The 105,544-nt window shown below is 39.7% G+C and overlaps 3 protein-coding genes across 5 annotated transcripts; 2 read left to right on the plus strand and 1 right to left on the minus strand.

Moving 5' to 3' along the window:
* The first annotated feature begins 7,384 nt into the window (after positions 1 to 7,384).
* LOC121520718 (phospholipid hydroperoxide glutathione peroxidase-like) lies at positions 7,385 to 13,578 on the plus strand. The gene is made up of 7 exons (XM_041804301.1): positions 7,385 to 7,488; positions 8,355 to 8,449; positions 8,575 to 8,719; positions 8,977 to 9,128; positions 12,540 to 12,564; positions 12,686 to 12,745; positions 13,083 to 13,578. The coding sequence occupies exons 1-7, from the start codon at positions 7,423 to 7,425 to the stop codon at positions 13,113 to 13,115; spliced, it is 576 nt and encodes a 191-aa protein (XP_041660235.1). The 5' UTR covers positions 7,385 to 7,422; the 3' UTR covers positions 13,116 to 13,578.
* Positions 13,579 to 14,506: 928 nt separating this feature from the next.
* Positions 14,507 to 39,195, plus strand: LOC121519655 (phosphatidylinositol 4-phosphate 5-kinase type-1 gamma-like). Of its 3 annotated transcripts, none has more exons than XR_005992727.1 (18): positions 14,507 to 14,782; positions 19,500 to 19,528; positions 19,675 to 19,764; positions 19,885 to 20,015; positions 20,131 to 20,248; positions 23,428 to 23,580; positions 27,366 to 27,665; positions 27,820 to 28,028; positions 28,106 to 28,189; positions 30,370 to 30,418; positions 30,591 to 30,675; positions 30,790 to 30,960; positions 32,123 to 32,279; positions 32,386 to 32,448; positions 33,107 to 33,635; positions 33,912 to 33,946; positions 37,215 to 37,298; positions 37,415 to 39,195. XR_005992727.1 is itself a non-coding variant. In XM_041802459.1 (17 exons), the coding sequence occupies exons 1-17, from the start codon at positions 14,689 to 14,691 to the stop codon at positions 37,415 to 37,417; spliced, it is 2,349 nt and encodes a 782-aa protein (XP_041658393.1). In that variant the 5' UTR covers positions 14,507 to 14,688; the 3' UTR covers positions 37,418 to 39,195. The 3 variants fall into 3 exon arrangements, 1 of the variants encoding a protein (XP_041658393.1); XR_005992726.1 differs by having other exon boundaries at positions 33,912 to 34,420; positions 37,415 to 37,445; XM_041802459.1 differs by lacking the exon at positions 33,912 to 33,946.
* A 19,195-nt stretch (positions 39,196 to 58,390) lies between these two features.
* On the minus strand, positions 58,391 to 100,398 carry LOC121520397 (ephrin type-A receptor 4-A-like). Its single transcript, XM_041803824.1, has 19 exons — positions 100,213 to 100,398; positions 99,484 to 99,551; positions 94,520 to 94,717; positions 94,103 to 94,213; positions 93,354 to 93,708; positions 78,791 to 78,946; positions 77,620 to 78,156; positions 72,532 to 72,656; positions 72,232 to 72,391; positions 72,018 to 72,129; positions 70,008 to 70,066; positions 69,653 to 69,766; positions 69,381 to 69,566; positions 69,237 to 69,298; positions 68,101 to 68,310; positions 67,706 to 67,882; positions 61,933 to 62,120; positions 61,648 to 61,833; positions 58,391 to 59,317 (listed from the first exon to the last, which is right to left on the minus strand). Exons 1-19 carry the CDS (start codon positions 100,367 to 100,369, stop codon positions 59,200 to 59,202), a joined length of 3,279 nt encoding a protein of 1,092 aa, XP_041659758.1. The 5' UTR covers positions 100,370 to 100,398; the 3' UTR covers positions 58,391 to 59,199.
* Between the last annotated feature and the right edge of the window lie 5,146 nt (positions 100,399 to 105,544).

Genomic DNA, 105,544 nt, shown 5'->3' on the forward strand with positions numbered 1-105,544 from the left:
TAATTGACCTACAACTGCTGGCCTGCAGCCCAGCTCTCCCCCACATGGGAGCAGTGAGTTCAGCCAGTCAGCTTCTTTCAACTTCATAAACAAACAAATCTTTTCAATTGTTTTGAGTGATATCGATCCTGTGCATACTTAGAAAGGCATATGTGTGTCACGCAGGTGTTAAAAATGCCATCTTTTGTCATTATCACCCTTTTGCTTTAATTAGAGCTGCATTTGTGAGTGTGTACTGTGAGTGTGCATTTGCACAAACGTTTCCAGGAATTTTTATAACCTCATATGATGCATTTTACATACATTTCCATAGTTTCATAAAGTATTATTTAATAAGTAAGGGGTTGTTCTGCACAGTTCATGTAAGGTAATGCAACATAAATTTAATTCAGCACAGCTAAGTGGAAAAAACACATGCACAGCAAAAACCCTGTTGTATTATTTCATATACAAGCGCTTTGACAGTGCAGGCAGAAGAGGATCTAATTACAGCTGCTACACATACACACTCAGAGCTCAGTGATTGTGCTGATGTCTCCTACAGTAGAAACGCTTTGATTTGAGTTTTAATTGGCTCACATGTGAGGTGTTTAATTGGAGGCTTTGAACTAGATGTTTCAGGTGGGATCTATGGTGGCAGATTCTGTGTTTTGTCAAAGCCTAATTAAAAGCCTCTTTTGCCAGAAGACACGGCCTCTACATCACCATCTACATCGTGTGTATGTGTGTGTTTGTGCGTACGTTAGGGGGCAGACAGCCCACTGCTTTCACTAACAGCCGTTCATGGGTAGATTCTCTTTAATCATCCCTACTGTCGTTTGGCCTCCTGATCGAGACTCTGTAGTGCAGTACAGTGAGTCGGCATGGTTAAATCCCCGTAGGTAAGCCTCAGTGGTTATGTGGTTAAATGATATGCAGATCTGTGCTGAATAAACCATGTGTTTGATGGTTCATATTATTCATCGAAGTAAATCAAAAGATATGTAGTTTAATTCCTCCACTAGTTTATCCACCCTTTTCTGCAACTGACTGACCTGAAATGTCACCCTTGCATGGCTTGAAATGTGTTGGTTTAAAGGGATCATCAACTAGCCCAAGAAATAACGAAACGAAACAATACAATTCAACATGACAGGAAAGATTACAACATGACACAGCATTATAGGATAGGGAGTGATATCGCATGACACAATGTGTTATGACAAGATACCTCATATACTAGTATATAAATAATATTACGACACAACAGGACAGGGCAAGACACAGTGTAATGCAATACGATGTGACGACACCATTATTTATTGCTGTTCAACCTCACTCACTCAGGCCTTTGAGTTTTTACAAGCTGCTTTTAATGTTATCCAACTCTCTGAAATTGTTTGTTTTATATATATACTTATATATATATACTATATATATATATATATATACTTTTATATATACTATACTGTCACTTCTATTTAACTGTTCTTATTACATGTGCTGCTGACCTCTTGGCCAGGTCACCCTTGTGAACGAGATCCTGATCTCAGTGGGTTTTATCTGGTTAGATAAGAGTTAAATAAAATAAAATATGATTGGATTTGATACGATACAATACAATCTGATACAATGCAATATGATTTTATACCATGTAACACGATGGGATACAATCTTATATGATATGATATGATAAAAGACAATACAATACAATACAATACGATGCTATACGATGTGATACAGTACGATATCATGGGATACAGTGATTATATACTATATAATATGATGCACTACAATACAGTAAGATGTGATGTGATACAATGCCATGCAATACCATATGAAATTAAAGAAATTACATGATGACACAGCATGAAAGGGTTGCATAGGAACATAAATGATACGACGTGACTCAACATGTTTTGACAAGACTCCACACAACATGATGAAATACAATATAACAAACCAAGACAAGAAAGACATGGCATAACAGGACATAACATGACAGCAAATGATGCGATGTGATACAACACGTAACATTAATGGCACAACACGGTATGGCATGACCATAGACTGTAAAAAGAATTGGACAAAGCCTGTGTGACAATCAGCCGTCTGCCAAGCTAATCCGCGGCGGCTTCCATATTGAAAATGCTGTCTCAACCGAACTTTGGATCACCCTAACAGCCCACCCACTAACTCGACTTCCTGTCAGCTAGCATTCTGGTTCAGTAATACCCGACTGCAGCCGCGGGTACCATACAAACCATGCCCCCTACAAAACATGCCCCCTACAAAACATGCTCCCTACAAAACACGCCCACCTGTGCTATTTGCTTAGTTTAAGGTTAACTTAGATTAATTCAGATAGGCCTTAATTAGCTTTAGGTTAGGTTTAGCATTTTAATTTCCACTGGTTAGATTTAGGGGTAGCTCATTGGGGTAGGTGTATATTTTAATTAATTAGCTTCCTAGGGTCAGGTTTAGCATTTAAATTCCACTGATTAGGGTTAGAATTAATTTATTGTATGGATCAATGGGGTGTGTTTTGTAGGGGGCGTGTTTTGTAGTGGCTGCGAGTGAGAGGACATGAAGACATTAGCTTATAAGACATGTTTGGTTTTTAGAACCAGGCTGTAAATCATTTTATTTCTAGTGTCTAGTAAATGTTTCTAGTAAATTGCTTTTTAACATGTGTTGTGTATGGAACTTGTGTTCCTGCAGCCAGCCTCAAGTGGACACTCACTGTTTTGCAATTTTTTGCACTCCTGCACTGGCTTCATTTTCAAGGACCGGAGGTTGCCGCCTGGGCATGACACAGTACAATGTGAATTGATACAATGCAATATGATACAACACGATGCGATACAATATGATATGATACAATGTGATGTGAAGCAAAGCAATGCGATAAAATACAATTCAACATGACATGACATGACAACATGACACAGCATGATAGGATAGGTTAGGATAGGATAGAATGGGAGAGTAAATGATCATCATGACATAACATGTTATGACAAGACAGCAAACAACATGTTGTCAACAATACGACAAACTAAGACAAGAAAGGCATAGCATAACATGATATTACATGACAGCAACTAATGCAATGTGATGTGATGCAATGTGAGAGGACTCAAAACAACAGGCCATGACATGACAAGGAATGGCACAACATGACACGATATAGGATATATGATATAATACGATACAGTATGGCATGGTATGGTGTGGTACAATATGACACATTATAATACTTTGCATTAACACACAATATCATAGAATATAATATCATTCCATATACCCTATTGTTCCCTTGGGGAAATTTATCTTGGACTTTACATGCTTCACATGTTGAGCTGCCTGCACAGCTGTATCAATAAATGGAAACACTGACAACAAATGCACATACCCAAAAAAGCACAAACAACACAAAGCAAACTGCACATCACTCATATTGCACAAGATCAACATTGTTTTCTTGAACTACTTGAACAGCTTCAAAGGATTGCCTCCCCAGGTGCTCTAATGTTCAAATAAGAATAATAAAAGTGCCCTCTTGGATGCCCTTATAGTAGATAAACACGATAGAAGTTCTCTGGGGTGTCCTTTGAGTGGATAAAACAGGAAAAAATGCCCTCTATGGGGCCCTCACAGTGATAAAACATAATAAAGTGCACTACAAGGTGCCCTCTCAGTGGATGAAAGATTATCAAGTGCACCCTAAAGGTCTTGTGTCCAGTAAATGCAAAAGAGTGCCATACTTCCCTCTGTAATAAGTTGATTTTCACTGACATCCTACTGTATTTTTGTAAAATATTTTTTAATAGTTAATAATTATTTTTTAAACAAAGATTTAGTAGGTATTATCTCATCATGGAAGCATTTAATCTTAACCAGGGTATTAATTTTACACAAATGCATGTCAACTTTTTGTGCGTTGGTGCCCCACAGTACGAGACTTTTTCATTATTTTTGCCCCTGCCCCTTAAACATCCTGAGTCCACCACTATCCTCAAATAACTTGACTTAGAATTCTGACTGAGGTGGGCAGTTTAAATGGTTTGCTTTGGATTGCAGGACTCTTCATTGTCTGCCAGCTCATAAAAAGTCAGACAATATTTCTGTTTGCCTGGAAACAGTATTATGAAATACTTTGCTAAAAGGAACATGCAGTTGTGACTCAACCTGACAAGACAAAAAATGCTGCTGAATTGAACACTCTAAAACACAGGATATTTTTGGACTTTAAAGAACATTTATACATATATATAAAAGCATGTCAACAAATACATATATAGTTATAGTATACTGGGTTGTAGTCTGTCTCCTCTTAAAAGCTTTTAATATCTTTCCTTTTTAGTACTTTTTAATGGCATGATATTACTGTGAAAGTGTTGAATAAACTGTGACTATGCCATCAACATAAATCAAACTGACTTTCTCTTGCTTTAATACAGAGGGAACTAGCGATCTTAACATTCCCTCTGATACATAAGCCATGATCCTTTCTCCCCTGCTGGTTTGCACTCCTTTGTGTGTGATGTCCTACTCCCGTATGGAGTTTCAGCAGGGAATATGTCCAATTAAAGAAGCAAAATGCTGTTTCATTGGGACTTTAATTGTGGCAGTCTGACGTCACATCACCAGAGTCTTATTCAAAGCAGTGCCCCAGAATGATTAAAAAAGATTAAGTCCTTGGCCTAATTCAAAAGTGCAGTTAAAAATGATACTTTGGTTTTTATGGTTTAGCATACACATTTTAAAGACAGAGAAATAAGAAAAACAGAGTGAGGAGAGAAAATCTTTAACCTTTGATGGCCCTCTGAGAGGCAGACATTGCTTAAACTGATGCATTTGGATCTAAAATGAAATAAACTTGAAAAAGGGAAATGCGGATTTTTGTAAAGCTGTGATGAGAAATTCTGTGGAGAGCAAAAACCAGCCTGGATTCTGGTTTATTGAGTATTTTTAATTGTTTCGTGATTGTGATTCAAGTTCACAATCCATCAAGCCATTCAAGAAACAATCCATCACTCAGTTAGATGCTGCCCTCTGTTGGAGGAGAATACAACTACATTTCAACTGTTCCAGAAGCAACATTATTGGGTATGCATGTTTATCCATATGAGGAATGTGTCTCAGATGATCTCTGCTCTCTACAAGCACTAAAAATAAAACGTTAAACAATTAAACAAATGTAAATAAGCCTGTATAAGATGAGTAGATGGTATTTCCATGGCTAAATCTGTGGACCAAGACGCCGATGACTACTCTGTAGGAGTTACAAGCCTCAGCAGCTGATATAGGAGAGACTCCACAAACAACAGCTGTTGCCCAGGTTCCTCACAGTCAAAGATTTATGGGAGAGTGGCAAAGAAAAAAACACTGTTGAAGAACACCCATATTAAATCTAGACTAGAGTTCACCAAAGCCATGTGGGAGACTCCATGGTGAAGTGGAAGAAAGTTCTTTGGTCTGATGAGACCAAAATGGTGCTTTAAGGCCATCAGACAAGACACCATGTTTGGCGGAAACCTAACAGTACACAACACCACAAACACACCATCTCCACTGTGAAGCACAGTGGTGGAAGCATCATGTTGTAGGGATGCTTCTCTGTAGCCGACCCTGGAAAGCTTGTAAAGGTAGAGAGGGAAAATAAATGTGGCAAAATATAGGAAAATCCTGGAGGACAATCTTTTCAATCTACAAAATCAATAAAATGGTAAAACATCCAAGGAGGTGAACACTTTTTGATAGGACCTGTACAGTTATTTACATGTTTACATATATACACAAGGCATACCATAACATAATATGCATATGTATGCATATATACATAAAACAGAGATAATCTGTGCCATTGAAGTTGTGGAGGCTGTTACTGTACACATCCTAAGACGTTAAAGACAGACAACACCCTTTTCAAGCCCGTCTCTGGATTGTGATGACTCATTGATTTTCAGTGTCAAAACAATGTTGTTAGATTCAGAAGTGTATTGTCATTTTACTAAATATGGACAACATGGCTGCTGTCCAGTGTCTCCAAGGAAGCTGACTCTTTTTTTCCAGTACACAAACATGTTTGGTCTTTAGAAGTCAAATGTCATATCTCCCAAGTGAAGCTGTCACATGCTTCCTCCCTAATGATTGTGGTGAGCACAAACATCACTTAGGCTGCTATACTGCTATATCAGAATAAGAGCCATAAGGGAGGGGTGACTGGGTAGGCTAGCTTAGCAACTTATTTTCCGTGCACTTTTGGGCATACAGTATAGAGAATAGTTTTCCTCAGATAAAACTAGCAAGCCTTTACACGAAAAGGCAGAGACAGGTATTTGTTGTGATAGTGATCACAAAGATATGCTTTGCTCCTTTCCTTTCCTTTCCTCGAATACTTGTCTTGAAAATATGATTTTAAAAAAAAAGAAGTAGAGCTGGGTTTTTATGTTTTTACATCCTGGTAGGTCACAGTCAAAGGGTGCTAGGGGTCACTCAAACCAAGTGAGAAAAGGAGGGAAAGGGGATTAAAAAAATAAATGAATACACAGATTTCTCAATACCAATTTAATATAGTCTATGTTGTTAAGATCAGGGGTTCCCAGCCATGACCCATGACCCCCAACACAACCAGAGACCAGGAGGCCCCACCGCTCATGGAGGTGGTTAAAGTATATGATGTTGCACAAAGCATCATATGGAAATTTATATTTTAATGAGTTTCTTACTTTCATTTAAACACAAATCTCACTTCATAGCTATGATTTTATTTTAAATTAAACTAATTTTAAAGATATTTTATAATAATTTATAAAATATACCACTTTAGATCATTTTAAATTTCTCTCTCTGCAAAGCATCCGGCAACCCCCTGCCTGTGTCTCACGATCCCCCCCAGGGGTCCCTACCCCCACTTTGGGAACCGCTGTTCTAGACTAGATGATATTGATTGATGTTGGTTTAATCGGTGAAAAAATGTGTTCTTTTACTATGCAATTCTTAACATTTAAAACAAAACACATTTCATGCTGTTTACAAATAGCCTGCATTGAATGAATGTATTCTAAGAATTATAGCCTAAATGTTCATAAAAAGCAATAAAATAACAAGTGGGATTTTTTTTCTTTTTGGTCATTTGCCTTTATTGTTGGCCTATACCTGTAAAGTGCTCCAAGAGGGGCCTCTTTAAAGAGCTTACTGAGTTTGTGTCACTAATTTTAAAGTAACGAACCAGCTGAGTCGTCTTTTCATTGAACCTTTAATGTCTAATGTGCAAAAAATAGTTCGGGTTTGATAGTGAATATTCGTAAAAAGACTTAATTTACGCTGAAACTCCTACGGTGGAAAGAAAAGGAAAAAAATAAAGGCGTTGCAGGCCTCATTGCCCATGCGCAGTGGACTTAAAACGTCACGTGACAGCGGTCTACTGTAGCCGCCATGTGGCTGTTGAGACCCACAGTGTTGTTGGGTCTGGTGAGCAGCAGAGGAGTGATAAGAGGCATGGTAAGTGAAGAAACTAAGCTGATGTATTTTTTATCACTTTGAGGGTGTATTGAGCGCAAAATACTCAAGTAAAATTGGCTACCTGCACAACATGTAAGTCAGTTGAAGATTTTCTATTTTTAAAAGCGGTGCAACGGTTAAATGGGTCCGATGTTGACGCAGCCACCAAACACTAGCTTGAAACCTGATGTTAGTAATGATAGATTTAATACGTCAGATAAATGTTCGTGAACGGTGTTACACTTTTTGTTAATTCTTTCTGTTAGACGCATCCTCTGTGTCACGGGAAATGGACTCAAAGATCTTCGTTTGTTCGTAATGACAATATAGCCGGTGTTGAGGCTGTCAGTGCCCCGCATAAAGGGATAAAGATGGCGTTAGCGTTGCAAATAATCCATGGTAATGATCTCTTACACGGGTTTTGCTAATTAACGTCAGATGCACTTGAGCTCCACAATACAGTTATCCTTTAATTCATTTGTTTCTAGTTATTCAGTCAAGTTCGTCAATTTGACAGCCATTGTATTATGAGCACACTAAAAGCTTGTAGTCTTTGTTGTGCTATTTCCTAATAGTGAGATAACGTTAAATTGCATGAAAGTCTTGTGTAAATGTTCAGCTTGAACCTGTTCTTTATGTAGACTGTGGGGTGAAGTCATAGTATGGTGACACAAATGGGCCAAAGGGCAATGAGTAATAAACAGGGCAACGGTTAACTCTTGTTTTCCACTCTTATATCTAATCTGTCTTATTAGATGTGCTCTTTTTTTGTCCTTTGCTCTGTTTTTTTCCTGAGTTTCCGTGACAGACCTCCACCTTAACCTGTATTACTCATTTACCTTTTGTATTCTGATCTTTTTTCGCAGTGTGCCCAGATGAGCGACTGGCAGAGTGCCAAGTCAATATATGAGTTTTCTGCCAATGACATAGATGGGAATGAGGTTTCCCTTGAAAAATACAGGTAAACATTTTTATTTTCCTGGGGCTGGTAGATATCTTGAACAAAAGCAAATGTAAAGAAAGAGACTTAGTAAATAATTGCAGTGTAAGGGTTTTGTAACCTCTTGTTTGCTCTTTTTTTGCCAGGGGATATGTATGCATCATTGTAAATGTAGCATCTAAATGAGGAAAGACCAGGGTAAACTACACTCAGCTAGCGGGAATGCACGCCTCCTACGCTGAGAAGGGTTTACGCATCCTGGCCTTCCCATGCAACCAGTTTGGAGGACAGGTAAAAGGATTAATTTTGTAATGATTAGATTGTGATCATCACAGACTTAACAGATTAGAGACTTGATTACTTAGCATAATGAGATAAATTGTCATGCCTGATACCTGGTTGAAAAATTGAGAGGAAATAATTTATCAGTCAATTTTTAAGCTTTTTTTGATTTATTCAGACGGGTTTGTAAGATTGTTTTTTAAGGCCCATTCATAAATGACTGCAAAACTCCCATTTCCAACTTTGTTGTTTTGTGTTATATCCAGGAACCTGGGACTAATGCAGAGATCAAGGAGTTTGCCAAAGGGTTCAATGCTGAGTTTGACCTCTTCAGTAAAATTGATGTGAACGGTGACACTGCTCACCCTTTGTGGAAGTGGATGAAAGCACAGCCCAAAGGCAAAGGAACCTTTGGAAAGTGAGTCGTTGCCTTTGTTTTGTTTAACAAAAAGTAGTATGACTTTATGTACAGAAACAACCTTTAAGTAAAGATATTGTTACTTAACAGTAGTTCTTTCGAATAAAAATGACTACCTTGATTGGGTCAAATGGTATGTAAACTCTTTCATACATATCCTATTGAGTTTCTATTTCTTCATCACACTTTCTTCTTCCTTTTTTTATCTCAAGGGACGAGGTTGAATGTTTCAGAAGTTCCTACATCATTGCTAGGAAAATGCTTACACTCACCTTTTCCATTGAATTTTTTTCTTTTTTTGACATTAGGTGGTTCTGCTTTTGTTCAGTTTTTAATTCTACAATACAATTTTAAACTTGAAACTCTTACTCAGTAGTTTCTTTAGGCTCCTTTGATGTTTTTATGGTTTTTAAAAACTTGTGCATCCCCTGACAAAGGACAAAGCAGAAGGGCTTAACTCTTTGGACTTTTCCTGTAGATTTATAAATAGTCTTAAAAAAAACTTGATCCTCTTTTGAAGGCAAATTTTTAAACTAAAATGCAAAAAAAAGGATCACTCTCCCAACACTAAACTTCTAAATGGTGCACGACAAAAAAAGATTCACTTAAACTGAGAAGGTCAGCACTCAAAATGCCCTTCAGAGCAGTTTATTTAGGCTTAAGGCACAACCAACTCGTGGCCTTCTTCAGCGTTAAAGAAGGCATTAGAAATTAAGAAATCAGCAGTCTTATTCCCAGCCTAACACTTTAGTCCAGCTATGGTTACAGTTTGATTTAAGGCCAGCTCGGACAATATAAATTTAGCCACATTTTTGCCTGATTGCATTGTCGCAGCTATTGTCGAACATTGAGCCCAAATATGAGCTTTGGGAACAACAGATGCCCTTGTTGTGTGACATAATCAACGATGTGTCCAAGACTTCTCACAAAAACAATTCAACAAGACATACATGTCAGAATTTTTTTTTTTTTTTGCCTTGTCATCTAGTATGTGTTTGATGGTGGTGATGTCAGCATGCTGTAGAGATCGCATTTGTGGTGTGGCCAAACTGTCGGCCAAGATGGGACACGTTTTTGTTGCATGGTCTGCAGTAGTGAAAGACCAGAAATTGGATCTTAAGATATTTAACTGGACTACAGCTTTTGCCCCAGAATATGGGAACGGTTGATTTGTTGACAGAAGTAAGTGCCGGTTTTCAGCTAGTCACCTAGAACCTAATCTTGGAAACCTTTGGCAATCATTGCCTGCCACCACCTTATAGACACTATATCCCTCTGAGAAATGGATGTCGATCTATCTGTACAGTACTTCAGTGAAGCCAGAAGTGAAGTGACTTGAAGGCAGTGAGGTTGTCACTCCTCGTCCCCAGAGTCGCGCTGTTTATTTGAGTCTTTGTTCCAACATTTTATTATGATTTTCTCTAGGGATGGGGATCAAGAACTGGTTCCAGTTTAGAACCAGTTCTAATTGGTTCAGTTAATCAACATCATTAACATTTAATCTTACAATTCCCTTATCCATACCTTACTTCCATGTGCCTTGAAAAACACGGTCTTGCAAGAGGCAGTCAATGCAGCGGACAAGAACAGAGAAGTCGAGGAAGTAAACATGGCGGACAGTCACAAAACTGTGTGGCTTTATTTTTCAAATCATGTGAACAGGACCTCTGTTGAACAGTGATTTCATGCAAGGCATGCATCTTTTATCACAAGAACTTCTAATTTTGGACAAGATTTCAATTTTTTTTTAATACATCCAGGACCCAGAGACTAGTTTTATATTTATTTGAAGGTTTTATCTTTTGAAGAAAATGAGCAGTAGTATTGCATTCTTATTCAAGTTTAGAGATTGAAGATTCAGAGAGCAGTTTGTTTTAACTAAGATATTTCCAACAAACAAGAGTCTTTTTGTATATTTTAGCATGTTCTTCTCCCAAACACTTGATGTTTAACATTTTTAGGTGTCCAAAGTGCTTATTAAAGCCAGTAATTGAAAATGTGCTTTCCATTGACTCTCACTGAAGCTGGTGTTCATCTTGTCAAGTGTTCAGGGAGAAAGAGACTCAATAAAATTTCAGTTGTTGACAGTGACAACCTATATAGACAACTTTTTACAAAAAGTAAATTTACAGGGAGGAATGAATAAGGGAATTGATAAAGAACTGATAATAAGATCTAATAATGGCATCGTTATCAAAATATCTATTCCTGTCTCTAATTTTCTTGCAATTATATTTTTTGACAAAATTAAAACATTAGGGTTTTTAAATCCATTTTTTGTCAGGTATCTCCATAGTAGGAGAAGAAAACTAATTTTCAATTGCATGGAGTTTATTTTTGTTTTATTTTTCAAATGGAGATTCAATGACTTCTCATCCATTACAGTTACTAAGAGAATCTGAACAGTTGATTGGGTTTCACCACACAAGCAGATTAGACTTATGATGGATTATTGGCTGTACTTTGATGCAGATGTCTGTTTGCAGAGACAATAAAACCACTTTTAGAACACTATAAATGAGAGCTGGTTTATTATCAGTGCAGACAAAGTACTTCCCGTTTATTGCTGTCATTGCAGAATTCATCTGTGCACACAAAGGCTTGCTGATGCGTGATTTATCAGTGAAGCTGGGACTACAAACAAACTGCAGACAGAAACCACAACACTCCACATGCAGACAGTCACAACCCCCGTGTACAGATTCTGCATGTCTTTGTAGAATCTTACCACACACTTTACTTTTGGTACATATATGATGCATGATATTTCCCCTTGCTTAGTGATATCCAAAGGCAGAAGACAATGTAACTTCTGCTATGGTTACCATGTATGCTGTTAGACTTCTGAGTCAAAGCTAGGTATGGAAGCTTTGCAGCCCATGCAGAATGTCCTCTCCAGTTTGGGTTCAATTGAGGTGTGAACATGAAAGAGTAAATCTGTCTGCAACTGTATAATCAAGGTGTGTTGGTGTGACTTTTGAGAAATTCAGTTTAGCATGTTTACATACTGAATGATGTCTCGTTTGCTTCTATAGGCCATAGAAGAGGCATTGGCATTCATTTCAATTGCATGTCCAACTGCAAACTCCTCAGGGGGCTTTCAATATAAAGATATAAAAAATATCTGTTTATCTGTGTGGCCAGTTCATTACAAATAGCAAGTTTTGAAATTGGTATGTATAAAATTTAAACTTTTCTTTGATTGAACTTGAAAACATAATGAAATGTGTGTCTTTTGGGCATCAAATCCTAACTATTTGTACCAAAGGAGTTATTTGAAATAAGGTGTCTCATTGCAGTCAATCTGATCATTGTTGACTAAAACTCTCCTCCATAGAGGAAGGAACAGCAGTGTTGGTGGTTATGCCTGCAAGTGAGATGTAACGTGGGTTGTTTTTCTTCTCTCCACAGCAACATCAAATGGAACTTCACGAAGGTAAGAGACAAAAAACTGAATTCTTGATTCAAATATAAAGCATGTTTGCTTGATTCTCTTTCCTTGTAACAGCATGAAAACTTATTTATTATTGATATTTTGATATTTAATTCCTCCACAGTTTTTGATCAGTAGAGAAGGACAGGTGGTGAAGAGGTACGGCCCAACAGATGATCCCAGCGTAAGTGGCAGTAACTATGCTTTTTGATTATATTACCATGCATGCTCTAAAAGGAAGATTTTTTGTGGGTTAAAACATTCTGCTTTGCCAGTGGGCCTTTATTTATGTAATATGTTGCTTTAATCTTTCCGTAGTTTGTCATGCAGTGAAATGTGTTTATATATGTGGATCGAAGAAAGGATGACACAAGTTGAGGCACTGGAAATTAATAATCCAGATTTTGCCCTGCTATCCATTTGTGTTTAGTTCTTAATAGGCAGTCTGTCTCTGTCCATGGTGCTACAATAGTGCCTTTCCTTACTCAGTCTCTCAGTGAAATCTCTCTTTCTCTTTGCAGGTGGTCGAAAAGGATCTGCCAACATACCTTTAGCACTGCAATCTCACCTGTTTGTTTGAGTCACTCCTGACCTCCCTCATGGACTTTAAGGCCTTGGTGTGTGTGAATGTCTGGACCAGTGACGGCCTGTCTGTAAACCTTTCACTGGGGAAGGCAGGCCTGATGACCCTTAGCGTGCAACTAACCTCCAGAACCATCCACACCAAACCCATAAGACCATGTTAGGGAACATCAATGAGTTAATCAAAGGCGACTCTCCACCTTTCACTTACTGCAAACTTAAAACAGCCATTCCTGTATTACAAATACCAGCTATTTCTTTCTAAAATGTCAAGCACTGGGTTTGTTCATGTGTCAATATCAGTTGTCTGCAAAGATGTAAATGCCATAATTTTAAGTGATCATTGAAAAGCTACTAATAAGATTGTTTGCACTTCTGTAACTCATGACTTAGCATGTGTTGAAATTAGAAAATAAATGCGGTCTTCAACATTAATTAATGTGCCTGCTGGTTTTGTGAATTGATACCAAAGTAGTGAATAAATCAAATTACTTATAAGATCACAGCTTAAAATCATTAGTTTTTGGTAATGAGAGAATGCTCTTTCAATTTCATTGTTGTATTTTGACTCGCTGACTCAAGATAGTCCCCATTTTTGTCTAACATTGTCTTTGAAGCTGCATCATTTGGGTCCTTCATATTTAGGTACTCAGATGTTTTCTCAGTAATACTATGAATAAATGACTCCAGGAAGAACAGGTACAGACACTAAAGTAGAATTATCCTGTGGTTGATTCATTATTTGAAATGTTATCCAGAAACCATACATTGATTAGCACCTTATTTTCTGTAAACATTTGTTTATCTTCAGCAAACTTTGAATATAATTTACCCCAGTGGTTCTGAACTGGTTTTCCTTGGGGCAAGTCTTGATGTTCTGGGGGAAATTCTGCAACCATATATTGCTGCTAAACAGTACAACAAATAAAGTCACGGTTACATTTTTGTAAAAAGTCTATTTTGTGTGGATATAGTGTAATGGTATTAGCTGTACGTTTAAAAAAAATTATAAGGAAAAAAATCAGGCTGCTACTCAGTGAAAACGGTTTACGTCAGATGAGAAATGAGTGAAGAATAAGAATAGTAGAAATATCAAAACTCGAAATTTTTAATCTCTGTGCTTGGACCCAAACCAAAATTTCCTCACTCTGCTCTCTTTTTTTGATCATTACAGTTTGAACAAAATTTCGCATTTTTAAATTAAATTTTAACCTACTAACCCGCCCAAAGGTTACTGCCATTAACGGTTATTCTGTCAGTTTTTGATGATGCCGTAGCGGCACGCGCATCAGCCGTTGCGTGAGGATGATGACGCACTGTAGCGGCAGAGATGATCAGCACCGCTGGATCTGAATGTGTGGCTGTGGCTGTGTCTGGCTAAATGCAGAGACAAACATAGTCGTGGGATAATGAGAGTGAAACTGTGGCTGTAGGAATTGAAGACAGAAATGACACAAATCCCAGATCCCTTTTAAGCGCTTAACGCCTCATCTCGTCACTGAGGAAGGTAAAGGCTGCGCGTCGTCGCCAGGAAGCGTCCGGGAGATGGAAGGGGGGACTGCGGAAACCGGGAATGACGAGAGGACGAGTGAAGCAGCGGGCACCAGCGTCTGTTTACAGCTTGACCTGGGGGACACAGGTTCGTATGTCTCTTATTTAGCGTTAATATCCTGTATTTTCGATAAGTGGCAGAGTTCAATCATTTTGGTGGGCTAGCTTCCGGTGATAGCAGGTGCACTGTGGGTAGAAGTTAGACTGAAGTGGGCAGCATTTTACGGTGCATCTGAATGTGTCAAAGCACGACCACATTAATGTACTGGATTACCTGAATTTTTACAACCAAGGCAGAAAGCATTCTTTTAGTTAAAGGAACCTAAGATGTGGAATGAATAATGAATTGCTAGCTTAGATAACAGTGTCAAGATACAATTCAGTGCTGCTCGGTTTTAATGGCACACAGTGTTAAAGGCTCACTGCAGGCTGGCACACACAAGGTGCAAATTAATCATGTTTACATTCAAAACAGAACTAGAGCAGAATATGGATGACTAACATCTTAGCAGAATGACTGTTTACATGCAGACTACACTCATGTATAATGTGTTTTCACATCAACTACTGTAGTCATCACACTCTGTGCCCTTTAGTGTCATTTTGTTCCACTCTTCAACCTCCTTCTTTCTTCATGAGTCCTACCATGTCTCTTCCTCTACCCAGCTAAATCTAAAGAGTGCTTTACATAATCTGATATGGAATTATATCATAAACCGCACTCTAATCCCTCTTTGGGTATCAATTCCAAGTGTCCCTGTGGATGTCACGGCCACAAATGTGACAGAATGTGTATGACTACTTTATGAAATATATGTGTACATAAAAAAGAAAGCACTTCAGCTGCTCCCTTGAGCTGTTTTCCTGCGTGCATGTCCATGTATAAGCAGCTACATAGGATGTTTGCGTATACGGATGATTATTATTAAGTCCACCAGATTATACTTGTGTGCAGAGAGCCTCTGGGCATAAAAATCTACTCCAGCGCTGAGTGTCACATTAATGTCACAGCAACAGGCCACCACTTTCTCAACTAAGAGAGGGATCTAATCCTCTTTGCTATGACACACACACACAAAGGGGCCTTGAGGCACAATTCTCTTACACTGGCACAAAATGTTTCATCATAGGAATGTCTTAGTAAGCCCTCTGTTAATTTACATTTCCATTGCATTTTAAGTCAGTCAGACAAACTGTTGTAAAGATTGCCTAGCTGTTACATACTGTGTAGAAAGGCTGTTTGTTTACAGGTTGGTGGCATGTTTTTCAGGCCTGACCCTAATCCCACAGAGACTCACTGTGTGTGCGTCTGCCCTGGGATACTCTTCCTCATTGTTCTGCCTGACAGGCTTCGATACAAAGTTAATCTGCAGGTTATAGGTATGGCCAAACAGGGTGTCCTGTCACTGCACAAAAGCAAAAGGAATCATAAAGATCCACTTTGGGGAAAGATAAAAATTAATGACCCATACAATGTTTAAAATACATTATAAGAAAATAATTATCACCCAAGAAAAAGCCTGATAATAATGACCAATGGTCATATGTTAACATGTAATGCTTTCTCATTCCTCAAGCGTACATTTTAACTAGTGCTGTAAACATTTTCAAACAATTCCAATTGTTTTATTTAAGAGAGGAAAAATGCAATCAAACATATACAGGTGTATCTAAAAAATAGAGTGAACATGAATGAACAAAGTTGTTTTCTCTTTCCTGTAATTTAATTCAAGGAGTGAAACTTAGATTCATCTCATACAAAGTGAAGTATTTCAAGACTTTTTGTTTTATTCTTGTTGATTATGGCTTCCAGCTCACAAAAATCCACTATCTCAAAATACTGGAATATCACAGAATATCAGTCCAAAAGGACATATAACACAAAAGTTTTGACTTTCTGGAAAATTATGCGCATTTATGTTCTGAGTACTTGGTTGGAGTTCCTTTTGCACAGATTACTTCATCTATGCAATACGGCATGGAGCCAACCAGTCTGTGGTCCTGCTGGGGTGTTATGCAGCCCAGGTTGATTTGATTGCAGCCTTCTGATCATCTCGAGTCTGGTGTCTCTCATCTTCCTTTTTACATTACCCCTGAGATTCCCTATGGGGTTCAGGTCAGACCAGTCTGCTGGCATGTCAAACACAGTAACACCGTGGTCAGGAAACTAGTTTCTGGTAGATTTGGTGGGTAGGCGCCAGGCCTTGCAAGAAAAGGAAATCTGTATGCACTTAAAGCTCTTTTGCAGATGGAAGCATGAAGTTCTCTAAAATCTCCTGGTAGATGGCTGACAGCGTTGACTCTGGACTTGATAAAGCACAGTGAACCAACAGCAGCAGATGACATGACACCCCAAACCATCACTGACTGTGAAAACTGAAAACACTGGACTTCAAACACCTTGGAGTCTGTGCTTCTCTGATTTTCCTCCGGACTAGAGAACCTTGATTTCCAGGATCAAGATTTAATTAGTATATATAAGTTTTATAAATATTGGTGTTTGACAAAGAGAGGGTGTGAAATCAAGCATGACCCTCATAACATAACTGGATATTATAATATCAATATCTTCACAGTAACCGCAGCCCAGCATAACAAATCCCAACAGTTAAAACTATTATGCACTTTTATCTATCCATCATCTAAACCAGTCTTTTCCTAACTTCAGTATGCTGGGGCCCATTTTGAGGCCTATAAATCTTCTGAAGCACACCAAAAACCACTAATCCTGCCCTAGCATGAGACATATATATTTACCTAGTTATTTTTGTTTAATAAACACAGAATTTCAGTGAGAATGCTTAGGTTAGGTTAGGTTAGGTTAGGTTAGGTTAGGGTCATTAGTTCATGTGACTAAACTCACCAGTGCCACAGCCCAACCATGACACTGGTTTCAGCATCATACAAAATAAATGATGAAAGGAAACATGGGTTAACACTTCTAGCTGTTACTTCTTATGCTTCAAATAATAACATGAAATCAAATATTTTGTTATCATTTAAAATGTGTTTTTTACAAAGTAATTTCTATGGTTTTCTGTTCTTAATGAGCTGTTGTGGCCCATCTGCAGTACCTCTGGGGCCCACCAGAGGGCCCTGGCCACACTTGCAGCCCTGGACAAACAAGCAGCCACACTCACAGTCACACCTATGGGCAGTTTAGCATCACAAATCAGCCTAACACACATATCTTTGGATTATGGGAGGAAGCGGAGCATACGGTGAGAACCCATGCATACAGGCGGATAACATGCACATGGAAATTAGAAAGGTCCTTTCTGGACCTGAACCAGGAACTTTCTTGCTGTGAGGCAACAGGACTAACCCCTAAACGACTGTACAGCTGATGCACTGACTGTGAAAGTACAGCACTTGATAATGCTATCATAGCACTTAATAATGTTTATGCATTTAAGTTTCTGATACCTATACAACATTCACACACTGCTGATAAAAATGCAATTAACTTGGCCTGGCACTGGCGTTTTTTGGGTGAATGACGTGCTGTCTTTCTTTTAATTTTTTTTTTGTATCTAAACATCTAAAAGAGTGCAAAGAATTATCACAAATTTTAATTTTTTAAGTGTACCCAAGGTTTAACTGGTTATATTTGATGTGCATGTGATAGTGTCTCATATCTATCAACGGTCACTGAAATGAGCTGCATCAAAATCACACTATGCAGCAGACACTCTACTTTTAAAATTTTTTTTATGAAACCTGTGATTTATATCATAATTCTAATTCTTGGTGCATGATTCTTTAATTTTGTTTGCATTTATGTCCCTGTATGTATTTATTCAGGATCCCAGTGAGTATCAACTAGTATTGTGTGATGTCGTGCTTTAGAGATAGAAAGTCTGCAACAGTTTGCTGTACTTTATCACAGCTTAAGGATTCATTATCCGTACTTCATCAGCTGCTCTTCCTTAATCTCCACTCTCACATGACCGGCAATCAAACACGATGATGTTAACCATGCAGTTAGGAGCAGCAAAACACTTCCAGCTTTCTCTTTTCCCATTCATTTCCTTCCTTCCTGCTGCTTGTTCCTCTCTTTAATGCAAAGACACAAACAAATACAGTCGAGTCCTTCATGTCAGTGGAAAGATTCCTCCTAATCCTTACGTGTGATTGGCTGCTGATGTGATCTGTAGACTTTAGCCAATAGCAGGACTCAGATTAGGGAGGAAGTCAATCCAATCCAGAGGTCCAACCTTCTCAGTACAAATCTCACTGATCCAGGAATAGAAAACAAAGACTATACAGTCTGTAGTAGCTCACAACTTAATGTGAAGCTTTCTGGACTATCAGACTATTGATTATCTGTAGGCTTGAACTCTTCTGCTGGTGAGTTTACCACAAACTTATTTTGAACAGAGGAAAAGATGCTGACTAAGTTGACGTAGCGCATTAGGGACAGCTTGGAGCTTCTGATTATATCCCACAGTTGCTCTGAAGATTCTGTTTACTTAAGTGGTAATGGATTTTTGTACAGTTTCTACTTGCTTGTGCACCCAAATCTATTTAGATGGCCAAATAATGAGTAAATATGATGCTAGGATTTTATGCTTTTCTTTATAACATCATAGAGAATATGTCTTCAATGTTTGTCATGTTGTTGCAGGGAAAAACATCTGACAGGCTAACTTTCTTGAATAAATGTCAAGCAACTAAAGCAAATATATCCCCTAATCAAAGGCTATTAAAGTCGAAATTCCCTGTTAAATCAACATAATGTTGAGCAAAGTACTGAAATGCATACTTCTCAACCTACTTCTCTCCCTGTCTGTCTCTGCACACAGATCCAGCCAAGAGAGCTCAGATAACAGAGGTGAGACACTACTTCACTTCTTACGTCTGCTCGTCTCAAGTTGTATTTTCCTTTTCTCTCATTTTATTGGTTTTGCTGCATGTTTTAATCTAAAAGCCCCCTGTAAGGACAATATACAATACATTACACAAATATTCTTGTGATAGATGCCGTCGCCGTTCGGAACGGGCCCAGCCCACGAGAAAAAGATCGGCCACAGGAGGGTCGACGCCTCTGGAGAGACAACATACAAGAAGGTAAACTTTTTCTACTCATCTATTTTTCTTTCTTAAGAGATAGTTGTAGATTTGCTCATTGTCACAATTACACTACTCTCCACCCACACCTTTCTCTCTTTTAATTTTCTCCACCTCCAGACCACCTCCTCCGCCTTGCAGGGGGCCATTCAGCTGGGCATTGGATATACTGTAGGCAACCTCAGCTCCAAGCCTGAGAGAGATGTGCTGATGCAGGACTTCTATGTGGTTGAAAGCATCTTCTTCCCCAGGTGAATTTGTGTGAGATGTTTACTGTATGTGCATGTGTATCAGAGGAAGTGACTAATGTAGTCTTTAATCTTCTACTCTTCCTGTCTGGACCCCTTATGCTCTGTTCTTTTACAGTGAAGGCAGTAACCTGACACCAGCTCATCATTTCCCGGACTTCCGGTTTAAAACCTATGCCCCTGTGGCCTTCAGGTACTTCAGAGAGCTGTTTGGGATCAGGCCGGATGACTACCTGGTAAGATATTCATATATTTTCTGATCACTGGTGCTGCTTTGGGAGTGTTTGAATGTCTTATTAAATGCAGTGACAGGGCTTTTTGTGCTACATACAGCATCATCAGTGAAGCAACCATTTACATGTAAAAAGTAGGGATGCACGATATTGGATTTTTGCCGACATCTAATATGCTGATATTTTTAAGAACATATTAGCTGATGTGGACTTCAACTGATGTTCAGTATTGTGCAGAAGTTTTAGGCATGTTTGGGCCAAAAATTGAGGTGTGTAATGGCAAGTAAGCACCATCAGGTGGGAAAAAGGGTTGACACAACCTGGTCGTGTTCTTGATGGCTTTGCATATTATCAAGGTCATAGGAATATTATCTGTTGAAAAAAATAATAAAGTCCATACCTTTGGGCGGAGTAAAGGGCAGATGAGGTGAGCAACGATGGCTGAGGGTACTGTCTGGGCAGGTAATGGGGTTGCCAAAAGCCCCTGGTGAAGCTGTGAATGTCCAAAGGACCTGGAAACTGCCAGCAGTACTGGGCATATTAGGTGAAAAGAGCTGGAAAAAAGAGATGCCGTCCAGCTTGTTGCAGAGCGGCACACATGTGTGTCAACATGTTTTGAGCTCTGGATGTCCTTGCATTTTAGCAGGTGCATGGGAAAATAATCTGTTGGAAAAAAAAATTAAATAAGTTCACACCTTTACGGCAGAGTAAGGGGTGGATGTGGCAAGTAAGCACGACTAGGGTACAATCTGGGCGGGTAGTGAGTTTGCAATGAGCCACTGGTCGTGCCCAGGATCTCAAGGGCTGAAAACAGCCTGCAATCTCCAGGCCTATCACCAGTAGTGAAAAGCCCTTGACTGCAAAACGACACACATGTGTCCCTACATGTGTCGAGCTTGACTCTGGCCTTAAACACATGATTGTAGGTCTGTTGATCTTCCCTAAAACTCCACAAACTTATTTGTATATGTGGCTGATTAACAGCCAACATTAGCAGATATTTACAGCTAACAAATTGGTTGTAAATACAAGCAAAAATATTTTTTAACCTAGTATCTATGTACACCAATATCATGTCAGTAATGTTGTCCATCCCTCATAAAGTTTGATCTTTCTTTGCATCCAAATGTCCAAAATTCTAGTCAGTCCTTGCCAGACCTTCTCTTGGTGCTAAATAAGTAAACTGCCCAGCACCTGCTCATTCAAAATACTGATTTCTGTCTGGTGTTGGTGATGACCATCCACCCTTGAGTTTCGCTTTCCTTGGGTTTTCTGCATTTTTCTTCATAGTTCCTTGCCACAGTTGCAATTATTATGGGAAAAGAGAACAGTCTAAGACAGTAGTTCTCAAATGGTTTGGGGAAAGTCTTGGTGGGCCGTTAGAATTTCTACAACCACACAATTTTACTACAACTATATAACAGCATGAATTAGTGTAACATGTTTCAAAGAGGCAGTATTGTATAGATAAAGATATGGTGTGCCATGAGATTTTAGCCTTTCCTTGGGGTTAAAAATCATTGGTCTAGACCTGCTTTGTATGAAAGGTGTCATAAGAGAATTGAATGGTTCTAAATCAAGTTGGATTGAGACCATATAGAGGAAATGTAATCTTTTTACAGCTATTAGTAGCAGACCACAATGTGATAATGATAAGTTCTTGCCTCTATTATAAGGAGGCTGTATTCCTCCAAGCAAGCGGCCTGGCTTCAAGTTGAACCTGTGGCTCCTTTCCTACATGTCATTCCCAACTCTCTCTCTCTGATCACCTTTATTTTTCCTCTTACATAAAAGAGCAAAAGCCAAACAAAAGAAGGAAACTAGCTGGACTTGAATGAACTGACAACTAAAATATAAACTAAAAAATGATAATTTAGATAAATGCAAATAATTCACATCATATGTGTGCATATAAGAGTGGCTTAGTTTGGTTGTTTTTTTTCCTTAGAGTACAGCAGTAGACTGTAATGTAGTTTTAACACTACATGACCTAATATGAACTTGGTCTGAAGCTCTATTTGAAAGCTTTTGAAATGTGATACCGAGACATATCAAAGAAAACACACTCCTTTTTACATCAGACCACCAGGTTGAACATTATACTTTCACATATAAAAAATTAGCTCACTTTAACGATGAAAAATCTACCTGCTGTTACATATTTTGCAAGTGAGCAGCACGATAACAGCACATATACACATGCTTCGACGTACAGCGTTCTCTGCTTCACGTTTAAGCTCACAGTCTCCCTGTGCCAGAGGCAGATTAACTGACTAAAGCTTTTCTTTTTTAAACTCCAGGCACTGACAGTAGACAGTGAGGGACTGTTTTGTGTCTGTGTGTGTTTGTGTTGTTGGAGGAGAGGTGGAGTACGGGTGTAATTGCATTGTGCTGATTTAGAAAGCTGGAAAATTGAATTACTTTGTTGGACAGATTGACTACAAGCCTCGGACACTTCCTCCTACTTAACGGCTTAAGTGTCCTGATTGTAACCAACTTTGCTAGAACTCATGCCATTATTTACAAAGTCTGAATGGTACTTCATTACTGTAAGAATGTAATTTTGGGCCAAATGTTGCTATCTAAATGTTTGTATTTAGCTCTTATGCATGTAGATTTGAATAGTCAGCTACGTGGATCAAAGTAGTGTTTTCACAGTGAAATTAGTGATTCTACCTTAAAGTGGAAATGCCGTAATAAACGGTTTTAACTCCTAACAAACAAGATGTGTAATTCTGTCCTCCCACACACAGAACGCCTTTGTACTCAGTAGTGTGCACACTTCCACTTTAAAGCAAAGTTCCCTTCTTCCTCAGCTGCTGATGAGCACTGCCATGTCAGTGGGTAGATGTGTTAGTCTTTTGGTTGGCTTTCTGTAAGCTCTGTTGGATCCCACATTAACAGCACTATGCAGCCCTGCTGCACACATGAAGAGTGCAAATAAAGACGAAATTACAGAACAAGCATCTCACCAAGACCTGAATTTTCAAAGCCTTTAAGCAGAGGGACGCATTCTTCTTTTAAATCAGGCAAGGTGGGGTTATAATCAGCTTGTCTGCTTTTATGACTGTTGTGTGTTCACACAGCCATATCAGAGATTGTGGGCCAGATTGTCACACTTCAGCTAAAACACCGGTTTAATGTTTATCCTCTTTCTTTCTCTCTTTGTCTTCCCCCTTCAGTATTCTTTGTGTAATGAGCCGCTGATTGAGTTGACAAACCCAGGAGCTAGTGGCTCCATATTCTACGTTACCCGTGATGATGAGTTCATCATTAAAACTGTTCAGCACAAAGAAGCAGAGTTTCTACAGAAACTTCTTCCTGGATACTACATGGTAAGTCAAACCTTCTTTCATAAGAATCAGCAGTTTACAAAGTTCAAGCACTTTCCATATGAAATCATATCACATTACTTTTGTTGTGCAATTTAGCTGCTTGCAGACACAAGACACTAAAACTTGTCAGTTGCCACTTAATATGCATGATTAAGAGTTTTGTATTTGCAGGTTTACAGGTATCTGCAGATTCACAGATTTGAATGAGTTTGCATAGGGTGTTTGCACATGCTCATGAGTAAAGCAGCAGCAGAAACTTCCAGTCATCTTTATCCTCTTTACCCTGCTCCCTGTTGTTTGCCCTGAGCTCCTGTGACGCCAGCAGGTGACTCTCTAATAGAACTGAGCAGCAAGGTTGTTCCTGACAGAGACGAGGGCTAAGCACTCCTAACAGGCTAATCATGAGCACAGCAGAGACGCACAAGAATGGGCTGAGGCTTGTGGATGTGTCACGCTGTCCTGCAGGTGCATGGTGCTGCAGCCAAAACACATCGGATTGTTGTACAGCAGTGGTCTTAAAAAAAGCTGCATAATCTGGACGTAAAATAAGGAGTCAGTAAACCCTTAATAACAGAGGTGGGAAAAGTACATGATTGTTGTTCTCTTGTGAAAGTACAGTTACTCTGGTTAAAATTTACTCAAGTAAAAGTACTAGTTTAAAAAATATTCAAGTAAAAGTAAAAAAGTTTACTTTAAGTATTATGTAGCTACTGAGGAGTTGTACAGTAAAATATGATCTGTTGTTGGCAAGAACAACAAGAGGATAGATCTCCAACGGGGTTGTTCAGGTAAAGTCACACTTCTATAACACAAGAAAACACACAGCAAAATCAACAGCATTAATTAAACTTAAATAGAGTTCTATAGTACTACATGTAGTCAAACTAAACTTTTGGAAGTGTTTAATAATTTACAATATGACAGAGCTGCAGTAATCTTTGAAAATCTGTGGCAAAGTGGGTCTTCTCTGGCAAGAACAAAGCAAAGCGTCAAGCTCATTTCAAGGCAATGCATACTGATGGAGAAAACACACTATACATGCGTTAGGAACACCTAGAGGCACAGTTGATAACTTCACTCATGGTACAAATGTGTGTCTCATCAAAAACAATGATACACCAAAAATGGAACTATTCTCCCTCTTTGTGCTACTGTGTAGTCAACAAAGGAGGAAAAAAAAGAGTATAGTACTGTAGTAAAAGTATAGTTACTTGGGTTAAAACTTACTTAAGTAGAAGTAAAAGTACTGTTTTCACAATGTACTCAAAAAAGTACCCCAAAAAACTACTCAATTGCAGTAATTTGAGTGAATGTAGTTAGGTACTTTCCACCCCTGATAATGATAGGTGTGTTAGCATCATGAGAACATTTCATCAGAGCCTCATAGAAAATGTGATGATACACATTGACACAAATAATGCAAAGCTGCTTGTGCCGTTTTTAACACATCATACAAAACCTGGCCTTTTTGGTATGGCTGAAAAAAGTTAAGATTAAGAAGGTTACTGAGATAATTTTACATTGTTAATTAGTAATTTGTCTTGTTTTAGCCACAAAGAGTGTCCAGAGTACAGATGTGCTTGCAGCCCTCTGGCCTGTGAATTTGCAGATCCTGCCCTCCTTCACTGCAAAACTAATAATGATCTTACAAAGTTTTATAACATTTAATCTCACAGAAAGTGTAAGCACTTAGTCCAAACACACAGTAGTTAATGTGGAGATATATGACTGACTAGTGGTGGGCCCAGTCCTGATCTGCTAACTCATATGGAAATGTATAATTTTCCTTGTGATTTTCTCTCTATTTTTATTTCACCCCAAAATTCAGTTTTCCCGATAGAATCCTTTTTTTTGTTGTTCTTCTCTTGTTTCTTTTTTCCTTTTAAACCATATGAAAGCAATTCAGACTTTTTCTTTAAGGACAGATTAAATGTGCCAGGTAATTTATGAAGCAAACTGAAGGCATTCCTTTGAATATTTCACCCATGACTCAGAGCAGCGCTGCATGATGTCGTCTTCTCATTCTCTATTATTCCCTTTAAAGTCAGTTGCTCCTGTGTCTGATGTATCAATATTTGATAGCAGATTTTCGCCTTTTATTAACTACATTGACTGGGGTCACTCAGTTCAGTGTTTTTCAAAGTGTCTATGTGTACCAGAGCTCGCATGTATTAGATATTAAATATTGTGATGCAAACAAAAATTGTAGTTATATCTTCCACCATAACAGAACTAAAATATGTACTTCCATATTAAAGCAACGCTGTGTGCAATAATACACGAGGCAGAGCAGCAATAATTCATAGGTTATTTAAACTGGTCTTGATCTACCCTAATTAAATGTTGTGTTATTATTTGATATCAAAAAGGGTTTTCTGTCAGTCTTTATTTCCTTTGCTGCACGTGCATGTTGCATAATCAACACTGGACATTCATTATTGGCACGTTTAATGGTGTATGTTTACGTATGTTCACGTGAGTGTATAATTGAGAGCATTAGAGAGTGTCCCTATTACAACATGTCAATGTCATAGAGAGGCTGTTGTTGGGGATGTAGGAAGATTCCACCTGAGGTATCTGAGGTAAAACAGTGTAGGAGGAGGTAGTGGTTTGCGTAGCTCAGTCCTCTGGAATTCCTTGAACATCCGCACAATGCCAAAGAAGGATCATGATGTCAGGGAAACAAAGGTTCTCCCTCTCCAAGTCCTCTGTCCTTGACTTTAGACCACACTTTGTTTGTCAGCAGAACAACTACTCTGGTTATTTGGAAGTCAATAGGCTACCAAAACACCCAAGCAAACGCATATTTATATTTGCCGATTATACGTGGCACCTGGTTTGAAATGACAGCGCTCTGCTCAGGCTCTGTTACAACATCCCATTCTGTGGTTATGTAAGCCAGTCTGATGTGCATGAGTGCTGATTTTGCACAACTAAACACTGCGCCAGCTTTTTACCTACAACTATGTGATGGTGTTGTGGCACACTTTATAAATCATAAATACGATGCATTGCTCTAGAATACACATATTTTAATTTTTACTTTTTAACATTGTGCTTATTTTATCATTTCAAGAACTGACTGTAAGCTGCACTATTGTCAATAATAATAAATGAGGAAGACCTAGAATTATAAATCTGAGACTTTTATGTTGCTTTTGTTTCCAATGAACAGAACCTGTACAGAGCCATGACCCAAAACCCAAAGTATGAACTGAACCTTGACCTCTGAACCATTACACCCCAAGTGGACAGTAACTAACCACATTTACTCTTGTCACTGTAACTACTAAACAATTTCCTAGAAATAAGATGATAATTTTCTAAATCAGTTGCTTGATAATTCCCAGGTATTTTATTTACTTTGACCCACCAAATTAAAGTGAGTCCTCTCTGAATAATTTTCAAGTAACTTTTAGGGTTAAGTTTGGGGTTATAGGGTTAGGATAAATTACTACCTAATTTCCAGAGAATTGCCACAATATTACAAGGAATAACTTGATATTTATGACATTATTACTAGGTAAAAACATCCTTAATATTTCTATTTTTTAAGTTATGACTTGGTAATGTATTACAAGGTAATTACCACCTTATTCTTGAGAAATTACCAAAAAATTACACTTATTATTATAAAATACTAGTTACTTAGGGCCAACTACAATGAATTGTGACCAAAAGAGGCAGATAGACTGTGAGCCATACTTTATTAATTCTTTTTTTTTTTCTTATTTTTTTTATTAATCCTTCCCATCTCTTTCTCATTGTCTGTTTCATGATCCCAGAACTTGAACCAGAACCCTCGGACTTTGCTGCCAAAGTTTTTTGGCCTTTACTGTGTCCAGTGTGGAGGCAAGAACATCAGAGTTGTTGTGATGAACAATATTTTACCACGCTCTGTACGCATGCACCTCAAGTTTGATCTGAAGGGCTCTACTTACAAGAGGAGAGCATCGAAGAAGGAGAGAGAGAAGTCCAAACCCACTTACAAAGACCTAGACTTTCTGAATGACATTCCTGAAGGCCTCACTCTGGACCAGGACACGTACAGTGCCCTGGTCAAAACTCTACAGAGAGACTGTCTGGTGAGAAAGTTTTATAATATGCTCAGAAGTTTGCTGTAAATAAAAAGCAGAGGAATTAATGCACAGTTTAAATCAGAAGAAAATAAGAGAAGGGAGATGAAAAGGCTTAAAAGTGGCTCATTTGTTTTTAATGCACCTGTATGTTTCCTCTCAGGTTCTGGAAAGTTTTAAGATTATGGACTACAGTTTGCTGCTGGGAGTCCACAACAAGTCCCAAGCAGAGCGGGAGCAGCAGTCTCAGGGCTCTCCTGCAGGAGGTGCAGATGAAACCAGGCGTGCAGCTCAGAGGGCTTTATATTCCACAGCGATGGAGTCCATACAGGGAGGCTCCACATGCAGGGACACACTGGACCATGATGACACGTATGACACTTTTTTATCCTCTGCCATTAATATCACATTACATGCAAAATGATAGTGATGGTGTCCTCTGTGTGCAGTATGGGTGGTATTCCAGCTGTGGGTGGTAAAGGAGAACGCCTCTTACTGTTCATTGGAATCATTGACATCCTGCAGTCGTACAGGTAGGCAGTTACATTATGAGGTAAAGGTGTGGTGTTATGTTGAGGAATGAATTACCCAATTAAATTTGTCAGCATTGTATTTTGGACTGTGTGCCAGGGGATTGGATTGTTCTAAAGTTTTTTTACTCCCCAAACTGTTTCTTTTGTCTGTTCAAATAACCTACTCCCTCCACTTTTATACCCCTCTTCATCCTTTTCATTACGGTTTCCCCACATTTTCCACTTATTCTTTACACATTTGACCCATTTTTGCTTCTATTACCCCTTTTGACATTTTTTGCTCATTTTTGACACATTTAACCCTGTTTTGCCATTTTTAACCATTTTTCTCAATTCCCATCCTTTTTAGACCCCTTTTGCCTTTCTTAACCAAATTTTCCAACTTTCATTCAGCTGTTGCTACTTTGAACCCATTTTTGCCATTTCTATCCTATTAGTCTTCTTTGAACTAATTCTTTTGCCTTTTGAACCCTTTTTTGCCTCTTTTAACTACTTTTCACTGCTACTAAACACCTTTCCACTACTTCAGTTGACCTATTTTTGCCCCTTTTTTTATACATTTTTCCCCTGTATCCCTTTGTCACCACTTTAAACCAATTTTTGCAGCTAATTTTCTAAACATTTGCGCTTTGCTATTTTTACCTAATTCACAATTTTTCTGCCCATTTTTGGCCCTTGTTTGCTTTTCTTTACTACTTTTTCCACTTTCATCCAATTGTTTCTTATTTAAACCCATGTTTCCTGTCAATTTTATCATTTTTTTCCTTCTTTTAACCCATTTTTGCCCCTTTTCACCCTTTTGCAATTTTTGACCTATTCTTCCTCTTAACGTCTATTCGCTTCCTTAGCTGCCCATTTTTGCCACTTTCCTGTTCATTTTTTTGCATCTGTAACCCAGTGTTGCTAATTTTCACTAATTTTTTGCAAGTTTTTGCCCATTTCTAACACATTTAACCCATTTTGCCAAAATTTTATCCCATTTTTGTTTCTTTGAACCCTTTTTTTGCAAATCTCTACAATTTTTTGCCACTTTGTAACCCATTTTTGCCAGTTTTTACCTTATTTCAGTTCCTTCTTCTTTGCCATCCTGAGGTTTTTGCACATTGCAGTGTAGCTTAGAAGTTTGACATCACTTTCCTAGTGGTTTAGTCAATGTACCCATCCACATTTTACATATTAACAAAAAGTTAATTCTGATGTAAGAAAAGAGGTAAACATTTTGAAAAAGATTGTTTATTACCACAGCTTAAGTCAATAAAATGATTTCTTTTTAAAATTATTTTCTTTTTTTTTTCCACACTCCCCTTTATCTTCTTTTATGGGGGGCCATGCTTAAGATTACCAACAAAACAACTAAAGACTGAAACTTTAACCTCCTCCATACAAGACAATGTATTAGGAGTTATTGAAATGCAGTTTTGATTGAAGAATACACACAAATTACCTGTGTTTATCAGGCAGCAAGTTTTGTCCTGAAGATCAGGGTCATCCTGACCCTGATGAAGGCTGCATGCTGAAACGCGTCGGTCTAATAAAGTTGTTTCCTATACTACAAGTGTCACTGGAGATTTCTGTTCTCTTCAAGACTCTTCATCCTCCATGCACCTTGGAAGTTGATGAAGTTGTGCCAGATTTACCCACTTCAGCCAGTTTTGTCCTGCGAGGTATCTGTTATTCAAGTGGGAAAAAAAATATATTACATTTGTTAACCATAGAGCTAAAAGTAATCTCCTTCCACCTTTATACCTCTGCTTCTCGTAGTAAATAACTGCTGCACTCGTCTGCCATTCAAGGGACATTTCAGGACACTTTTAATGACAAACTTAGATTTTTTTTTTGTCTGGCTACAAGGGCAGGAAATGATTAGGTTTAGGCTTACAGTAATCCTGGCATTATGTGTCTGCAAGGAATATTAAAAGGCAGGAAGATCACGGTGGAAAAATCAATCCCAGACGTATCTGTTTCTACACAAACACAAGTAGAGATGCAAAACAGCTGTTGCTAGGACAAACATAGACACGTGTGTGGTGCTGTGTACAAAATGACATATTTTAGAGCAGAGTCTAAAATTGCACATAAACATTAAAAGTAGGACTGTCTCTTAATCAGCCCTAAGTTGCCAGGTAACAGTAAGTGTTTAAATTGGTTTAACTAAATAATTTAATTGACTTGTCCAACAGGCTGATCAAGAAACTGGAGCACTCATGGAAGTCCCTCATCCATGACGGGGTGAGTTATGTAACTGTCTGTAGTCAAGCAAAAAGCAGACTCATTCAACCGTGTCCAATTTATGTACTTATCTTGTCACTGTGTCTGTCTTTATATAAAAGGTCAAGAAATGTTATTATCTTTAGAAAGTGTAGAATGAATCTTCCATTCACTGCTCCTCGACCCTCCACAGGACACAGTGTCAGTTCACAGACCTGGTTTCTACGCTGAGAGATTCTACAAATTCTGCAGCACCATTGTCTTCAAGAAGAGCTGCTGTGAGTTAACAGCTTCTTATTAGATGTTTCCTCTGGTTCTGAAATACAGTAACAGACATAAACATTTTACTTTTTGATATAAGAGCACATGCAAACTGTCCTCTGCTTTCACAGCACTGCGATCATCCCCGTCAAAGAGAGGACGAGGGCCTCTTTTGTCCAAGTCCAGTGCTGGAACGGGTTCAGTTGGACAGCGTCCCTCAGTGAGTGACGACAAGCAGGAAAATCAGGACAACTTGGAGAACTTACGAGGAGCCCGCAGTTACCCCATGCTGGAGGACAATGGTAGAGCTTTTAAACTGTTTCACTCCTTCCAAAATAGATGCACACAAGTTCCACCTAAAGATTCTCAAATATAGGATGAATGGGATGCTTGATGCCATTACACCTAGACTGAGAGCTAGATCACTCTTTGGTTATGCGTCAGTCTCCTTCATCAAAGCCTGTAAGAGGATGTTTGTGTGGTCTACTAGTGCTGCTTGAAAAAATAGTTGAGAACAAAGCAAGGGCTGGTGAGTGCTGCTTTTCCCTTGTTGCACTGAGCCTCGCTGAACTTGGCACACTATTAGCTCCAATTGTCTGCAGCTGAGAGCTCCATTTTCTCTTTAAATGAAATGAAGTGAGTCTTTATTGATCCCTGTGGAGAAGTAGAAGTGCAGCAGCAGTATAGAAGCAACAGAATCAAAGTAAAACTTTTAACAAAGCAAGACAAGTTATTCATTAGAGAATACTGTGGGATGTATATTGGGTGTAAGGAGAGAATAATTTATTTTCTATTTACACAATTTGAATCCAGGTTTTAAAGGAAATACTTAATGGACTATGCCTCATTTTTATGAAACAATAAGGGGCAGTTTTTGGTCAAACATTAATTAAATCTTTTGAATAGACAGTGTTTGGCAGAAGTTTTTGGCATATTTGGGCCAAAATTGAACCTGAAGTAAGACATAGATGTGGCAAGTAAACTGTATGACGGTGGGAAGGAGGATTGACTCAACCCTAGTGGTGCTCTGGAATGCCTTGCAAATTAACAGGGGCATGGGAAAATAATCTATTGGAAAAAAAAAAAGTACACTCATTTATGGCAGAGTAAGGTGCAGATGTGGAGAGGAAGCATGGTACAGGGTACTCCAAGGGCAGGAAGTAGGTGTGCTTAAAGCCTCTGGTCGTGCTGTGAATGTCCCCAGGGTCTACAAACCGCCAGCAGTCGCTGGGGGTATTACCAGAGGTGAAAAACCTGGACTATAGAGTAATATTAAGCCACTGAGCTTCAACTTGGCTCTGCAGCCATGGTTAAGCTCATCTCTGCAACTACTACCCCCCTCCTTCAGTCCCAGGTTGTTGCCCATCAGGCCCCATTATGAATCCTTAGTACCCTGCGTGCCTAAAGCCTACATATATGACTGCATTAATCATGGTCTCTTTTATATTTCTTGGTTAAAATTAGGGAGAGAGCCACCCTGCACTCCTCCTTCCTTTGAAGATGCCACTACAGCTTCAACTGCAACCACTCTCTCCTCCAACAACTCTTTACCCACAACCCCCTTTGATACACCTGAGCACCCACGCTTCAGGAGACAAATGCTTTCCCCAAGTGTGGCCAGGTAAGAATGCCACATAAATCTGCAGTGATATATCTGTAATGATGATCCGTCTGAAAATGTGCTTTTCCCGCTAAAATGAAACCCTCTATCATCCCGTGTGCTTCAGGTCACAGAAAGCTGACTACCATGGGGAAAAGCAGGACACAATAACAGTGGAAGTGGAGCTCAGGTAAAGACACGCACATTTGACTCTATAAAGATGGACAACACATCTCAGTCTCATCCTGTAGTACAGTTGTGAAGCTAAATAACCCCTTATAATGAGCGCTGACAAACATATTTTAAACAGAAGCCAGTTTTAATACTGCTAACCCTGCTGCTCTGTGCGTTGCCTCCAGCTTTTCCGGTACACAGTTGCTTCAGGCGTCTCTACTTGTTAGCTGTGTTGATAACACTTATAGCATTAGCAGGGTTAGCTCTCTGTGGCAGTAAAGTTTACATGGCTATATGTGGCATACTGACATACTAACCATATCTACTGAGCTGTGAAACACTTAGCCAGTCCTGTTATAAAAGAAAAGTGTTAAGATGCACTGTGGGTTCAACAATCCCTAGGTTAAAGGAAGCATGTCGCCATTTTTTCAGTGTTCTAAGTCTGCTTAATGAAAGTGAGGTACTTTAGAAACAAGTCAAAGTGTGAGCTCACATGATTTGCTACTACTTGGAGTTATGATAAGTACAGTATGTTCTGTAAGTTTGTTCTGTTTTGGCTTCACTTTAGGGGAGATGTCATGTCATCCATCCTTTTATACAGTCAATTTTTTATTGTGTTATTGTCTGAATATATAAGATATTAAAACATTTCATTTTTTGTCTTCTCTCTTCAGTAAAATCCCAAAGAGCACAGAGCTCACACAGATGACAGAAAAGACCTCCCCCAGCCACCTGTCACCTGATCGTGCTTTCCCTCCATCTACTAGTCCAACCTCTGCACATTCCTCCTCTACCCTTCCTCCTTCCTTCACGTCTCCCTCATCCGCTGCCCAATCATCCAGCCATTCCTCCACCACACTTTCATCCTCCATCCGCCCTTCCACCAGACCCCTAACCTCTCCTGCAGCTGCTCAGTCTTCCTCCACTCTCTCTTCTCCATCTGCACAATCCAAGTTTCTCACCCCTGTCCCGAACACCTCCCCCACCCTCCCTCCTACCTCAGCGTTTACTCCCATCCGCCCTGCATCTTCTAACTCCTCCATCCACAGCTCCCCACACCACCCCATCACCCCACCTCCGTCCTCCATGCCTGCAAGCCCCCAAAGGCCCCCGAGAGCATCAGCTCCATCAAGCAATCAGCTGTCTGTGTCCAGCAGCCACAACTCTCTGGATGGGGAGGTGCCAGTGTCTGACATCTACTTTGTAAGTTATCATGTCTCAGCTTTTTTTGTGCTGTGGATGTTAGAAGAGGAGCTAATGAGGCAGCTTCAAAGTAGCAGAACAGAGCCAGATGAGCTGGAAAAGGATCTACCATGTGCCAGAAAATGTTTTCTTATGTAACAATGAACAGTTGTTGTAACTTGTTAAACCTAAGGATTGAATTTATCAGTCTTACCAATGTATCTGGTAGCTTTCTTTGGGATTATTTTTTTGTTAAGAGGGTAAAGATAATGTTTTCCTCTCTTGGGTCTCTTGCAGTGGGCCAGTCAGGACAGCGTGGTAGAGTTATGATGGTGAGAGGGCGGAGACTGTGTGTGTGTTGCAGTCTGCACGTACTGTGGGGCTGCTATCGCCCTTTAAAAAAACTTTTTTTTTCCAAAGCACAAGGCTGCCGCAGTCATAGTTCATGCTTCTGAATGACTCAGCAAAACACTGGGGTTGTCTTACCTGCACAGCATGATGTATTTCTACCTGTCAATCTGCATTCATGCGTCCTGTCAATGTCATGCCCAGATCTCCATAATCCTCTTTCTTTATGTGACTGTTTAAAAATGATAAAGCATTCATTTTTCAATCTTAACATCCATTTTCTTTCCATATTACTGCTTTCGCATCTTTGTCCTTCATTGTGTTGTAATTCATTCTTCTTCTTTTGTGCATTCTTCTGTGTTCATCTGCGTGTGTTCATCCATCAGTATGCAGATGGCAGATATTGGGTGTACTCTCCAGTTCTTGGCCGCCGTAAGCTAAACTCTAGCTCAAGCTATGTAAGTCAACACCAAAGTAGTTAGTGTCATTTGTCCCACATCACATCCCATACCAAGGCTGGTTACTGTCACAACAGAGCTGCTTATGGATCTTCAGAAGTACTTAAAGTAAAGTTAAAGTGTATTTACCATGACTTATTTAGTGGGAATGTCTGAAAAAAGGCATTGCATATTAATAACTACAGCTTCTGAAGGGCCATCTTGTGCATTTAAGTGGAGCACGCATCTCTTTATAACATGTTAGCCATAAGCTGTAGGTTAAACCTGTAAGTACCGAGGGCCTGCAGCTGTCCTTTTAGTGACTCCTAAAGCTTTAGGAGGAGATGCTGTAAGTCTGATGAGTATTTCCAGTTCTTAGCTGGCTTAAAATCTCCCTCTAATACATGAAATCACCTGTTTGTTTAGGCTACGTTTGGAGCAATTAAAAGGCCCTGATTATGAGTCAAGTATTTCCAAAAGCACAAAATACTTGTTACAGCAATGATGTTAAAGTTTGAAACAAATCGGATTGATCTGGACTACTCTGAGTTGGCTTTGATTGGATATGACTGGAAGTGTGTGCAACAAAGCAATAACCCTACCACAGCAGTCATTAGATAAAAATTCAAACATTTTAATCTCTTAGTTCCAAAACAGAACTGCAGAGTTAGTATTTAGACTTATTTAGAATGTAGAAAAGTATTTCTCACTTCAAACCACTGAAAATCAGAAGAGCTATAATAGAAAAACAGCAGTGAACTCACAAAAAAGCTATTAAATATTGTGTTTGTGTTGGGATTGTATTTCTTTTGATAAAGGCCAGCTGAGAGTGTATGAATTCAGGGTCTTTAAAGGAAAAAAACAGTCTTAGACAGTATAACAAAATGTGTGATCTTCATACGGCTGGCCACACACTAGACGACTTTATACCCAATTTTAGAACTGATTTTCCCCCGTATGAACACAGGGACCTGTCCAGATTGAAGGCTTGTTACATACAATTTTTTGTTCCAGTAGTCCTCAAGTATGTTGTTTGCATGACTATTTTACAGTTCCCTTTCACACCACATCCTTCCCAATCTTGAATCATAAATATCAAACATGTTTGATTACAATTGTAGGTTGGACTGCCTCCAAAGGAATACCTCAAGTAACTGAGGAGAATGAGCAGACAGGGTAGTGACACCAACTGGATGTTACATATTTTTGCAGCTCGCATAAATATAACTATCTCTCAGTCAGGATTTATTTATTTGTTTTAGTTTTGCTGCAAATATTTATAAGGCTGGGTATATCCCATAGTCTCATAATATGATACATATCGTGATACACATTGATTTTGGGTAATAAACATGGACTAATATTAGTATATTCAATACTGAATTCACCACAGCAGCTGTTCTTTATTGTAGAGGGTAACAGAAAAGGTATAGTTTATAGATTTTTATACTTTAAAACACTTATATTTATATCCTCAGAGACCCAAGTAAATTAAATGGGTCTATTTATAATCATTTAGAGAAATACAAATACATAGATATTTTACTTTGTAAACTTAAAATGACCAACTCTGGTTTCACTTTACCATAAGCCCACTTGAATTTATGAGAGGTACTTTTTGCTTTATTTCTGCATAAAACGGCACCACTGTTTCCGTAATGAACCAACAAGGTAGGATTCAGGAGTGTGTTAATCACACTCCTTAATCAGATGCCTGAAGCCATTGTTATCAGCGCCGATGTTCAGCTCATGTCTCTACCATTAAAGTGTAATGCCCTGCTTATTATCTCCTGATCAGAAGTTGAGGGATACTTTGTGTTTACAATATCATTCAATGCTGGTTTGGATGACACAGATTAGCCTGGTGAGCCTAGGTGTTGTTGCTAACTGCTAATAAGTCTGAATTTGTGTGCTGATGAAGACTGGTGTTTCTGCAGTGTTTTACCTTTTTTACAGCTTGCATGACTCATGTCCAACTCCTAACTTTCTGGTGTTCAAAGAAACCAGAAATAATCTAGTGTATTTACTTTTAGTCTTTTGGCTGTAGATAAACATTTTGATCCATGATGCTCGTCTGAGTACAAAGTTGTATTGGTGAATGGGATGTGTGCAGTATCATGCAGTTTTACCACTGCCTCCATTTCAGTGGCTGTAGAATCTGCATCATTGCATGCATCGGCAAGGTGCGCATGAATATATATTACCGAATTGATTTTTTGAGGACAGGCCTAACTATAACGCATGTCAAGATAACCAGTTGAAGATTTCAGTCATCCTCCATGTTTGTTTTTCTTCTTGACTGTGCAAATTTCTGAGATCACATTCATACTGGAAAATCATTACAACAGTTAGCAGGTGTGGTGTCGTGAACTGTCCAGATTGTCAGTTGTATGTGTTTAGAAGATTACAATGTTAAAAATCTTTGAACTTTCCCTTTGTCCGTGATCTCCCACATTTTTAAAATCAGTTAAGCTTTATGAATCATTTAGTGTTTAGCCAGCCAAACTGAGATCATCCTATAGAATGCAGTCCAAGGTGTACACTGTGATGTGTACTTAACATGGAAGACGAAATGCCTTAAATAGGTAAAAATGACAAGGAATTTGTCTTTAAAATAGGAAAAAAAAGTAAGAAGCAATGAAAGACTGACTATAAGCAGACTATATATTCTTAGAATTACCTCTCAAGACTGTGGAGCACTTGTCCGTAAACTATGACTTCTCAGTTTCTTCACATTTCCTCTCTCTCTCATGTACCTTCTCTTCTCTCCATTCTTATGTTGCTGCCCTCTGCTGGCTGTGTTTAACACCTGCAGAATCCAGAGGACCAGAGCGGAGTGTGCTCTCCTCTGCACTTCGGCTCAGAGTCCAGAAGAGGCTCAGATGGGGAGAGTTACACAGTGAGTGTACAGCTCATTGTTATATTCATCATACATTCACCACCGTTCTGCTGTGTTTCACTGACTTGTCTATTTTATCTCCCTCTCTTTGTGTTTATCTGCCTATGCTCTATCAGTAACTCACAGTGGAGACAGCAGTGATGGGCAGAGCCCCAGGCTGTCTCCATGAACAGAGGCTTGGGGCCTTAACTGCATGTGGATTCTACAGGACGACACATAACTGAAATAAATTCAAACTAAAAGGAAGGTGCAGTTTTATCAGTATATATGCAAAATAAAACCTCAAAGCATCGAATCCTGAACAATCTTACATCAAACAGTAAGTAAACAAAGATGTCAGAGTACAATCAGCCGAGGGGCACTGTGAACTACTTTGATGGCTGCTGTTAAGAGGCAGCCATGCTGCACTGTGTCAGCTCTGGCTATGCAATACTGACATATGAAAACTTAAATCATGCATTTATTTTCATTAGAGGCACAGCACAGTTGTAAATACTTTTATTTTTAGCACTTTATACATGTACCTGTGGCTGCAGTCTTTTTGTTATTTAATGATCAGTTATTATTTGATAACGCTCAAAACAAAGTTAATGTGTGTTCATCTGTGTGCTGTGTATGCACAGTGTTGGTCTGTCAGTGTTGGTCCAGTAAGATCTTATGTTGATCTGACGATGAATGGTTGTGTTTAAATGCCTTATTGACAAACACATTTTCATACCTGCTTTTGATATTTTTAAACATATGTAATCATTAAAAAAGATATTAAAAAAATCAGCAAGCTACAGAGCCCCCAAAGTAGCAAAAAGTGGGAAAAATATCTTATTGCACATTAAATTGTCTCGTTGGAAAACGTTCACGCCGCATTAGAAAGAGTTAATATTTTGTGGAAATGATGTTTATCTGGTGGAAATGAGTTATTTTGGGGGAAAAGGTTATTTTCTCTCAAAAACAAGTTATGTTTTTGGAACAAGTTATCCTGTTGGAGTTGGTTTTCTTGTTTTGATCAAGTTATCTTTTGCGAGGAGATGTTATGTTGACAACTTGTAGTCTTGAGTTATCTTGTAGAAGCAAGTTACTGTCTCTGGAAGAATGTGGTAACAAGCAATTACCTTTTGATAACGAGCAGGGCCGCCCATAAGGGGGGACAAAGGGGAAAGTTTCCTGGGGCCCAGCCCCAACTGGGGGCTGACAAAACACGGTCCACCTTAAATATAAGCAGTGATAACAAATAGATTTTTTTTTTTTTTTTTGCCTTTTTTCAAAAATACTCTACGTTACTTATTAAAGCCGCACAATTGCACACGTTTTTCTTATTCTTGTAGAAAATGTACTGTTTTAAAATGTAACCCCTTCTTACATAGTACGACTTTTTTTCTTTTTCCTTCCCGTCTTGTAATGGTCATGTTATGGGCCAGCCGAACTTAACTATAAAGTCATTTCTTTTTGCACTTTGTACAGCCATGCCAGGACTTGAACTAAAGTAGGAAAACTAGAAAAGAAAGGACAAGAAAACTGACTTGTTAGCAAACTTATTTTAACTGGTTTTAACATTGAACTGAGCCTGAATGTGGAGGCAATTCTGAGCTAGGAGGCTAGTGTTAATGTGTGTCAGTATTATTGATCAGATCCAAGAGACGGGCCCTTTAATTAAGTCTATATTATTTATTTCCATGGTTGGGTCTGATTTCAAGTAACTATCTTGTGGTAATGATAATTCTTGGTAAGAGTTACCTTGTAGAAACAAGTCATTAAAGTCATTATCATGTGATAACAAGCAGTAATTTTGTGGGAACAAGTTATTACCTCCGCCAAGGAGGTTATGTGATCGGCAGGGTTTGTTAGTTTGTCAGTTAGTTTGTTTGTTAGCAACATAACTCAACAAGTTATGAACGGATTTTGATGAAATTTTTGAGATATGTCAGAAATGGTATAAGGAAGAACTGATTAGATTTTGGGACTGATCCTGATCACCGTCTGGATCCAGGAATTTTTCAAAGGATTCTGTACTATTGGGAGATAGGGCTAATGGCGGAGGTCTGCGCTCTCTGAGTGCTTTTCTAGTTTTCTTATGGAAAAGAGTTACCTAGTTGGAATGCGTGGTTATCTTGTAGGAGCATGTTATCTAGGGGAAACAAGTTCTGTTTTTTGAGGCTTGGATATGTTATCTTGGGAATTAGTTATTCTGTGGCAACAAGCCGCATTGTAGGATCTTGTGGGAACAAGTTACATGGTGGAAACAGGATGTGTTATCTTGATTAAGCAAGTGATTATCTTGTGGGACTGAGTCTTGTGGGACTGAATGTGTGTGTGTGTGTGTGTGTGTGTATACATGTACATATATATATATATATATATATACACCCCCCCCACACACACACACCACCACCACCACCACCACCAAATTATGAGTCAGATTCCTAAGATCAAGAAATAAAGTTTTCAAGTTTCTGTAAAAATAATCAAAAATTTCAAAGCAACACACCCCCGCCCCCCCCCCCCCCACACACACACGCACACACACCCAAACACAAAAATCTGTCATATTACAGATACATTTCTCAAATTTGCATGAAAAAATGACTGAAAAAAATCCAGACAAATTCCCTGTAACATCTAAAAAAATTCACATGGAAATTGCTTAAAAATTTCATAGCAAATTTCCCCACAAACTTCCAATTAAACTAATTTGGAACATGCCCAAATTTGCACGAAAATACTTGAAAATTTCTTAGGTATATTCCCCAAATTATCCATGACAATTCCTGAAAATATCAGTAAATTTTCCCAGTATTTCAAGGAAATTACTTACATTTCAGTAGAGATTCAAGACAGTCGTCTCAAAAATTCTAATAGCTGAAATAGCAGAAAGTCCTCATGTATACATGCTGGGACCAGAAGAACTCGCTCTTGGGGAATAAAGTTCTCCGGTGCAAACAATAATGTTGTGGGGATGAGTTATCATCTTGTGGTAGCAGGTTATCTTGTGGGTACAAGTTATTATTTTGCCTGAACAAGTTATCATCTCGTGGAACTGAGTTTTCCAATGGGAACAAATTACACTGTGGAAGTGAGTTGTTGTCTTCTGAGAAGAGTTATAATCTTGTGCAAAGAAATTTTTATGCACTCAAGTCATTATATTTGCCCACAAATTAAAAAAAAAGACTTAAAAGTACTTGAGGGGCTCTGTAGCGAACACAATGTTTTCCTGTCAGAACATACCAAATATTTTTGATCAAACTAGTTTAGCAACCATGGATTACAACTTCCCAGGATTTAAAACCAGGAGAAAAAGAATGGGCAAAGGTAAATGATGTTTTGTAAAGTGTAGATAAAGTGTGTATGGGTATGTGTGTGCTTAAGCACATGCATGTAAGTCTGTTTGTGCCCTCATGTGTTTGTGTGTGCATGTGTTTGCATGCATATTGAAGTGTGATTGGGAGAGTCGGTGTAAGTCCTCCTTTATTTGTCAAATTGTTAAAGATGTAACTTCTGTTTGTTGTTATGGGCCAAGAAAGTCTAAAGCAGCTATTAGCATGCTGGCTGTGTGGAAAAAAAACTCAGATACAGTAGACACTCCAGTCTTTAACCTGAGATCATCTGTTTTCTTTACAGTATAGAAGTAAAATGAAAAATTACAACAGACTGTAGCTTTCTTCCATACATGGTAATACTTGTTTCAACAAGACGACCAGATCTAGACTTCCTGGCTGTATTATGAGCTGAGCTGTAACATATCACTGTATTCTTGATGTCTGCTGAGGCTAACATGCCTGTTTGTAGGCAACAGTGTTTGTAGCTGATCACTGTGTAAAAGAAAATAAAGATTATATTGTGTAATAAAATCCTGAGTGGATTTTTGAAACATTCTCATCTTCCAAAACAGATGACTTTCCATGTTGTTGGCATCATTTCCCCACTAGATGGCACCATAATGTCTCTGTAAGTAGCATGACACATCTTGAGGGGGATATTACTTCTTATTTTGGACTACTTGGAAATGCAAAACTCAGTTTTTCCTTGTTGAGTTAACTTGCACATAGATAAATGCAGGTGTATGAGCTGACTTAAAGCCATAATTCATTTAATTGTTTTCTTTTTGGACCATAATGGGAGGATCTCAGTCTTTCCAACACACATCATGATCATCATCTGTATGCACAGGCTTTGCTGCTAAAAATAAACTGGTATTAATGAGTCTAGGATCAGTATGGGATCTTAGCTGACAATTACAGACCCCATTAATGCACACAAATACACTTGTACACAGGAAGAGGACAAAAAATCAAATCTGAGGGGGGAAATGAACAATTTGTTCAAAAATCTGCCCATGCCATCTATCAGTGATTGGTTTGTGTGTTCTTTGTACTCTTCATGTGTGCTGGTTGACTTTAGCGTGTTCTTTGTGTGTAAGTCAGAGTTGTGAATGTGACTCAAGGTGACAAGTCAGCCATGTCGGTCCATGATGGAATGTGTGATGGACAAGGATCAGCAGCCACCTGCTCAATTGTACTGGAATGAAATTCTCTCTCTCTTTCCCTCTGCTTTTTGTCCTTCCGACTTATAAACACACACACACAAACACACAGACTTCCATAATTTCTTTCACGAAAGTTCAGCCAGGAGGTTTTCCTTCATCAGTCCAGTGGTGCGACTGATTGACTTAAGTTAGCACTTCTAAAGGGACATGATTCATAGTTTTGTAAAATTTTTCATATCATCAACAGATCCCAAGGAGACGGAGCATTATTCCCAGAGAATATAACCAGAGGGGAAAAAAATCAGAGCTGCATTGTGTAACTAGGACCTTAAACACCAACAAACAGCCAACAGTTGGGGCAACCACAGATATTAGAGCTGAATGGGTTTTATTGTAGTTGACTAGAATGAAAAAAAGTATATAAACACATCGGACCTTATGTTGAAGTATATTTTTTTCTGCATTCATTTTACCCTCTACCTTTACAAGCCTTCCAGGGCTGGCTGCCGAGAAGCATCCCCACAGCATAATGCTGCCACCACCATGCTTCACAGTGGGGATGGTGTTTTTGTGCAGGTAATATGCAGTGTTTGGTGTCCTCTAAACATAGCGTCTCGTCTGATAAGCAAAAAGGACCATGTGGTCTCATCAGATCAAAGAATTTTCTTCCACGTGACCATGGAGGCTCCACATGCCTTGAGTTCTCTTGTTGAAATTTAACATGAGTTTTCTTCAACACTGGGGTTTCTCTCAGGAACTCTCCCATAAATCTTTGACTGGTGAAGAACCCGGGCAACGATTGTTGTATGCTGAGTCTCTCATCTCAGCTGCTGAAGCATGTAACTCCTTCAGAGTAGTCATAGGTGTTTTGGTGGCTTCTCTCACTAGTCTCCTTTTTGCACAGTTACTCAGCTTGTGAGGACAGCTATAGCCAGGCATAGTTCTTCCATTTCTCGATGATGGATTTAACTGAGCTCTCGGGATGTCCAATGCTTTGGATTTTTTTTTTTTTTTGCATTCATTCCCAACCAAAAGATAGAACTATTTTAAAATCCAACTAGTTTCTTCGTAGGTTTAGTGTGAACTTTTCATCATAAGATGAGATATGAGACATATAGCTAATGCAACATGCCACTGAAAACTACTTTAAGGTTCATTATTTTCCAGTCCATGCCTATGCAGACTTTGCTCTGGGACCTTTACCCTGTCACTTGTCTCTTTTAGCTGATATACTGCCTGGAATCACTTTTCTGTCACTTGAAATGAGACGAGATATGGTGGGTATCTGTAATAAGTATAGTTCATATCAAATAATTTCCAGTTTAATTAAACAATAAATTACAATTGCATTTAGCCGACTTGTCTAAAACCAAGTAAATGCATTCTGTAAATCAAATTTACACTAAAACAGTAGAACAATTACAATGCAAAGTTTACAGATTAACATCCACATTTTGTCCTAAATATTGTCACTCTATGCTTTGGTTATCTGTGAGTATGATCTGACACAGGGGTTCCCAAACTTTTCAACCCGTGACCCCCACAATAACAGCGACAAAGACCGGTGATCCACACTGTTCCCAAGGTTGGTTGTGGCATAGCTGAACACAGCCACGCACATTCAAGAATCATCATGTGCAGGACTTTTAAACATTGCTTTGATTTCAGCACAAATCTCAACAAATTACCATGTTTTTATTTTTAATTTCTACAGAAATGTGCAAAATATACAATTCAAGAATACTTTTTGTTTCTTGGTAGGCATCTCATGACCCCCCAGTGGTCCTGACCCCCACTTTGGGAACCACTAATCTCTGGACAACTTTATCCCCATTTTCTACCTTATAATTGTGCTGAACTGCTCTGTTCCCACGAGATGCTATCAGATCAATAAATTAGTGGTTGTTTATATTGGACTGAAGAGCATTGTAGCAGCAAAGCAGTAGTCAAGAAAAACTTTGATGATTACTAGTGGTGGGTGGCTGTGTTACAGTTTAGACACAGCATTTGACTGTGATTGTGGGCCTGAAACAATTAATCAAAAAAAAAATTAGATTAACCAACTTGTAATTCTGGTGCCAACTACGAAGGGATCAGACTTTAGCCAGCTAATTGCATACTAAATCCAGAATTTTGACTGACTCACAAAATGTGAACACATGAAATCTGATGTTCTGTTCAAGAATCTGCGCTCAGCGTGACGTCATAGTAAAGGCTTTTGCACACTGAGTCTGTCACTTTCAGATGTGTTGTTTTTTTAGAACTGTGATTTGAAAAAAAAAAAGTCATGCACTCAAAACTTGCAGTTGAGTGTTTTATTTGCTGCAGAAATTTGTAGAATGTAGAATTGTTTAGTACTGCAACAAAAAGAAGCAGTGAGGATGAGCCTGTTGCTCCGTAACAACCACACTTGATCCATCCTGATAAATTTGCTGTCTTAGTAGACATTTCACTGGTAACTGGTGACCCCACCAATCAGAGACATTGCTGTGACACTCAAGGATTGTGGGTATTGTAGTATTTCTGGCTTAGATCAGGAATAACAATGTTTTTCTTAAAATGAGGTTGATAACTTGCAAACTTTTGTCTTCTACAGGATATATCATCGTTTCAAACTGAGGTACTTTGTGGTAAGTCTAACTTGGATACTTATGATAACATGGCTAATAATCAAATCTGTGATGGAGGAAATGAATGGGAGTTTTACTTCCAGAACCACATTGTTGAGCTCTGTACCCGCCCCTCACCTGGTATCGCCATCGCACCCCCAGGCAAGAGAGGGGCGGGGTGAGAAGAGCCTCATTTGCATTTAGACATGAGACTTCATACTGCGGGGTCAAAGACGTCCTTTGGTGCTGAACCAAATTAGATTTAAACAAAAACAGCGGACTGTGAAAAAAGGTGAAAAAGGGGTATGTTATATCATAGGGTCTAAAAATAGCACCTTGATGTTTGTGGGAAATGTTTGGGATTTTTATGTTTTCATTTCAGCATGTTTTAGGATTTTTTTAGGCTGACATGTTCATTCAGAACAGATGGGAGTTAGGTAGAAAGGCACAGATGGGATGAGAAAAGTTATGGTCTGATGGTATGTTATATGTTTGTTTCTTGGTTTTAAATATGATAACAAACACAAGAAAAATGCTTTTATATTCCTATTCTCTGAGCACTGATGGGAAATGAGTTCTCCCAGCTCAAATAGATTTAAGTCTACAATATAAATTCAATAATATTTAGATTGTGGATATGTATTTATTTTTCTGCTTGTCTTTGCTCCTCCCTCTGCTTTCTGTGCAGCTGGGATAGCATCAGACACCTGCTACTTTGATGGTCATGATTATCATAAATGCTCATTGAAAAACCATAAAACAAAGCAAAAAACGATGAAAAGAAAATGTAATAAAGACAGACAAAATATGTTTTTTAAAAAAAAGATTTTAAAAGTTATTAGAGGTAGAATCTGAACCTGGGGTGAAACAGGCCGTCACAAAGCTGAGCTTTAATCTGCGGGAAACATAAACAAATGCCTTTGTTCCTTCAAAGGACAGAGGGGCGAAAGCCACAACAAACAGATGTGTGTGTCTGTGTGTCTGTGTGTGTGTGTCTCGCACGTGAAAAGAAAAGAGAGGGAAAAAGGAAAGAGAGAGAGAGAGATCAAAGCGGGGGGAGTGTTTTTGAATCTCTGTGTAGGAGGTGAAGCCTCACCTACCCAGAATGCCTTGCCTCACTCCTCACAACCCACTCAGGGTTTTAGGAGCATCACTTCTCTTCTCTTAGCAGCGGGCGGATTATGATACTTGCTCTTCATCAGTCATCTCCGGCTATTCTCAGAGAGTGTGGAGACAGTGACTCGGTGTGAACCAGCAGACGACCTCTGATCAGTGATACAGAAAATGCATTTCCTTTGCATAATGTTAACATTTCAAAAGTTATGTAACAGTTCTTTCTGAGCAAGTCATCTGATTGGTTTAAAGGCATTAGATGAGTGCTGATATACCATACAAAAGCACTGGGACTTTAAAGTGTAGCCTATCACTCTACTTTAACTATAAAAGTACTTTATTTCTCTGTTAGCACATTTTAAGTTAACATACAGATAAATATAGATGATACAAAGACACAAAAGGGCAGAATATGATTGTGTTGTTTAGCAAATCCCCAACCACTTGCATAAGGGAACAGCTGGCTAAATGAATGACTTAATTAACAAAAATATATAGCTGTTTTTTTAATGTTTGCAGGCTATGATATTAAAAAATAACCTACAGCACAGGAGGCAGTGATGTTGTATGAAATATGACACACTGTGCTGATTTTCAGTATAACCGCTGCTGTAAAGAAGCTTTTAAAATGTTTCCCTTTTATAGATTTTGTCAATCAATCATAGTCAATATAAATTTGCTTTTGGATTAAAAAAATACAAAAAACTTCTTTAATGTCAAAGAGAGAACAGATGTCAACAAAGTAATGTCAATTTAATAAAAATGTGTAAAAAGAAACAAGTTATGGCATAAATATTCACCCCTTTTAAAGTGACTAACTAAAGTCAACAGAGGTCCAGCCAGTTGATGCTAGTAGTCTCTTAGTTAGTGAAATGGTGATCACCTGAGTGCAGTGAATTTTCCTCAGGTGATTGCACTATAAAGACACCTATATGTGGAAGGTCCAGTTACTGGTTGAACAGTATTCCTGGCTACTGTTGCACCATGAAGACAAAAGAACACTCCAAGCATCAGAGAAAAGGCTATTGAAAAGTATAAGCCAGGGGATGAAAAAAAAAAATACAAGGCACTGAACATCCCCCATCATCAAGAAATGGAAGGCATATGACACATGTGTAAATCTGCCTAGATCAGGCTTTCTTCATAGACCTCGTAGACCAAGAAAGGAGACTAGTGAGAGGCCATCAAGACACCTGTGACTACTCTGAAGGAGCAGCAGCTGAGATGGGAGAGACTCTGCATACAACTGTTGCCTGGGTTCTTCATCAGTCAAAGCTTTATGGGAGAGTGGCAAAGAGAAACCTGCTGTTGAAGAAAACTCCAACTGAATCTCAGCTAGAGTACTAAAAGGCCGCAGGAGACTCCATGGTCAAGTGAAAGAAAATTCTTTGGTCTGATGAGACCACACTAGTACTTTTCGGTCACCAAACTCTGCAGATCACCACAAACACACCATCCCTACTGTGAAACATGGTGGTGGCAGCATCATGCTGTGGGATGCTTCTCAGCAGCCAGCCCAGGAAGGCTTGTAAAGGTATAGGATAAAATGAATGCGGCAGGACAATTGTTTTCAGCCTACAAGGGAACTACAGCTTGAGAGAGACAAGACAATGACCTGAAGCATACAGAGAAAGCCACACAGAAATGGTTTAAAGACAACAAGGTGAATGTTCTGGAGTGGCAGAGTCAAAGCCATGACCTAAATCCCATAGAGAATTTGTGGCTGGACTTTGAAAAGGGCTTTTCACAGCTGATCCCCATGCGACCTAACAGAGCTTGAGCAGTTTTTCAAAGAATAATGGAGTAAAGTTGAAGTGTCCAGATGTGCAAGCCTGATTGAGACCGATCCACAGACTCAGTGCTGTGATTGTAGCCGATGGTATGTCTCCTGAATACTGCCTTTAAGGAGGTGAATATTTATGTAGTCACCTATTTTACATTATATATTTTCATTTAATTGGCATTACTTTATAGAAATCTGTTTTCACTTTGAAAGTGTTTTGGGTTTTTTTTTGGTATAAAAAAAAAGCCAAATTATGTTGAACACGATTGATTTATGAAATTTAAAAAAGGGTAAAAAACCTAGGGCACTGTAACAAAGTACATAGTGCTTTTGTTCTAAATACAAACACTCTTTGATTGTCCATGGCCTAATCTAAGCTGAGCAGATAATCAGTGTAACAGCACTCCCCTCCATGTGATATTACCTAATTTGTCAGTGTTGCTCTGCTATGTGCAGAGTAATATCTTTAAAGAGAACAACATGGTTTCATTTCCCAGCAGATGATTGTGAGTCTGATCAGAGCCTACCCTCCTTTCTTCAATACTACAACAGCATGATTGAAGTGCCTCTTTTAAGTCAGTGGGAGAATCCACAAACAGATGCCTGTCAGTCCACACAGAGAGAACACGCTGCCCTCTCACACTCACATGAAAAGCCTGGCTGCATCGTCAGTGTCTTAAGGCAGTGTTTATCTTTGGCCGGCTGAAGAAAACAAAGCCATCGATTTCTAATCCTAATCCCCTTCTACTGCTCCTCTCCTATTGATCATCCATCCATCCTTAATGAGATGGAGGGATAGAGGGATGGAGGGCTGATGAAGGACAAAACTTTCCCTCCCAGTGTTCTAACATCTTCACCCTCCACCCATCTCCTTAAAATCTGTCTCTCTCTCTCTCTCTATCTCCTCTTGATCATGGGGCTTTCACTGACCTGTTGTTTTTTTATGCTAGAATAGAAAATAAATGCGGCTTGGTGTTTTTTTCAGAGGTTTATCAAACCTGAGGGGCTTGTAGAGCGACAGAGGTTCGCCTAAATATTGAAATTGGATGACACGGATGAGAGCACTAAACACACACAGACACATGCGTGCATACACAGTGAGAAAGGACCGAGTTTCAGACCAAACAACAGAGATGGTATTCCTGCTGGTGTAGCACAATGTGACTGAGTCAATGATATTCACTGATAGTGACCCTTTCCCCCTCTTTGCTCTGCTTCAACTCAATCTAACAGTCATTCCCACATTCACTGGATCTGGAAACATTTCTGAAGCTGTGAAAGAGCTGACTCTTCTTTTTACATGGTCATGATCATTGTCTTGTTTACTCTATCTGTCTCTTTCTTCTTCAGGTCCAACTTTATCACATTTTTTCCCTCTGGGCATTCTAGTGGGCACTTCACCATGTTTTGTCCACTAGTAGGGCAACCTGGGGGCAGTGCTTTATCTATTTTTGTACACAGTATGTAAAATAAGACTATGTATTTGGCATAAGTATAGCCTGCATCCTGCTGGTGTTAAACAGCAACATCAAAGTCAAACCTTTAGTTTAAAAAAAAGATGGTTTAAGGATTCAATAGAAGAATAAAATGATCTCTGCTTGTGGAAAAGAAAGCGGGAGTACAAAGCCAAAGCCATCATACATTTCAGCTGGATGTAATCTATCACCGCAGACATCAAACAGTGAAACCCTCTGCTCTTCATCCCTTCAAGATTTCCCACATTTCAAAATGATTTACTATGACAACTGTATTTCACAGAGGGCTTTAAGATGACAAGGAGCTAGGTGTAAGATTTAAGTTATAACTTGGTACAACATTCAAACTATCTCTGTTGGAGCAGTATCTTAAATGTAAGTGGTGCATAAACTCTGTCCTGAGTTAGCATCTAAGCTTTGTTTTAACTGATGCAACCCAGGGCTGATTCTCCCCTTCATGTCTGGTCCTAACGGTGATATACAGAGGTAAAAATGTCTTCTCTCCATGGCGTTTGTGTGCAATATTACATCCTGAGCCCGCTCCATCCTAAACCTGGACAAACTGCATGTCAAACACTAAAGAAGACTGTGAGGAAAGCTGCTGCTGATGCTGATGATCCCGAGACGGTATTTGCCATGTTTGTGCACAGACTTGTCGGATTAATGTTAATCACAATGGTATTCCCTGTGGGATCATGGGTAAACAATGAATCAGATGTGGGAGGTCCACTAGCCACACCCCACATTCCTCAGGAGTCACTGAAAGCATCTCGTAGTCATCATGGACTCAGGAACTCTTAAAAACAAGGCCAACTTTTCTTTATAAAAATGTTGCTTTGCTTGCACAACTTTGGAGAAAATTGGGTGTTTTTGAAATATATAATGCATGTCACTGCAAAAATGGCACCCTGGGGGTGTTTTTTCCCCTCAAGTGTGTGATAATGGCTGCAGAAGAAGTCATTAATAGCGGGCTAATGTGTGTCAGATGGTACCTGTCCAGCAGTAGCAGCAGCAGGGGAGAGGGATCCAGGACACGAGTGACTGACCAGCATAATGAGAAGAACACGGCCTGCCAATTTGGGCAGCTGCTTCTCCAGTGGGAAGGGCCGTGCAAGTGTGTGTCTCTCTCAGTTTCCTGTGTTTTTTTTTCTGCATTTCCTCAATGTATTTCTCATCAGCAGCGACCAGGAGTACAGCTACACTCACACACAAGCAGACAACCTAATCAGGGTTACCGTGGGAATGCCTGTGGCATTATTTCAGTCATTGAGGTGATGCCTTTAATCCTGAAACAAATCTAGACTTTGTGTTGTGTGAGAGTGAGCGTGCCTGAGTGTAAAGCCCCCAATCTCACACCCATTAGATTACGGCTGGTCGCGCAGCAAAGACACCCCACTGCCACTCCCACATGGAGGAGCGGGCAGGATTAGCCAGCTCTATACCCGCCCTAATCTGGGGACAAAAACCCACAATCGCCTCCCACTGAGATGCAGAGACAGAAAGATTCAATTTGATCGGCTCCCCTCAATATGACAAGAGTGTCTTTTAGGGTTAAAATGACTACTGCTCACTCTACCATCAGTCAATGTGGATTCAGCTCTAAACGGTGTCCTCTTAATCCCTGTGATCGATCCCTTTTTATCAGAGCTCAAACAGGTCCTGATCCGTGACAGTAAAAGCAAACTGAAAATGTGTCTACTTCAAAACATTTGGCATAAATCAGAGGTTTCTACATTTTAATCTCTGCTGCAGATTGCTTATAAAGAAAGGACATCCGACTGAGAAACACCCATTCATAGAGTAATGGTAAATACAGTAGAGAAAACACAATATTAAAAACTAGAGTGTGTCCCTACTAAACCATAACAAATGTTTAAGTCTTTTCTAACATACAAATCTTGCTGTTGTCAATCAGTTTACTAGTTTTAAACCAGCATATTGCTAATGCAATGCAACTGGACTGCACGTTAGTCTGCTGGTTAGCATTACCATCTAACATTCAGTGGATATAAGGTCTGAACTGTGGCCAGGGCCTTTCTCTGTTGAGTTTTGAAGTTCTGTCTTTCTTCCACTTCACCGTGGACCATGATTTTGAAGTGTTCTAATGTACTTGAAAGGACAAAAACCTCCTGAAAATGCTGTTTAGCAAACCAGTTCAAACTAACCTGACATGCCAGATGGATTTGTTTCACACATCTATCTGGGAAAGTTTCAACAGGAAACGTCTGAGAAAAGGCAGAGGCTTTAAAAAAAACTCGGAGTGTGATTGGGTGAACATTCTGTCTGTCACATCTTTATGGGCCAATCAGAGCAACAAAACAAGTGACGTAACAGCTATCAAGCTGCACGTGTGCAGCTACTGAGGAATAACGCGAAACATGTCGACTACAGACATGTAAGTATTCGACTTATGTCATTTTTAAAAAGAAAACAACTCACTGCTGTTCTTTGTTCTTCTATTAACGAAGAAATGTTGTCAAGTTCTGATAAAACTAGCACTTTGGCGGCATCCACACTAATCTCTTCCTCGAGAATTGCACCAGCTCTTGCTGCAGCTTGTTTACGTCACGACTCTGCTGTGCCTGAGAGTACTGCTCCTCATCGCTGATTGGTCCTGTCACTTTCTAACCGGGCCCAAACGGTTCAGATGGGAGCTTTGCAAGATGGATTCGCCAGGGAAAAACAAGGAAATAGGTGTATCCATCTGCTTTGCAAGGTTAAGTTCAAACCATATTACACCAATGCAATCTTGTGTTTTGTCCTTACTTGTGTTGTATAATCAGCAAGGCTGTCTTCATTAATGAATTAATTACAATTAACTTAGGTCCATGGTTAAGTAAGTTCCAACAGAATTCACTTACTCTTATTCTGAGACAGTAGAAAAATCCGAAATGAAGCAAAAACAGTTTAAATGCAAAATAGTGTGATTTTAAAATTGGGAGATTAATCATGATTGAAAATTTCAAGTTAGTCTGATGTCCAGTCTCACAAACTATACATCTGAGACATCGTATATCTCAGAATTGAAGAGCCAAAATTTGCTGGTACAACATATTTCCAGTTTAAGATTATTATTTTTTTAATCGACTTACAATACATAAACAAGGTCTAGTAGTTGCATTCAGAAAATAATAGCAAATAAAGAGGCTAAACATTTTTAAATAAAACTGCTACAGGTGTAGCAGGTGTAATTTTGGATAATATCATATATAGACACATTTTAGAAGCACTTACACAACCAGTGGCCTGCTTTATCTTTGTTAGCTTTCGCTAAAGCTAACACAGCAATGTCAGCTACTTAATTAATATTACTACACAAGCCAATGTTGCTAAGTTAGCTTTATCAACATGAGTTTGAGCAAACATAGCTAATGTAGGTATTTAGAAAATGTAACTACATAGCTAACAAAGCTACTTATCTTACAAAGCTAACATAGCTAAAGCTAAGCTCACAGTGCGCAGGTAGCTTATGAAGCTGCTTTGTTAGCTTAGCTTTAGCAGCATTAGCTAGGTAAGCTACGTTAGCTATGTAGCTACATTTGCTACAAAGCTCATGCAGCTAACAGTGCTACGTAAGCCACGCTTGCTGCATTAGAATGTTTTTATGGAGGATGATTTTTTCTTGTAAGCAAACAGTTTACTCAGCTTTTCAAAAGGGAAATATTTTACCTAACCTAACACGCCAGATGGATGTGTTTCACACATCCATCTGGGAAACCACCCACAGACAGTGTTTGGGAAAGGGCAGAGCCTTTGAACAAAAACTTGGGGGGTGATTGGATGAATGTTCTGTCACATCTTTAACAAAACACATGACGTAACTCCTGATCCTCCTCTCATCAGGAGAGGAAGGCGGGACTTTCTTCCAAGTAGGGAGGCCAACCGGACCTGGGGGCGGGGCTAACTCCCCACATGACATCATGAGGGGAAAATCTGAGAACAACTTGTTTCAGCACACATTTTGAAAATGAGGAGAATGGGAGGGGGGCACATATTAATGATAGACAAGCATGGAAAAATTATTTTTGCATAATATGTCCCCTTTAAATGTTTTGAAATCAGGTTTTGCAGGTCAGGTTTTTAACTTTTAAATTTTGGTATCCTATTAGCTTAAGTTTGAGTTTGTATTTCTGTTATGAAACAGACAGCATCTCAGATGAACAGTCTATTATAGTGGTTGTCAGAGATGTATGGTCTGAAGCCAGACCCCTCTCCAAAATTTGGATTATTTGACAGCCCTAAAAGTTACATGTTTTAAAATAAAGTTTGGTTGACTGGACATGATTTTTCATCAACTGAGGCACTGTTCTAAACTTGCAAAGCAGATGGATTATCCCGTCTCCATGTTTCTTACTGGCAAATCCATCTTGCAAAGCTCTCATTTGAACCATTTGGGCCTGGTTAGAAAGTGAAAGGACCAATCAGCGTCGAGGGGCAGTACTTTTAATTAGGCCTGGGCTATATCTCGAAATTTTAATTTATATCGATATATTTCTATACAAGATATGACACGGGACAAAATGGATATATTGATATAATGAGTTTTATGTTAAAATACTTAAACGCGAGTCGCCATTTCACCTACTTCTCTTGACTCTGTGTTGCTCTTTGTCCAACTTGTAAACCAAAGGCAGGAAGAGGCATAAAGCGTAATGATATACGGATTTATATGTGATTTAATACACTCAAATACATGTCGGTACATTGCTTGGCATCTGTGTAGCCATAGCAACACATCGTACTCTGTGCTGATTTATTCGTATTGTGTAAAGAACGACATGCTGGACAGCTCACTGCCTTTCTGGCTGCTCACAATGCCCCAGTGCAAAAGCAGAAACCCCAAGACAGCGTAAAATGGGTGTTTTTTCATTGTTTATGTGGAATAAAAGGCCGGCGAAAGGAGATGAATTTCCGGTTTCATCTTCTACACCATCTTTTCTTCCTGGTCACGGTTTGTCGGTGACAACAGTGCCTCTAATGGGCACTTATTTCCTGTCTGGTGAGCTTAACACAGAGAGGCTTATTTGTTTCATTGCCCATGTCAGTTTACATTGTTTATTAAAACAAAATATTTGAATGTTAAGGACTCAGGGGCTGTTAACAAAAGAAAGCACTTTTAATAGAAAGAACTACCGATCTCAGAGAAAAGCTACTTTGTCAGATGTAGTAAATGTTATTAGTGTTTTGTATTATCTCTTTCTACATTTTGCTTATTTGCACAGCTATATGTATTTTGTTTTGCAGAGAAGAAATTTACTTTATATAACTACTTATTACTTTACTTACTACTATAATAATTTACTTTATTTCTTGTTTTAATTTATTTAATTCTTTATTAATTTATATACAGGTAGTTTCTTTTCACGTAATTAATGTACATGTCAACCTACGCAACTGGTTAAATAAAAGACAGCATCTAGTTCATGTGGTTTTAACTAAAAACTGAATCTGTTTTTATTCCTTCTTCACGGACAGATATATCGAGATATATATCGAATATCGAGATATAGCTAAAATATATCGAGATATACATTTAGGTCCATATCGCCCTGCCCTACGTTCAATCGCGATGGAGTCGTGACGTATGTAAGCAGCAACAACAGGCCAGGGCATCTGTGGCAGAAGAGATTAGTGTGGATGCTACTAAAGCATAAGTTTTATCAGAACTTGATGGAATTCCTTTGTTAAAAGAAGAACAAAGAACAGCAGTGAGTTGTTTTCTTTTCAAAAACGACAAAACATTTTGTACTGACATGTCTAGTCGCCATGGTTAGCATTATGCAGTTCTCTATGGAGTTTATTCCTCGGTAGCGGCGCATGCACAGCTCTGTAGCGGCTATGACGTTACGTTTTGTTGCTCTGATTGGCCCGTAAAGATGTGACAGACAGAAAGTTCATCCAATCACCCTCCGAGTTTTTTTTCAAAGGCTCTGTCCTTTCCCAAACACTGTCTATGAGTAGTTTTCCAGATGGATGTGTCAAGTTAGAACTTTCCTTAGAACTGTCAAGTGATCTCAGGTTGTGATAAAATCTGTTCCTATTTGGAAGTTTGAAAATATGCTCACCCTAGGTTATCTAGAAATGTGTTGTGTAGTGTAACAAACAACACTATTTTACAGGAGCTGGTTGATTCGTTACACCAGACATTAGCCAACAGGTGCTACTGTCAAATGTCCTGATACTTACAATGATCTAAGACATGCCAATCTCCTTCTCACCATTTCTTACAGGAAACAGGACAGTTAGATGTCTTTGCGAGGATTATAATCACTGGACAAGGAAGGTAAAGTGGTTGATCAAGAAAAGGGACTGGGATGTTCTCCGTTGTGTAATTTGAAGAACTCTGAACATGAAGCCCAATGACCTTGACCTCTGAAATCAAATTTGCTCATCCTTCAGTCTGAGTGAGTGTTAGTGCAAAGTGTGAATAAAATCCCTTAAGATCTTGCATGCACAAGAATGGCCCCAACTGGACAGACAAACACAATGCCTCTGGCCACAGCTATCACCAGCCAAAACATAAATATGCTGAGTCATGTGGTACTTCTCTCTCAGGCACAGCAGTGCTTTGAGCTAAATGTTTACTGTGGAACAGAATTAAACAACTAGTTGCAATGACAGTGCTTACATAATGATACTTGGCAGGTGGTAGCTCTGAGACTTTTTATCTCAATTTAGCGTGTTAGCATGCTAGCGTTTGCTATCAGCACTTCAGAAACAGAACATGATGGGAATAGCTTGATTTCTTGTAGGTATTTGGTCACAAATAAGAGAAATGGACTATTTAAAACAATGATAGCTTAGGAGTGAAGGATCCATTTGGTCAGTACTGATGTGAGACTGATAGTCACCCACAGAGCCCACGAACAGACAAACAGTGAGTCCATCCACCGTTTGCATGCATTTCTTTTCTATGAGAGCAGATGCCATTGTTTCACTTTGCGAGTCGAGCTCAGAGTGTGCGGCATACTTACAAAGGCTACCTGCTAAATTTGTTGTCACTGTGTCATAATTTGACAGAAGCCGCCTGTTTCATCGCCCCAGGCCGAGCCGACTCTCCCTCTGTCTCTCTCTCTCTGTCTCTTACTCAGAGGCATCTGCCTCATTAACCACCATCAGTATCTTGTTTGCTGTGTGTGATTTAGATGTTTTGGTAGTGAGGCAGGGGGTGCTATGTGTGTGTGTGTGTTAGCGCGCCGGCAGCTCTCATTAAGCTGGAAAAACATTGACATTTTTTGCCAGGATTCAGATCGTATCTTTTTTCTTTTATCCATCAGAGGTTTCCTCCAATCAACTCCCCGGTGTGTGTCTGTGTGTGTAAGAGTATTTTTGTAGTGAAGAAGGAGACAGATGTTTGCTGATTCGACAAGTTTGCGCCGCAAACTCAGCCCAATTTAGCCGATGAAAAAAAAAAAAAAAGAAATGGTGCCACACAGACGCTCATGGTGACAGCCCTCTCTTAATTCTCTGCTTTTAATTCAGGCACTCCTTCTTCTCTGTTTTTCCCCACCACTCCTGTTTCTTCATTTTTCTGACTGCCTGTCTTTCACACACATGCTGAGTGTGTGCGCCTGTTTCACACCAGCAGTCTTCTTCTGCAGTTTATTGTTTTGACACCCCTTAGTCACAACTTCGTAACTTTATTATGAAAAACAAAAGGCATGAACAACTCTTCAATTTATTGCTTAAAAGTATGACTTAAAATGTTAGTCACCTGTCTAAGAATAGACATTTGATTTCAAAAACTCGATAAAGGACCATAAGTCTAGATTTGTAAAGGAGACTAGGACAAGACTCAAATGTTATGATGGACTTGAGCTTGTGTAGCACTTTTCTAGTTGTCTGAATACTCAGAGTGCTTTTGCAGTAATAAATACTGATGCTAACTTGATTATTTTAAGTGTGCCATACTAGTTTTAAAATATCAAATGTAAATTTGAATTTGCACTACTTACACTAAATGATCTTCCTTTTGCCAATTCAAAAAATTTCAGTGGACTGTAAATAATGAGTTCATAGAACTTAAAATATTATAAGTAACTTATTACCTTTAAAAGATTAAGTAGTACTCACTGAGAACATAGTATTTTTTAAAGACATTTAAAATTATAAATCAATCTAAGGAAGGCTAACTTAAGCAACCATATGCAACAATCGCTGTTGGTGACCCACTAAACCATTTCCTGAAGTCTTGTTATATTCTGCATGCCATACATTGTTCTTTTACATTAACATCGACAATAACATTGCCCCTCATCGTTTAATGCCCAAGGGCATTCTGGGAAAACTTTGCAGATTAAGAATAGCCCAGTAATTTTAGAACAATGACAAAAAAGCTTAAATTGTTTTAACTGATTGGTCTTACAGTATATACATAGGTTAAAGATGAAACACGAATTAAGGAAAAAATGACTTTGTAAAAAGGTAAATGTTTGATAACATAATATAGAGATACCTTTTGACTTCTCAACTGGCTTAACCAAATTGTGTTGAAAGGGTCAATAAAGTATGCAGTTAATCAGGATTCAATAAATGATCTTAATCTTAATAGCCTTACTAAAGACACAAGCAGAGATGAGGTAAGAGAACATTCAAGCAGTGTCAGTATTTTAGCACTATATTTTAAAGTATCTATAGTGCATTTATATGAGTGTTTTACTTTTATATTAATTTGACAATATAGCTAAACACTAGCTTAAAGAAAATAACTATTTTTACTGAGAGTAAAGACTGAAAAATCAGACGCTATTTCTGACATGTTTGATATTTTGGTTGTATGATCCACTCTCTTCGTGAGGGCAGAAACACAAGCAGCCCCCACCCCTGCTATAATGAAGGAAATAAACAAGCAGGAAATATTTCTACCTGTGGGCCTAAGCTGACATGGATGGCGGTGCTGTTTGTTTGAGTGTGATAGAGAGAGAGAGAAAGCAGGAGAAAGAGAGAGAGCCGAAGTGTAAGAGAGAGGACATGACGTCAGCCTTAGTGTGAGACTTTTTATAGGAAACTCCACAGAGGTTTGTCACAGTCCGCCCGACTTCACTCATACAGTGTGAGCACTCAGGTCGTGCACGACCATCGGATGGAATAGTGGAAGCACACAAATCTTGTGTGATGGTCGTGCGTTGTAAGCGATTCAGTCACACAGTTTGAGATGACGTTCAGTGAACTGTCATAGTTGCAGAGTGTATGTCTGGCTTTAAGCACTCAGCTAATCAGTCTCGTTTGACCAATCATCATGCACCTGTCATATTTTAGATATCTCATCCCCTCCTCCACCCCGGCCACATCCATTCAGTTCATCAGGATCTAGTCCAGATCCTCACAGGTCTTCTGCTCATCTCTTCCTGCATACCTCAGTCCCCTCCTCCAAGCCACCTCGTTGGTTTCCCAGTCCAACTTATCAGAAGTCTACTCCTCATCTGAACCTGCATCCCCCATCAACACCACCTAATCACCAAAGACACTGCACAATTCTTTTTCATTAAAATGTGCAAACAAATTATTGGTGAGCTTGTATTGAGTCTCTCCTGATTGAAGCAAAGCTAAACTAAAACTCTGAAGAGTGAAGAATGTACATTAAACGCAAAAAACTGCTGTAAAACAAGGTTGAAACCTACATGGATGGATGAATTTGGGGATTTATTGCAATGTAATACAGCAATCATTACAATATTTCCTCAGTGTTTCTATTTTACATTGTACAAACTAGATAAAAAAGGCCATAAATAAACAAAATGCTTTATGTAGCTAAGTTTTAGCATTAAACAAGAGACATACACATTTGACGCAGACGGATGACTTCCTACTCTAATGTCTAATTCAACAAAATTCATACAAGTCAAAATAAAAACAGAATACTTTAGAAAAAAGAAATAACAAGCAAATCATACAGTGTGTTAGTATTACACAGGTAAGAGCTTGTAATGATACATTCTGTCTGGTTACTCCCTCTTACTGTCTTTGCATATTTAAAATATTCAAAGATAGCTGAAGTCCTGACGAGGGAGATTCCAGGTTTGTGTGCAGTCACGCAACATACACCACTTTCACGCACACGAACACACACACAAGCATACATACAAGCAAACGTTTTATTCAAGTCAAGCCCAAAGCAGCGAAAAAGAAAACGTTGGAAGCCATTCAGCTAATGCACAGCCTTACATGTCAGCCTTCACAAAACCAGAGAATAAAACCAAGAGAAGTACAAGTGGATAAGAGGATGAGGCTTCAGTCCGAGCTCGCAGTAGCTTAATGCGTTCTGCTGCCACGTCCAGATCACGGATTTCGGAAAACTCCACAGGCATGGAAGTCCACAAAAGTGCTGCTTTTCACTCTGTATTTCTACTTCACTCCGCTCCTTGAAAAAAGTCCCTCTAAAGTGCATGGATGAGGTAAATGAAATTATTCTTTTCACAAAACAGGTTTGTATCCGTTCTGCAGCTCAGACTGGGACCATTGTGTCTTGCATGTGCTGCATTTGAGACAAAATTTCCTGCTGCACACTGGCAATAAGTATGTCCTGCTGTGACGGCGTGATTATTCCAAGTCTGTCCATCTCCCTGCAGGAATAAAGGCAGAAAATTTCTCAGTCATAAGATTTTCTTTTCTATCGTAAACACAAATTATCCTATTTTTATCCAAGATAAAAATAATCCTCTCCATAAAAGTACCAGTCATTTCAAGTTGGCGATGCTGGTGGAGGCATACACATGCTGTGCTACAAAATAGTGCTTAAAGAAAGTGGCCTGAAAACAGCAAAGTAATGCTGTGAAAATGCCCTAACTATTGCTGCTGTTGTTTGATAGCTTCATCGCCCTAATGTTACAACTCTGTACAAAGGTAAAAGTTTCTCTTTTCACATACAGTGATTATGAAAAGCATTCACCCCCTTGGATGTTTTAACCTTTTAAGGGTGTGAGCAGCCCTTTTCATGCCCAGCCACAAATTCTCGATTGGACTGAGGTCTGTGTTGTGACTTGGCCACTCCAGAACATTCACCTTGTTGTCTTTCAACCATTTCTGTGTAGCTTTTGCTGCATGCTTCGGGTCATTGTCGTGCTTGAAAATAAATCTTCTCCTGAGTTGTACTTCTCTTGCAGACTGAATAAGACCATCCTCCTGGATTTTCCTATATTTTGCTGCATTCATTTTTACCCTATATCTGTACAAGCCTGCCAGCGCTGGCTGCTGAGAAGCATCTCCACAGCATGATGCTGCCAACACCATGCTTCACAGTGGTGATGTACAGTGTTTGGTGTCCGCCAAACATTAGATTCCTGTCTGGTGCCAAAAAGCAACATTTTGGTCTCACCAAGCCAAAGAACTTTCTTCCACTTGACTATGTGGAACTCTAGTCGAGATTCAATACGAGTTTTCTTCAACAGTGGCTTTCTCTTTGCCACTCTACCATAAAGCTTTGACTGGTGAAGAACTCGGCTAACAGTTGTTGTATGCAGAGTCTCTCCCATTGCAGCTGCTGAAGCTTGTAACTAATGGATTTAACTGAACTCTGGGGAATGTTCAGTGCATTAGTTTTTTTGTATCAATGCCCTGAATTATACTTTCCAATAACCTTTTCTCTCAGTTGCTTTGAGTGTTCTTTTGTCTTCATGGTGTACTTGTAGCCAGAAATACTGATTTACCAGAGGCTGGACCTTCCAGACACAGGTGTCCTTTTACTTTTACACTTTCACTAACTGTGGGTCTGCGACTGGACCTCTGTTGAATCAGGTCAGTCTCTTTAAAGGAGGTAAATATTTTTGCAATCACTTGTTTAGCTTTTATTTTTTGTTTAATTGACATCACATTGTAGAAATTTTTTTTCACGTTGACATTAGAAAAGGTTATTTTATGATTTATGATTGTACTGATCATGGTAGATTTATAAAATCAATAAATAGGTCAAACGTCCAAGGGGTTCTATGGGCACTGTAAGAGCCAAACTCTGCTTTGACCTTAAAAAGCAATGTTAGTGTTGTAGAGAAAACTTTTTTCTGATAGACTCTGCTTGTAGTCTTTGTCAGAGTCATCGAGAGACATATCTGCTAAAACTGGGAAAATATGTCTCTCCGTTAATCATTTCCCTGTCTTTGGCCAAGCCACCTGCATGGGTTGCAGTAGAAAAAGGTCTATTCTCTAAATTTTCTGCATGAGGGACTACTTTGTAGCTCTACTGTCCTTAAGAGTTATTCCAACACATAAAAGTGTTGCAAAGCTTTACATTAATTTTCATGGGCTTTAATTATGATTTACTCAGCTTTTTTATGTGTTTTCAATATATCTGCAAGGAATCAAATGATAGCAGTTTGTCAGATCAGTTCTGCTTTGGGTTTTCAAGTCTTCAGTGAAATGGTACATAAGAATGCATTTAAAGCGGTATCCTTTCATTTAAGTAATTATACAGGAAGATCAGAACATTCTGATTTTTTTTAAAGTACAAGCTCTGTGAGGCTTATAAAAATATCTTGTCAAACACTAGAGGTTTCAGGATGCTAACTGAATCATCAAACAGCATTTAAAGCCTCCCCCATCCACACACAGCCATTTGCCAGAGGATTTTCTTTATACTTTCCCAGATGACATTCACAAACATTGTAACAAGTTTGTTTGACCAGTATTTGATGATAAAAATAAATAAATATTCATCAACAGCCATTTAAATATTTGCAAGCCAAAAAAAAAAAACTTTTATGAGATGGTCTGTCAGACATTATCATTCAATGAGAATAAAGAGGTTTTTATTCCTTCTGGGTTCATTTTGATCACTTTGCTAACTAAATCAGGGCTTAAATAGTATCTGTGTAGCTCATGTTAAAGCACAAAGACATTTAATGAACTGATGCCAAGCTGACTCTCCGTGCCGTCCACCTTCACAGGAGTTTGCACTTACTGGTGTGTGAGAGCCAGGAGGCTGTCGAGGCTGATGTATCCTGCTGCTGCTAGTGTGTCTCTGTACCGCTCCAACCCGATGGACTGCAGCCACACGCTCATTGACCACTCTGGCATACACACCTCTGGTACGACCGACACACACACCTCTGAACCCAAACCGGACTCCAACATGGTGGCTGTAGGTCTGGAGGAACAGAACGAAAGAGTGCGTAAATTGTAATCTTGCTGAAGTTAGTAAATCCTTGTAATCACTCTTGTCAGTGTTTGCATGTACGGTCTGTACCTGTCCCCTCCTGTGCGGCGCAGAGTGCCGGGGTTACGGATGAGTTTATCCAGCATGTTGAGGATCTGGCTGAAGGTGGGTCTTTCTGCTCGCTCCCTCTCCCAGCAGTCTAGCATTAACTGATGCAGCACGAGAGGACAGTCCATGGGAGCAGGCAGGCGGTAGCCCTCCTCAATCGCTTTAATCACCTGCAGAAAGGACAGATGTAGAGGATTATCATTATCTTTCTTGTTTTGTCTTTTTTTAAATAAAGGCTAGATCCAACAATTTTCAAAAACTGGGTACGGGTAAAAATGTTTCACTTACGCTAAAATAGAAACAGAGATTAAGAACATTTCCTGGCTCAGTAACTACAGTAAAGTTTCAATACTGTATATAAATTACAGTGCAGACTTACTGTACACTTACTGTCACAGCATTCTTGCAAATAAATTATAGTTCATAATTGTTATGTACAGGAAATGATTCAATATGTGCCTCAGTCAAACCGCCGCTTTGTAATGCCACCGTTGATGAATTTCGCAAGAAGAAAGCCATTCCTGTTGCCAAAGGTTTATGACTTCTTTATTTTTTCCACAACTCTCATCAGAGCTGTCTCACCACTGTCTGTAATCCAGTTTAAATTTTTTGCAGCTGTGAGCAGCTCCTCTGCCTCCTTTGTATATTAAATCTGGAGAAAATGGTTTCTGTGACTCCTAATATTCTTCTTTTTCTTCCTTTTATTTTCAGGCTTATTATGTTCAAGGCTTACTTTTTCTGCCGGGCCCCCCTTTGGCAGATGAAAAACTTTCAGCCCCCCCCCAAACAATTAAAAACCAAATGTGAAAACATGTAACCATACAAAACAAACAAACAAACAAACAAACAAAAAAAAAAACACACAGCCAGTGACAGTTTTTGCAAAAACTGTGACTGGCCACATCCACTTTGGGAACCACCGGTCTAAATAATCAGTTCTCATTAATCAGGAATCTGGCACGATTAAGATTTTGAGAAATTATCTGTCAGCATTTCCTGACTGCATTTCAATCACATATGTTCAAAGAAATATATGACATTTAACAAAGAAAAAAAGTGTTATTCATTTTTCCATTAACAATGAATATCAGAGTTATAATTCTGGATGTTAACAGGGTTTAAATGTGCAGTATTTAGATTTCACTGCCAGGGGTCCCAAATCAAAACGCCAAAAGAATACATAGAGGCCAGGTGCTTAGCTCCACCTAGCTGGTTACTAATTATTTAAGACAAGTCTGGATGCAAAACACACATCTCTGAAGGCCACTCTCACAGATGGTTCATCTGAGATGTCGTATAATCTCAGAAGGAAGTACCATAATCAGTTTCTGATTTTTTTTTTATTCAACTTTATTCATAAACAAAGTCTGGCAGTAACATTCATAAAATAACCACATTGCAAATATTACAGACTAAGAAACATTTCATGAAAAAAACAGAAAAAGTTCAGATGCAACATAAGCTTTAGCAGTGTAGTTAAAACTAAATCAGCTATGAGATAACCTTTCCATAGCTCACATAGCTGCTTTATGAGCTTAGCTATGTTAGCTGCATAGCTGTTATTAATGTAGCTCCATTATCTATAGCTAAGTTAACTTTAGCAACATGAGCTTTAGCAAACGTGGCTAAAGCTAACTTAGGTTCATTGATAACTTAGATACGTTACTTACGTAGCTGCTTTGTGAGCTTAGCTTTAGCCATGTAAGCTATGTAGTGCTGTTATCTACATGAGCTACGTTGCTGTGATAGAATGTTTTCATGGAGGACGAGCTTTTGAAAGTTTTAGAGTGTAGGTCTATTCTGAGATATATGGTGTCTCAGATGAACAGTCTGTGAGAGAGGCCGTCAGAGATGAACGGTCTGCAGTCAACCTGACTTGAATTATTTTTGAGAAGAAAGAAAGGGCACTGCTTTAGGCGTACTGGCTAAACATTACACCATGTTTTTTTGTTTGTTTTATGGATAAATTTAACATAATGGGAAAGAAAACCTTTAAAAAGTGGCCTTCCTAGTTGATGCCACAAGTGATCCTGTAATGCGTTCTTGCTCACAGCATCACCACTTTTAACAGCTTTTCTCCCTCACTGCATAAAATACTTCTATTAATAGGGAAGAAACTAAAGGAGGTGAGTGTTACAGGGGGAGCTTGAGTGACAGTGTGCACAGCAGATGGAAAAGAGTAATGTTGGTCCATCATAAGAAAGCAACATAAAACAAAAACAAGACAGAACAGCAACCCCCAGTAGCAGGTCAGGCTTCCTTATGTTGTAGCAGTCTTTCACACAGCTACCATTACAAGACACGGACCATTACAACCGTGAAAATTCTGTAGTTCTCCAGTTCTAAAACTGTCTGAAGTGTTTGAGGTAATGTAAGTAAAAAAGATGTGTGACATAGGATTAGTCATTTTGAATTAATGTAGACATTTCAGAATGGAAATTCAACGTATTGTTGCTTTAAATCAAACTTCATTACACCCATGAGCCTCTGCTGCAGCACAGTGCTAGAGGTGTAGATAAGAGGCATAAATCAGTCTACTTTTATAATATAAAATACGACTTGTACAAAATCAGCCTTAGTGTTATATATTGAATGATGTCTCAGTGACAGAGTTACACTGGAAATGGAATTTAAAATGCCTCAGTTCGTATGTTGTTGTGTGATAAGTCAGTGCCAACAAATAAGAGAGTAAAATAAACAGTAAAGTAGCTCAGCGTGTGCTAATGTGCTCTGAAAAAAACAAAGTAAATAATCTGGATAAAGTGTGTGGAGGACGGCTCATCAGCGGAAGTTTTCTTCGGCTTCGACAGTGCTGCAGATGAAATCAATCATGTTTGTACATTTCCATATGCCACACTGACTCGGTGACCTGCTCAGACTTAACAAGCTCTGATAGCAAAGTGATTGCAAATGTGCTCTGAAATAGGATTTCATCTCAGATCTTCAAAAACTGTTCCAAACAACTGAAACCTCCATAATTTATTTTGTGTGTGCTCTGCTTGAGGAGAAACATAAAGCGGTTATTTCTAGTCATTTTCTATTACGTCTGAATTTTCATCTTTAATAAAATGTCCTTGTGACGGGTGGACACAGGCTTGGCATGCTGCCCTCTCTGTGGATGTTAAAAGGCAAAATTTACATTTTTCAAAATGATGCAGAGGTCACTGGGTCAGAATTCATTATGTTGCACAAAGGAAAGTTTATTTCCAAGAGGTCTTTTCTTAAAGTTTCTAGATCCAAAAGTGGTGCTTTTTTATTAATTTATCTGTTAAAATGGGGTTTACTTGAGTTTAATCCGTGGGTTGTATAGAAGTAAAAGTTTAATTTTACTTCTCATAGTACACATCTCCTGTTGAAGGAACTAAACCCTGATTTAGTCTTATTTTGTATTATTTTCAGTTTTACCTCTCAGTTGTGGTAATACTTCATCACAAACTACTGCCATCTGTTTTTCTCACAGCAAAAAAGCTTTAAAGCCAATCCCCAATGACCTCATTATGATAAAACATTTATTTTAGATTCAAAATGATTACTTAATGCATAAACATTTTTGGCTGGTAAAAAGGCACTTCCTGGTTCAGCTTTGACATACTTAATCTGCTTTACAATACATTACTTTGTTTTCAATTTCAAATAAATGTACAGCTCCTGAGAGGAGATTGTAACTGATTATAAAACTGACTGAAACTAAAACAGATGCCTCTTTATGAGTTAAAAAGGCAAACCACAACATCAGAGAGAAAATCTGTTCTTTTCATGAAATGATTTTTTTAAAGACTGTAAATGTTCCAGCATGGTAGGTGTTAGATGAGGCCTAAACTGCCTTTATCTTACTACGATAACTGGTGGTGTGTCTGTCTGTGTTGATTTGCACACCACAATGTTGTTCAAATTGTCCTTGACACCTCTCACAAGACTTCTTGGGTGTACTGGTCCGAACTTGGTGCCATAAAGAAATCAGAAATATGTACAGATCTTCTATAATATCCATAATTGTTGCGCCTTTCAGTTTGTCCCCCTCCCCTTCCCTGTACCCTATTACGTCACTTCTCCTGTGAAACACATATGCACACTGTGCAACAAAGGTGAAGAGAATTCAGCCATCTCTTTCAAACACACATGCTAAACAGTGGTTCCCAACCTTTGTTCCACTGACCCCCCCTTCACAAATCCAAGACGAGCTGTGGCCCCCCACCACCAATATGAAAAAGACTTATTGCTGTCAAAAATAAGCATCACTTTGAATCGTTTTGATCATTTAAAGCCAAAAAAAAAAAAAAAACAGCCAAAAATAAAAGTGTTATCACCAAAAGGCTTTTGTATGAACCATTTCTGTGTTGTATCATGATCTCAGCTCTGAATGACCCAAATTTTAACAACCTCAGAGCAGACAGATCCTCACATCGCCCCCTGAAATCTCCGGCCCAAGGGTGTCTCAGACCCCAGGTTGGGAACCAAGGAGCTAAAAGACGGAAGCTACAATGGGTTCATGACTCTGGTTTTTCTCTATAACTGAGAGAGAAAGTGACAAAGATGGAAATCAACTGGACTTTGTTGAAACATGCCCACAAGGAAATGCACCTGTGCATGCCTGTATGTGATAACATACCTGCTCCACAATCCCTGATCAAATGAAACTCTCTTTAGAGCGCTTCTCCATGCTCATATAAAACAAGATAATACCGGAGATGTGTCACACGGTGTTAGAAATCCTGGTTTACTATCTGTCATTTATCAGCCGCAGTTGGCAGTGCTGCATAAATGTGTATGAATATGTGTCTGTCTCCATGCAGCCAAACAGTGTGATGCTTTGTTAAAGCCCCACAATAAAGTGTGTGCTCTAAAACTTTGTAAATAAGTCAAAAGACACAGCTGTAATGCTCCCCCTATTGTGTTGTAGGCCAATCACTGCAAACACGCACTGGTGCGCAGAGACGCTGAGCCATTATGCAGTTTAATTGGGGAAAAAACACCCATTTCCATACAAATTGGTCTTATGGCATTCAGGATCTAATGACAAGGTTTCCTTCGTTCACAGAGATACCTTGTCAAGATGGCACTTAAGTGAACACATTAATATTACCAGTCCTTTCATTGAAAACACTGTCTGTTATTCTGAATATTTAACATGGATTATCAGAACCCATGCGGGATACAGGTGGGATTGGACACACCTGTTGCTGGTGTGGGCAGGAGTGGATGGCACAGGCTGCGGGAGCTGGGGGTAATGGTCAGAAACCCAGTGGGAGAGGGGGATGAGAGGGGCTCTAGTTTATTTATTTAGTTAATTTATCACTGCAAAGATCCCAGTGAGTGGTGGCTGAGTTGAAACAGATGTGGGCTGAAGTAGCCATTTGCCAGGGAGATTAAAGCCCATCCCATCTAAATCTCTTTGCCTCTTGTCAGACTGGCTGGAAGTTTGAGACAGCATTTTCAATATGGCAGCTCCCATCTCTGGGCTTCAAAACCCCTCTTCAGATACTAGTGGGTGACATCACTGAGATGACATCCATGTTTTATACAGCCTGTGTTTTGAGCTAATATATTTAATCTTATACATGGTATCTTTAAAAATAAAAAAGTGAACCATCAGCCAGTGACGCTGTGTTCATATTGCCTGTAAAAGAGATCCATATTCTCCATCTGCATAGTCTGACTTGACATTTACCTTTAAATATGCAAAAAGTTTCAGAAATTAGCTTGCACTTTTGTCTATGAGAGAACTCAGAGGTTAGCAGATATACAAATGACTCACATCTTGGTTGTTCATGTCCCAATAGGGTCTCTCTCCGTATGAAACCACCTCCCACATGACGATGCCATAACTCCACACATCGCTGGCTGTGGTGAACTTCCTGTATGCTATTGCCTCAGGAGCCGTCCATCTAATGGGGATCTTCCCTCCGGGGGAAAGATAAGTTCCTGTGGGCTCCTTAAATAGAGAAAAGAGAAAGCTGGGTCAGTGACTAACAGTGTATGTATATTCAGTAAATGTAAATGTATATTCAGTCATCCGAATGGGGGAATGGTGAACATTTCCAAAGGGTTAAAGTGTGAAATATATACTGATTTATGTCTATGAGACATCTGTCACATTTAGATATTTCATCCAAATATGAAAAATAATTTTAGTTTTCGTGTGTTAGTCACCCTTGTAGTATAAGCAGCCTCTGGGTCGTCCTCCAGGACTCGACTCAAGCCAAAATCGGACACCTTGCACACCAGGTTGCTGTTGACCAGGATGTTCCGAGCTGCCAGGTCTCTGTGAACGTAGCTCATGTCCGACAGGTACTTCATTCCTGAGGCAATGCCACGAAGCATGCCAACCAGCTGGATCACTGTGAACTGACCATCGTGTTTCTGAAGCATAAAAACATTAGAAAAGGTTAACATGGACACAAAGACAAGCTGGGAAGTCATGAGAGAGTACATTTTGATTTGGTTCATTTCCAGCGGACAGAAAAATGCTATTCCAAATGATTAATAATGGTTAATTAATACACATCAAAACCTTCCAGACTAATTAAAGGAAGAGACAGGATAAAAACGTCTCTACTGTGAAGAGAATCACAGCAGAATTAGAGGTGAAAACAAAGTCTGCTGAAAGAACAGCTCCATTCTATGTACAGTGCCTCCTCTGCATGCAGCATGGGCTCTTCTTTTCCTTTCTTTTTATAAAGTTGTGTTAGTTGTTTGATTGTTTATTTTTGGGCTTTTTTTTTTTTACTGTAAATGGTCTTCTTGTGAGCCTGTACACATATGAACATGTACTAGTTTTCTTTCTAAGTTTTTTTTTAATCAATTTTCTTTCCTCCTTTCATTCTACCCCTCTTCTTCATCCAGTTATCATCCTTTCTTTTTTATCTACTTTTATCTTCTTTTTCTTTTCTTTTCTCCTTTTGCTCCTCTTCTTCTCTTTCCTTTTTACATACACTTCTACATTTCTTTTCTTATATTTTCCCTAATTTTTTGTCTTCTCTTTTTCCCCTCCTTGGTCTTCTCTTTTCCTCATTTTCTTCCTCTTCTTCAACCACCCTGATAAACCTTGCAAGTTGAAATGTGTAGTAGCCAAGGACACACATTGAAGGCTTTTTAAGTTTCAAGTCTAACCTTTCCTTTGCTGTCTTTGGCTGAACAATCTGTCCTTGTATCAAACTGTCTTTGTTACCTTAATTTGTGAAGAAGCACTCCTCTTCCACTCTACACACTTTCCCTGGCATTCATTCTCCATTTCTTTGTGTAACACTTAAAAAAAGAGGTTTAGAGATATAATATCAAAAATGTACCCGTAGAAAGGCATCCAGGGATCCATTTTCCATGTACTCTGTGATAATCATCAGTGGCTTACCTACAAAAATGAAAGAGTTAGAAATATTAGTCTTTATCAAAAATAAAAACAACTCTGCACGCTACTTTTATTCAGATCTCACATCTAGTCACGACTCCTTCCAGCCGAATGATGTTGGGATGGTCAAACTGTCCCATGATGGAGGCCTCAGACAGGAAGTCCCGCCTCTGTTTGTCCGAGTATCCTGCCTTCAAACTCTTGATGGCCACGTAGATCTCCCTCTTTCCTTGAACACGAAGACGACCACTGCACACCTCCCCAAACTCTCCTACACACAAAAAAACAGCAGAGTCAGCGCCAAGTAAGCAAGCATGTGTGGGTAAAAGTGTGTGTGTGCACTAATGCCAGGCTTACCCATGCCAATAACTCTTTCAATGTGAATACTGCTAACATCGATCTCCTTGGCAAACTCATGGATGGCCTGATCAGGGTCTTCGTAGGTGAACGGGTCCACGTAGATTTTGACTCCTGCCGAGGAGGAGAAGAAGAAGAAATAAGGGAGGAGGAGGAGAGAAGGAGGAATGCAGAGGAGGGTGAGAATATGAGTTGTGTAACTGCTGCATATGTTATGTAAATGTCTTTGGCAGTATGTATGGGCTGTGTGCAGGTGGATCGAAAAGAATATGGGAAGAAAGAGGATCCATCTGTCTTTTCTCATTACAGTATGTTTGTGCGTCTGTGTTTGTGTGTATGTATGTGTGTGAAATACCTGGGTTAAGATGTTTCTCCTCCTCTGACTCCTGCTTTGTTTTGCTGTACTTGCTTCTCCTGATGACACAAAAAGGAAAAGCAAAAAGAAAATTAGACCCACTACTGTCTATCAAACTGAACTGTTTATAAAAACATAATAATAACCTTTTTTATGGAGCACTTTTCAAAACCAATGTTTCAAAGTGCTTTACAACGGCAGCATTAAAAAAGACAAAAAAAAAAACTGAAAACAGACAGGTGATAATTCATAATCAACGAGACACTCAAGAGAAAAAAACATTCAAAGCATTACATTTTTCTTAAAAAAAGGACTAAAAATACAAACAATTCTTTTAAAGAAATTCTCAAACCCATATTTCCATAAAAACTAACAATTAGGGCTGGCGAAAGTGGAAAAATTTGAAGCATGCGTAGTTTCAGAATATACGTGGTTATCGCGATTAATCATATTCATATTCTAACCCTAACCTTGGAGAAAAATTTTATTCAGCCTGCAAGAGAACTGCGGCTTGGGAGAAGAGTTATTCTCTATCAAGATAATTACCTTAAACATACAGAGAAAGCCACACAGAAATGCTTTAAAGACAGTAAGGTGAATGTTCTGGAGTGGCTGTGTCAAAGCCCAGACCTCAGTCCAAAAGAGAATCTATGGCTGGACTTGAAAAGAGTTGTTCATGCCCAAATTCTGTGCAACCTGACAGAGCTTGAGCAGTTTTGCAAAGAAGAATGGAGTAAAATTTCAGTGTTCAGATGTGCATCTCCACAGAGTCAGGGCTGTGATTACAGCCAAAGGCGGATCTACTAAATACTGACTTAAAGGAGGTAAATATTAATGCTGTCACTTATTTGCATTACATATTTTTATCTACTTGACATTGCTTTGTAGAAATCTGTTTTCCCTTTGACATTAGTTATTTTTATAGCTTTTAAATGTGTCTGTTATTTTGTGTTGATATGTGACCCAAACCTCACTCTGATAATGAATAAAAACATTTGATCACAAAAAATGAACTTAACCAGGGACAAAAGGAACTTGTTATGGATTGAAAAAGAAAGACGTGGGGAATAAAAGATAAATGTTTGGTACTACAAGGTACAGATGACTTTTGACCTGCTCACTGAGCTGTCTGTGAGTTTTTTTAAATAAAATTGGACATTTAGGAGCAGTGGTGGACTCATTTTACATCACTGTTGCTGCAAAGAGACACTGCAGCAGTTAAACTAGAGTGTGATGAAGGGAACAATAAATCATGTGTGAGTAAATTAATTCTGGACCTTAATTAGTTGCAATTGATCTTGACAGCCCTTCTAAAATCAGTAGAGACTCCCTGTTTTTCGCTCACACATTTTTTGTATGATTTTTACAGTTAAGAAAACACACACAAGGACATGAATGAGTTTCTAACTTTGTTTCTTTCCCATTAGAAGTAGGCAGTCATGGGGTTTTTCAGGATTTACTACAACACAAGTGACAACAATGAGAACAGAAGCTGAAGGAAAGACACAGAACTAGCAGATGAAAGCATTTTAAGGGAGCGTGAGGAGGAGGGGCGATGCCTCAGGTAGAGAAAGATAAAAGGTGTTTTCCATTAAACAAAGAAACTGTCAGAAACACCTTTGTTGGCGAGCAGGTGTGTGTGCGTGAGTGTTTGTGGGCACTCGCGCATGCTTGTGAGTGTGACACGCAAGCTGCGCTGCTGAAAAGAGAGTAATGACAAGTCAGGGACAAAGGGATTATCACTGTCTCCACTCTAATCCCCTTTAAAAGCTTCAGGTAACACACACGCATTATTCAGCTACGCAGAGGAGAGTGTGTGTGTTTTAGTGTGTAATTGGGGCAGTTCAGCAGCAGTAGTTCAGGTAGAGGCAGCACACTGATTGACGTCAATGATGCACTGATGGGAAACCTCCAGCCAACATAACAAGCATATAGGTGTGAACGGCTGCCTATATGGATCCTTATAGTAATTTGTTAAAAAAAAGTGTGTGTTTTTGTGTGTGAGTCTACCTGCGGCTAATGATGAAGACAGCTGCAGATATCAGCAGTAAAATTCCAACCCCGCTGACAGACAGCAGCAGGAAGGCCGAGTTTACTCCTTCGCCGATCAGAGGGAAGGGATCTGACGGAGGAAGGACACAGAAGTCATTAATGGAAAAGAAACTTCATCACCATAAAACTTTCATTATTCCTATTAAAAGACTGATTGTTACTGTCAGACTACCTGAATTTGTGGAGAACTCAAATGGAGCACTGAACTCTCCATATCCTGCCGCAGTGCGAGCTCGCACATGAAACACATACACAGTAAGGGGGTTGAGCCCGGTGACATCGACACTCCGGGAGAAAGTCCTCATTATGCGGTAGGAGCGCTCTTTCTGGTCCTGATTAGACAAAAACACAGAGGAGTCTTTTTTCAGAGTCTGACTGCAAATCCATGTTCCCCATGAGAGAAACAAACAGAGGGGGACATATTGACAATCCAGACAGCTGTCTGAGCTGAATTAACCTGTGGCTGCCTCACCTTTTCATAGAATTTGACCTCGTACTCCAGGATGACCCCGTTGGGTCGATCAGGCTGTTGCCACGCCAACGACAAACTGTGTCTGGTGACTTCTGTGGCATGGACTGATGAGACAGGAGAGGGAGCTGAGAGGGAAGATAGAGAAAGACAGCTGGGGTTGGTTTGGTTTGGATCGGTCCAGTCTGTGAAGTTGAAGATGAGGACTGGTATACTTTACTTTGGTTGGGTTCAGGTTGGTTGATTTTATCTTATTCATCTCCACTGATTTATAATCATTTATAAAACATTTTTCATTTTTAATGAATTATATTCTATGGTTAATAATAGTTTGGTTAGGTTAAGATTAGTTAGAATTACTTTACTTTGTTTATGATAAGTTAAGCAAGGTAAAGTTGGCTTATTGGTTACCAAGACAGTTAGGTAAGGTTAGGTTTAGTTAAAATTAGATTAGTTTGATTATGATGAGTAATATAAAGTTGGTTAATTAGTAAGTAAGTTAGCTAGGTCAGGTGATGTTTGGTTTAGTTTAGTTAAAATTGGCTTATTTTGGTTACGATAAGTTAAGTACGATAAAGTTGGTTAGTTAATAAGTAGGTACTCTGGATGAACTTCCCCAAGATAAGTTATTTTGAGTCCCTTTAGGTTGGGTCAAGTTAGGTTAGGTTAGGTCAGGTTAGGTTAGGTTAGGTTAGGTAAAGTTAGGTTAGGTTAGGTTAAGTTAGGTTAGGTTAGGTAAGGTAAGGTAAGGTAAGTTAGGTTAAGTTAGGTTGGTTAGGTTAGGTTAGGTAAAGTTGGGCTAGGTTAGGTTAGGTTAGGTTAGGTTAGGTTAGGTTAGATTAGGTTAGGTTAGGTTTGGTTGGTTAGGTTAGATAAGGTTAGGTAAGGTTAGATTAGGTTAGGTTAGGTCAGCTTAGGTTAGGTAAAGTTGGGCTAGGTTAGGTAAGGTTAGGTTAGGTTTAGTTAGGCTAGGTTAGGTTAGGTCAGGTTAGGTTAGGTTAGGTTAGGTTAGGTTAGGTTTAGTTAGGCTAGGCTAGGTTAGGTTAGGTTAGGTTAGGCTAAGTTAGGTTAGGTTAGGTTAGGTTAGGCTAGGTTAGGTTAGGTTAGGTTAGGTTAGGTTAGGTTAGATTAGGTTAGGTTAGGTTAGGTTTGGTTGGTTAGGTTAGATAAGGTTAGGTAAGGTTAGATTAGGTTAGGTTAGGTCAGCTTAGGTTAGGTAAAGTTGGGCTAGGTTAGGTTAGGTTAGGGTAGGTTTAGTTAGGCTAGGCTAGGTTAGGTTAGGTTAGGTTTGGTTAGGTTAGGTTAGGTTAGATTAGGTTAGGCTAGGCTAGGTTAGGTTAGGTAAGGTTAGGTTAGGTTAGGGTAGGTTAAGTTAGGTTGAGTTAGGTTAGGTTAGGTTAGATTAGGTTAGGTTAGGTTAGGTTTGGTTGGTTAGGTTAGATAAGGTTAGGTAAGGTTAGATTAGGTTAGGTTAGGTCAGCTTAGGTTAGGTAAAGTTGGGCTAGGTTAGGTTAGGTTAGGTTAGGTTTAGTTAGGCTAGGCTAGGTTAGGTTAGGTAAGGTTAGGTTAGGTTAGGTTCGGTTAGGTTAGGTTAGGTTAGGTTAGGTTAGATTAGGTTAGGCTAGGCTAGGTTAGGTTAGGTAAGGTTAGGTTAGGTTAGGGTAGCTTAGGCTAGGTTAGGTTAGGCTAGGTTAGGTTAGGTTAGGTTAGGTTAGGTTAGGTTAGGTTAGGTTTGGTTAGGCTAGGTTAGGTTAGGTTAGGTTAGGTTTGGTTAGGCTAGGTTAGGTTAGGTAAGGTTAGATAAGGTAAGGTAAGGTTAGGGTAGGGTAGGTTTGACTGGGTTAGGCTAGCTCAGGTCAAGTCCTGTTAGACTGGATTAGATTAGAAACATTCTGGATGAACCTCCCCGGGATAGGTTAGGTCAAGTCCTGGTTAGTTAGAGTGGGTACGGTTAGCTTAGGTTAGGGTTGCCTATGTTAGGTGAGATTGGGTTAGGTTATCTTAGGTTAGGTTAGGTTAGATTGGGTGAGTTTAGTTTAGGTCAACTCCTATTAGTTTGGGTGTGGTTAGGTCAGGTGTGAAACACTTTTGATGAACCTCCCAGGATAAGGTAGGTTATATCAGGTTTTATTAGGTTAGTTTTAGTTAAAGTTAATTTGGATGAGTTGAAACTGGGATATCTTAGATCCATGGTTCTTAACTTGCTGGGCGCAACCCAAAAGAGGCTTTCAAAACCTTAATCAGTGGGTCGCAGATGAGCACTTTGATATAAGAAAAGTTAAGGCAAAAGTCTATGTTGTGTAATTATTTTCAATGAGTAATAAAGAAGTAGGGTATCTAATGCTGGTTACCATTTGCCATTAAAGACTAAAGAAGTAGATCCAAGATTTTTGTTTGATGCTGGTAGTTTAACAAAGCCTGATGTAAATATGCCATTAAATCCATGAAATATGTGTTCTCATTTAGGAAAAATGGGACTAAAGTCAGTGGGAAGTTGCACAGTGATGCTTTTGACTATCACCATGGGTTTAAATACTGTGTGTTCATGTATTTTATTCTAATTTAGTTTAGTTAAGTTTGTTTGAGTTTTGATGACACAAGTTTAGCTTGCTTTGGCTCTGCTGGTTTTAATGATGTTAGACTGAGTTTATATTAGTTTAGTGGTAAAAAAGCTGAAATATGACAAGCCAAACTTTTAGTGGCATTGGTTTTTCAAAAGTAAATCCTAATGCTTTAATCAATGGTAGAACAATTTCAATTTCTTTTTTACACAGCTAATTCTTATGCTACTTGTTGTAGTTGTACAATAAAACAGAAAGAATTTATTGGCTTAGAATTCTCAATCCACAAGTTACCTTTTCAATAACTGATAGAAATTAAACCAGATATGTTTCACACACAGGAAGATAAAAAACCAGCTTGTCTTCTTGGTTAATTGTGTTATGGTGAATTAATAAAAAACGTCAAACCAAAGATAGATTATTATATTAACTTACATAAATACATTTGTGCATGGCATACCCTATGTCTAACTTGTACAAGAGTGTCTTAGCTTTGTATCTAGTTTGTAGGTATGTATGGTGCTTGTTTGTCAACAATCCCATTGACCTAGTGCACCTGAGATGTGACCTACATTTCCTCCTTCCTGCTCCATAGCGACACAACTCATTCTCCTTTCTCTCTCCTCTTACATCCCTCTTTTTCCCATCCCTTTATGGCATTTTCCCTCCTTTGTGTGTGTTCATATGATATGGGGCCATATGGTGGTGCAGGTTGGACTTGACACATCGCAGACAGCCCTCATGCTGTGTACACAAACGTGAAGTTATTTCCCCAGGGCACCTGGAGCTAAGCAGGTATGCTGGTCTTTAAATGCCACCATAAAGACTTAGAGCAAGGACAGTTGAGAAGTAACAGCATGTATAAAAAAGAAAAGAAAAGCACAGGCTGAAAAACTAATATAGAGCATGTGTGGGGAGCGCCACACACCAGCTGACACCTTCACGAGTAAAATGAAACACGCTGTAAAATCTGGGTGATTTTTCAAACACGTCTGTAGTCCAGAGCTGACACGAGTAAAATTCCTCTATTAGATATACTAATGCTGTCAACAGTTTTACTATGTAGTCTTGTAATTTACTGCTTTCCCCCTCGTCTGCTTTGTGTATTTGTATTTGAGTCAGTGATTTACATTTCCCAGCATGCTTTTTGACATCATCTTAAGAGCAGCCCTATAATTAAATCAGCTGTTGTTAGGTGTAGGAGGACAGAGTAATAACTACCGCAACTCTGACAGTGATAGTAGAAGCAAGAGTTTGTGTTTAAAACACAGCAGAAAAGTGTCTGGGAGCTTTGTCAGTGTTGATGCTGTTCAATAATTTTTCTACAAAATAAATGTATTGTAGCAGAGAGGTAACCTTGCAAAGCAGATGGATATGCCCGTTTCTGTGTTCTTCACTGGGGAATCCATCGTGCAAAGTTCCCATCTGAACCGTTTGGGTCCGTTTAGAAAGTGACAGGACCGATCAGCATCGAGGGGCAGTACTTTAGGGTGCGGCGGAGTCGTGACATAAGCAAGCAGCAACAAGAGGCCAGTGCAGTTATGGCAGAAGACATTAGCGTGGATGCTGCTAAAGTGCCAGTTTAATCAGAACTTGATGATATTTCTTTGTTAAAAGAAGAACAAAGAACAGCTGTGAGTTGATTTCTATTCAAAAATGACAAAGCTTGTGTACTGGCATGTCTACAGTTTCCATGATTTGCGTTATGCAGCTCTAATGGAGGCTCACTGGCCACATCACATGTTTTGTTGCTCTGATTGTCCCATAAAGATGTGACAGACAGAACATTCATCCAATCACCCTCTGAGTTTTTTTTTTTTTCAAAGGCCCTGCCCTTTCCCAAATGCTGTGTATGAGTGGTTTTTCCAGATGGATGTGTTTCACTGTTTCACACATCCATCTGGGGTGCCAGGTTAGCAGAGAGAGACTGTAACAGTGAATTTGTATGAATATAATATTTTTTGTACATATTTACAGTGTGGTCATCTCTTAATGAGGCTGTATCTTGCTTTAACATCCACCCTGGGTGAGCAAGAGTTCAGCAGTATAGGTGTTCACACTTTGTCTAATTTACTCCTTTTTCATTAAATGTTATGAATTGTTGGTTTTGTTTCTGTAAGTGTTACAGGTTTCATTTCCTTGGCTCTCTAGTTCAGTTTAGGTTTCCAAAAACATTCATTAGATAGGCTGATTTCATATTTAAGAAATATTTGAGGATAAAATCTCATGAACCCTTATTTTGCACACTTATTTTAAATGCAAAACTACATCTATTGCTGTTTTTAGTGCTTTAATGTTAAAGGTTGAAACTAGTTTTAGCGTGCAAGTTTGCAGTGTTATTCAGAGCTTGTTCATATCACGCCTCCACACACAACAGAGCATTACCCATGAGGCCTTGCCTCCCTGGGGGCAGCTCACATGCAGCGAACAGCAGTTTGCTTTGTGCTGACCCACTTAAAGACAACATCCATAAGCACATTTTGTTTTGCTGCAACACTCACAATCCTACTAATTCATTTATCACACTTACCAGCTTGGTTAGTGGTGACGGTGACAGACGCACTCTGGGCTGCCCCTGCTGCCCCGCTGGCCTGGGAGACCCCGTTGCGTGCGTGGACAATGAAGGTGTAGTGCGTGTGGGCTCTGAGCTCACTCACCACCACTCTGGAGCTCTTCAGGCCGGTCTGACCAGGAAAGAAGAGCACATCTGAACTGCAGGGGAGGCAGAGCTGAGAGCTGGAGTCTGAATCAGAACCCGGTCTGAGGTAATCCTCAGGCACTGGCCTGCTCTGAAAGACGCCTCTTCCTGTCTGCACTTCAGATCCCACAATCCCCTGGTCTGACTGCATCCCCAGGCCGCCGTGCTGAGCCTCTAACTGCGAGATGCTGCGATTCCTTGGGAGAGCTTTACCACCACTCTGACTGTGGCTTCCTGTTTGACAGATGAGACACTCCAGACTGTAGCTGGTGTCGCTGCGTCCTCCCAGCCGGCGAGGGGGGGCCCACTCCAGGACCACCGACGTCTCGTTCACCACTGAGATGAGCTGCTGAGGGGCTGATGGTGGCTCTAAGGAAGAAAGAGGGAAAACTTGAAAACTTAGAGGGAAAGTGCACATATGGGAAGTGGAAGTATCCAGAGTGGATGGGGAGGTTTGTGTGAGACGCTGGCACCACTTGAAATGCAGACATCTGGCATCAGAGTGAAAACCATACTGTTCAGAGGACTTTTTGATGGGTTGGATGTTTTCTTTCGTGGTATTTCTTTTTTGTGTGTGTTTCTAGCAGACAGAGTATGTGTGTATGGTTGTGTTTTCATTTTTCCCAGGCCAAGGAAACCATGCGCTGTATATAGGCATAATTAAGTTTATGACATACAGACCGAGGTCTCCAAGTCTGTCACACAGGACCTTCTCAGAGACTCAGAGAGAGAGAGAGAGAGCACATTTATTCACTTCTCAATGTCTTTAGTTATCTCTGGCAGACAGGACATAGATGGTGGCTTAGTCATAAGTAATGGGATCATGAAACAGAGGTGGCATTCAGACAAGTTTGCGTCTCCCTCTGTTTGCTTGAGATAGAGAGGTTTGGAAACAATGAGTGTGCTTTTTGCTTTTATTTGCAGGCCATGCACACATGTATTGGCTGCATTTTGGCTTATCTATTGTCCTACTAGCGTGGTGTGTATTTGTAAGTGTACTTACGGGTACAGGCCATGGAAGGAGGGTCACTGTCAGCGCGGTAAAATCCAGAGTGGCAGTCACAGACAGTCGCCCCGTCCCTCAGCGAGTGGCTGTGTGGAGGACACTTGGAGCATCCGGCATCTGAGGCTTTTGCTTTGTAGAAACCAGCAGCGCAGGCTGCAGAAGGGCAGGTGCAATGAGAGAGACAAAATTTAAGAACTCTGCTATCACTTACACCTGCATTAGAAAACATCAATGAAGCACAAAAACCCAACACGCATGTAAAGCTACATTCACATTATCATATCATAACGCAGCACATGGCTAATTCAGGCAGGGAAGACTGAGGACCGTATTTCAATATTAGTTTAAAACCACTGAAAGCTATGCGGGAAAATTGATGGTCTGAATTTTGATCTTATCATAGATGCAGGTAATAATGAAGGCAAAACCAGGATGACTGCAGACAGCTGGGCAACAATAACACCGCAGCAGCACCCAGGAGGAGGATGGCACTTCACCAAGCAGAAATTTGCTGTTGACTTTAAAGACTGGTGTAATATACCCATGTTTTTTCCTCTTTTCAACTGCTCTAAATAAACTATGATACTTGGATTCTACAGTTTCAAATAACAGCAGTTGTAGATGAGTTTCTCAGCTTATGAGGACTGACATCAGACAGTCACAAATGGAAAGACTTTAATTTAATTCAAAATAGCAAGCTTAATGTGGTGTCTATTTTTAATAGACAGCTGGTTAGGTAGTTGTTATAATTGTTTGTTAATGTTTTCTCCAAAACAGTCTGCCTGCAGACCGTTCACCTCTGACAGCCCCTTTCACAGACTGTTCATTTAAGCCACTGCCTCTCTCAGAGCAGAAGTGCCATAATTTGCTGGTACAACGTATTTTCAGTTTTAGATTTTTTTTTAAACTAATATTTATACATATGCAAAGTCTGGAACTTACATTCATGAAATAACCACATTGCAAACATTTCAGACTAAGAATCATTTCCTTACTACTGTAGAACAGAAAAGGGTCCAAGGTCTAACTTGGCATAAATTCAATAAGTAGATAACATGAACACACTTTTTCCACCCTTAATTTACCCTGCCTTTTTCCTGCAGACTCCATGAAATTTTCTTTGTGAAGTCGAGGTCAACTGATGTGAGAACACAGCAGGAAATATTCAGGAAAATTCAGTGAAAGCAAGAGGGAGGAGATGACATTTATATCCCTGCCAGCATGCCCTTACATTGCTTGTTGATACTGTGGATGCATCCAGTAACATTCAGCAATGATATCAAGGTAAAACTGTCATTTTAGAGTTGGACTCTGTTGCTTTGCACACCATTTTGGATTTCTGCAGCGTCTTTTTTAACAACATGTCCTGCCACCTGAGGCTCCCTACGCCCACTGCTCAAACTGTTTGGGTTATGGGTTGTTGGTCTGCATGAGACAAGCACTAACTTATGTCAACACAGGACTACTTTTGATAAATGACAAAATATTTTGATCTGGCTGAAAAAACAGCAGGTTATCAGTTAAGACCCATATATCGCTGGCGTCAGACCAAAACCTTGTATCTCAAAAATCACCACTTTTCAGGGAATGCAAAAAAAAACACACTTTATTTTTTCCAATTAATTTAGCACCAAAAAGTCATAGTCAGCATCTTTTTGACAATTTGTATTGCTTTAAAATGAGTTAACACCCACTGACAGATTTAAAGGTGGACCAATGGCACTGATTCATGAAAAAAGTTAAAGTCATGAAAAATGAAGATGCGAGGTTTAACCAGTGTGAAGTTGGTTTACAGTGTGTACTAAACTTTAGGCTTGATGGACAAACGCAGTTATATTTTGTATTTAATCGGATAGAAATGACATGCCTATGAGCAAAAAATGATTTTTAATACTTATATGCATAACAAAGCAAGACATCATTAAGTCTCTGGTTTCATGTTTCTACAGAGATCCAAAAGGCATGATTCTCTTAGGTTTGAAACACTCATGAGAACACCTCACGTTTGATTCTAGATTGACTTCGAGTCAGCTGATCTTTGACCCCTGATACAGCCTTTGTTGTTTTCAATATTGACAGCTTCGACATCCTAGAGGACAAGTTAATCAACACAGACGGCGCTTCAGTCTGAAGATAAACAAGTGTAAAGAAAAGAAAGGGGGAAATGGATATAGTGTGAAGAGGAGGGGTATATTTATCTCTGATTTTGATGAGAAAAGAAAGAAAACACCTAAAAGAACACTTGCTGATCAGCTCCCACTCACACACAAACCACAAACAGTAGAAGTGAATACATCCAAACTCCACAGAGCTGCAGCCCACACAAATATAATTGACATTTAAATATATGAAAGAGGAGAGACAGAGAAAGAGAGAGGGGGGAGGGAGAGAAATCTTCTCTCTGTATACCATGCATTGACAGAGCAACAATACAATAAATGAGAGCATAATTACACTGCTTGACATCCACTGGAGAAGCAGCAGAGATGGCAGCGCAGGGCTTGTTAGAGACATTTTTTTCCCTCTTAAATCTCTGAAGGAAATCCTTCATTTGTTTCTGCTGCAATCATTTTTTCAACACCTTCTTTTTCATCATCACAGCCATTCATTCCCCTTCCTCAATCCCGCCATCATTCCTCTGCTTTTTCACAATTCCTAGATGGAGCCATCCCAGTGGGAGTGGATAGGAATGCTGGAATGATGTGTGTGCTTGTTTGTGTGTGTAAGAGCTTTATGACACTCTCATCAGTGAATGAGAGGGAGGAAGTCTCCTCTGTAATCTCCTCACACCAACCAGCCTTCTCCATCTGTGTGAGCCTCCGTAGATCTGCTCTTTCACACACTCATTTGCCCTCCTTTTCACGTCTTTTTTTCCCCTCATTCGCTCCCCGCACACTTCCTCCTCGACCTCTGCTTATCTCAAGCTTTGTGTCTCTGATAACTCTCTCACTACTGCTGTATCTGTGCGTACATCCCTCTCCTTTCTGGAAAGCTTTCAAAGCCGGTGAGGAGAGTTTACAGCACCATATCAACACCAGAATCAAACGAGACCGCACACAGGCAGCTGAAATCCTCCAGTCCAAACCTGTAAATTCATAAACATATTCATGGCTTGATAAGGCTTGAAATCTGTGAATTCATATACGCTTTACAGCTGATAAGCTTGGCTGTTATCTGCTGAATGACTCATAATATGTCAGCTGGTGCACAATAAAATATCACTCACATTCCTTTGTTTTTAATCATCCTTGTAGGTCCATGCATGCATGGGAAAGAGAGCCAAGAGTGAAGTATTTGACCTGCTAAGGACTTAAAGCTTGATTACAGGCCTTCACAAGACTCTGCCAGGGGGGTTAGCACATTGCCTTTGTGTCTTTTCCCACCCAATCCTCTCTCCTTTTCTCCAACACAGAGGACAGAATGAAGGAGGAAGAGAAAGAAAGAAGCCATAAACTTCCTTCAGCGCCCTCTCATGTCTCTATTCTCTCAGTTGTCTGTAGCCTTTTGTGTCTTTTTAGCGCTGGTTTCTAGAAGAGGGAGGGGGGCGAGTGGTGCTGACCTGGAATAAGAGCTCATGAGGGTGTCATTAACCCGACATTAACCCTACGCTACCGAGCGCCACGCTGAGCCAACACTGGGAGGGAAGAGGATGCAAACATGCTGATAAGATAAGCTTGTATAGATCTGTTAGCATGTCTGTTAGCATGTTTATATTTCATCAAGTTAGCATGTATAATCAGCTGTCTTGTCTGCCTCAAACAAGTAAAAGAAAGTGATAAAGAACAGAGGATGATGAAGGTTGACTTGGAGAGACAGCCCAAGAAAAAGACAGACGAGAAGCTGGAGATAAAGAGGTGAAGAGAGAGTAAAAAGGGAGACGAGCAGGAGGGGAAGGTGCCCTTTGATTACTATCAGCATTGTCGGCATTTGCATATGCATTCTTCTGCTACCTAAAATGCAAATGCAGCGCTGCAAATCCAACGAAGAGCCTTGTCGGCGCACTGTATGCGTGTGTGTCAGTGTGACTGTGTATGCGTTCTCCTTGACCCCCGTGTTATCTGTCATCATCCCTTGTTCTTCTCCAGCAGAGGGGTGTAGATAGAGGAAGTACCCCTGACCGCTGCAGTCTGACACCTGTCTGCGTGATGGATGGAGGGGAGGGGCAGACAGATTGACGGATGGATGGACGGATTGATAGACTGTCACACGAGGAGGCGGGACACTATTAATCACAGGGGTCATGCCCTGTTAATTAAAACCCACAGAGATGCTGGAGATAAGGTTGAAGTTTTATCTGCTCTCTACTGTATGTCTATATTGGAAGGACAGCCCACTCCCCTTTCACATATCAGGCTCCCATTCCTACAGAGCCTGGCATTAAGCAAGGCCACTCATAAGGAGGGAAAAAGGCTTTCTGGGGCCCAGCAACACTGGAGGCCATTGTAAAGTTAAGCTGTGAAAACCACATTTCATGTTTTAACCTGAATAATAACAACTCTATTCAAAGCAACAGAAAAATATTTCCTTTTTATGTATATATGTATTGATTTATTCATTGATGCTGTAGTATTTAGACCTCTTTAAAAACGTAAACCCCTTTTCTTAAAACAGAATTATAATGGGTTAAAAGTCAAAAAAGTGGGCATACAAGGTGGTGAAATGGGATTTTAATAGTAGCATGAAAAGGTTAATAATGGCACAAATATATCTTAAAAGTGGCAAAAATTGGTTAACAAAGGTAAAAAAAAATGTTATAAAGTAGCAAAATGGGCTAAAAGTGACAAAAAAAACAACAAAAAAATGCAAAAAGGGGTTAAATGTGACAAAAAAATTTGCTTACAGAGGCAAAAAAAGGCAAAAGTGGAAAAACTGACAAGTGGCAACATGAAATATGTGGTGAAAATGGTATTAAAGGAGACATAAAGGGTAGGCAAAGGTCATGAAAGTGGTAAAAATTTGTTTAAAGTGGCAAAAATATGAGTGAAAGCTGGAGGAAAGGGTTTAAAAGTGTTTAAGGGGTTTAAAATGTGTTAAAATAGGGCAAAAAGGGTGTACACTGCACAAAATGTATAAACTGGCAAATAGTTGCAAAAACGGGCTGAAACCTGGTTAAAAAGTGGCACAAATACAAAATTTCAACATCAGAACTCAATAGTTTGACACATTTTCAGCTCCAAAATGAGGGAACTTTAAGCCAATGCTACTGATGCACCATCACTTATTAACCATTTCAAAAAATGAGTAGTGGATTTGCCAAAGTATCTCCAATGCAGGGTCCCAGTGGCCCCGGTGATTGGGTCCTGCCCCATGTACAGAAGCTGGTCTTCCAAGCAGGCAGCCCAGGTCCAATTCCAACCTGTGGCCCCTTTCCCTCATATCATCCCCAACCCTCTCTCCATGATTTCCAAAGCTATCTACTGTCCTTTTTTTTCCATAGTAAAGACAAAATGCCTAAAAATACATCTTAAAAACTATGTGCAATCTAAATGAGAGGGCTGGGGCATTTGCTTGTTTTGATATTTTCTATTGGTTAAACAAGCTGACAGACGTAGAGGGTGACCAAAAAAACGATTCATGACAAATACAGGAAACTTGCAAAAACATGGAAGCAAGAGGTTTCCTCTGGACAGACATACAACTTCAGTAGCATGTTTTTTTTTTAAATGACAGTCTCTGATATTTTGATGGTACTAAAAAGCACCATAACTGTGATGTTCTACCTCTACATCATAAGACAGGAGCTTAGTAAAGGAATGAATCCAGTGAAAATTACATGAAAACGGCAAATTGAACTAGGGCTGCAAGCAGCACTGATTGGTGCACAGGCGCAAAAATGGGCTGCAGCAGTTATATCTTTTGGACACAGTACTTCCAAACTTGAAAGTCTTTTACAACCAACATGATGTGAGAACACACCAACATGCCAATGAGCAGGTGTTTGCCACTGATGTGTCAGAACCAGCATTGTTTGATTTTTATTAGTATCCTATTGAAGTTTTCCTTTTTTTGTTATGACTGCCCTCATGATGAATGCAAAAATGTCTCATCCCTTCTTGCTATCAGCTTAGCACTAGCCTCCCTCATTCCTCAACATTTAAAACCTTAGGAATGTGCTCAGTGGAAGCCGCAGCTTTAAGTTTGTCTAAATTTAAACCCTCACAAAAAACTGGTGGTTTTAGTTGAAACGTGTGTGGATTTATGTGTGAGTGTGTGATTGCCCGGAGCCAACAGTGCTAACATTAGCATGTGAAAGTGGTCTCTACAACAATAACCCTCCTCCCCATCACACACGGATCACCCCCTGCCACCACCAGCAGCAGCAGACCCCCTCCAGCCCCTTCCCCCTGATTCTGACCGGGGATCAGGGAGAAGAGTTGGAGAAGAGAAAGGAGGGATAATGAGAGCAGGACAGAGTTGTTCCGATGCCAGAGCACTACAGACGGACTGGTGGAGCTGGCAAACCTCCGCTACGTTAAGAACAACCTGGGAGAAGAAGACAATAGCGCACACACACTGAGAAACACACACAGTTTGATTGTGTTGGAGGAATGCAAACCATTTCCCCCACCTGGGATTGGCTGGCTTCAGGCAGTGCCATTCTTCTGCGTTGCTTTGTCACCTGCCATACGTGCACATATACACACAAAAACCCACAAACACGCTCCTCCCTCTCTGTTTGCCCCAACACACTCTTCTGCAGGCATTCCTTTCCTGGGCAGTCCTCCAAACTGTGAGTACACGGGAGGGAGAGCTTTGTTAGGCAGAGAATCAGAGATACAGTACACACACATGAACGCACGCACACGCACACATTTCAAATCAGCAATCCAACATGTCCAGAGTCCAGAACGGCGATGCAATAATTAGAGGGGCTGAATACAGCGATTAGGCTCTCTTTCTATCATCCGCTCACTGCTTTCTGTCATCTCTCTTTCAGCTTTTTCTCTCTTTTCATCACTCTTCGTCCAAAACGCTTTCTGCTGTCGACGAGACACTGCAGGTGCGTTGGAAGGAAGCACAAGCATGAAATCTCTCTGGACGCGGGGAACACAGAAGCACACACACAAACATGCAAACACACACACAGAAACATTCCAACCCTCCCAGGCAGCGAGAAGCATTGAGCAGAATCAGACGACAGAAGAAGAAGAAGGAGGCCAGTGAAGAGAGAGAGAGAGAGAGACAAAAAGCAGGAGGCTCCTCTTTTATTCAGCCTCTCTGTCCGTTTTCATTTCAAATTCTCTCTGTTGTTTCTCCTCCTTTCTGCCTCTTGTCTCTCCTCCCTCGTTTCCGATCCTCCCAGACGGATCGCAGCTGTCAAACTTTTGACGTCTTCATCTACCTCGGTCATGACCCTGCACTCCGAAAGCTAAACTCTCCGTGTGCGTATGTGCGTGCCTTGTGTAGCTGTCAGTCAGAGTTTTTTGACGTCTTCATTGGGGCTCAGTCGTGACCTCGGTCTTAACCACGGGTTTTATAAAAGAAGGGGAGTTCCCTCTCTCTTGTGTCTCCCCACTCGTCCCCTTTGCACCCTGATGACGGACCCCCAGCGGGGGAGGGGCGGCTCTTCATTGATGCCTTCTGCTGTCAGTGGCCTTCTTTCAATCGCCCCTCTCGCCCCATTCAACATCTAATCCCTTCTTCCTCTCCTGAGCTGCTCCCCTCATCCTCTCCATCCTCATTACTCTGTGGCGAGACTGAAAATGAACTTTTCACATTTCAGTGCTTAAGCTAAGTCTACTCCTGTTTAAGTTCAATTCAGTGGGAGTTTAAGGAAAGCTGAAATGTATTAGAAAAACCTTACAGTAATGCTGACAGTGATAACATTTACAGAGAGGCCTCGGGACTCCAGGCATGAAAGAAAGTTACCAAAACATGCTATGAAATACAATCTCCTTGAAATCAAACATAAGATTTATACAAAAAATATTGACAATAGACAAAAATGCAATTGGCTCCTAACACAACAGTCTGCACCTCTGTTACATGATTTAAAGAGCTCTATGGAAGCCCTAAGCAGACATACATTTACCTCTGTGATAACAGGTAATTTTTCATTGTTAGTTGAAGATCTTGACTTATTTATGCTGCTATCATAGCATAACAACGTTGATTTTCCTGCGACAAGTTAATCTCTCAAGATCTTGAAAAAAAAACAGCGCTGTTAACCCTGAAATAATGGGATTATTTTGTCAACTTAAAATGTTTGTCATCAACCTTTTTTTCCATGAGGAAAGCAAGCCAAAAGTAGATCTTTGATAATAAAAACTGTGGCAAAAACTTTAGTCTTTGTCAGTGATACTGAACAAGACTAAAATGTGAATACTCGACTGTCAAATCTGTCGAAACATAAGCAACGAAAAGAGCAGGAGTGTGTGTTCCTGTGTGCAACAGTGTGACAGGGAGAGCATGAGCTGTTAGGTAGGTTGAAACTGTGTCTCTGCTTTGTATGGATTTGGTAAAAACTGCATGAAATCAAACTAAAATGTGGTGTTTGCTGCCATTTATAACATTTGGACTTGTAATATTGGCTGCAGCTTGAGGACAGTCCTTGTCTTCCTTGCTCAAAGCAGCCATGGAAAACAGCTAAAGTTCGTATCAAGTCACCTTGGTGTAAAAAAGAAAAAAAAAAAAAAGAAAAAGAAAAGGTCTAACATTGAAATCCATGATGAAACCTGCAGGAACCGACTACAGAAGATGGTGTTAAGATTAGTTTTAATGTTGTCTCAGTAGGTTAACTATTAGGTGAAGGTAAATAAAACCTCATCATGATGTGTTCAAATGTCACATTAAGAAAAGAACATTTAGGTTTGGTGAGAAACTGTAATAAATTAAGAGGGGTCTGGAGGGGTCTGGCTGCAGACCGTACATTTCTGACATCCACTCTCTTCATCTGAGACACCGTATATCTAGAAAAGGAAAAGCCATAATTTGCCAGTACAGTGTATTTACAGTCCAAGTCTTTTTTTTTAATTTAACTTTATTCATTAACAAAGTCTGGCAGTACATTCATGAAATAACTACACTGCTAACATTACAGACTAACAATCATTTCATAAATAAAATACAGAAGAAGACCAGAGGTCTAATCTGGGACTGAATTATATAAAGACCCATTTTTAAAGTAGCTGCATGAGTGGTTGCTTGCTTTAGCTTTGATAGCTTTAGCTGAAGCTAACATAGTAAACATAGCTATGTAATAAACGTTACTACATGAGCCAATGTAGCTACATTAACTTTAGCAAATGTAGCTAAAGCTAAGTAAGCTAGCGTAGCTTACGTAGCTGATTTGTGAGCTTTAAGGTGCGTTCCATAAACATCTCAGAACTTGTAAATTTCAAGTTACCATTCGGATACATCACCAAAAATGCATCCTGAACTCGAAATGCAGCATAAGGCTACGCAGTAGGTGGCACTATGTAAGCTACGCTTGCTGTGATGCAATGTTTTACTGTAGGATGAGCTTGTTTTCCTATTTACTCAGCTTTATTAAATATTTTATAATCAGGATTTGCAGGTTAGGTTTTTAACTTTTAATTCTTAATATCCTGTCCCTTACGTTAACACTAAACTGATGTTTAATCAGGTTTAATTTTGAATGTTTTAGCATGTATTTCCAATCTCAGATGAATGATCGTGAGAGTGGCCATCAGAAATAAATGAGCTGCAATCAGACTGTTTTAATGATTCAGTTTTTAATAATACATTTTTTAGGAGAAAAGATGTGCTTGTTCTCATAGAAACTTAAAACAAATAAAAAAACTCTCTGACAAAATGGTGGTTGTCTTATCTTTCTACCAAATAAAAGTACTGAATAAAGACTTTGATTGTTAAGGAGTATCAACAAGGGTATCAGTATCAATGAAAACGACTGATCCCTTTTGGAAAGTTATTCCATACACATGGAAGTCCTTTATATGAGGTATGTTAGTGCGTTAATTAGTTTATTTTAAATTAACTCATGTTAGTAAATTCAACTTGACTGCATTCATATGAATAGTTTGAACTATACTGAACTTTCCGATTTGGCTTTTTCAGTTAGTTAAACAGAAAAAATGTTTTGACTTTTAGTTAAGACTTTTTGTTGACTAAACCTGAACTAAAATGTTTTTGAGTTTTTGGCAACTAACCCCAGAGTAAATCTCTAATGAGAAATGACTAAAAAGTGACTAAACTAGAGAGCCTTTTCTTTTAAATCAATGATAAAGACTTGAATTAAATACAAAATATCTGCTTGTTGGCCTTTTCTTTTCTTTTCTTTCAGTTGATTTATGTATAAAATAACACAACAGGGGAAATAATGTTGCTTTAAAGCCAGGAGTCACTAAAACAGATCCGTCCCATTGTTTTATCTGTCACTGAAATCAAGAGTCAGAAGCAGTTAACTTAGTTTAGCAACTGGAAACAGGGTTTAATTGTTCATCAACAGAAGCAGCACCTCTTGATACAAAGAAAACTGGCATACCCTGCCAGAATAATGTGCACGTGTACACAAACCCAGCAGACAGATTTGGAGCTGCTGCTGTAGAGGGGTTATTTTGGGGGACCAGTTCTTGGCCCTGGGGCTGTGACTTACTGCACTTTTAGGAAAGAAAGCAAACTATTCCCCCTGAAATGTTGCAATGTCCTTTTGAACTATTTGGTGCTCAAGGTGAGGGTATATCTATACCACGTCTTTTTTTCTGCACTGTTTAGTTTGATCCTGTCAGTGATCCCAGGTGTCTCTGTCTCAGCTCTCTGCGTTTTCTTTGCCTCTGTCTGTCTGAGTGAATTATACTGACTGAGTAAAGATACGTGCAAAGTCCACAGGATCCAGAAACCTTCTGACATCAGAGGAACAGATGATCTAAATCCACTCTCACATCTATCTGCCTCTTCCCTCCATCCTGCTCTCCCCTCCCCTTCTCTTCCTCTGCAAATCTCAAACTTAAAATGGGAGAAGCGTTAAAGGCCTCTATCCAATACTGCAGGGTCAGAGTTTTTTTTTTCTTCACTGAGCAGCATTCGGTATTCATCCAGACTTTGATGGATTTCCACAGAGGCAGCTGAACCCAGCCAACAACACTGACAGGCAGTGAGAGCGAGGGAGACGGAGAAGTGAGCAGTGGATAGATAGATGGCACTTCACATCTGCTGGAGGTTCAGCGGAGTCAAGGGTCTCTCTTAAATCTACTTGAGGAGGAACATCTTTCAGGCCTCAGGGACCACCCCACCAACCTCCTCCTCCTTTTCACAGAGAACAAACGGGCCAAATGGGGTGAAGGTTTCAGAGAACGTTTGTCACAAGGGGATATTTTGGCTTCTTATTGCAAAGAAAAGAAGAGTTAGGTTTATTTCTCTCTTTCTCGCCAACTGGCACCCATCTTTATGTCCATCTCTCCATCTTCCCCTCTCTCAGCATTTCTTTTTTTTCCTCTTTGAATTATGGGTCTGTTTGTTATACAATTAGCCTTTTGGGACAGGCTTCATAAATAAAACGAGGGAGCAGATCGCTGAGTAGCTCTCCCTTTTCTCTATTGGCCCATCTGCGTTTGTGTGTGTGAGCGAACATGTTGTGTGTCTGTTGTGTATGGGACTGAATGGGGGGAGTGAAGCGATGCTATTAAAGTGTCTCCACCGAGTCTGTTGTCCCCCATTTCCCCGCGTTCTCACACAAGCATGCAGACTCACTATCACAACAGTCACTTTCAAACATTACACGTCATCCCCGCCACATGTATGTTGGTGTGAGGTGTGAACAGCTTGAATATTTGCCACTGTAAAGTTCAGTTCACATTCGTAAGCAAAAGAAAGTATCTTTTTGTCCAGATGGTTGTTGTTATGTCAGCAAACCTCATGGCGAGACTTGAGAGCTTGTTGTGATATTAAGTACATCAGTAAAAAACTCAGAAGTTCCTGGATTTATTCAAAGGTACTGATAGGCCTGATGATTACTACTTTTATGTAAAATTATTCAGATAAGGCTGTCAGGTTTATTTTGATACTTTTTCAGTACCAACCTACTATTATAGCAAAAATCATAATCACAATTGGTAATGTGATCCCAATAATCAAACATGAATACTCGTTGATTTGATAAAATCTACATCACATGCATTTGTTGAGCTTCAACATTCTTCACACTTTGAAAAATGAGCAATAAATTAAATGTATAAATCGACAAAACAAAAGTGATGATATAGAATAACAATAAATAGACAAAAATAATTACTTTCGTGGTTAAAATATAACACTGAAACATTTCCCACTTGACAAAACCTACGGAGAAAACAAGCAGAAAAACAGCATGTGGCACAGCAATTGTTTAATCACGATTAGATTGTTTTTGTGATCCCACAGAAAAACACCCAAACTTTTGGTGCTGCAATGGGTGCTGGATTGGCTCTGTGGGTAGAGCAGGCACCCATGTACAAAGACAATAGTCCTCAATGACCTCAGCACTGTTTGGTGCATGTCTTCCCCCCACTCTCTCTAAATAAAGGCAAAAAGCCAACCAAAAAATATCTCAAAACGACCTATATCATGAGACACCATCTTAGCAGAGGAATGAATCTATCAGAATTGCAGGCAAACTCCTGCACACTGTTTAAACTGCACAAAAGCATGGACAATGTTTTGGTTTTCTGTGCAGTTTAGACTGTGTGAAGAACCTGCAGTTTGGGCTTTTCAAACAAGACACTGGGTGCCCCAGACTTATACTTCTGTTGCCTTGGTATCAAAGCAGGAAGTGAGTTTCAAATCCTGGTATCTTGACAACCCCGACTCAGACTGGTAAATTCATTGTGGTTACTGACATCAACTGCAAATTAATAAGCAGGAGAAGTTGCCAAAAAAGTTAAGATAATTATTTCTATTATATACAAACACACAAAACATTGAAAGCAACTCAGGCCTTGTCCACACGGAGACAAAAACGATATATTTCCATTTCATTTTGAAAAAGTTTTCCAAAAACGAGGGATCGTTTCAGGAATTGTATGGAAAAACGCTGTAGTATGCCAAGCCTGCAAGTGGTACCGTAACGCTGCCACGGAAATGCACCAAAAGAGAGAAAAAGATTACGGAAAACTGTCCAAAACTTTCTCCTACTTGCCCTTCTGGTAGTTCTCTGCTGTGGATTTAAGAACATCTGGTGTCTGCTGTTTGCGGTGGTGGTAAAAGAGCATCAGATTGTGCTGTAAAAGCCATGATAAGCTCAATAGCTTCTGCAGCACAAGCTCAACCCTGTTCCATTTGTCAATGGAAAATTAATTGTTCTCAGCAGATACCTTTCTTACAACATGACTGATCAAGTAAAGCATTTTTGTGTTTATGTGCCATGAAATTTCACTGACACATCACGAGGATGACAATTGATTATCATGATGAGCAATAAAAAAAAAATATGTAATTAACTCTAAAATTCATAGAACGACTTTATCAAACTAAATTGGTATTTTTGCCTTTTGAAACAAGATTGATATCTCCCTTTTTGTTACATTTATCTGTGTGTAACATTCTTAAAACAGCTGTCTGTGACTTGACAAGTGGAACAACAGGCAACTGTATCAGCTGGCTTAATTTGAGCTGTAACGACTCGGTCCTCGGTCTGTGCATCACAATCTTTGGTAACCAGATATTTTAGGGAACAACCAGACATGCCCGTCCATCAATCTTCAGGTAAACTAATTTAGCCTGACTCCATTTTTATACACCACAGGCAGTGTTACCTGTGAGATTAACTGGTGTGGGATTCTCCAGCTTTTCATTGATACAACACGATAGTTCAGACACAAGACGATACAAATTGAAACAACAAAATATGATATAATCCAGTAGGATGTACCATATCTCGATGTCTTTTAAGCTAATACAAGAACAGGTTTCATTTTAATTCACTGCAATTTGACACCAGTTTCACCTTTTCTTGCTTCAATTCTTAACCTTCTTTCTAAGCTGTCTGACTTTAAATGAAATGGTGACATGGTGAGTGAGACTGCCAAGGATATCTGAAAAAATGATTTGATTAAAATATAGATATTTGGTGCCAACAATCTGATAATTGTGTCACACAAGTAAGGGCAATGATATATCGCCACCTCAAAATTTTATCCCACCCTTTCTATCAGTACTCAAAAATTTCCCTGCAATCATGAAACAAAATACCGAATTTATTTGTGCCATGTTTTCTATCATCTTGTTTTTCCTTACTTGCCAAGAAAAAACTTTGGATACAACTAACTCTTATTCTTTAAATAAGGGCAGACAATCCAAAGTGATTCATTTGTTTTGCTGTAGTTGAACATACTGCATGTTTTTACTCTGCCATTACTAGCTGGCAACCACAATACTGCTGTTTTTAAGAATACAACAATGCTACATACAAATAGTCAAAACACTTCACAGACCTATCAGGCAGGTGTTAATTACAGCACAAACCAAATCTCTGTCTCTGTTTCCTTTAATTAGTGAACAGACATTTAACTTTTGTATGAATGATTGCTCCTGATGAGAGTCAGAAGCAGCAAACCAAGGGGGAAGCAAAATTACAGCCAAGTAGGAAGAAAAAAAATCAACAAACCTTTACACGCTCCTCCTTTTTCCTGGTATCCTGGGTTGCAGAGACATCCACCTATAGGTACCAGCCACTCTCCATCAGCACCACAATACATTTTTGGCTCCTCTCTCTCTTCTGATTGGTTGACACACGACCCCCTTACCTCCACTAAGGAGGACGTATCAGCTCCGGTGACAGTGTCGGGAAAAGTTGCTAGGTTCCTGATAGTGAGTGGGCATGTTTTGTAGAAAACTCTGACGGAAACCAAAGCAATGCATGCGCCAACATCCTGAAAGGCCAGGTAGAAACCTTTACGGGTCGTCACCTTTACATCCCGCACCTCCGTGTTCAGTTTCATAATGCGGTCACCAACATCAACCTAGAGAGAAAAAGGAGTTTTTCTTACTAAAAAGTGCAGAAAACTGTGTCTGTCATTATTAATTTGATCTACTTGTTTTACTGAAAGTGGGAGTTTTTATTGAACTGAGGCTGATCTTCACATTTTCAACATTTGGCACTAATCCAGATTGACTCCCATTGATTTCAGAGGTAAAACGAGCTGTAATGCCTACAACGCTGAAACCAGAAGTAATTTTACAAAAGACTAAACAAAAAACCCCAAGAGACAGCAGAACGGACATCCAAGATAAAATTGCTTATAACTCAAATTTAGAAAAAAAAAACCCACAGGAGGTTTTATTTTCAAGCAAATTAAAGCAAGCGGAGGAGGGAGGATAAAGAAGTCAAAGTCTGACTCAGTCGTCAAGCGTTACCTGGGTGAAGCTCTCGTCTGCTGCCACCGTGTCCACCTTAATGAAGTTGCTCTCTTTGATGTAGCTCTCCCTGTCTTCGTTTGACTCGTGGTAGTACAGATTGAACGTCTCCTTCAAGACAAGGGGGGCAGAAAAATGTCAGACTGAGGCGTCTATTTATCATCATCAGTGCTCATCTTTTCTCTTAATATGATAATGAGTGAAAGGGGTGGGGGGGGGGGGTATGCTTCAATAACCAGCAGCTGTAATATATAATTAAGTTCCATTAGCAGCAGTCTGTCTTTTAAGGTATTAGCTTCAAAGTTAGCTTAAAGAAGGCAAACTTTAGTAAGACAAGAAATCCCACTTCTGATTGCGTGTAACCCATACGATCGACCCCTCTGCCCTGTTAAGATGTCCTGAGTGTGCTTTTCCTACCTTGCAGGTGCCAGTGACGCCCGGCAGGCTGTTGCAGTCCCTCAGGGTAAACTTAACTTCAACATAAACTCTTTGAGCACCGGAGCGAGGAATCCAGTCTGTCCTCAGCCAGTTGTTCTGATTGGGCTCCAACACATTGCACACCTGGTAGGTTCTGATGGGAATGTTCTTCTCGTCCATGATGCTGACCTCCTCCCACTGCAGAGGGATACAAACAGTTTTTCAGGAAGGCTTTCAGCTTTCTATTTGAAGCCATTCACAACAAACAGTACTAGGGCCCTATGATATCTGTTTTTATTTTTTGCCAAATTCTGTTTTTTAACCTTTCAACTAATTTTACCATGAAAAGGAGTGTCCTGTTTATGTAAATGAATAAAATGTTCACTAGTTAAATAGAAATGACTTTAAATTTATTGACAAAGGGCCACAGGTGGCCAAGGAGTCGTTATTTGGATAACCCTGATATAAAATAATTATAACCAGTGAAACAGTCAGATATTTCCAACATTTTGACACACATCCACACGTATAATCACATCCTAACTGATGTTTATAATGTAAATGTTCTCTCAAACAGAGAGTGATAGTGAAAGTAACATTAAAGTCAAATGTTTAAAATTAAACCTGTTATCTAAACTTTTCTTTACTCTTATACTCTGTAACAGAACATGCAGTTTGATGCTGCATTGTTAAGAACGATTTTTTGAAAATGCTTGTTTAGAAAAAAGGGCCATAATGCATTGTTTTACGCTTTTATTGATTTTGTAAATCAATCTTTGTCAATATAATTTGCCTTTTGTGACAAAAATTGCACTATATGCCAGACTACCAAAACAATCACTTGGTAAACTACAGTTATTTAAAACGCAGCTGCCAGAGTCCTAACACGCACTAGGAAATACAATACACTGGCTCCCTGTTCAATACAGAACCACCTTTAAAATCCTCCTATTAGTCCACAAAGCTTTCAATGGTTCAGCCGCTGAATACATCTCTGACCTGCTCACAGTCTATAACCCAACCCCACCCCTCAGGCCCCCAGGTGAAGGTCTTTTAGCCATACCTAGAATCAGAATGAAGGCTGCGGTGGGGGCTTTCAGTTACTGTGGTCCTTTTCTCTGTAACAACTTCCCTGCAGACCTGAGGTCTGTTACAACTGTCTGTGATCCGTGTGCCCTTTTTCTCTCCTTTTATGCTTCCCATTGATTCATTTCTATGTCTTGTCTCTGATATGATTATTCACAATCCTTCTAAAGGGTTTTATGATTGTGGAAATAATTGTTCATGTTTTTAAAACCTTAGTGTAAAGCACATTGAGCTTCCCTCTAATGAAATGTGCTTTATAAATAAAGTTGCTTGCTTGCTAAAGGTAATGTGAGATAAGTGACTGCATAAATATTCACTGCCTTTAAAGTGACAGACCTAATTAAACAGATGTCCAGCCAATTGGTGCTAGTAGTCTCACAATAGTGAAATGGGGATCACCTGAGTGCAGTGAGTGTGTCTCAAGTGATTGGAGCATGAAGACACCTGTGTCTGGAAGGTCCAGTCACTGGTTAATCAGTACTCATGGCTAACATTAGCCCTGAAGGATATTGAATTTTTCCCAATATTACAAATGAATTTTAGTTAATACCAATATATGCTTATATATGAATTTAAGTTAGACTTAAAACTCATTTTAACACTCTTTAAAACTGAAACTATAGGTCTTGAACACACTTTAAAGCAGTGGTCATCAACTACATCTGTATGAGGATCATCTCTTGTCTTGGCAGATGCTGGGGGGGCCAGACTTGTGTACAATTTTTCACCTCTATGGGATCAGTCCAGATCACCTAAACTACAATTGCCACCAGGGGTCTATTGAAATATTTTGACTTCATATTTCTGTGGCTGTCGTGTTGTCAGTCCTTGAATTTGATGCCAATATGCTGTGTCACTATTGGTTGAAAAAGATGCAGGTCTATAGTTTTGATTCTCAGGGCTTGAAAATGCAATGGAAAACAGCAGCTTTTGTCTATAACAGAGGGATAAGTATGTGTTTACTATCCATCATAGTCATTAATAATGGCTGACCGGTGGATTTCTGTGAAACGGATCAAATCTTGAGACAACATTGTTCCATATTTAACTGTTTTTAGTTTAAGTTTTTTTTTTTTTTGCACATGTTCTTAATCTAATCATCTTCTAGGGGCCGCATGGGAAGCTACTGGGGGCTGATGTGGCCATCGGGCTGCCAGTTGATGATTACTGCTTTAATGTTTAAGGAATAAGGACAGACTTCAACTAACCAACTAAACTATGTTCATATTATTTCAAACATGTTGTCAGGATTGTCTCAGTGAACCACCCTGCAAACCTGTTGATTAAATTAAATAATTTATATCAATTTGAAAGTAATAGCTCCATAAAAAGGGCACAGTTTTATGAAGTGCTCCACATAGCTCAATGTTTGTCTGCAGGTAGTTACAGTGCTGATTGGAGCTCTTAAAAGGGCAGATCAAACCTGGTTTTACAATGTGTCGGTAATGTTTTAAGTCTTGTTAAAAACGTCACAAAAGGGTAATGGTTAACTTCTGGTACAGGTGAAGCTTCTTTTAACAATGAAAATGTGAACATAATGATATAGGTATCAACTGACACAAGTCGAAATAGTTTTTGTATTAGATATCTTAAAAGTCAAATTTTCTTTCTGTAAAACTTAGTAAAGTTGCTCTAGGCTCTTGCAGGTACAAAATATAACACACAAGTGACCCAGCAGAAACACTGTGGTGAACTTTTCTTGTGTTTTTATCCACTTGGGAACACTTTTGCCCTCATAAATACAGAAAATACAATTCCAACACATTTCAGATGTTGGGGCACATCCATTAATCTACTGCTGTATTTGAAACCATGCAGGCCTACTTCCCTTCCTGCATCGATATTCTGCAGTGTACAGTGGTTCAGATTTGTTGCAACTCCAAGGTTTTTCCAGGCACATTTCCATACCACTGAAGCCGCCTCAACCTTCACTGCACCATCCATCTCAATAGAGTCGACTGTTTGCCTTGTACTGTGACCCTCCAAATGACCGCTGAGCCTCCCAACTCCAAATTGGCTTTTTATTGCCCCTGAATAATAATCTGCACTAGTGAGAGCTGTATACACACTAAATGCACCGTGTCCACAGAGAGAAAAAGAGAGGGAGAGCCAGGGAAAGTATGTGCATAAGGGGGTGGGATCTGGGTGTGAGCGTGTGTCTAATTGGGCTTGATCGATATGTCATCAGGGCCCATCCTATGAGCTAAAGTACTGATTGATACTGGGATGGACTGGCAGCAGTAGATGAGAAACAAAAAGGGAAGATTTTTTTTTTTCTGACCAATTTATTTTAATTTATTTTCTTATTTTACATGTAAATAAAAGACAGAATGCATTTGTCATTTCATTTTCCCATTGATTTATGAAATACTTGGCTCATTATTCTTGTTTTTCTCTTTATAAAATAGAGTTAGTTCATGCAGGACACAGTGGTTATACACCCAGCCGTGATCAGCTAACAGCCAGCTGCTCCTAATTATTGCCTCCCAGCTCCCACAGCCAATCACACCTCTTTCTCTCAACACAGCGATGTATTTAAATATGGCGTACTCCTCACTTATCCCTGCTTACATTAATGCTGATGCACCACGCTGCTGCTGCTGACAAAGCGTAACGTCTTCCACCCCAGCTTCCTCCTTTATAGCCAAAAGCTTGTGGCACCCTCATATTTAGATTCATGCTACTATGGATAAATTCCTTTTGAACAAATTCTATGGTATTTAATATGCATTGACATTAATGTATCTATCCATATGGGGGTTTGTAGCCAGGTGCTCCCTAGAAAGTCAAACATGCTGCTTGTCAAGAAGAGCCTTGTCCACCAAATAAAACTGAGTATCTTTTTAGCAATAAAACGGTTAAATGTATGAAGTTAGTGTTCCTGACTTAACTGTTATTTTTTGCATTACATTTTGATATTTACACACTGACATATTTTTAATAAATTGTCGGTGTTTTCAGATATTAACATCTGTGTAGGCCTCAAAACTCAAATATCAGTCATGCTCTTCTTCCTGCACAGCACAGTACATGGATAAAAGACCATCTACGGATGAGCATGAGCACATGGTTGTGTGTTAGTGTGTAGTCGTATGTTCTATCTGCCTGTCTTTAACGTGTATGTGTGTGTTGATGAGAAGATGAGAGCTAAAGAAAAAAAAGCTGTCAAGGGGGTATGATGCCTCCTTGTCTCGTCTCTTTTCGAGCCTTTGTCAGCAGACAGAAATCACAGCTGTCAGAGGAAAAAAAGCTTTGCCCCAACCATACAGAGATGGTGTCTTTTTTATGTGTATATGTGTGTATGCAGGAAGGTGGGGGGTGCCTGTAATCAAAAGCTCAGTGCGTGCAGACCAGGACCCCATCAATCAAGCAGCGTGTGAGAGAGAACGAGAGCATGGTGACGGAAGCAATACGAGTCAAGTTCACCAATAACTCTTAAACCAACAAAGACATGAATGAGAGCAAAAAGAGAGAGAGAAGAGGATGAGGGCATAAAGATGGCAGATCATAATGTACCAAAAACTCAAAAAAGACAGAAAATCAAACAGAAATTTCCAGGATTCATTCTGGCTTGGTAGTAAAAGAATCCCTAAAAAATGACACCCACCACCAAGCTGGTTTATGCTTTCTGCCGTGCCAAACACAACGCCAGCGATCTCATATTAGCACTTTTAGGCTCGCTGAACAACAGCACATTTCAAGATCTGTGGGATGATTCTTTACAGTTTCCAGACCAAGTGTGTTCAAGTATGTGTTTGTTTGTGTGAGATTGAGGGAGTGTGTTTGTGAAAGGAGAGAACATGCTGTAAACAGTGGGTCTGTAATATGAAAAATTAATAAATTAAAGAAGAAAAAGAAGAGGAAGAGCTCCCACTCACCCCTCCTTCTGAGGGACTGGCTGCCCATTTCAGCTCTCCTGGCACTGTCCTGGTATCCAGCAGGGTCACTGAAATGCATGCACAAAAACACACACATGCAGGTGGTTTAAGGTCAAAAGCCTGCACATTGCTTCGGTAAAAAATATACTTAAAAATGTCTAAGGAGTGAGGAAAAAGTAAAAAATGAGCATATACACAAGGCTGACATTAAATGATCTCAATAAAATTGGTCAATAACTTAGTATGTGTGCTTAAATAGGGTACTTAAAGTAATTTACTGCATTTTTCATGGCTTATCTGAGCATTTTCGTGCTTTGATATTGATTTAATGACGACAAAGCTTTTGTGCATTGAGGATCCATCCGCATGAATCCATCTGCTGTCTTATTACGTTAATGAGTTGTTTTAAGTCTGTAGCATGACATTTTGCTTTTTATCGTGCACTTGCGTTGCCTTGATATCATAAAACTGGCCAGAAAGAAAATGCGTTCGTTACAGTACAGTATCCGAAGAAATGTGCAGAACTCCATGCGTGCAGAATTCCTTGCTAAAACAAGAGAAATATGCTTAAAAATCAGCCCAAATCCAACTTTTAAGCTGTTTTGAGTTGTAGCATTTCTCTGCCCTGCTCGTCACCGCAGCACGCGCAGGGGAGCGCACGCGGCGGTGGCTTCCAACAGCGCAGGACAGCGGAAACCCACTCGGAAGATTCCCTCAGAGGAAACTCACCTTCATTAGGTGGATAAATCCTCGTCCTCGAACCCGAAACCAGTGTTATTATCCAGATAAAAGTAGAAAATATTCGCCTTATATTCGCAGCCATGTGTGCCGACTGAAAACGTGCGTGCTCCGCGTTAGCTCCGCGCGCAGGATGAAGCAGCTCCATCCCGGTGGGAAAAGTGTGTGTTGAATGAACCCAAGTGTGAAAGCGAGTGAGTTGGATGCAGCAGCGGATAGTGGGGCGGTCTCTCACACTCAGATGCTTCCCTTAATGGGGATTCAAACGGCATGAGCCAAATGACAGACATAGCTGTGGCAATTCACCATCTTCACAGTTTAATTTAACCTTTAAGTGATGATATGGAGTTATTGTTTTGACTTTTGTGTAAGCTAGGTATTAGCACGCGGGACAGAGAGATGAAAGACGCCGCTGACGTGACTTTTTCTCTTTAATTTTTCAGGAATTGTGAGTTTATAAAGAAGCAGAGGCCAGCTGAATAGGAGCTCCTGAAACCACTTTTTAAAGGTAAATAAGATATAGCCAAGCAAACAAGAGCACAAGTCCTTACTAAGTCGTCTTTGCACGTCAAAAGTGACATTAAACATAATTAACCTCCAGCGTTGCTAGCAGGCACGTGAGCCCAAAACGTTACATCACTACTTTTTTTTTATTTGACATTGATACCAAAATATTCATGTGTCTACATTTCCAGATAATAAACAAAACTGTTCCACTTTGATTTTCCTCACAGAAGCTGAGGTTGTTAAAAGCTCTTTGTCCAAAGGAGCACAACTATGTAACTGTATGACTACAGCGCCACCTGTTGATGGCAGCTGGTGTAAGGAGGAGAGGAAAAAGCCATTCAGGGATCTTTAATAGCAGTTTGTCAGATATTTTTAGTCTAATAAGACAGGGATAAGCTTCAATCATTCGACCACCATCTGCCACCACATTCTTAATCATTTTCATCTACAAAGTATGAACATAAAAAAAGGGTGCAGATGAATTCTAAATAAAGAGACGCATAAACAAAAAGGCAAGAAGACTATGGCCTCATGCAGAAGCGTGGTGGAGCAAACAAAGAGCAGGCTCATGACCCGTCCTCCTACGCTCTCCCTTTCTCAAAAAAAAACACTGGTGAACAATCGCTCTCGATAGAGGCACAGCTTTGAGAATTAAATACTTTCATTTACACTGTTCTACGAGAGCTTTCTCCATATGTTGTATGTAAACAATAACCACAAAAGATGAAAACAAAATGTGCTCCATTGTGAGTCATCTTTGCTGAAAGCACACAAAGATAATTCTGATTTGTTTAAATGAACTAATAAAGACAAATGAAAAGCGAGGGTTGGCTGAAATTCAAGGCAATTGTTCCAGACGTGAACTGTAAGTCAGTTTGTCTGCATTTGCATGTATGTGCTTGTGCGAGTGTGTTTCGTCTCCATTTCGCTTTGTGTCTCTGCAGTTGCTACGCTGAAACCATCTCGATCCCCTGTAAGGCATCATAAAAGACCCAGGAAGAGCATCTGGTGCTTTGAGCTGCCCCCCAAAAAAACGATCTCCCTGCTTCGACCTGCCACTCTTCCCCCCCATCCACCATAATACCGTTTTCACGTTTCATTCTCCCCCAACGCCACGACAGACTGCGCAATCACAAAGACCCAATTAGCTGAGATGGAATCACGATCTAGCCCAGGGACCGATGGGCCAATCACGTTGGGCGTCGAACGCCGAGGGCCTATCGGGCTACGGCGCAGGTGGGTGGGACATGACTGTGGGGCGGAGGTGACACAGTGACACGGATGGAGAGCGGCCCTGTTGTTTCTGGTCATTTGTGTCATGGAAGTTTTGATTGATTACCGTCGGGATGTTTTTCCCACTCTCCCTTGAGATTCCCAGCTCTCCGGAGGAGGTTTCCACATCGGGCCCCCAGCTTGAAGCTCTACTTTAAGTTTGGCCCCTAGCCCTGGGACACACAAACACACATCCACACACTAACACACTTTACTTTTTGCTCCATTCAGGCTCCCAGATGGCTGCTGCCCACACATCTGTATTGTAAAGCACCAAATTTAGCCTCTGTCTCTGTTTTGGTTTAGATGTCTGCACACGTGAGCCTCCTATCATACAACTACAGTATCTCCAAGACTCTTAGCAGTGATGAAGAGGACGGAGAGTAATTGAAGAGATGAAGCGAAGTACATAGGAAGTAGCCAAATGTAAATTTGTTCATGTGTGTGAGAGTGTAAAGAGAAAAGCCCGAGGGACGGTAGGTGTGTGGGCGGCTGAGAGAGACGAACAAAAGAAGCAGAGAAGAGAGATGAGGAGCAGCGCACTGCCAGGGAGGATTTGATTGGAAGGGTGGGTGGTAGTGGTGGTAGAGTGGTGGTTGGGTGGGGGTGGTGTTGGGTGTTGAAAAAGGATCTTCCCTCAAAGCCTCACTAAGATATTCCTGGAGCGAGTCAGGGTTTCATTTGGCGAGTGCTTACATTGTTCAGGGAGATGAAACCATTTAATATTCACACGGCAAGACTGATATTCTCTGAGTTGTGTTAGATTATAGTCAGATCTTCTAAATCGGTGTTGTGCAAGCATGTGTGGTTGAACTCCTTGGGTCGACAAAGCGTCATCAGCGTGTCAGAGGCGTTTGGTTAGGACCCAGATCTCTGCGTAACAGCTGCTTGTCTGGCGAATTACTCAATTCATGTGTGCGGCCATGTTTTTCTGCATGCGTGTGTTCATGATAAACAAAGGAAGAGGCGAACAGAAGGTTTCATCAAAAATACCAAAACACCAAAAGTGTTTGTGTATGCGTGCATCACTTTGATGATTGAGGAAATCTCCATCAGCATCTTGCTTTGGAGTATACGCGTGCGTGTCAGTGTGTTTGTGCATGAGGAGTGTGATTGCATAAACATGGTGTCAGAGTGATGAGATGTTCTCTGCATCCATCTGTTCTGCTGGCATTTACATCTTTAAAGGGCTACCATAGAGAAGAGATGCAAAAAAGAGCGAAAGCATGGAAAAAGATGTGGAGATATTAAGATAATGTTGGGTTATTTTTTGTGAGTGAAAAGAGCAAAATCACACTCTAACTTCACCTGTGGAGCTCAAAGACTCGTTATGACGTGCTCTTTTAACACATCGAAGGGTTTCAGAGTGTCTGTGAGACAATGTGTGAGAGTAAGCAGCAGTGTGTCTTCCTGTGGTTGTGGTTGGGAGGGTGTTTTTTAACATGTGTTTGAGAGACAGAGCGAGATCTCATTGTTCTTGTTTCTCCTTATCTGCTGTCTCGGTGGAGATCCGGGGCTGTTTCCCCCCTCAGCGATGTGACCCGGCTGTGATACCGCACGCCCTCCTCTCTGCAGATAACAGACCACCCTAAAAATACCCATCTTTCTACCACTCTACACCCTGCCCCTTTATTCTCCTCACCTCTCCTGGCTCGCTGTATCCTCCAGGAGGGAGCTCTGCCAGATTGAAACACCTTAAGGCTCTTAGTAATGTCACAGAGGTCCTTTACTTTTATATTTCCCCTTCTTTTCTTCTCCTACTACTCATTCTGTTGTTGCAGCGTCGGCTCAAACAGCACAAGTGCAACTCAGACTGTTACATCACAAGTTTTCTTAGCATTTTTCCACAATAATTCCTCATTCACTCACCCCCCGCAGCTACTTCAGTCACCCACACTCTGGACACGCAGGGCAGATGGGATGTAGGAGGAGACGCTGAGGACAGAATCTGCCCAGCTCGCGTAATTATACATCCAGTAATTTACCATAACTCCTCAATAAAACATAGAAGAGAGCATTGTTTTCTTTGCCTTGCAGGTTTGACAGCCTGGAACAATGTTAATTATGATAAACTAGGCCCCTTTTTGAAGAACACACTGCAGCCAAGTGCTCTGAGAGCTTTTTTAATTCTCCATGCTGCTTCACTTGCTGCTGAAACTGCTTTGTTATTTAGTATTTTAAGGATGCTGACAATGACCCACTCTGGAGTTTTCAGGAAGTTTCTCACTAATTTAAATCGCTTTTAAACCGAGATCCTCTGCTACATTTGACATTTGGGGTTAGAAAACTGTCGGGTTTTTTTCTGTTCTTTGTGCGAAAGTGTGTGTTTTTATGTGCATGTGAGTGTGTGTCCTAGGGTTTCTTTTTGGCCCAAACCCACGCAGGTGACCAGAGGGGGCCTTGTGTGGGTGGACAACTCAATAGTGACTCTCCTCCCTCCCTTTACCCTCACCCTACCTCCACTCCCTGCCCCTTCTCTTTTTTCTCGCCCTCCGTCCACCAGTAGGAGTCCAAAAGAAGAGGGGAGAGAGGAGAGGAGGGGGCCCAGGAGGAGGAAAGGACTTTTTTACATCTCAAGCAAGCACACTGGCCAACAACTGAAAACCACCAGTATAACACATTTTAATGACATAGCTATTAAAATGCAAGCTTGCCTTTAAAAAGCAGCTGCTGTGACTATGAGACACAAGGCGTGAAAGCAGTTGGAAAGACTTTCCTGAGATTGTGCTTGCTAAATGGGTAAGACATGAAATAAAATTCTGATCAGTTATTTTTATGTCCAAGGATTACCTGAAAGCTGAGATCAATATTTTAAATTATCAGTGGACTTTGTCCGATGCTAAACCAATCATTCTTGGAGACAAACAGAACATTTTACGTTGATAGTGCTATTGTAAGTGGCAGACCACTGAGGAGGCAGTGACCTATGCCACAAATTCAATGGCATGCTCAAATTAAACACAAACATTTTTCTCCTTCAATATTCTCCCCTTCTGCATCAACACACCACTGCATTCAGGTCTTCCACAAGTCAAAGCAGTGCAGTAGATCTTAGGACAGTTGTCTCAGAACCTCTGTCGTTCTTTTCTTAACTTCTGACACTGACTCAAAGCATCTTCCTTTGAGCACAGATTTGATCTTAGGTAAAGGAGGAAGTCCCACAGGGCTGGATCAGGTGAATAGGGAGGGTGATCAAGCACTGTGATCTGCTTTTTGACCAGTTACTGCTTTATCAAGAGTTCAGTGTGAGTTGACACGTTGTCTTGAAGAATAAACCCATTTTTCCACAACTGTGGTCTCTTTCTTCAGACTTTTCTCACAGTTTTTCTCGAACCTGTTTGTAATAGTGTTGATTCACAATTAATCTTTCTGGAACCGAATACCAAAATGATACCCTTAATGTCAAAGAACACAATCAACATGGCCTTGAATTTGAACTTTGTCTTGCTGTCTTCATCCTTGGCAACAATGGTGTTTTCAAATGCATTAAGTGCCGTTTTGCCTCAGGATCATGTTGTAAGATCCAAGTTTCATTGCATTTAAT

Source organism: Cheilinus undulatus, linkage group 13 (assembly GCF_018320785.1).
Source record: "Cheilinus undulatus linkage group 13, ASM1832078v1, whole genome shotgun sequence".
Classification (NCBI taxonomy): Eukaryota; Metazoa; Chordata; class Actinopteri; order Labriformes; family Labridae; genus Cheilinus; species Cheilinus undulatus.

Bases quoted from the DNA above. Each gene is read 5' to 3' on its own strand.
- LOC121519655 (XM_041802459.1), top strand. From the start codon at position 14,689: ATGGAAGGGGGGACTGCGGAAACCGGGAATGACGAGAGGACGAGTGAA. The intron at 20,016-20,130 runs GTGAATTTGTGT...GTTCTTTTACAG, and splicing joins GAAAGCATCTTCTTCCCCAG to TGAAGGCAGTAACCTGACAC. The intron at 33,636-37,214 runs GTAAGTTATCAT...TAACACCTGCAG, and splicing joins CAGTGTCTGACATCTACTTT to AATCCAGAGGACCAGAGCGG.
- LOC121520397 (XM_041803824.1), bottom strand. From the start codon at position 100,369: ATGGAGCTGCTTCATCCTGCGCGCGGAGCTAACGCGGAGCACGCACGT. The intron at 93,709-94,102 runs GTAACGCTTGAC...TTTTCTCTCTAG, and splicing joins CAGACGAGAGCTTCACCCAG to GTTGATGTTGGTGACCGCAT. The intron at 72,392-72,531 runs GTGAGGCAGCCA...TTGTCTAATCAG, and splicing joins AGGTCAAATTCTATGAAAAG to GACCAGAAAGAGCGCTCCTA.